Source organism: Pristis pectinata, chromosome 34 (assembly GCF_009764475.1).
Source record: "Pristis pectinata isolate sPriPec2 chromosome 34, sPriPec2.1.pri, whole genome shotgun sequence".
Lineage (NCBI taxonomy): Eukaryota > Metazoa > Chordata > Chondrichthyes > Rhinopristiformes > Pristidae > Pristis > Pristis pectinata.
In genome coordinates, this window is record NC_067438.1 from 13,182,612 (window position 1) to 13,325,905 (window position 143,294).

At 48.5% G+C, this 143,294-nt stretch overlaps 4 protein-coding genes across 6 annotated transcripts; 2 read left to right on the forward strand and 2 right to left on the reverse strand.

Annotated features, from left to right (window-relative positions):
* Nucleotides 1-18,357: 18,357 nt before the first annotated feature.
* On the forward strand, nucleotides 18,358-61,845 carry LOC127585964 (uncharacterized). The gene is made up of 12 exons (XM_052043719.1): nucleotides 18,358-18,785; nucleotides 27,174-27,422; nucleotides 29,695-29,955; nucleotides 30,804-31,079; nucleotides 50,630-50,697; nucleotides 52,353-52,528; nucleotides 53,409-53,467; nucleotides 55,594-55,842; nucleotides 58,076-58,321; nucleotides 58,814-59,089; nucleotides 61,237-61,349; nucleotides 61,435-61,845. Exons 1-11 carry the CDS (start codon nucleotides 18,710-18,712, stop codon nucleotides 61,311-61,313), a joined length of 2,013 nt encoding a protein of 670 aa, XP_051899679.1. The 5' UTR covers nucleotides 18,358-18,709; the 3' UTR covers nucleotides 61,314-61,349; nucleotides 61,435-61,845.
* Nucleotides 52,359-56,018, forward strand: LOC127586043 (RLA class I histocompatibility antigen, alpha chain 11/11-like). Its single transcript, XM_052043819.1, has 2 exons — nucleotides 52,359-52,528; nucleotides 55,594-56,018. Exons 1-2 carry the CDS (start codon nucleotides 52,453-52,455, stop codon nucleotides 55,854-55,856), a joined length of 339 nt encoding a protein of 112 aa, XP_051899779.1. The 5' UTR covers nucleotides 52,359-52,452; the 3' UTR covers nucleotides 55,857-56,018.
* Nucleotides 61,846-70,970: 9,125 nt separating the features above from the next.
* On the reverse strand, nucleotides 70,971-88,706 carry LOC127586042 (hereditary hemochromatosis protein homolog). Of its 2 annotated transcripts, XR_007958623.1 has the most exons (7): nucleotides 87,838-88,706; nucleotides 82,157-82,405; nucleotides 80,582-80,842; nucleotides 79,354-79,629; nucleotides 73,768-73,880; nucleotides 73,576-73,682; nucleotides 70,971-73,112 (listed from the first exon to the last, which is right to left on the reverse strand). XR_007958623.1 is itself a non-coding variant. In XM_052043818.1 (6 exons), exons 1-5 carry the CDS (start codon nucleotides 87,911-87,913, stop codon nucleotides 73,804-73,806), a joined length of 939 nt encoding a protein of 312 aa, XP_051899778.1. In that variant the 5' UTR covers nucleotides 87,914-88,706; the 3' UTR covers nucleotides 70,971-73,682; nucleotides 73,768-73,803. The 2 variants fall into 2 exon arrangements, 1 of the variants encoding a protein (XP_051899778.1); XM_052043818.1 differs by having other exon boundaries at nucleotides 70,971-73,682.
* A 2,927-nt stretch (nucleotides 88,707-91,633) lies between these two features.
* Nucleotides 91,634-108,436, reverse strand: LOC127586135 (RLA class I histocompatibility antigen, alpha chain 11/11-like). 2 transcript variants are annotated; one of them, XR_007958641.1, is made up of 7 exons: nucleotides 107,986-108,436; nucleotides 102,507-102,755; nucleotides 100,960-101,220; nucleotides 99,751-100,026; nucleotides 93,927-94,039; nucleotides 93,439-93,841; nucleotides 91,653-92,010 (listed from the first exon to the last, which is right to left on the reverse strand). XR_007958641.1 is itself a non-coding variant. In XM_052043995.1 (6 exons), exons 1-5 carry the CDS (start codon nucleotides 108,059-108,061, stop codon nucleotides 93,963-93,965), a joined length of 939 nt encoding a protein of 312 aa, XP_051899955.1. In that variant the 5' UTR covers nucleotides 108,062-108,436; the 3' UTR covers nucleotides 91,634-93,841; nucleotides 93,927-93,962. The 2 variants fall into 2 exon arrangements, 1 of the variants encoding a protein (XP_051899955.1); XM_052043995.1 differs by having other exon boundaries at nucleotides 91,634-93,841.
* Nucleotides 108,437-143,294: the final 34,858 nt, after the last annotated feature.

Below are 143,294 nucleotides of genomic sequence, written 5' to 3' on the forward strand. Positions count from 1 at the left end.
ATCCTGTCTCTCAGCGCTTGGCCCACAGCCTGCTATACCTGGCCAATTCAAGTGCTCATATAGACATTTCTTAAATGCTGTTAGCAATTCTGCATCCGCCACTCTCTCAGGCAGTGTGTTCCATGGGTAGAACACAGGGAATATCTCCGATAGGTTGAGACCAAATGACTTAAATTGGCAGTACACAGCAGATTATGCTGCTTTATCTGCATAGCGTGTTGCCAATAACAGGGCTGTGGGGCATGCCCAGCAGGACAAGGTACATACATAGGAAAAAGAACAACTGAGCCAAAAGGATGAGGCATGGGAACAGATGGCTGTGGCACAGGTAGAAAGAAAGAGCGAGTTACCTGGGGCTGGGGTATTCAGTATTGAGTCAGGAAGGCTGCAGTGTGCATAGTGTTGTTCCTGGAGTTTATGCTGGACTTGTGTATTGTGAAGGGTCACGGTTGGCACGTGACACCACTGACCACCTGGTCGAAAGCCACATCACTGTCAATCAAGGTCTGGATTCACCCACCCATTAGTGCACACACTTGACCATTGGCTTCTGTAAACACCTTTGTACCTGACCTTGGGCGATTGGCTTGTTTAAACTACCAGGGCTGGGACCACCCAGCCCTCCCAGCACTATAAAGAGTGCCACATGTGCGTGGCTCTCTCTCTCTCTTGACTACTCTAGCAATCGTGAAACAATGCTGAAGAGACCATTGGTAAGAGTGTGTACTTCCATAAGGGTTAGGGGCGTCCTTAGTAGATTCCTGTTAGTGTAGAGCTGTGCCTGCACTGAGTCAAGGGGTGGCAGACATCGTATTGTTTCTTCCTTGATCATTTGTACCCAGTTCGTTGTGTGTGCATCTCACCCTTGTTGCGATCCCCCACGTTTGCAATCACCAGAGTGCGTGTGTGTATGTGTGCGTTCATTCCTGTTTATCCTGTCCCGTGTTTGTCTTTTATAAATAAATCATTCTAACTCTAAAGACTGTGTCCGGAGTCCTTGACTTTGAGACCTTTCTTTCTTTCTTTCTTTCTTTCTTTCTCAATCTTTTTATTAATTTTCAAATTAATACAGATTAATACATACAACATCGGTAATTATACAAAGAGGTCAGGAGAACAATCATGACATATATAGTCATAAAGATTAAAAAATATATTCTAGGCCCCACAGTTTCTTAGTGAATGAATATATTACAAAAAAAATCAAAAAGAGAAAGAGATTTATTGTATATAAAAAAAATGCAAATGGAAAATAATTATAAGTAATAAAACAAAATAAACTAAAACAAAATCTCAAAACAAAAACTGGACTGATACTTCTCGATGAACATAATAATGTTGTCAACTCCGCTCCTCTCTTTGAGACCTTTCGAACTTGCCTTACAACATATGGCGCTGTGAGCAGGTTCTTGAAGGTCTTAGCTGGACACAGACGCAGGGAAGGATGTTTTGGAACAGGGGAAAGAAGGCCAGCACAGGCACTGAGGGTAGGATCCCCAGGTGGACTGATGAGTGTGAGGGATTTGGGAGCTTGGCCAGCATGCTGGCAGATCACGGTAAGCCAGTGGACTGGGCTGAGCAGTTAGACCCCCGTGGTCAGAAACTGGGGCACCATGTGGTTGCCCTCCTCCAGAAGTCAGGGTTCCCCAGGGCCAAAGGGAGTCAAAGGGGTGCCTTCTGGCTGCTTGCGTCTCTCCTGAGATGCCAGGCTGGGATTACTAGCCAGATGCAGAATACATGTCTCCAGAAAGATAGGGAGATAGAGGTGCTCCAGCAGCGGTGCTGTACACTGCAGGAGGCAGTTCAGACTGCCCAGACCTGAGCCAATGACCTTGAGGCCAGGGCCTATGCACACTGCAGCCTTCCTGACTCAATACTGAATACCCCAACCCCAGGTAACTCGCTCTTTCTTTCTACCTGTGCCACAGCCATCTGTTCCCATGCCTCATCCTTTTGGCTCAGTTGTTCTTTTTCCTATGTATGTACCTTGTCCTGCTGGGCATGCCCCACAGCCCTGTTATTGGCAACACGCTATGCAGATAAAGCAGCATAATCTGCTGTGTACTGCCACTTTAAGTCATTAATATGGAAAAAGTGCAAGTCCCAACCCAGAATGTATTGTTTCTCGGAATTCAGTGGAACACAGGCCATTCCTGAAACTGCCAGAAACAAGATTTTAAATTTTGCCGTCCCCTCCAACAAAACTGACACCCAGAGCTTCGTGGGTCTCCTCGGCTATTGGCAGCAGCATATACCCCACCTCATCATGCTCCTTAGACCCCTCTATAGGGTCTCTCAGAAGAAGGCCATTTTTTCATGGGGACCCGAACAACAGGCCGCCTTTGAGACAGCGAGGCAAGCCCTGCCACTTGCTCCCTGACAGGAAGGGGTCCCCTTCGACTTACAGGTCTCCACTAGCGAGTCGGTTGCAAAATGGAGCCTCTGGCAAAAGGCCCAGGGGAGTCCCGCTCGGCTTTTGGACAAAATCATTGCCTGAGGCCGCTACTCGCTACAGCCCTTTTGAGCGCCAGCTGCTTGCCTGCTACCTGGCGCTCATTGTCACCGAGCACCAAACTGGCACTCACCCTGTGGTCCTTTGCCCCTACCTGCCCATAATGTGTTGGATCAAGTCCCCTGACTCCACTCACGAAGAAAGCCGAACCCAGAGGTCCTCGATAGTGAAGTGGAAGTAGTACGTAGTGGACCGGGCCAAACCCAGTCCGGAAGGGGTCAGCTGCCTCCACAAACAGGTCATGTCCTTCCCCCAGTCCCAGGACCCACCCCGGGACATACCTGAGATCCAGCCCTCCCGCACGTCCTGGAGCCAACCCTTCGACTCCCTCGACCCTGAACAAAAATTGCACGCCTGGTTCACAGACGGCTCCAGCTGCTGGAAAGTGGGAAGCAACATTGGAAAGTGGCGGCACTTCATCCCGCCACAGGGAAAACCTTGACCAAAGAGGGAGTGGGTGGATCTAGCCAACTTGCCGAACTGGCGGCAGTAGCACTCACCATGCAGAACACCACCGGGCCAGTCCTCATCTATACAGACTCTTGGGCAGTGGCCAACAGTATGGCGGTGTGGATGGCGCGGTGGCACGAAACGGGATGGGAAATTCATGGATGCCCCCTCTGGGGACAGGGACACTGGCACCTTATCTGGGATCAGGCTTCCTACAGACAGATTTTTGTCCATCACATGGATGCTCACACCCACAAAAATACACTGGAGGCCATACATAATGCCACTGTGGATCTGGTTGCCCAGATATGCTGCGCTACCGCCTCCTCGGAGGAACCTGACCTCAGCATGTTAGCTGCATGGGCACACCGCAAGAGTGGTCACCTAGGGGCCGATGGTTCACGGCGCTGGGCAGAGCAGTTCCGGGTCACCCTCACAGTGGATCAATGCAAGACCACTGTCATAAACTGCCCCATCTGCCAACAAGTTAAGCCACGAGGCTGGCCAGTAGGGCCATCGTGTCGCATTGGCTGCGGCATGGGAGTGGGTCGCTTGTGGCATATAGACTCTATCGGACCGTTCCCATGCCACAATAAGAAGCAATATGCCCTGACGATGGTGGACACATACTCGGGTGTCCTGGTGGCGGTGCCCTGTGAGATGGCCGAACAGAACAGCACCATCGAAGGATTGGAGTACCTCTCCTCCATCTATGGAGTCCCATGGAGGTACAATCTGATCAGGGCTCACACTTTGCTGGGGCTAAAGTCCAAAACTGGGCGGCTGCTCCATACTCCCTACCATCCACAGGCATCAGGCCTGATTGAAAGACTGAACGGTCTGATGAAAGAGAAAGTATGCAAGTTAACCCCTTCCCGCACGCTAACCCCTTCCCACACGCTGCAGGGGTGGTTGAGTGTGCTACAGCAGGCCGTCATCCAGCTGAATACACGGTCCACTGGCCCAGGGGGGTCCCCACAAACCCGCCATCTGGCACACTCCCCACCTCCCGACTTGCAAGATCCCGGACCCCCCGAGACTGAAGACTCAGGGAGAGTGTGGGTCCGACAGACACAGGGCCCCCGTCAGCAGGGAGAAGTCATTGCACGGAGTGCCAGGCACCTGTTGGGTCGTGATTCTGGGTCAAACTAACCTATCCTGTCTTCATACCTGACACCTGACCTGCCGAGAATGAGTCTGTTCCTCAAACCCCCGCCCCCCCCCCCGCCCCCTACAGGACAATGGCACTACTCTAGTCCGTTCTCCTGCTCACTGCGATGATCGGCATCAGGACGTCTGCTAACACCTTCCTCAGATTAGCCTACAAATTTGCCAGCACCTCCAATAGATCAGACTGCTGGATTTGCGTCCAGACCCCAGCACACGCCAGTGAAGCTCTGCCACTTACATTAATCCCCCGGATGATCTTCAAATGAACTGCTTACACAGACTTTTTGTACCTGTGGGGTTTGGTATATCTGTTTGGGGGGGGGGGCCAGATGGCAGTTCCCCACCACTCTCCTCACTACTACATAACATTCCTTCCAGCGATCCCCGATGGGTTGGGTGTTTCAGGAACTGGTATTTCCCTTCATACAATTTGACCTCCACCTGTCCCGACTCTCAGGGTCGTTCCACAGCTGGTGAGCAAGCTTAAGGAGTGCTGGTGCAGGCTCCTGAATGAGCATGGATCCACCCTTTCAGTTGGCTGCAGCAACTGCAAGCGAAACTGGTATCCGGATGCCTCAGTGACCACTGCCGATGGTGCTGCTAAACTGGAGGTTCCCTGGACTTTGAACAGGACCCACTGGATTTGCGGTTACCGTGCCTACCCGTGGCTCCCCACGAGCTGGTATGGCTGCTGCTTTCCGGCGTTTGTGATGCCCTATATCCATGTCCTCGATGACCTTGGGGAGCACCCGGCATACAACGGCCATAGGGACAAGAGGTCCATCATGGAGGCGGAAAGGTTCCCCACGTATGGCATGGCCCGATTGTCCTGTGAGGTCATCCACATGACCAGTGTGCTCGAGACGCTGGCCAACGAAACAGCAGTGGCACTGCATCATACCGAAGATGCCCTGACACAGACGGCAACCGAGATGACGGCTGTCAGGATGGTCACCTTGCAGATTGAATGGCCCTGGACTACCTATTCGCTGCAGATGGTGGTACCTGTGCAGTGATTGGTAAGGAGTGCTGCACCTTTATCCCTGACGAGTCCAGCAACATCACTCACTTGGCTGCTCACATTAGGGACTCGGTGGCCAAAATTCAAAAAGCAAGGGACCAGTTCCTCCAGCACGACACTTCATGGTGAAACTGGTGGCTGTTCGGGTCTCTGGGGGGGATGGTGGTCAACTGTCATCCACTGGGCCACTACCCTTGTTCTAATTGTCACAGCTATCTGTGTCTTGTGCTGCACATGCCAGATTATTAGGACCATGTCTGCCTTTCATAAGTACTGTACACCGATGCATATTTCTAAGTTTAGTGATAGTTATTCCCATGATTGGTGAGTGGTTTGACTTTCGAGGGGTGGAATGTATTGTGAGGGGTCATGGCTGTCACGTGACAACACTGACCACCTGGTCGAAAGCCACATCACTGTCAATCGAGGTCTGGCTCCACCCACTCATTAGTGCACACACTTGACCATTGGTCTCTGTAAACACCTTTGTACCTGGCCTTGGGCAATTGGCTTGTTTAAACTACCTGGGCTGGGATCATCCAGCCCTCCAGCACTATAAAGACTGCCACATGTGCATGGCTCTCTGTCTCTTTCTTGACTGCTCCAGGAACTGTGAAACAATGCTGAAGAGACCATAAGGGTTGGGGTGTCCTAAGTAGATTCCTGTTAGCGTAGAGCACTGAGACTTAGGAGTGGCAGGCATCGTATTGTTTCTTCCTTGATCATTTGTACCCAGTTCATTCTGTGTGTGTGTCTCACCCCTGTTGTGATTTCCCCCCATATTTGTAATCATCTGAGTGTGTGTGTATATGTGTGTGTTCATTCCCGTTTATCCTGTCCTGCGTTTGTCTTTTATAAATAAATCATTCTAACTCTAAAGACTGTGTCCAGAGTCCTTGCCCTTTGAGACCTTTCAAACTTATCTTACAACAACTTGTGTGGATAAGAGACATGGGACCCATGCTGTGAAGATGAGCAAATGGCAGGGGTAAGTTTTTTACTCAGAGTGGTGAGTGCGTGGAACGGGCTGCCGGAAATAGTGGTGTAGGCTGATATGATCGGGTCTTTCAAGAGACTGTTAGATCGGTATATGGAGCTCAGTAAAATAGAGGGCTATGGGTAAGCCTAGTAATTTCTTAGGTGGGGACATGTTCGGCACAGCTTTGTGGGCTGAAGGGCCTGAATTGTGCTGTAATTGTTCTATGTTCTATTTGGTAAATCGGTAAACTGGTTTATTATTGTCACATGTACTGAGGTACAGTGAAAAACTTTGTTCTGCATGCCATCCATCCTGATCATTTCATTACGACGGTGCATTGAGGTAGTACAAGGGAAAACAATAACAGAATGCAGAATAAAGTGTTTCAGTTACAGAGAAAGTGCAGTGCAGGCAGGTGATAATGTGCAAGGCAAGGACAAGGTAGATTGTGAGGTCAAGAATCCATCTTATCGTACTAGGAGATGGTTCAATAGTCTTATAACAGCGGGATAGAAGCTGTCCTTGAGCCTGGTGGTACGTGCTTTCAGGCTTTTGTATCTTCTGCCCGATGGGAGGGGGGAGAAGAGAGAATGTCCAGGGCAGGTGGGGTCTTTGATTATGTTGGCTGCTTTACTGAGGCAGCGGGAAGTGTAGTCAGAGTCCACGGAGGGGAGGCTGGTTTCCGTGATGTGCTGAGCTGAGTTCACGACTCCTTGCAGTTTCTTGCGGTCACGGGCAGAGCAGTTGCCAAACCCAGCTGCGATGCATCAGGATAGTCATACAGCATGGAAGCAGGCCATTCGGCCCATCTCATCCATGCCAATTGCGTTGCCCAGTGAGTTAGTTCCATCTGTCCGTGTTTGGCCCATAGTCCTCTAAAGCTCTCCTATCCATGTACTTATGCAGATGGCTTTTAAATGTTGCTAATGTGCCCGCCTCAGCCACTATTTCTGGCAGCTCGTTCCAAATATGAACCACCCTTTGCGTGAAGAAGTTGGCCCTGATGTCCCTTTTAAATCTCTTGGCTCTGATCTTAAACCTATGCCCTCCTGTTTTCAGCACCCCCTCCCTGGGAAAGAGACGATGTACTTTCACCCTGTCTATGCCCCTCGTGATCTTAAACACCTCTATCAGGTCACCCCTCAGTCTCCTACGTTCTAGGGAATAAAGTCTCCTTGTAACTCATCCAGGCAGCATCCTGGTGAATCTTTTCTGCACTCTTTCTAGTTTAATAACATCTTTCCTATAACAGGGTGACCAAAACTGTACAAAATACTCCCAAGTGAGACCTCACCAACATCTTATATAAATGCAACATAACTTCCCAACTCCTATACTCAGTGCCCTGACTAATGAAGGCCAGTGTGCCAAATGCCTTCTTCACCGCCTTGTTTAACTGAGACACCACTTTCAATGAACTATGCACTTACACTCCTAGGTCCCTCTGTTCTATGACACTCCCCAGGGCCCTACCATTCACTGTACAAGTCCTTCCAAAACGCAAAACCTCAGATTTAACTGGATTGAAAGCCATTTTCCAATCCTCAGCCCACATACTGATCTGATCAAGATTCCCCTGTAATTTTTCATAACCTTCTATACTAGTTCACGTAGGTGCCACAGCCAAGAAAGCTCACCAGTGACCCTACTTCCTCAGGAGGCTAAAGAAATTTGGTTTGTCCCCTTTGACTCTCACCAACTTTTACCGATGCGCCATAGAAAACGTCCTATCTGGATGTATCACGGCTTGGTACGGCAACTGCTCTGTCCAAGAAGCTGCAGAAAGTTGTGGACACAGTCCAACGCATCACGGACACCAGCCTCCCCTCCTTGGACTCTCTTTACCTCTCGTTGTCTTGGTGTAGCAGCCAGCATAATCAAAGACCCCACCCACATGGGTCATTCTCCCTTCTCTCCTCTTCCATCGGGTAGAAGATACAGGAGCCTGAGGGCACGTACCACCAGACTTAAGGCCAGCTTCTACCCCACTATGATAAGAATATTGAACGGTTCCCTTATACAATGAGATGGACTATGACCTCATGATCTGCTTAGTTGTGACCTTGCACCTTATTACACTGCACTTTCTCTGTAGCTGTAACACTTTACTCTGTACTGTTATTGTTTTTACCTGAATTACCTCAATGCCGTCTGTACTAACTCAATGTAACTGCACTGTGTAATGAATTGACCTGTACGAACAGTATGCAAGACAAGTTTTTCACTGTACCTCGGTACAAGTGACAATAATAAACCAATATCAATATCTACAACATCATCTATTTTAGTATCATCAGCAAACTTAGCAACCATGCTTTGGACGTTCACATCCAAACCATTTATATAAATTACAAGTAGCAACGGCCCCAGCACTGACCCCTGTGGCACGCCACTAGATGTAGGCTTGCAGTCAGAAACAACCTGTGACCATCACCCTCTGCTTCCTACCACTGAACCAATTATGAATCCAATCCGCTATCTCCCCCGAATACCTTCTATGGATGCTTTCTGTGGTGCATCAATTAAAAATTGGCGAGGGTCAAAGGGGACATGCCAAATTTCTTCATCCACCTGAGGAAAGAGAGGTGCTGGTGTCTTGGCCATGGAATGTGTGTGGTTGGACCAGGATGGTGATATTCACTCCAGACAGGAGCAAGGAGTGAGCAGAAGCTCTGGGGGCGATATTGTTGCCTCGCAGTAGGAAGCAGCAAAGCCATGACACTACGGATGGTTCTGCTGCACAGGAGGGGAGAGCTGTTGTGATAGGGGAGTCAGTTGTAAGGCCAGCGCTTGGGCGTTTCTGTGGCCCCAAACAAGATTTCCTGGATGGTGTGTTACCTCCCTGGTGCCAGGGTCACGGATGTCTCTGAGCTGCTGCAGGACATTCTAAAAGGGAAGGGTAAACACATTGGTACTCCACATTGGTACTGATGACGTGGAGAGCTGGGGGAGGGTCCTGCTATTTAAAGAGCTAGGTCACAGGTTATAAAGAGCAGGACTTTCCCCTCGGGATCACATGAGCCATGGACTATGTGAATGGGATTCTCATCTGAAGTATAGTGTGTGCATTTAGCGGTTGTTAGTTAGCATTATTGCTGTAGTTATGTAGCTTGGATAGTTTTTCTTCTACTTTTTTGTATTAGTTGTAGTAGTTTTGACACTGGGTGTCCTTTTGTAGTGCTTTTAGTGAATAAACGTTTGTAAGAAAAAAGGAGCAGGACTTTCCCCTCAGGGGATCACATGTGCCATGGACAGTGTGAATGGGATTCTCATCTGAAGTGTTGCGTGTGCATTTCATGGTTGTTAGTGAGTGTTATTTTGCTGTAGTTTGCATTTTTTTTCTCAACTTTCTGTATTAGTTGCAGTATTTTGACACTGGATGTCCTTTTGTAGTGCTTTTAGTAAGTAAACGTTTGTAATAATTAAAAAAAAGGGGCGGTACTGAGGGAGTGTTGCAGTACCAGAGGAATGCTGAAAAAAAAGCAGGACTTCCCCTCGGGATTCGCGTGTGTCGTGGACGGTGTGAATGCGATTCTCGTCTGAAGTATTGTGTGTGCGTTTAGCGGTTGTTAGATAGCATTATTGCTGTAGTTTTGTAGTTTGCATAGACTTTCTTCTACTTTTATTAGTTGTTGTAGTTTTGACACTGGATGTCCTTTTGTAGCGCTTTTAGTGAATAAACGTTTGTAAAATATATAAAAAAAGAGCAGGACTTTCTCCTCGGGATCGCTTGTGTCGTGGACGGTGAAAATGCGATTCTCGTCTGAATTATTGCAGATGCATTTTGCGGTTGTTAGTTCTTTGTTGTAGTTATGTAGTTTGCATTGTTTTTATTTCTACTTTCTTGTATTAGTTGTTGTGGTTTTGATACAGGATGTCCTTTGTAGTGCTTTTAGCGAGTAAACCTTTGTAAAATTAAAAAAAAGAGCAGGATTACCGGGGCTGCAATCTCTGGACTACTTCTGGTGTCACCTGTTGCAAGGTACCGTGTACGAATAAGAGTAGACCTCTTCTGGGGAAGATGGGGGACATATCCAAGCCGGACAGGTTGCACCTGAACTGGAATGGGACTGACATCTTTGTGGGGAGGTTTGCTGATGCTGTAGGGGAGGGTTCGAGAGGGTACTCTGTGCCCCATCCCGCTGGGGAATTTAGATTTACTCGGATGTACTGAGGAAGGAAGGAGCGCAGTCAAATATCGAAGTGAAATGAATTCAAGAGGCAGAGAGTGACTATGGAGGTTTGATTTTGTGACCATGGTGTACAACACAGATCGGTGCTGGGTTCTGTGCTGTTTACATACATTAACAATTTAGATTTCATAGAACATAGAACAGTACAGCACAGTACAGGTCCTTCAGCCTAAGATGTTGTGCTGACATTTTATCCTGCTCTAAGACCTATCTAGCACTTCCCTCCCACATAGCTCCCCCATTTCTCCATCGTTCATGTGTCTATCTAAGAGTCTCTTAAATGTCCCTAATGCATCTGCCCCCACATTCTCTGCCGGCAGTGCGTTTCACTCACCCACCACTCTGTGTAAAAAAAAAACCTTACCTCTGACATCCCCCTTATACCTCCCTCCAATCACCTTAAAATTATGTCCCCTTGTGTTAGCCATTGTTGCCCTGGGAAAAAGTCTCTGACTGTCCACTCGATCTATGCCTCTTATCTTGTTCACCTCTATCAAGTCACCTCTCATCCTCCTCCTCTCCAAAGAGAAAAGCCCCAGCTCGCTCAGTCTGTCCTCATAAAATATGCTCTCCAATCCAGGCAGCATCCTGGTATGTTGCCTCTGCACCCTCTCTAAAGCTTCCACATCACTTCTATAATGAGGCGATCAGAACTGAACACAATACCCCAGGTGTGGTCTAACCAGATCTCTATAGAGCTGCAACATCACCTCATGGCTCTTGAACTCAATACCCCGACTAATGAAGGCCAACATTCCATATGCCTTGTTAACAACCCTATTGACCTGTAGAAGGTTTTTGCAGGGGACCTGAAAATTGGCAGTGGTGTTGATAGGGGAGATGAGAGTCGGATTATAGGAAGATACTGATCAGCTGGGAAAATGAACAGTAGCAGATGCAATTTAATCCGGATAGGTGTGAGGTGATGCACTTTGGGAGGATTGATAAGGGTAGGACAAATGCAACGAATGGTAGTTCTCTTAGGCAATATATGTACGAGTTCACAAGAAATTCTGAGGATGTTGGAATCTGGAGCAACACACAAAATGCTGGGGGAGCTCGGTGGGTCAGGCAGCATCCGTAGAGGGAAATGGACAGTCGACGTTTCTGGTCGAGACCCTTCATTAGGACTGAAAGATGAAGGGGAGGTAGTCAGCATAAGGGGGTGCAGCAAGATAAGATAAGGTAAGATCTCTTTATGAGTCACATGTACATTGAAACACACGTTGAAATGCATCTGTTGCGTAGGGCGTTCTGGGGGCAGCCCGCAAGTGTCGCCACGCTTCCCGCGCCAACATAGCATGCCCACAACTTCCAAACCCGTACGTCTTTGGGATGTGGGAGGAAACCAGAGCACTCAGAGGAAACCCACGCAGACACGGGGAGAACGTACAAACTCCTTACAGATGGTGGTGGGAATTGAACCCGGGTCGCTGGCGCTGTAATAGCATCACGTTAACCGCTACATGACCGTGCCTGCCCAGAGCTGGCAGGTGATAGGTGGATCCAGATGAGGGAGATGATAGGCAGATGGGGGAGGAAAGAGTGGAAGAGAAGGGTCTCGACCCATAACATCGACTGAACATTTCCCTCCATAGATGCTGCCTGACCGACTGAGTTCTTTAGTTAAGTCTATCTGTGTTTTTTTTAGATATCAGAGCTCTATCCCTTCAGGGATGGGATGTTCAGAAAGTTGTCTTTCAAATACCTCTCACTGGTCTAACAGGTTTACCCAGATTCCACATGTTGGTGTGAAGGGAGCAGCACAATCAGAATCGAAGAGACACAAGAAATTCTGCCGATGCTGGAATCTGGAGAAATACACAAAGTGCTGGAGGAACTCAGCAGGTCAGGCAGCATCCATGGAGGGAAATAAACAGTCGACGTTTCAGGCCGAAACCCCTCACCAGGACTGGAAAGGAAGACGGCAGAGGCCAGAATAAGAAGGTGGGGGGAGGGGGAGGAGCACACGCAGGCAGGTGAGAGGTGAGTCCAGGTGAGAGGTGAGTCCAGGTGAGGGGGGAAAGGTAGGTGGGTCGGGGAGGTGGGGAAGATGTAATAAGCTGAGAGGTGATCGGTAGAAGAGGCAAAGGGCTGAAGAAGAAGGAATCCAGTAGGAGAGGGCAGCGGACCGTGGAATAAAGGGAGGGAGGTGGGGAGGAGAGAGAATCAAAGATGAGGGAGAGCAAAAAACAAACTGCTAGAGGAACTCAGCAGGTCAGGCAGCATCTGTGGGGGAAATGGAAAGTTGACGTTTCGGGTTGAGACCCTTCGTCAGGACGGACAGGGAGGGAGGTATCCAGTATAAGGAGGGGAGGGGAACGGGTGGGGCAAGTGATAGGTGGATCCAGACAGGCAGATGGGGGAGGGAAGGTAGTGACAAGAGGCCGGGAGGTGGTAAGGTGGAGGCAACAAGGGTCTGAAGATGGAGTCTGATAGGAGAGGAAGGCGGAGCATGGAATCAAGCGAGGGAGGTGGGGGAGGGGACCCAGTGGGAGGGGTGTGTGGGTGATTGGCAGATGGGAGTGCGTGGAGGAAGGGAAAGAAACAGGTGATGGGAGGACTGGGGGCCGTGTAGGAGGAACTGGGTAGATCAAGAGGGGAGAGAAAAGGGACATGATTCAGACTGAACCAAGTACGGTTCGACGTATCCAGGCATGGTTGGGACCCATGGGTGTTCCCATGGTGATGGCTTTGATTGGGAGGACTGGAATGAATGGAAGGGTCCCACAGGCTGCCCTGTACTATACCCTTTCTAAAAGCTACTACACCCACTTTTCTGACACCTTACAAAACTGAAATTACGGAAAAAATTTTAGGTCTTAATCCCTATCAGAAGGGCTTGATAGCAATAATCGATGATTTAACTATGAAACTATGTCCAGAATCACTGGACAAAATTAAGAATGAATGGGGAAGTGAACTCCAGACATCTTTACCTACAGAGACATGGAAGAAGATTTTTCATTTAGTTAACACAGCTTCAATGTGCGCCAGACACTCTTTGAAGTTTAAGGTAGTTCACAGGACCCATATGTCAAAAGATAAACTGGCCCGTTTTTATCACCATATAAGTCCTATATGTGACAGATGTAAATCGAATGTGGCTTCTTTGACACATATGTTTTGGTCCTGTCCTCTTTTGGAAAAATATTGGAAAGACATTATTTCAAATGTATTGAAGATTGATTTACAACCTAATCCTATCACTGCAATTTTTGGATTACCAAGGATAGTCTGGCCATTTATCTCCTTCCACTAACCGTATGATTGCCTTTGTTACATTAACGGCCAAACGATCCATTTTGCTTAAATACCCCCTACTACTTTTCAATGGTTCTCTCAAACTATAGCATGTTTAAACTAGGAAAAAATTAGGAGTGGTACTGTTGATCCTTTGCTTAAATTTGAAGATACTTGGAGTCCATTTATTCAATATTTTCACATGATATAGCTCCCCTTTCAGTAACTTTCCAATTTAGAAGAACAGAGTTGACAACATAATATTGCTCTGTTTCTACTGAGAAATTTCAGCACAGTCTTTCTTTTCTTTTCTTTTTGTTTTTTTGAGATTTTTCTGTATAGTTTGGTTTGATATATTGTTTATAATTTTTCTTATTGATTTGGGTTTTTTCTTTTATATAAATAATAAATGTTTTCCTTTCCTTTTTATATTCTATTCATTTACTAAGATATCGTTGGATCTACAGATTTGTTTATATTTTATTGTTCTTTATGATTACCTATGCCATGATTGTTCTCCCGATCTCTTTGTATTACATGTACAATCATTGATGTTATATATTAATCTGTATTAATTTGAAAACTAATGAAAAGATTGAAAAAGAAAGAAGTGAGTCTGAGGAGTAGAGGATGTGGAGTGCGGCAGGAGCTTGTCTGAGGTATACAGGAGTGAAGGACACAGGAGGTGAATGCCTGACCTATACAGGAGTGAGTGGTGATGAGGACAGGAGTACTGGGTACAAGGAGTGAGGGTGTTTGGAGTGGGGGTGTTCATGGAGTGATCGATTGGTCTGGATCGGGAGGAATGCATGCCACCGGAGTGATGAGTGGGCCCTATAGGAACAAACTCTCAGCATGGCTGGCTTTTCTTGTGTGTTTGATGACAGAATGTTGGCAAGGCCCCCTCTAGTTGCATGGAACCAAGCTGAGACCATTTCAGAGAACACTTCCAGAGTGGTACAGTAACTGAAACTTTGGCCCAATAAGTCAATGCCAGTGATAAGGCTCGAGACTCCTCACTAAACATGTTCTGTACCACATTTTGAGCATTGCAGATAGGGAACCAGCCTCCCCTCCATGGAATCTTGTCTACATTTCTCACCACCTCGGTAAAGCAGCAAACCTAATCCGAGATCCCACCCACCCGGGTCATTCTCTCTTCTCTCCCTTCCTGTCGGGCAGAAGATACAAAAGCCTGAAAGCACGTACCACCAGGCTCAAGGACAGCTTCTATCCTGCTGTTGTAAGACTATTGAAAGGTCCCCAGTACGATAAGATGGACACTTGACCTCACAATCTGCCTCATCATGGCCTTGCACCTTATTGTCTGCCTGCGCTGCACTTTCTCTGTAACTGTAACACTTTATTCTGCATTCTGTTATTGTTTTCCCTTGCACTACCTCAATGCACTGTGTAATGAAATGATCTGTATGAACAGTATGCAAGACACATTTCACTGCACCTCAGTACATGTGACAATAATAAACTAATTTACCAATCACAGAGAGATATGTTATGGAAACATGAGCTTCAGACATCCAAGTCCATCCAGCACCTGTTTTTACACTAATCCTACCCTAATCCATTTCATACTTCCCACATTCCCATTAGATTCAACAACTCACTTGGACTTTTTTCATTGGAGCATAGGAGACTGAGAGGTGACCTTATAGAGGTGTATAAATCATGAGGGGCACGTATAGGGTGAATGCATGCTGTATTTTTCCCAGGGTTGGGGAATCAAGAACTAGAGGGCACAGGTTTACGGTGAGAGGGGAGAGATTTAATAGGGACCCGTGGGAAGTAGGGATTTCAGCCTCACCACCAGTACACAGGTAAAATTCTTGAAATCTCATCAAGAGATATTTTAAAGGAACACCCCACAAAATGGGCCAGGGTACCGGAAACAGTTTGACCCTGTGGAGGTGGGAAGGGTGGCACACTGGGGAAGTGGGAGGGGTATGGGCAGAGGAGGGTAGTGGGAGAGGAACTAGAATTGGAGGGAGACCACCCTAGGGGTGGTGAAGGGAGAGTGCCCTGGGGGTGGGTGGGTGGGTGAGGAGCATGTGGAGAGAGAGCCATAGGCATACAACAGGGAAACAGGCCATTCGGCCCACCATGCCCATGCTAACCAGTGGGCACCCATCCATGTTGATCCCATCCTCCAGCACTTGGTCCGCAGCCTTCTATCCCTGGGCGATTGACGTTTTTGTACGGACACTTCTTCAGTGCTGTCAGTGACTCTGCTTCCAGCACTCCCTCCGGCAGTGTGTTCCAGCTACTCACCCTCTCTGGGTGAGAAAGGTCCCCTCTAACTCTCGACCCCAAATCTATGTCCTCTCGTTTTATCTGGCTCTGATATGGGGAATAGTGTCCTGCAGGCTACTCCATCTATACCCTGCACAATTGTATATACCTCAGTCATGTCCCTTCTTAATCTCCTCTGCACCAGGGAGACTGGACCCAACCTCTCCAGTCTCTCCTCATAACCCAAACACTCCTGGTAAATCTCCTCTGCACCCCCTGCAGTGCTTACACATCCTTCCTATAATGGGAGAACAGGAGAAAATGGGGGCAGGAGAGGGAGAGAGCACAGGGGGAGAGGGAGAGTGCATGGGGTAGTGGAGAGAGCACAGGGGGAGGGAGAGAGGTAGAGAGCGCATGAGAGGAGTGTGAAGGAACGCACGGGGTGGGGGAAGTGGGAGATGGGAGAGAACGGACGGGCGAAGCTGTGAGAGAGTATGGGAGAGAGGGAGAGACTGCAGGGGGAGTAGAAAAGGAGAGAGCACGGGGGAGTGGGAGACAGTGGTATGTGGACGAATAAGGTGGACAGGAATGGTGTGTGGGAGGGAGGGGGGGATGGGAGCAGGGTGGGGAGTAGGGAGGTGTGGAGGACTGGAGTGGAGGGGAGTCGGGACCAGGGCAGCGGTGTGCGGCAATATGTCAGACAGAGGGACAGGCCTCGGATGTCCAGGAGCAGCGGGACGCGGGGAGGTGGGGACGGGACACGGGGTGCTATGTGGATGGAGACACAGGATACTGCAGATTCTGCAATCTGGAGCAGACAAAATAAACTGCTGGAGGAACTCAGCGGGTCAGGCAGCATCTGCGGAGAGAAATGCACAGTCGACGTTTGGGGTCGAGACCCTTCACCTCGTTGGCTGCCTTCCCTCTACTCTTCCAGTCCAGGTGAAGGGTCTCGACCCGAAACGTCGGCCGTGCATTTCCCTCCGCAGATGCTACCTGACCCGCTGAGTTCCTCCAGCAGTTTTGTTGTTTTACCGAGTGGTGATGGAGTGCTACGATAGGGGTGTTCAAGGCACTCTTAGGTAGGCATTGAATGTGCAGAAAATGGAAGGATATCGATATTGTGTAGGCAGAAGGGATTAGTTTAGTTCCGCATTTGATTACTAATTTATTTAATTTGGCATAACATTGTGGGCTGAAGGGCCTGTTCCTGTGCTGTACTGTTCTATGTTCTACGAATCTCCTCTGCACCCTCTGCAGTGCTGGCACCTCCTTCTTAGAGTGTAGACTGCACTCAGCACTCCAGCTGAGTGGGAGGGTGTGCAGTGGGAGAATGGGTGCGGTGGGGAAATAGGGGCCGAAACCGTACCAGCAGGCTCAAAGAAAGCATCTATCCCATTGTTGTAAGACTATTGAACGATTCCCTAGTATGACAAGATGGACTCTTGACCTCACAATCTACCTCGTTATGACCTTGCACCTTAATGTTAACCTGCACTGTACTTTATCTGTCACTGTGACACTGCATTCTGTATTGTTTCCCATTGTACCACCTCAATGCACTGTGTAATGAATTGGTCTGTACGATCGGTTTGCAAGACAAGTTTTTCACTGTACCTCAGTACAAGTGACAATAATAAACCAAAACAAGGGAGGGTGGGAGAGAGGGAGAGAGAGACAGTCCATGGGGTAGTGGAATCATGAGGGGGAGGGGAACATGAGGGAATGCACAGGGGGAGGTGGGATGGGAGGGACAGGGCAAGGGGAGGGAGGGAAGGGGATGGGAAGTGGGGAGGGAGGGGCAGGGTTCAGGTGGGAGAGGCGGGACGCTGTGAGTGAAGGGTCGCGGGAGGGAGGGTCGGGACGCGGGGGAGGGAGGGTTGGGAGTAGGAAGTGGGGAGGGAGAGGTGGGACGTGGGGAGGGAGGGAGGGAGGGGTGGGATGTGGGGGGAGGGTCGGGGGTGGCGGTGTGGAAGTGAGGAGGAGAAGGATGCCCAGTGGATGGAGATACAAGAGACTGCAGTTGCTGGAATCTGGAGCAAAAGTCAAAATGCTGGAGGAACTGAGGTGCAATTTTTTCACCCAGAAGGTGGTCTGTACATGGAACGAGCTACCAGAGGAAGTGTTTGAAGCAGCTACAATAACAACTTTTAAAATACAGTTGGACAGGTACACGGATAGGAAAGGTTTGGAAGGTAAGAGGCCAAACGCTGGGAAATGGGACTCGCTCGGATGGGGTATCTAGGCCGGCAAGGACCGGTTGGGCCGAAGGGCCTGTTTCCGTGCTCTGTGACTCTCTGACTCAGCGGGTCAGGCGGCGTCTGTGGAGGGATATGCACAGCCGACGTTTCGGGTCGAGACCCTTCACCTGGACTGGAAGAGTAGAAGGAAGGTAGCCAGCCAGGTGAAGGGTCCCGACCCCAAACGTCGACTGTGCACTTCCCTCCACAGATGCTGCCTGACCCGCTGAGTTCCTCCAGCAGTTTTGTTGTGGACGGAGACGGTTTGTGGTGATCGGTTTCCGTCGGGCTCCTGGGAGGACTCTGGAAGTCTGCCCAGCGATGTATTAGTCACCGGGACCTGCTGCTTGCGCCACCCTGTCTTGATGCAACCCGTGTTTCTGCACACTCGCCTGCACCCTGACTGGAAGTGGTTTGGCTCCGAGCCCTCCAGCTGCACATCCCGTGACAGACAGACTCTCCGCTGCCCCCACACTCCAGAGCAGTAGGGAGTGGTGATTCCTGCAGAAGGATTCTCGGTTACAGCAGTCTCTCACTGGCTGCCCCCTGGAGAGGGCACCGTTCACTCCCGAGCTGCCTCTGTCAATCTGATCTCCGCCCTCAGCACTTCACTGACGAACGACCGGGGTTCAGTCGGTGCGACGAGTCACCACGATGGAGAGTTGGAACGGACCGGCATCACTCCTTTTCACTGTGTTGTCTCTCTGCTCTGGCCCGGGAAGCCAGGCAGGTAAGGCGAGGGTGGTGGTGATGGGGAATGTCGGGGGTTACGTTTGGAAAACCCACCCATCTCTGATCTGCTGAAGATGAACGATCCCAGGCGTGGCGTCGTTAGACTGGAGGTCTTCCCCGCCTCACTCCCGGGAGCTAGAGAGGCGAGAGAGGAAATCCAAAGGGTCGCCCAAGATGTTGGGAAATTTCTGGTCTATAAACTTGGGATAAAATGATCCTTGAAAATGTTCAACCGGCGGGAGGGAACTGGCGCGGGTTCCCAAACAGGAACGTTCCGAACACTGGCACCGCATTAAGACAATTAATCTGATCATCACTGCCCCTTAACTGCCACATCAGGTCCGTCTGTTTCACCCCATCAGAGGAATGCCCTTTGTTCTATCCATTCCCCCTCCCGCCTCCGTGGTCGGCACACACATAGTGGGCCGAATGGCCTGTTTCCGCGCCGCCTGAGTTTGTAACCTTCTCTGATACCAAAAACTAATTTGATTTCTCTCGTTCTGTTCTGACTCAGGCCCCCGAATCTGAAACGTTAACTGTTTCTCTCTCCACAGATGCTGGCCGACCTGCTGAGTGTTTCCATCTTCGGCCTTAAACTTTAACTCTGCTTCTTCTCCACAGATGCTGCCCAATCTGCTCAGCGTTGCCAGCACTTTCTGTTTTTATTTGCAAAGTGTATGAGGAGTTAGCTGAAAGTTCGAAGAGGTCGCTGAGGTGATGTACTGGGAGAGCGTTGATGCACGTTATGTACAAGGACTTCCGGAGGCTTTTGAAACAGTCCCTGTCTGGAGAGTTGCCAGGTTAACGCAGCCCAGGGCAAATGATTGAGCAGGAAATGGAAGCAGTTTAACAGTGGATGTGAGCGGTGGGTCATCGAGGCGCTGGTCAGTGTGTTTTCAGATGGCAGACTATGGGAGAAAGAGTTCTGTGTCCACACTGGCTGCTTAGAGTTATAGTACTACAGCACAGAAACAGGCCCTTCGGCCCATCTAGTCCATGCCAATCTGATCTGCCTAGTCCTATCTACCTGCACCCAGACCATATCCCTCCAAACCCCTCCCATCCATGTACCTATCCAAACTTCTCTTAAATGTTACAATTGATCCTGCATTCACCACTTCTGCTGGCTGCTCGTTCCACACTCACACCACCCTGAGTGAAGTCCCCCCTCAGATTCCCCTTAAATATTTCACCTTTCACCCTGAACCTATGTCCTCTAGTTCTAGTCTCGCCCAGCCTTGGGGGAAAAAGCCTGTATGCATTCACTCTGTCTATACACCTCATAACTTTGTATACCTGTATAAGATCTCCCCTCATTCTCCTGCACTCCAGGGAATAAAGTCTTAAACTATTCAACCTTTCCCTATAACTCAGGTCTTCAAATGCCAGCAATATCCTTGTAAATTTTCTCTGCACTCTTTCGAGCTTATTCGTATCTTTCCTGTAGGTAGGTGACCAGAACTGCACACAATACTCTAAATTTGGCCTCGGCAATGTCTTATACAACTTCAACATAACATCCCAACTCCTGTACTCAATGCCCTGATTTATGAAGGCCATGTGCCACAAGGTCTCCCTACAACCCTATCTCATTGTGAAGCTGCTTTTAAGGAACTATGGATCTGTATTCCCAGGTCCCTCTGTTCTACCACACACCTCAGAGCCCTACCATTCACTGTGTAGGTGTTACCCTGGTTTCTCCTCCCAAAGTGCATCACCTCACACTTGTCTGCATTAAATTCCACCTGCCATTTTTCAGCCCATTTTCCTAGCTGGTCAACATCACACTGCAAACTTTGATAGCCTTCCTCGCTGTCCACTTTGCCCCCACTCTTTGTGTCATCTGCAAATTTGCTGATACAGTTTACCACATTATCATCTAAATCTTTAACACAGATGATAAACAACAACAGACCCAGTACCTATTCCTGTGGCACACCACTAGTCACTGGCCTCCCATCAGAGAGACTACCATTTCCAACCACTCTCTGGCTTCTCCCACTAAGCCAATGTTGAATCCAATTGCCTACTTCATCCTGAATGCCAAGCGACTTAATCTTCTGGAGCAGCCTCCCATGTGGGACTTTGTCAAAGACCTTGCTGAAGTCCACATAGACAACACCCACCGCCTCTCCCTCATTGATCTTCTTGGTAACCTCCTCGAAGAATTCTGTAAGATTGCTCAGACATGACCTACCATGCACAAAGCCACGTTGACTATCCCTAATCAGGCCCTGTCTATCCAAATACTTTATCCTGTCTCTAGCCTTCCAAGCGTACTGAAAATAAAATGAAAAGGAAGTAGCGGAAATGGGAGCAATAAATCACAAAAAGACATTGGTCAGTTGAAACTGTGGGAAAACTAGCCTCAAGTAGCTGGGAATTTAGGATGTTTGGGGTGATTTCAAGTCGAGTTGAGTCAAGTTTATTGTCATGTGCGCAAGTACAGTGAGGGACAGGTACAATGTCAGCATCACAGGCACATAGATTCAGAAAACAATATACAGAACATGTTATACATACATTATACAAGACAGTTGGAAAACAGTGTGCAAAACAGACATTAATGTGAAAACAAACACAGTCAGAGACAAGCCCATGGCAGTGCAAGAGGTGGTCTGTAGTGTTCCGTTGCTGAGGTAGGGTTAGGGTTTTGCAGGTCGGTTCAAGAACCTGATGGTTGTTGGAAAGTAGCTGTTCCCGAACTTCAGGCTTCTGTACCTCCTGCCTGATGGTAGCAGCAAGAAGAGGGCATGGTCCAGATGGTGGGGATCCTCGATGATAGATGCCACCCTCTTGAGGCAGCGCCTCCTGTAGATGCTGTCAGTGGTGGGGAGGGCTGTGCCCATGATGGACAGGTCTGTGTCCACTACTCTCTGCAGCCTCTTACGTTCCTGTGCATTGGAATTGCTGCATCAGCTTATGATGCAACCAGTCAGGGAATGTCAAATATTAAAGGAAGAGATTCACTCACAGAGTTGCTGGGTCCGTGGCGAACATCAACCACCGAATTACACTCATCTCCTTTTATTCTCCCCACATACCCATCAACTCTACCTAGATTCCACCACTAACCTACAGACTTGGGGCATTTCACAGCAGCCAATTAACCCACCGATCCACCTGTCTTTGGGATGTGGGAGGAAAACAGAGCATGTGGGGGAAACCCTTGCAGTCACAGGGAGAACGTGCAGATTCCACATACAGACAACACCCGAAGTCAGGATTGAACCCGGGTCTCTGGAGCCATGAGGTAGAGACTCTACTGGCTACGCCACTGTGCTGCCCATTGACAGTCCTTTTCAAGTGGTCCATCAGGGTGGGGGATGATATGCCCACCTGCCCTTTCTCTGCTGGGACGTTTGGAAAATCCAGATCTGTGGTGGGGGTGGGGGGGGCAGGCACCAGGGTCTAAATTATCATCTGTTCGGGACTGAAGCTGTGAAACACTTTGGCATGGCACAGTGGTTCAGTGAGGAGAGCCACTGCCTCAAATCCCGACCTCCGGTGCTGTCTGTGTAGAGTTTGTATGTTCTCCCTGTGACCGCATGGGTTTCCCCTGGGAGCTCTGGTTTCCTCCCACATCCCAAAGATGTTTGGGTTGGTAGGTTACTTGCTTGTTGCAAACTGCCCTTTTTTCCTTTCACTCTCTGGTATATTTTAGCTATATTTATGTTCTGCATGTTATCTGAATCTATAAGCCTGTGATGCAAGGTTTTCATTGCACCTGTACATCACCGTACATCAAAACACACAGTGGAATACATCTTTTGCGTGGAGTGTCCTGGGGGCAGCCTGCAAGTGTCGCCACATTTCCAGTGCCAACATAGCACACCCGCAGCTCCTAACCTGTACGTCTTTGGAATGTGGGAGGAAACCGGAGCACCCAGAGGAAACCCACGCAGACACACGGGGAGAATGTACAAACTCCTTACAGACAGTGGCCGGAATTGAACCTGGGTCGCTGGCGCTGTCACAGCATTAGGCTAACCGTTACGCTACTGTGCCTGCAAAGCTGACTTGTGTGTGGGTGACTGGTGAAATGTGGGCAGAGTTGATGGGAATGTGGGGAGAATAAAATGGGATTAGAATAAAAGGGTGCTTGATGGGCTGCTTTCATGCCCTATCTCTCTATGACTTGCACGCACAATCTTCAACTCTCTTCTGCAAAAGAGGACAGTTGTCTCAGCACACATTAGTGTGGTCAAACCTCTCTGCCCCTTCCAATGGGTAGATCTCTTTTTTTAATGCTTCTCTAAAGCTTAGAGCCTGCTTGTAGGTGAACTGGTTAACACGCTTTCTGGAGCCATTCTACAGTGGTCAGTAGATCTATTTCTCACTGTCAGAGTCACTCACATCCATTAAGAACTAGGGGGTCAGTTTGGATCAATGTTGAAGCATATCCCCCTTTGGGAAATGCGGATATTGGTCTGGGAATAGCAACTCAGTGAGAACACCACAAGATGTGGTCACTTCCAGACGCTGCACTGTGAGGAACCTTCTGCACAGCCACTGTCACACTGGCATAAGCACCAGTGGATGGATTGGGGTGGGGGGAGAGGGCAGGAGGGATGGAGGGAGAGTCTGTGGGAGCAGGTAAAGCACAGATAAAACTGGGACTGTGGTGTGGTCGGAGGGGTAATGAGGGAGTATTGGTGTTGGTATTGGTTTATTATTGTCACTTGTACTGAGGTACAGTGAAAAACTTGTCTTACAAACCGATTGTACAAGTCAATTCATTACACAGTGCAGTTACATTGAGTTAGTACAGAGTGCATTGAGGTAGTACAGGTAAAAACAATAACAGTACAGTGCAAAGTGTTACAGCTACAGAGAAGGTGCAGTGCAATAAGGTGCGAGGTCACAACAAGGTAGATTGTGAGGTCAGAGTCCATCTCATTGTATAAGGGAACCATTCAATAGTCTTATCACAGTGGGGTAGAAGCTGTCCTTAAGTCTGGTGGTATGTGCCCTCAGGCTCCTGTACCTTCTACCCGATGGAAGACAAGAGAAGAGAGAATGATCCGGGTGGGTGGGGTCTTTGATTATACTGGCTGCTTCACCAAGACAACGAGAGGTAAAGAGTCCAAGCAGGGAAGGCTGGTGTCCGTGATACGCTGGGCTGTGTCCACAGCTCTCTGCAGTTTCTTGTGGTCCTGGGCAGAGCAGTTGCCATACCAAGCCGTGATACATCCAGATAGGATGCTTTCTCTGGTGCATCAGTAAAAGTTGGTGAGAATCAAAGGGGACATGCCAAATTTCTTTAGCCTCCTGAGGAAGTAGAGACACTGGTGAGCTTTCTTGGCCGTGGCATCTACGTGAGTTGATCAGGACAGGCTGTTGGTGATGTTCACTCCCAGGAACTTTAAGTGCTGCACTGTCAGGTACTGTGAATCCCCTGATTCACTGTGAATACACTGAATCAGTGGGACGGTACAGGGGCCATGCAATGTGGAGGGGCAGGTTAGAGGTTGTGGTGTACTGACGGAGGGAGGTGCACAGTTAGTGGGTCAGTGAGGCACTCTCTGACCCAGTGGGGGAGTGGCGCTCTGTCGGCACTGGGGGGGAGCAGAATTGGGGGCCAGTGTTTTCTTGGCACTGGGCTGCAACACACTGATGAGTCAGTGCAGAGGGAATGCTGTACTATTTTGTTTTTAAATGAGAAAAGCAAATTTATTACAAGTACTACACCAAACTATTACAAGCTACAACAACTGAACTTCCAATTACAATATTACCATCCTCATCCAGGATGCATTCAATCCCCTGGGGTGCCCAACAGTCCAGGAACACCTCCACAGTGTCCATGGACGCTGCCTGTTCTTTCTCAACGGATACTCGGGCAGGAACACAACCCCGGAAGATGGCAGGCAGTCGGCTCGGCCCATGTCCCTCGAATGGCCAGTTTGGCTAGGGACAAGGGGACCAGGACGTCCTCCTCCCAACCCACCCCGCTCCGCACCAGGTGACCGAATATTAGGAGGGTAGGGCTAAAGTGCAGTCAGCAGGCAAGGAGCAGCCCCTTCAAATAGGCAAATAGGGGCTGTGAGCTCACACCCTCCACATGTTACATGGTCTCTTGCGGCCCACAGATGTGACAAGTGGCTGGGGAATCCCATGTACCAACTCATAACTGGGCTCCACTCTATGTAGCATCCTGGGGTATTGCTTGGTGCACAGGGACTCTCGCAGTTCCTCACTGGGGACGGAAACTGTCGTGGTTTGTACTGCACTTTGGGCTGTCGTTAGTGGGGGAAGGCAGAGCGTTGATCTAGAGAGAGGGTGTGAATGCATAGTTAAACGCTGGGCAGGTGCCAGCGTGCTGCATTCTCTTCTCAGAGAAGGAAATGAAGTCAAGGTTTTGAAGAAAGGAATTTCAGGTGTGTAATCTTCACCCATATTTCTTACGGTACAGGGGAAGAGGCCGTTTGGCCCATTGAATCTTTGCATTCAATTATGGCAGATTTTTTACTTTAAACCCATTATCCTGCCTTTTCCCTGTAATCTTTAAACCCCTTCACCACTCAAGAAATTTGTCAATCTCTGCCTTAAATACACCCAATGACTTGACCTCCACATCCGTCTGTGGCAATGAATTCCACAAATTCCCCCGCCCTCTGGCTGAAGAAATTCCTCCTCATCTCAGTTCTGAAGGGACGTCCTTTTATTCTGGGGCTGTGCTCTCATCCGAGACACTCCCACTGATGGAAACATCCTCTCCACAACCACTCTATCCAGTCCTTTCAGTATCCTGTATGTTGCAATGTGATATCCCCCCTTCACCCTTCTGAACTCCATCGAGCACAGGCCCAGAGACATCAAACGCTCCTCATATGTTAGCAGTACCAGCGCAGTCCAACACCTTCCCACTTACACCTGTGACCCTTTGGATGATCTTCAACAGTTTCCAGTTCCCTGATCCTAACTGGCTCATTTTCACCATGGACATCCAATCCTTCTGCAACTCCATCCCGCACCAGGATGCTCTGAGGGCCCTCTGCATCTTCCTTAAACAAAAGCCCTTGAGTTCCCTCTGCCAACACATCCGCCTGGCCGCACTCGTCCTCAGCATTGAACAACAACCCCTTCAATTCCACACACTTTCTGCAGATCAAAGGTGTAGCTGTGAGAACTCACTTGGGCCCAAGGTCAGCCTGCCTTTTTCTGGGATAGAACAGAGAACTATACAGCACAGGAACAGACAACAGTGTTATGCCAAACTAATTAAACTAGTACTTAAATGCCTAACTAAATTAATCCCTTCTGCCTACACAATGTCCATATCCCTCCATACTCTGCACATTCATGTGCCTATTTAAGAGCCTCTTAAACACCTCAATTGTATTTGCTTCCACTACACCCCTGGCAGTGCATTCCAGGCACCCACCACTCTCTGTGTGAAAGAAAACACTGCACATCTCCTTTGAACTTACCCCTCTCACCTTAAATGCATGCCCTCTAGTATTAGATATTTCGACCCTGGGAAAAGGATGCTGGCTGTCTGATCTATCTGTACCTCTCATAATCTTATGAACTTCTATCAGGTCTCTCCTCAGCCTCCGCCGCCCAAGAGAAAACAACCCAAGGTTGTCCAACCTCTCCTTATAGCTCATGGCCTCTAATCCAGGCAGCATCCTGGTAAACCCCTTCTGCACTTGGATACTTGGAAAAGTTTTTGTTTCAGCACCATTCGGGGTCCCTCACTCAACCCTTTTCCTGGTACATCGATGACTGCATTGGGGCTGCTTCCTGCCCTCATACAGAACTCGAAAATGTTATTGCCCTTTCTGCCAATTCCTCGCCTGCTCTCATCCTCACACAGCGCATCGCCAGGTCTTTCCGGCCCTCACTGATCTCACAAATGTCCTTCACAAACCTACAGACTCCCAGGGCGATCTGTACTGTTCTTTCTCCCACTCTGCCCCTCCAGGACTCCGGAACTTTTCCCCGTTCTCTTTCTCCCTCATACTTGCCGTGGCGATGAGAATTTCCACACAGTTGCCTCTGAAACCTCTCACTTCCTCTTGAACCTTGGCTTCCCCTCTGTCATAAAGGACCACGCCCCAGTATGTTTGTCTGTCACTGAGAGGAGACCCTGTAGTGGGAGCCTGTGACTGCTGCTCCTGCCCTCCTTGGTGCTGGGGGTTGGGACGTTCTGTTGGAGTCGCCTGTGTGAGTAACTGTTTGGGCCGACGCAGCAAGGTCTGTTTTAGTGCTGGGGAGCCAGACCAGGGGGCTGTTTGATCCGGGATGGTGTCTCTGTGGTTGTGCACTCATCCGGGCAAGTGGAGAGTGTTCCATCAGACTCCTGGAATTGTGCCCTGTAAATGGTGGGGATCCTTGGTCGTTTTCTCACACTCCTCTCTCTCTCTGTTCTTTTGCTCAGTCTCCCACAGCTTGATGTATTTCTACCTCCAATCCGTCAACATTTCTGACCTGCCAGACTTCTCCAGGGTCGGCATGTTGGACGACCTGCAGATAGACTACTACGACAGCACCCTCGAAGAAGTAGAAGCCAGGCAGCAGTGGATCGCAGACGGTTTCTCGGCTGAGTACTGGAAACAGCAGAAAGAAATCACAGACAAAGTTCATCAGTTCCTCTCTATGTATCTGAAACAAATCAGCTCGTTCTTGAGTATGTGTCTTTGACTTCCACTCCACTACCCTTTGAGGCTAACAGTAAATTGCAGTGTCAATGTCCCTTACCTGGTCACCTGCCACAATGACGCTCCCCAGATGTAACTCCTTGCTGGGACTCCCTGTGTTGTGCTGCACTTTCAGTACATATTTACTTACTGCATCTCCCTGTTCTCAACACGAAACATGTTGATGTCACGATCTTCCACTGTGACTCTGCAGTGGACGCGCATCGGCGCAGACGGTACAGTCTCCCACTGTGAGCCCCTGCTCTGTCCCTCATATTGACGAACAGTACACAGTCCTTCAATGTGCTCTCTGCTCTGTTGGCACAGCAGTGCCCACTGGACAGTCTCAGCATGACCTTGGCTTTGTACTGTGCACTCTGCACAAGTTCAAGTTTATTGTTGTCATAGGCATAAATGCACAAGATACAACTGCCATGAAAATTAGCCTATTGCAGCACCAGCGCGGTACATTACAAGACAAGGACAAACATAAGTTAACATGAAGTCAAATTATTATATGGATTAGAAAGTTTGCTTGGGTTAGTAAGTTTGCTTGCGTTAGTCAGTTGGCTTGGGTTAGGAATTTTGCTGATGATACAAAGGTTGGTGGTGTAAGGGATAGTGTAGAAGGTTGCTGTAGATTACAACAGGATATTGATAGAATGCAGAGCTGGGCTGAGAAGCAGATGGAGTTCAACCCAGAAAAGTGCAAACACTGATACACTTCGGGAGATCAAATTTGAAGGCAGAATGCAAGGCTAATTGCAGGACTCTTGGCAGCGTGGACGAACAGAGGGATCTTCGGGTCCACATCCATAGATCCCTCAAGATTGCCGTGCAGGTTGATAGGGTTGTTAAGAAGGCGTATGATGTGTTGGCCTTCATTAGTCGGGGTATTGAGTTCAAGAGCTGCAAGGTAACATTGCAGTTCTATGGAACTCTGGTTAGACCACACTTGGAGAATTGTGTTCAGTTCTGGTCGCCTCATTATAGGAAGGATGTGGAAGCTTTAGCGAGGGTACAGAGGAGATTTATCAGGATGCTGCCTGGATTGGAGAGCATGCCTTATGAGCATAGGCTGAGCGAGCTAGGGCTTTTCTCTTTGGAGAGAAGGAGGATGAGAGGTGATTTGATAGAGGTGTACAAGATGATAAGAGGCACAGATCGAGTGGACAGTAAGAGACTTTTTCCCAGGGTGACAATGGCTGACACGAGGGGGCATAATTTTAAAGTGATTGGAGGAAGGTACAGTATAAGGGGGATGTCAGGGGTAAGTGTTTTACTCAGAGAGTGGTGGGTATGTGGAACACACTGCCTGCAGAGGTTATAGGGGCAGATACTTTAGGGACATTTAAGAGACTATTAGATAGACACATGAATGATACAGAAATGGAGGTCTATGTGGGAGGGAAGGGTTAGATAGATCTTGGAGTAGGATAAAATGTCGGCACAACATCTTGGGCCAAAAGGCCTTACTGTGCTGTAATGTTCTGTATTCTAACATAAATTATGCATAATGGGCACATATGAAAAAAACAATAAAATAAACAGAATGATATATGTGCAAGATTGAAAAAAATATAGTCTGAGGAAGTGTTAAGGCTTTTCAGGTGGGTTCAAGAACCTGACGGCAGTGGGGAAGAAGCTGTTGTTGAACCTTGAGGTGTGGGGTCTTCAGGCTCCTGTACCTCCTGCCTGATGGCAGCATCGAGAAGAGGGCACGGCCCGGATGGTGGGGGTCCTCGATGATGGATGTCGCCTCTTGTAGATGTCCTCGATGGTGGGGAGAGCTGTCCCGGGATGGAACTGGCTGAGTCCACTACTCTCTGTAGTCCCTTGCGTTTCTGTGCGTTGGGAGTTCCCACACCAGGCCCTGATGCAACCAGTCAGAATGCTTTCCACCGTACGTTTGTAGAACTTTGTCAGAGACTTTGATGACATGCTGAATCTCCTTAAACTTCTCTCCCACCATGAATAAGCCTCTGTGCCATGCACACACTTGCTCACCTGGATGACTGATGCCATCAGACCCTGTGCTTTGTACCACACACTGACACACGTTGTACACAGTACACTGTTGCCCTGTGCTCTCTTCCGTGACTGTACACGGTCTCTCACTGTGGCCCACTGCTCTGTACACCTCATGGTCACGCAGTGCACGCAGCATTTACGTGTTTAGCAGGGCCTTATCTGGATGGGTCTGAGTTCTAAGCATTGGAAACCTCAGCCATTAATGTGGATTAATCTGTTGATCCTTTGCAGGTATCAGCTACATCCAGGGAATCTGGGGCTGCACACAATCTGGAAATATGTCCAATACGATTCTAAAGTTGAACGTCCCAGATATTGGAGAGATCATCTGTGACATCGCTACAGAGAAGTGTACGGGCACTGGTGTCCTCGCAATGTTCAACGATCAGCTTAACCAACTCATTTTCACTGACTTTGCTGCAGTGAACGCGATCTGCATTCAGTATTTGCAGAGAGCTCTTCAGCTTGGTAAAGAGGTGCTTGAAAGGCAAGGCAAGTGGAACATCTCAGTGTGTAACCTCCATGTGTGACAGTGAGGGAGCTCCTGGTCCAGGATAGTGAGGGATATCTCAGTCCGAGACAGTTAGGAATCTCCCAATCTGAGATGGTGAGTGGTGTCCCGATCCGAGATGGTAAGGGATGTCCCGATTCGAGGTAGTGAGGGGTGTCCCGATCTGAGATGGTGAAGGATTTCCTGATCTCAGAAGGTGAGGGAGCTCCCAGACTGGGACATTGAGGGTTCTCCTGATTTTGGACAGAGAGGGAGCTCCTGATACAAGATGGGTCGGGATGTTCCAATTCAGGGAATGAGAGTGATCTCCTAATTCAAAACAGTGAAGAGGCTCTCAATCTGAGATATCGAGTGAACTCCCGATGCAAGACAGTGAGGAATCTTCTGATCTGGGAATCCTGGACAGTGAGGGATCTCATGATTCCAGGACAGTGAGGGAACTCCCAATCTGGGACATTGAGGGATCACTGGATCCAAGCCAGTGAGCTGAACATTAACTTTAGACAACAAAGGCATGCTCCATCTTCGAATTTGAGGACAATATGAATCTGGGACATTGGGTGACACCTGGATTGGGAACAGTGCCTGTAACCTCGATCTAGGCCTGTCAGATTAATGAACGTAACCTCTGGCTGTAGTCTGCATGGCCTGGGGCTGGTGAGTGTGATTTCAGACTGAATAGTGAGTGTCATGGTGAGGCAGGTTCCAGTCTGAGGCAGTGAGGAGAGTGTGTGTAATCCCAACCTTGGACACTGTCATTTCCATCTGTGAAGGTGGGGTAACGTCACTCTGTGTTGAGTTAGTGATGTTATTCACCGTTCTTCCCCAGTTGCTCCAGAGCTTCGGGTGTTGACAAGGAAGCCCACAGCTACTGAAGGCCAGAGTCTCCGGTGCATCATCACTCCCTTCTACCCCCGTGCCATCAACGCCACTTGGCTGAAGAGCGGGCAGGTGGTCTCTGAGGGCTACAAGGAGACTGTGCTACCAAACTACAACGAAACGTACTGGATGGAGCTCATCATTGAGCTGCAGGACAATGATCCGAAGATGTATACCTGTCAGGTCCAGCACAGCAGCCTGTCAGAAACACTGATGCTGAGGGGAGGTAGGTCACTGTACGGTACAGAACTTGCTTCATTCTGCCTGTGGTGGCTCATAGACTCATACAGCACTGAATGAGGCCCTTCAGCCCAACCCATTCATGCTGACCCTCTGGTACCCATCTATTCTAACCAACATTTGGTCTGGAGCTTTCTCTGCCTCGGCGATTCAAGTTCTTGTCAAAAACACAATCAGATTTATTATCACTGACATATGCTGTGGGGGTAGAGGGGGTAGAAGGGTGGGTTAGCAAGTTTGCAGTGTTGTGGATAGTGTGGAGGACTGTCGAAGCTTACAGAGGGATATTGATAGGTTGCAGAGCTGGGCTGAGAAGCGGCAGATGGAGTTCAATCCGGAGAAGTGTGAGGTAGTGTACTTTGGAAGGACAAACTCCAAGGCGGAGTACAAGGTTAATGGCAGGATTCTGGGTAGTGTGGAGGAGCAGAGATATCTGGGGGTTCATATCCACAGATCACTGAAAGTGGATATGAACAGGTGGTTAGGATAGTTAAGAAAGCTTATGGGATGTTAGCTTTCATAAGTCATGGGATCGAGTTTAAGAGCCACGAGGTAATGATGCAGCTCTACAAAACTCTGGTTAGACCACACTTGGAGTACTGTGTTCAGTTCTGGTCGCCTCATTATAGGAAGGATGTGGAAGCGTTGGAAAGGGTGCAGAGGAGATTTACCAGGACGCTGCCTAGATTGGAGAGTATGGATTATGAGGAGAGACTAAGGGAGCTAGGGCTTTACTCTTGGGAGAGAAGGAGGATGTGCGGAGACATGATAGAGGTGTACAAAGTATTAAGAGGAATAGATAGAGTAGACAGCCAGTGCCTCTTGCCCAGGGCCCCAGTGCTCAATACAAGAGGGCATGGCTTTAAAGTAATGGGTGGGGAGATATCAGAAGGAGGTTTTTCACCTAGAGAGTGGTTGGTGCATGGAATGCGCTGCCTGGGGTAGTGGTGGAGGAAGATACATTGGTCAGGTTCAAGTGATTGTTAGATAAGCATATGGAGGAATTTAAAATAGAGGGATATGTGGGACGAAGGGGTTAGATAGTCTTAGGCGAGTTTTAAAGGTCGGCATAACATGGTGGGCTGAAGGGCCTATATTGTGTTGTATTGTTCTATGGTTCTATGATGTAAAATGTGTTGTTTCTGCAGCAGGAAAGACATAACATTGCTATAAATTGCAAAAGTAAATAAATAGTACAAAAAGAAAGGAATAGCGAGGTAGTGTTCATGGGTTCATGGACCATTGAGAAATCTAATGGCGGAGGGGAAGAAGCTGTTCCTGAATCATTGAGTGTGCATCTTCAGGCTCCTGTACCTCCTCCCTGATGGTAGTAACATGTCCCGGCTGGTGAGGGTCCGTACTGATGGATGAGGCACTGCCTCCTAAAGATGTCCTTGATGGTGGGGAGGGTTGTGCCCATGATGGAGCTGGTTGAATCTACAACCTCTGCTGTCTCTTGTACTTTTAAATATCTAGGTAATTCTTAAATGCTGTGAGAGTCTCTGCCTCCATCACCCCCTCAAGCAGTGCGTTCCCAACTCCCACCACCCTCTTGTGAAACAATTTTCCCCTATATTCCCTCTAAGCTTCTTAATCCTTACCTTACTCCTACCTCTCAAGTTATAGACACCTCTGCTATGGGGAAAAGTTTATTATTGTTAAAGAAAGCAAATAAAACTGGCTGCGTTCTTCCAGCATTTTGTGTTTGTTTCCTGTGTACACCCCTCACAGATTTGTATAACTCCCTCAGGTCTCCCCTCAGCCTCCTCCCCTCCAGGGAAAACAGACCCAGCCTATCCTGTCTCTCCTCATTGGAACGCTCCATCCCAGCCAACATCCTGGTGAATCTCCTCTGCACCCTCTCCAGTGCAGTCACGTCCTTCCTGTACTCCGGTGATGAGAACTGTACACAATGCTCTGGATGTGGCCTCGTCAATGTTTTATAAAGCTGTACCATAACTTTCCTGCTCTTACATTCTATGCCCTGATTAATGAGCATCCTGTATGCATTCTTCACCACTCTGTCTACCTCTCTGAAAGACCTCTGAAAATTTCTGGAGGAACTCAGCAGGCCAGGCAGCATCCATGGAGCAAAGCAGGCGGTCAACGTTTTGGGTCAGGACCCTTCTTGAAGACCCAAAATGTTGACCGCCTGCTACTCTCCACGGATGCTGCTTGGCCTGTTGTGTTCTTTCAGCATCATTGTGTTTTTCACCTAGATTCCAGCATCCGCAGTCCTTTGTTTCTCCTCTGTTTCTCTGAAAACTTCGTACTTCCAAGAACATATCCCATTTCCTTTTTGAAAGTAATTATTTACTGGATTCTTTTACCAGTAAAGTTCCCTCTGGTTTCCAGTTGTCCTGTCACAGGAAGCAGTTATGAGTTGTGGGTCAAAGAAATGTAGAAGTCACTCAAAAGAAAGAACAATTAAGAAGCAAATGGAATTGCGGGGCAAGGCCTGACTGTCAAATGGTCACTGCCTGGCTGACGAGTGACTGATATTCAAAGAGTCATAGAATCTTACTGCACGGAAGCAAGCCCTTCAGCCCAACTGGTCCATGCCAAGCAAGATCCCCACCTAAGCTAGTCCCATTCGCCCGCGTTTGGCCCATATCCCTCTAAACCTTGCCTGTCCATGTACCTTTTCAAGTACCTTCTAACTGCTATCAATGTACCTGTCTCAACCACTTCCTCCAGCACCTCATTCCATATATGGACCACCCTCTGGGTGAAAAGGTAACTCCTCAGGTTCCTTTTTTATCTCTCTAATCTCTCACCTTAAGCCTATGCCCTTGATTCCCCAACCCCTGGGAAAAAGACCACGCATTGACCCTACCTGTGTCCCTTACGATTCTATACACCTTGATAAGCTCACAACTCATGTCAATAAGGAGGACCTTTCAGGGTCAACAGTTTTTGCCATTTGCTGTTTCTGGTGCCTGGGCTGATGCCAGGTGATCCGCTTTGGTTTATTTCAATTGACCGGCTTGCTCAGCCATTTCAGAGCACAGTTAAAAGTCAACCACCCTGCTGTGGTAAAGAAGGCGTATGGCCTGCTTTCCTTTATTGGTCGAGGCATTGAGTTCAGGAGTCAGGAAGTTAAGTTGCAGCTTTATAAAACTCTGGTTAGGCTGCATCTGGATTATTGCATTCAGATCTGGTCGCCCCATTATAGGAAGGATGTGGAGGCTTTGGAAAGGGTGCAGAAGAGGTTTACTGGGATGCTGTCTGGATTCGAGGGCATGTGGTATAAGGAGAGGTTGGGCAAACTTCTCTGGAGTGGCAGAGACTGAGAGGAGAGCTGACAGAAGATCATAAAATTATGAGGCACGTAGGTAGACAGCTGGTATCTTTTTTCCAGGGTCAAAATATTGAATACTAGAGGACATGCATTTAAGGTGAGAGGGGAAAGTTCAAAGGAGGTGTGCGCGGCAAGTTTTTGACAGAGAGTGGTGGGTGCCTGGAATGGGCTGCCAGGGCTGGTGGTGGAAGCAGATACAATTGAGGCATTTCAGAAGCTCTTGGATAGCCACGTGAATATGCAGAGAATGGAGGGATATGGACCATTTGCAGGCAGAAGGGATTGGTTTAAATAGGTGTCATTAGTTTAATTAGTTCGGCAAAACATCGTGGGCTGAAGATCCTTTGTCTGTGCTGCACTGTTTCAGAAATGGAACCCTTTGCTGGCTGGGATTAGACAGGGGTGAGAACTGAAGTGTGGGAATGCAGAAGCTGTGGTTGAGATCCCCATCAACTAAGGAACAGGTTAAGAATAAAGGACAACATCGTAAAGACACTGGCGTGGGGCTGGTGATTCCAGGTTTCAGAGACGCACAACTTCAGCTGAACAAAGTCTCCACTGAGGGAATCAAGTCTATGGGGAGTCTCCAGAGAAAGTAGTAAGATGCTTAAACATGAAGCACTGTCACTGAAACCGAAAGGGAAATGTTAGTTTGAAAAGTTATTCATTTATTTATGCCCAGCTCAGGGTGAGGGACATTGAACTTCCACACAGTTCCACACCCAATATTGTGCCACAAATACTCCAGACGTAGGGCTGTGGAGGGAAATGGACAGTCGACATTTTGGGTTGAGGTCCTCCATCTTGGAACGTTGACTGTCCATTTCCCTCCACAGATGCTGCCTGACCCACTGAGTTCCTCCAGCGGTTTGTGTGTTGCTCCAGATTCCAGCGTCTGCTGTCTCTGGTGACTCCCTGAATAGGGATGTGTTGACTGAGATCCAGAGTAACATTTGTTCTACACTGCCCACTGCACCCCCCCCAAACTGTGTGACGTTCCGCAGATTATGCCTCTTCCGCAGAGGAAGGTGAGGAAGGAAATGTTATTGGAGTGTGCACGAGGAAGTCAGAGTAACTGAGAGGGAAGTGGGATTGGATGGGCATGGGGCTGTGAATCGTGTGGAGGAATCTAGTTTGGACTGCGTTGGAAGGGCTGGTATTCAGCAGCCAGAGCCTTGTGCTTGGGACAAACTGCAGGAACCTGATGGTAAAGGGGAAATCCTGAGCTGAACAAACACGAGGAAGTGCACTGGGAAACAGAAACTCCCCTTGTTACTCCTCGGGCTGCGGCTCTTATGGCTGGGGAGGGGCAGGGTGCCATTTACATGCTGAGTGAGTCTGTACAATGGAATGTTCTCGTTCCCTGCACTGACCTTCCTCATCTTGTCAGCCAAATGTACAACTCTAAAATAAGAATTCATTTCACACAGAAAACAATCTCCCTTCTTTTTCTCAAAGCAGTAAAACAGATGAGTTTGGAAGCAGAAGGATTTTCAGTTTTACCATTGTACCACAGTTCACTCTGGATCCCTGAGATGTGTTTGGTTCCCCTTGTATCTCCCTGGTGTTAACACTATCATTTCCTTACACATGTGGCGGGATCGCTATCAGAGTTGAAAACCAAAAACCAAATTGCAAATGCTGGAAATCTAAAATAAAAAGCACTCTGCAGGCCAGGGTTGTATTTGTGGGACAAGAAACAGAGTTAATGTTTCAGCTGAATGACCCTGTATCAGTGTTATCTCTGTAGCCAATTCCAAAACCAGTTGGACTGTAGTTTACTGGTGTTTCCAGTCTGATGCAAGTTGGAAGTTGTTTTCATTCTTAAGTGTGGAGGTTTTATTAAGCAAGAGTGGAATGTGAAACAGATGGCATGCATTATGACATGGGCACGATTAGTGACAGATGTTGTAACTCTGGAGTAACCTTACTCTGAGAACATCCCGACATGTACAGCAGAGCTTGTTTGTGTTGACAGGAGTGTGTGGCTGGGGCTTAAGTATGTCAGTGTCACTGTCTCAAACCCATACCGATGCGAGGTTAGAAAATCAAAAAAAAACCTGAAGATGCTGGAAATCTAAAAATAAAAACAGAAAATGCTGGAAATATTCAGCAGGTCAGGCAGCATCGGCTGAGTATTTCCAACGTTTTCTGTTTTTACCCCACATGATATTTCTGTTTCATGCCACAAGAATCTGAGAAACAAATGTCCCATTAATGTAAGGTGACTCGATGGAGGAAGAGGTTCTCTTCCTGTGGACATCTTAAGGGAGTACTTAACAGTCACACAAGATTTAGCCAATGATTGGTTCAGGAAAAAACACTATCCCAGGACATCAAATGTTACAGTGTACACTGGGTTGTACTTTGGGTGAAAGCTCAAAAATATTCCACTGACCCAAAAAACTCTCAGCAATTTATAATACTCGCGTTACAATGGTTACATGCGGATTTTACAATTTCACAATAATTCATCAGTAACTCACTTTTCTTTGTCACAATTTCATCATCGGTTATTTCTGCTGGACGTGCCTCTATCTTCCTGGCAGCTATTTTCCCCTCCTCTCTGTAACTGGGTGCTCTAATTTAGGATCCTGTTTTCTGTGGTGACTCTGCTTATCTTATGATCAGCTCTCCTGCACTCAGCCTGCATCCCAACCTGCATTCGTTTATCTCTGCTCCATTGGCTACACCTGGCAATCTAAACACTTCCCGGACTGATTTACTGCTCTGCTCTTGTAACGTCACCTCTGAGTTACCTCCAGTATTGGCCCATTTTCCAATGATCCTTTCCCAGTTTTTCTGGCACCTATATTGACCATATCGCAAACCTTCCCAATTTTCTAGAAATTCCTTCTTCAATTTTCATTTCTCCCTCCAATGCTACCAATTACCGTTGATCTGAGCCACTTAAGTTTTTAGACCACTCTGCTAAGGTCATTAGCTCTTTCCTATCCACTCCATCCTGGCCTCTTATAACTTTACAAATCTCCCCTCAGCCTCCTGTGTTCCTAAGAAACAACCAGAGCCTATCCAATTATTGCTCAGAGACAAAATTATCCAGTCTTTATAGATCTCCCCTACACCCTCTCCAGTGCCATCTCATCTTTGTATTTCACCTCATGTGGGCCGTGGACTCTGTTTACACCTCTCGATGCCTCGGTAATGCAGCCAACATAATCAAAGATGCCACCCACCGCAGACATTCTCTCTTCTCCCCCCTTCCATTGGGCAGAAGATACAAAAGTCTGAAAGCACGTACCACCAGGCTCAAGGACGGCTTCTATCCCACTGTTATAAGACAATTGAATGGTCCCCTAGCACAATAAGATGGACTCTTGACCTCACAGTCTACTTTGTTATGGCCTTGCACCTTATTGTCTACATGCACTGCACCTTCTTATTAAGTATAACACTTTATTCTGCATTCTGTATTGTTTTGCCTTGTACTACCGCAATGCACTGATGTGATGAAATGATCTGTATGGATGGCATGGGAAACAAAGTTTTTCACTGTACCTCGGTACGTGTAAAAAATAATAAAGCAATTTACCAACCTTTACTTGGTGGGCAGGAGTTGGCGAGCCCCGTGGAGCTGGTCCCATTCTGGGACTGATGGCCATGCTGGCGATGGTCATTGCAGCAGTGTAGAGGAGCAGCAAGGAGGGAGCCAAGGCGTCATTGCAGGTGGGTACGCACACAGATCCCTTCACTGACACTGCTCACCGTGACTGGATTGCACATCCAACCTCTTCTCATTCCTCCTTTCCAGATGAACGTTTGGTCCTAACTCAAGCATCGCTCTGAACACAGGGTGGAGCCTCTGCCTGGTGTTGTGATGTGTGGCTGCACTTCTCAGCAAGTTTCGTGTTGCCTCCGGAGTGCTAATCGGTTGGCTGAATCTTCCTCAGCTTTGCAGCACTCCCGTTTGTCAATGTTGTAACTTTTTCTTACATCTCACACAGGATTCAGGTTTCCGAGCATTGAAGTTTGAGCCTCTCCCCTGTACAGTCCTACCCGAGATGAGCTGCACTCTCAACCCTATCTCAGAATACTGATACAAACAGGGTAGGATTAAATGTACTGCTAATTTAGAGGGATTGAAGATAAACTTTGGTGGATTGGGGCACTCGAGAACTGGGGTAACTTTGTCCATAATTTCTTAATTATACAATATTCTGTGGCTTTCTGTACAATATGATAATCTCTGTATGATGATATATATTTATCAAATGTAACACAGACTACTTTTGTGTTTGGGTAAATGTAATATAAATTGACCGTGAACTCCCAGGATGATGTAAAGTAAAATCAGGAGGAAAATTCTTTGACGCCATGTCTGGTTCACTCGAAATGAAAATTGAGAATATTTCAGAAATGTAAAGCCAACATTGCAGTTCTTTTATCATCTTTTAGTGAATAATTTTTTTGAACAAATTTTGAACAGAAAGAACAAATCTTTATGTAAACAGAGGCTGTGCAAGTCTCTTAGAGTGCTCCCAGGGTCAAGTTAAAACTCCTTGGGCACAGGCAGCCTAGAACATGAAAGTGGTCACTTCATGGCAAGAAGCTATGCCACCTTGTCCCTTCAAATACTCCTGCTGAAGAATTATATAAACGGTGGCTTTAGTCAACATTGTTCCCAAAGGAACACCAGTGCATGCATTACCTGCAGAGCTCTTGCTGCCAAAGTGACAACCCTTTGTTTTCGACCATGGAGTCCACACAAACCAAGCCACGGCCCTCCACAGTCTCACAAGAACACAAGAGAGCATGAGTAGGCCACTCGGCCCCTCAAACCTTCCCTGCTACACAATAAGATCATGGCTCACCTGCCCCAGGCCTCATCCCCCATGAGTTACCCCTTCCTCCGTCCTAGCCCCACCTCCCCAAACGTTCCATAAGTTGCCAATGTTTACAGGAACTGGGTGACCTATTGGGACTTTAATCATCGGTAAGTTCATGTCTGGATGGGTGGTGGCCCTGAGCATAATTTGTAACACAGGCCCAGACAGCAAGTTGAACACAGTGTTGCTCAGTTAAATTTTTCCCGGGGAGAGGGAAACAAAAACTACAAGGCTCGGGTTTCAGGTGAGAGACATTGGGATAAGTACATGGACAAGAAAGAGGGATGCACGCAAATTGGACTAGCGTAAGTGGGCACCTTGGTCGGCATGGATGAGTTGGGCCGAAGGGTCTGTTTCTGCGATGTATTACTCTGTGACTCCATCATACAGGGTGGTGGTTAATCGAGTCATAAAGTCATACAGCATGGAAACAGGCTATTCAACCCACCACGTCCTCACCAATTAGTGGGCACCCATCTGTACTCATCCCATCTTCCACACTTGGCCTGTAGCCTTCTCTGCCCTGGCAATTCCAGTGCTCATCTAGACAGTGATTGCATGCTATCAGTGACTCTGCTTCCACCACTCTCTCAGTCAGTGTATTCCAGATACTCACCACTCTCTGGGTGAAAAAGATCCCCATCCCATCCCCAAAATATCAATAAACTGAACTGCCCCAGTGAAGGGTAGGCAGACCACAGTATTTTAGTCTTAGGAGCTCAATAACCCAGTGAGCCCAGTACAATCAAGCTGAAAACATCCTGTTCATGAGATGGTTGGAATCTACACAGTGGCTGAGTAAGTTGTCACTCCACACCTTGTCAATAGTGGCTGTGTGATTCTCTTGGAGCTGGTGCCCCTAAGCACAGACAATCCAAGACCAATCTAAAGGAAGTATAATTTACCTGAAGACCAGGCCAAAGGCAAATGGTTTCATCCATCTGCATTTCAGTCAAAAGACTTGTTCCAAACCCAGTGTGGACAACTGTGCTTGCTGGGCGGTTGGTTCTGGCTTGTGTACTCACTGAAACAACATGGGCAATTAACCAAACTCACTCTTAGCCTTTCTGCTGTCTGCTGGAGTCATAGAGAAAAATACAGCAATGGAAACAGGCCCTTCGGCCCACCAATCAGACACCCACTTTAATGCTACCCTTAACCCATTTTATTCTCCCCACATTCCCGTCAACTCCCTGCACATCTCCCACTGACCTATATGCACCAGGGGCAACATACAGCATCCGATTAACCTACCGACCTGCATATTTATGGGATGTGGGAGGAAACCGGAGCACAAGGAAGAAATCCCACGTGGTCACAGGGAGAACGCGCAAACTCCACACAGACAACACTGGAGGTCGGGATCGAACCCAGGTCTCCGGAGCTGCGAGGTCACGGCTCTACCGCTGCACCACTGTGTTTTGTAATGTCGGCCATGCTGTCCCAGGCTGGGAGAAGTCAAGGACCTGGGGAGGTTCTTGCAGATCATTTAATTATTTGCATTTTCTCTCTGACACGATTTGATTTTCTGACAACAGATTATTATTGGTATTGGTTTATTACTGTCACTGGTACTGAGGTACAGTGAAAAACTTGTCTTGCATACCGATCGTACAGGTCAATTCATTACACAGTGCAGTTACATTGAGTTAGTACAGAGTGCATTGAGGTAGTACAGGTAAAAAACAGAACAAAAACAATATTAGTCCCTGATCCCTGATTACTGAATCCATAATCATCATCGAATCAAAGAAGCGTACAGCACAGAAATGAGCCCTTCTGGCCCATCTCATCTGGACCGATTGTGGTGCCTTGCTACACTAATCCCATGGAACACAGGGACCTAGGAGTGCAAGTGCATAGTTCACTGAAAGTGACATCTCAGGTGGATAGGGTGGTGAAGGTGTTTGGCATTGTGGCCTTCATCAGTCGGGGCACTGAGTATTGGAGTTGGGAAGTTATGTAGCGGTTGTACAAGACGTTGGTAAGGCCACACTTGGAGTATTGTGTAGAGTTTTGCTCAGAATCAGAACCAGGTTTATTATCACTGACATATGACATGAAATGTGTTGTTTTGTAGCGGCGGTACAATGCAAGACAGAAAAATTACAATAAGTTACAAAAATATACAAATAGTGCAAAAGAGTAATGGTGAAGTGGTGTTCATGGACCGTTCAGAGATCTGATGGCGGAGGCGAAGAAGTTGTTGAGTGTGGGTCTTCTGGCTCTTTTACCTCCTCCCCGATGGTAGTAATGTGAAGAGGGCATGTCCTGGATATGTCACCCTGTTATAAGAAGGATGTTACCAAACTAGAAAGAGTGCAGAAAAGATTTACCAGGATGTTGCGTGGACTTGGGGGCCTGAGTTACAAGGAGGGGTTGCGTTGACTAGGACTTTATTCCCTGCAATGTAGGAGATTGAGGGGTGACTTGATAGGGGTATATAAGATCATGAGGGATAGAAAGGATGAAGGCACATCATCTTTTCCCAGGGAGGGGGTGCTAAAACCAAGGGGGCGCTAAAACCAAGGGGGCATAGGTTTACGATCGGAAGCGAGAGATTTAAAAGGGATGTCAGGGGCAGCTTCTTCAAACGAAGGGTGGTGTGTATTTGGAATGAGCTGCCAGAAACAGTGGCTGAGGTGGACACATTAGCAACATTTAAAAGCCATCGAGATAAGTCCATGGATAGGAGAGCTTTACAGGGCTATAGGCCAAACGCAGGCAGATGGGACGAGCTCACTGGGCAGCACAGTCATCATGGATGAGTTGGGCTGGAGGGCCTGTTTCCCTGCTGTAAGACTCTATGACTGTATTTGCCCACATTAGGCCCATATCCCTCTACGCCTTTCCTAATCAAATTCCTTTAAATGTCGTAATTGTATCTGCATCCACCACTCTGGCAGCTCATTCCAGATACTCACCACCCCCTGTGTGAAACATTTACCCCTCAGATCTCCTTTCAGTGTCTCCCATCTCACCTTAAGCATGAACGCTGAAGTTCTGATTCCCCTGTCCCAGGAAAAAGATTCTGACTATCTGTCCTGTATAATTTTATAAACCCTCCATAAAGTCACCCCTCAGTTTCCTACATTCCAGTGAGAGTACACCAGTCCATCCAATCTCTCCTGATAACTACTGCCCTCCATTCCAGGCAGCATCCTGGTGAAGGCACAAAGGACTGCAGATGCTGGAATCTGCAGCAACAAACAATGTGCTGGAGGAACTCAGCGGGTCGAGCAGCATCTGTGGGAGGAAAGAAATTGTCGACTGCGTCAGGACGGAGAGGGGAGGTGACCAGCATAGAGAGGAGAAGGGGAGTGGCAAGAAAGGATTGTGAGGCGATTGGTGGACTGAGGAGATGACAGGCAGGTAGTGCTGGGGGGGGTGGAGTTGGAAGACTGTGGCAGGTGAATCTCTTCTGCACTATTGCTCTCTTGTCAATGCCCTGCTAAATACCTTTTACTCTGCAAAATCTCCACTCTGCAGGCATGGATTTTGGCACCTTCTGTGTGAACTTTCTTCTCATTTTAGATCCTTGGAATAAATTTCTACTCCCTCTGCAAAGTCCTCAACCTGTAATCACAGACTGTGGCCACCAGAGGGCTCAGCAATCTTCCAAATAAAATTTGCCCAAACTTCCCAAAATGTATTGGTATTGGTTTATTATTGTCACTTGTACTGAGGTACAGTGAAAAACTTGACTTGCATACCAATCGTACAGATCATTACACAGTGCGCTGAGGTCGTACAGGGTGAAAAGAATAATAGAATACAGAATAAAGTGTCGCAGCTACAGGGAAGTGCAGTGCAGGTCGACAATAAGGTGCAAGGTCATAACAAGGTATATTTAGAAGTCCAGAATCCATCTCATCGTAAAAGGGAACCATTAAGTAGTCTTATCACAGTGGGATAGAAGCTGTCCTTGAGCCTGGTGGTATGTGCCCTCAGGTTCCTGTATCTTCTGCCTGATGGGAGAGGGGAGAAGAGAGAATGACCCGGGTGGGTGGGGTCTTTGATTATGCTGGCTGCTTCACCAAGGCAGTGGGAGGTAGCGAGAAGTATAGACAGAGAATGAACCTGGAACTGGTCTAATCCCAGGCTGAGGAAGTCGCGCACGCTTCCTCTCTCCGGCCACAGGACACCTCATGGAGAATGGATTTGATGACCTCGATCTGGAATCCTAGCTGTGGATTCCAGGCCAGCTTCACCTGAGATAAGCACAACAGGTCATTTACCTGAACGGGAGAAATGAACTGGAGACACTGTAGATGCTGGAATCTGGAGCAAAACACTGGAGGAACTCAGCAGGTCGGGCAGCATCTGTGGAGAGAAATGGACAGTTGACACTTGGGACCAAGATCCCTCTTCTGGACTGACAGACAGCGGGGAGATAGCCAGTATAAAGAGGAGACGGGAAGGGGTGGAGCAAGAGCTGGCAGGTGATGGGTGGATCCAGGTGAGGAGGGGGTGATGGGCAGATGGAGGAGGGGGGAGTGGGAACAGCGACAGAGGCTGGGAGGGGGTAGGTGGAGGTGACAGAGGGCTGCGGATGGTGGGGTCTGACGGGAGGGGAAGGTGGAGCATGGAACCAAATAAGGGAGGTGGGGGGGGGCAGATGGGAACAGTGGGGGTGTGGGGGGGGGAACCCAGTGGGAGGAGTGTGTGGGTGATGGGCAGATGGGAGTGGGTGGGAGAGGGGAAAGGAGGGAAATAAGGGTCTGGTGGTGAGGGGGTGGGGGCGAAGTACAGGAGTGGGGATCAAGTAAAGGGGTGGGGGTCAGGTAAATGGGTGGGGGTGAGGGACAGGGGTGGGGTTAAGGGACAAGGTGGAGGTCAGGTAAAGGGATGTGGGTGAGGTACAGAATAGGGGGTCAGGTAAAGGGGTGGGGTGAGGGACAGGGGTGAGGTAAGGGACAGGGGTGGGGGTAAGGTACAGAGTTGGGGGTCAGGTAAAGGTGTGGGGGTGAGGGACAGTGGTGGGGGTAAGGGACTGGGTGGGGGTAAGGTACAGGGGTGTGGGTGAGGTACAGAGTTGGGGGTAAGGCTCCCGAGATGGGAAGCTAATCCTGACTTCTTTTTGAAGTCAGCAAGGGACGGGGACGAACAGCCAGATCGTCCTTTGTGAATTACAGTGAGGTAACATTATCAAAGGCAGAATACAAGGTTAATGGCAGGACTCTTAACAGTTTGGAGGAACAGAAGGATCTTGGGGTCCATGTCCATCGATCCCTCAAGGTTGCTGCACAGGTTGATAGAGTTGTTAAGAAGGCGTATGGAGTGTTGGCCTTCATTAGTCAGGGTAATGAGTTCAAGAGCCACAAGGTGATATTGCAGCTCTATAGAACTCTGGTCAGACCACACTTGTGGAGTATTGTGTTCAGATCTGGTCGGTTCATTATGGGAAGTATGTGGAAGCTTCAGAGAGGGTGCAGAGGAGTTTTACCCAGTATGCTGCCTGGATTGGAGAGCATATCATGAGGATTGGACAGAAGGAGGATGAGAGGTGACTTGATAGAGGTGTACATGATGATAAGAGACATAGATCGAGTGGACGGTCAGAAACTTCTTCCCAGGGCGACAATGGCTAACACAAGGGGGCATAATTTTAAGGTGATTTTAAGAAAACAGCTGTTCCTGAATCGTTGAGTGTGGGTCTTCTGTCTCCTGTCCCTCCTCTCCAGAGGTAGTAACAAGAAGAGGGCATGTCCCGGGTGGTGAGGGTCCTTAGTGACAGATGCCGCCTTCTTGAGGCACTGCCTCTTGAAGATGTCCTCGCTGGCGGGGAGGGTTGTGCCTGTGATGGAGCTGGCTGGGTCTATGACCCTCTACATCCTCCTGCGATCCTGTGCTTTGAAGGCTATGTACCAGGCGGTGATGCAACCAGTCAGAATGCTCTCCACTGTAGATCTGTAGAAATTTGGTGACATACCGACTCTCCTCAAACCCCTAACGAAGTAGAGCCGATGGCGTGCCTCCTTCCTGATTGCATCAATGTGTTGGGCCCAGAATAGATCCTCTGAGATGTTGACGCCCAGGAACTTGAGCTGCTCAGCCTTTCCACCGCTAACCCCTCAGTGCGGACTGTCGAAATGTTGTAATTGTATCCGATACCACCTCCGCTGGCAGCGAGTTCCAGATATCAACCCCTCTCTGTGTAAAAACCATTCCCCTCTGATCCCCTTTAAAACTCCTTCCTCTCACCTTAAACCGATGTTTTCGTACCCCTATCATGGGAAAAAGACTTTGACTATTTAGCCATCTATGCCTCTTGTATACTTTGTATAAACTTATATATCTTATATACTTCTATTGGCTCGCCCCTCAGCCTCCTTCACTCCAGGGAGGACAAGCCCAGCCTGTCCGGTCTTTCCTCATAACTAAAGTCCTCCAATCCAAGCAACATCCTGGTGAATCTCCTCCGTCCTCTCTCCAGTGTAGTCACGTCCCAGAGTATGGTGACCAGTACTGCGTACAACACTCCAAGCGTGGCCTAACCAATCCTTTGTAAAGTTGCAACATCACGTCCCGACTCTTGTATTCTGCACCCCGACCTATGAAGACAAGGGTGCCCCGTGCCTTCTTCACCACCCTACAGATCTGTGTGGCTACGTTCAGGGAATTGTGGACCTGGAACCTGAGGTCTCTCTTCATCAACATTCCTTAGCACGCTGCTGTTTACTGTATACTGCAGAGAGTTGTGGACACAGCCCAGCGCATCACGGACACCAGCCTCCCCTCCTTGGACTCTCTCTGTCTTTACCTCTCGCTGTCTTGGTGAAGCAGCCAGCATAATCAAAGACCCCACCCACCTGGGACATTCTCTCTTCTCTCCTCTTCCATCGGGTAGAAGATACAGGAGCCTGAGGGCACGTACCACCAGACAAGTACAGCTTCTACCCCACTGTGATAAGACTATTGAACAGTTCCCTTATACGATGAGATGGACTATGGCCTCACAATCTACCTTGCTGTGATGTTGCACCTTATTGCACTGCACCTTGTCTCTGGCTGTGACACTTTACTCTGTACTGTTATTGTTTTTACCTGTACTACCTCAATGCGCCCTGTACTAACTCAATGTAACTGCACTGTGTAACGAATTGACCTGTACGATCGGTATGCAAGACAAGTTTTTCACTGTACCTCAGTACAAGTGACAATAATGAACCAATACCAATACCAATGTCCTCTCTCGATTTGACTTCCAATGTGCATCACCTTGCACCTATTGGGATTAAATTCCATCTGCCAATGGTCTGCCCAAGTTTACATCGGACCTCTATCCTGCTCCAGCCTTAGACAACCTTCTTCGCTACCACAACAGCTGGTGCCAGGGACCCGGAGCGCTGTATATTTCCTCCTTCCTTTCTACTCCCTGGGTTCACTGGAAAATTTGTTATTCCAATGAGTATCATGTGAAAAAAAGAGAAATAACACTGCGATTGGGTGTTAGTAGGAGTCACATCCAATACTCTGGAATATTGGTTGGTTGGGTATCACCAAAGTCCTGAGGGTGCCGGGTTATCGGAGTGTTACTGTCATTACAGGTCAAAAAGGCTGCACACCCGAACATTACTATAAACATATAAACTGACTTAGTTAAATTGAAAGGAAAGCTTCTCGTCTCTTTCCCCAGAGAGTTCAGGTCACCTGCTCCCCCACCGCTCACATGCATCTCCTCCCACCTTGTCTCCTGCATCCGCTGCCCTCGGTCTGGCCTCCTCCACAGCGGTGAGACCAAGCGTGGACTGGGAGACTGGGCGACCATTTCACAGAGCACCTACGCTCAGTCTGCAATGGCTATCCCGAGCTCCCAGCTGCAGACTATTTCAGCTCCCCCTCCCATTCCCACACTGACCTGTCCGTCCTTGGCCTCTTCACTGCCAGGGTGAAGGCCAACTCAAACTGGAGGAACAAGACATATTCCACCCGGGTAGTCTACAGCCCAATGGCATGAATAATGCTCTTTCCAATCTTAGGTAAACGCACACCTTCTTCTTCTCTCTCCCCCTCCCTTGCAGTAAATTACAGAGTGACACAGTAACTGAACCTTTGGACCAACAAGTCCGAGCCTGTGTTAAGGCTCCACTTGAGACTCCTCTGGTCACTCAAACCCTATCTGTGCAACAGCCTGGTCCTTCTCCCTCAGCTTGCCCCATATCCCCATAAACCCATCTATAATATCCACTTCTCCCACTTCCACACACCCCTTGCTCTGTGGACAAAGATATTTCTGCTGAATACGCTATTGGCAATGATCTTTCTGACCATATCTGATTGACGGCTTCTGGTTACACACTTCCCACAAGTTGGATCCTATCAAAACCTTGCATCAATTTAAAGACCTCCATTTGTTTGCCCTCAACCATCAGAGGATAGAAACTCCACCGGTGTCCGATCCGTTCCCCATCACACATCAGGTATCACCCTGTAAGTCCTCTCTGCACCCTCCGCCTCTGTAATTGGAATTGGTTTATTATTGTCACTTGTACCGAGGTACAGTTAAAAAATTGTCTTGCATACCGTTCATACAGATGAATTCATTATACAGTGCAAGGTAAAACAATAACAGAATGCAGAATAAAATGTCACAGCTACAGAGGAAGTGCAGTGCAGTTAGATCACAAGGTGCAAGGTCATAACAAGATAAATTGTGAGGTCAAGAGTCCATCTTATCGTTCTAGGTCCTTTAAAAGTTCTTTAACAGCAGGATGGAAGTTATCCTTGAGCCTGGTGATACTTGCAGCCTGTAAGCTGGCAAACTCATTGCACACAGTCATCTCAGGACATTTCAATACAGGCTTATCAAAACTTCCCCATTTTCAGAGTTTGTTCATCTATAAGTAAACCTAAGTGCTTGGTTTTTTTTTAATGGCATTGTTAGTGTGTGTCACCTTTCTGGTTGGTGCATTACACATTGTTCCTCTAACCCACACAGTCCAGCATTTTCCAAATAATAAAGAACCTCTCTATCTGTCACACCAAAGGGGACCGCAAAGGGGAACTGACTCAGAAGGGGTCATGAGGCCTGAGGCAGAGCAGCCACATTCGGACTGAAAGGCAGGGTAGGATTGACGGGCTGAATGGCCTACTCCTGCTGCTTTTTGCTCAGGTTGCATGAGGAACGCGGTCTGGGGGGGGGTCAGCTGTACAGGTGGGTGATGGGAAGGGTGGGTAGTGAGGGCAGGAGAGCTGCAGGGACGGGGTCAGCCATCACTGGGGGAAGTAGGCTGGCGTTTGGTGCCCACAGCCCTGATTCTGAGTTGGGACCTCACCTCTGCAGGTGCAGGGTCATGACCTGTGACCTGACCAACCACAGGGAGGGTGAAGACCTGCAGGGAAGGCAGGACCTCAGAGGTAGGAACCTCCAGATGGCTCCCGGTGCAACGAGTAGGAGGAGAGGTGAACATGTCTGCTGGGATGGTGCAGGGAGGGAGGGGTCCAGACTCCTGGTTCTGGGGAGGTGGGTCCCGTTGTGGCCTCAAGAAGGCCATTCCCGATATTTTGTGAGGAGACAGCTGGTGCTTCTTGGGAGGGTTTAAACCAGAGTCAGGAAGGGCAAGGGAGGGTCCAAGGTTGGAGAGAGTGCAGAGGGGATTCACAGGCTCGTTGCCAGGGTTGGAGGGCTGCAGTTATGGGGAGAGGTGGATGGGATGGGACTGTTTTCCCTGGAGTGGAGGAGGCTGAGGGTGACGCGACAGAGGTACAGATAGGGGTAGATAAATCAGAACCTTTTACCCATGGCAGGGGTGTCTAAAACAAGAAGGCAGAGGGTTAAGGTCAAAGGAGTTTTACACAGAGAGCCGTCAATGCCTGGGGCTACCACAGGAGATGGTGAAGTCAGATACAACCAGTACATATAAGAGGTAGTGAGATAGATACTAAAAAGGCACGGCATAGAAGGGTACAGACCTAGTGTAGCTGGGCAGAAAGGTTAGCAGGGACTTGGTGGGCTGAAGGTCCCTTTCTGTGCTGTAGTTAGATCCCAGGTGCTTTAAACTTCTGGACTAACCGACATGTGGGACCTTGTCAAATGCCTTATGAAAGTCCATAACATCTTCGGCCTTCCTTCATCAATCTTCCGAGATACCCCCTCAAAAATCTCAATGAACTTAGTGAGGCAGGATTGCATCTGCACAGAGCCATGCTGACAATCCCCAATCGATCCCTGCCTTTTCAAGTGTAACAAGTCCCGTTCCTTTGAATTTTTTTCCCCAATAATTTCCCTCCCACTGACGTAAGGGTCACTGGCCTATTGACAGCTGGCTTATCCCTGCGGCCCTTCTTGAATAAAGGAACGTTACCTGTCCTCCAGTCTTCTGGTTCCTCAACTGTGGCTAACATAAATGAAAAGATCCCCTAGAAATCTGTCCCCTTGCAGATTCATCCTGGGATAGATCTCATCCCTTGGGGATTTATCCACCCTTGTGCATTCCGAGATATTTAACACCTCCTTCTGAAAACTGACCTGCTCCAGAATATCAGTGTACTTCACCCTGAGCTCACTATCTTCCACATATTTCTCCTTTTTAATTGGTTTATTATTGTTACATGTCATGGGATACAGTGAAAAGTTTTATTTGCAAGCCATCCCTAAAGATCATAATATACATATGTAAATACATCATAGTAATGCGAAAGGGAAAAAAAAACAGAATGCAGAATATAGTGTTACAGTTACATAGAAAGTGCAGTGCAGGCAGACGAATAAAGTGCAAGGGTCACGATGAGGTAGATTGGGAGATCAAGGGTCATTTTAGAGTCTTATAACAGTGGTTTTGAATCTGCCTGATGCGAAGGGGATGAAGAGAGAATGACCAGGGTAAAAGGGGTCCTTGATTATATTGGCAGTGTTCCTGAGGCAGCGGGACGCATAGACGGAGTCAATGGAGGGGAGGCTGGTCTGGCTTCACAACTCTCTGCAACTTCTCATGGTCTTGGGCAGAGCAGTGGCCATACCGAGCTGTGATGCATCAGGATAGGATACTTTCTCTGGTGCATGTGTAAAAATTGGTAGGAGTCATTAGGGACACACTGAATTTGGTGAATACAGGCACGAATTATTCGTTTAAGACCTTGGCCACATCCCTTGGCTCCACACATAGAATGCACCTTTGCTTGCTAACGGGACATCGATTACTTCGTTACCCTCTTGTTTCTAATAGAAAGCTTTGGGATTCTCCTCAATCTTTCCTGCCCCCAATGACCCTTTTGGTCCTCTCGATTTCTTTCTTGTTCTCTCCTACACCATTTATGTTCCTCAAGGGACTCATTTTTTTCTGTTGCCTCTCCCTGTCATATACTTCCTTTTTTTCATCAAACCCTTAATATCGCTTGTAAATCAGAGTCCCCTAATTTTGACATTTTTGCTTTTAACCCTTGCAGGAAACATGCTGGACCTGAACTCCAGGATGGTGGGGGTTGGGTGGCGGGTGTTGGTGGAGAGGGAGAAGGTACGGGGTGGGGAGACAGAGCACATGGAGGGAGAGGGAGAGAGTGGGACATCGGCGAGTTAGGTAGTCAGGAACGGGGTGTGAGACGGAGGGGTGGATGGTAGCAGGGTGGGGGTAGGGTGGTGTAGAAGGCTGCAGCGCCGGGGAGTTGGGGGCAGGGCAGTGGGGTATGGCAGTGTGTTGGAGAGAAGTGCAGTCCTTGGGTGTCATGGAGTGGTGGGATGTGAGGAGGGGAGGGGAGGGGCAGGACTCGAGGAGGGTGGGGCAGGACGGGGTGGGGAGGGGAGAAAGGGGATAGGGTGGGGAGGTGAGGGGAGGGAGGGGACAGGAGGGGAAGGGAGGAAGGGAATGGAGGGGGAATGGAGGGAAGAAAGGGGTTGGGGAGGGAGGGGAGAAAGGGGTTGGGGAGGGAGGGGAGAGAGGGAAAGGAGGGAGGGGAGGGGAGGGAAAGGAGGGAGAGGAGGGGAGGGAAAGGAGGGAGAGGAGGGGACGGGGCAGGGGATGGGGCAGGGGACGGGGCAGGGGACGGGCGAGGGAAGAAAGGGGTTGGGGAGGGAGGAAAGAAAGGGGTTGGGGAGGGGAGGGAGGGGAAGGATGGGGAGGGGAGAGGATGGAAAGGAGGGAGGGGGAGGGGAGGGAAAGGAGGGAGGGGGAGGGGAGGGAAAGGAGGGGGGAGGGAAGGGAAAAGAGGGAGGGGGAGGGGAGTGGAGGGAGGAAAGGGGAGGGGAGGCAAAGGAGGGGGGAGGGCAGGTGGGGAGGGGAGGGGGGAGGGGAGGGGGGTAGTGGGGAGGGGGGAGAGGGGAGGGAGGGGAGGAGGGGGGAGGGGGGAGAGGGGAGGGAGGGGAGGAGGGGGTAGGGGAGGAAGGGAGGGTGGGGAGGAGAGGGGAAGGGAGGGGAAGGGAGGGGAGGAGAGGGGAGGGGAAGGGAGGGGAGGAGAGGGGAGGGGAAGGGAGGGGAGGAGAGGGGAGGGGAGGGGAGGCAGGGGAGGGAGGTGAGGGTGGGAGGGGAGGGAGGTGAGGGAAGGGAGGGGAGGGAGGTGAGGGAAGGGAGGGAAGAGGGGGGGAAGGGAGGGAAAGGAGGGGGGAAGGGAGGGAAAGGGGGGAAGGGAGGGAAAGGAGGGGGGGAAGGGAGGGAAAGGAGGGAGGGGGGAAGGGAGGGAAAGGAGGGAGGGGGGAAGGGAGGGAAAGGAGAGAGTGGGGGAAGGGAGGGAAAGGAGGGAGGAGGGAGGGGAGAGGCGGGAAGAAAGGGGTTGGGGAGGGAAGGAAGGGGAGAGAGGGGAGGAAGGGGAGGGGAAGGGGAGGGGAGGGGAGGGGAAGGGGGGGAGGGGAGGGGGGAGGGGAAGGGGGGGAGGGGAGGGGGGAGGGGAAGGGGGGGAGGGGAGGGGGGAGGGGGAGGGGAGGGGAGCGGAGGGGTTGGGGAGAGACTGGGTGGGACAGGGGAGGGAAGGGAGAGAGTGGGAGGGGAGGGGAGGGGAGGGGACGGGACGGGACGGGACACGGGGTGCCGATGAATGGAGACACGGGAGACTGCAGATGCTGGAATCTGGAGCAAAAACTGCTCACCGCTGCCCCCACACTGCAGAGCAGTAGGGAGTGGTGATTCCTGCGGAAGGATTCTCGGTTACAGCAGTCTCTCACTGGCTGCCCCCTGGAGAGGACACCGTTCACTCCCGAGCTGCCTCTGTCAATCTGATCTCCGCCCTCAGCACTTCACTGACCAACGACCGGGGTTCAGTCGGTGCGAGGAGTCGCCGCGATGGAGAGTTGGAACGGACCGGCATCACTCCTTTTCACCGTGTTGTCTCTCTGCTCTGGGCCGGGAAGCCAGGCAGGTAAGGCGAGGGTGGTGGTGATGGGGAATGTCGGGGGTTGCGTTTGGGAAACCCATCTCTGATCTGCTGAAGATCAACTTGATCCCAGGCGTGGCGCCATTCGAGTGGAGGCCTTCCCCGCCTCACTCCCGGGTCCGAGAGAGGCAATCCAAAGGGTCGCCCAAGATGTTGGGAAATTTCTGGAGTCTATAAACTCGGGATAAAATATTCCTTGAAAATGTTCGACCGGCGGGAGGGAACTGGCGCGGGTTCCCAAACAGGAAAGTTCCTAACACTGGCACCGCATTAATCTGGTCTTCACTGCCCCTTAACTGCCACATCAGGTCCGTCTGTTTCACCCCACCAGAGGACTGCCCTTTGTTCTACCCATTCCCCCTCCCTCCTCCGTGGTTGGCATGCACATCGTGGGCCGAATGGCCTGTTTCGGGATCTGAGAACTTCACCCGCATCCAGGACAAAAATTATCCGTGAATCTCAATCCTTGCTCGTTTTATGACAATATTTCGCCCAAATGAGTTGTGTCTTCCCTAAAGGGGAACTGACTGTATTCACTTCAAAGGCTGTATTCTATGTTCTGCAAAGTTTGCCGTTACTTGGTGAGTTGTTCAGTTGTTGCACTGTGACGCAGACAAAACTCTGCTTCAAGCTGTTGCCTCGAATTCCCACCACATCACAAGCAGTTTTAAAGCCAACACATTTCTTTTGCGGTGCAGTGACTGTTCTAACAGAGGAAACACAGCCACTAATCAGTACACAGCAAGATCCCGTGAGGTATTTTGTGACGTCCAACTGGCCTTTTGGTGATGTTGGTGGAGAGTTTCTGTGAATGTTGTGCTGGGGGAAGAGCACTCTCCATAACTAGTGCCTTCGTTTACCGCAGGGGGCAGACGGGGCCTCTACTGAATAGCTCATTCAACCTGGTGGCGGGACAAGTGGGCAGTTTGTGCCCACGTTTCGGAAGCAGGGCTTCATGTGACAACATTCTGAGTTCGGAGGTGAGAGTGTGACCCACTGAGCCATAGTTGGGACACCAGTTCGCTCAGGGGATGTGGGCTTCACAGGCTGAGCCAGCATTTAATTGCCCATCCCTAGTTGCCCTTGAGAAGGCGGTGGTGAGCCGCCTTCTTGAACCGCTGTGGTCCTTGAGGTGAGGGTATGCCCACAGTGTTGTTTGGGTCTAAGGAGTACTAAGTCTGTAAGGCAGCTCTCTCAGTTTTGGCACAAGCCCCCCAGTTAGAGTCATAGAGTCATACAGCATGGAAACAGGCCCTTCGGCCCATCTGGTTCATGCTGGCCCAGATTGCCATCTAAGTCCCATTTGCCCCCATTTGGCCCATATCGCTCTAAACCTTTCCTATCCATGCACCTGTCCAAGTACCGTTTAAGTGTTGTTAATGTACCTGCCTCAACCGCTTCCTCTGGCAGCTCGTTCCATATACTGACCACCTCTGGGTGAAAAAGTTGCCCCTCAGGTTCCTATTAAATCTTTCCCCTCTCACCTTAAACCTATGTCCTCTAGTTCTTGATTCCCCAATCCTGGGAAAAGACTATGCGCATTGACCCTGACTATGTCTGTCATGATTTTGTACACCTCTATAAGACCACCTCTGATGTTAATAAGGGGAACCGTACAGGGTTGACAGTTTTTGCCATTGTCATTTCTGATGCCTGGGCTGATTCCAGGTGATCCGTTTTATTATAACTGACCAGCTTGCTGGGACATTTCAGAGGGCAGTTAAAAGTCAACCACCCTGCTGTGGTCTGGAGTCACATATAGGCCAAATACATGCAAATGGGACTAGCTTAGATGCAAATCTTCGTTGGCATGGACCAGTTGGATAGGTACATGGACTAGAAAGGTTTAGAAGGTTATGGGCTAAACGCTGGCAAATGGGGCTAGTTTGGATGGCCTATCTTGGTCGGCATGGACCAGTTGGGCCAAAGGGCCTGTTTCTGTGCTGTATATCTCGATGACTCTATGACCAGGAAAGTGTTCCTCCAGTACAGGACATTAGTGAATCAGATGGGTCTTTACAACAATCAACTATGGTTTTCATGGTCATCACATCTTTGAATTCCAGAATTTGAATTCAAATTTATCACCATCTGCTGTGGTGAGATTCGAACCCAAGTCCCCAGGACTCAGATTATTAATCCAGTGATAATACCACAGTGCCATTGCCTCCCTGCTCACCTGGACCCTAGTGTGGATAAAGGTTAAACCCTTAGTGTCACAGGGTTACACAGTGTAAAAACAGTCCCTTCGGCCCACTGTGTCTGTACTGACCATCAACCACCCATTTACACCAATTCCCTTTTATTCTCCCCACATTCCCATCAGCTCCCCCCCCCCCACAAGATTCCACCCCTCACCCACATACTTGAGGCAATTTACAGCGGTTAATTCAACTACCGACCGGCACGTCTTTGGGATGTGGGAGGGGATCGGAGCACCCGGGGGGAAAACCCACACGGTCACAGGGAGAACGAGCAAACTCCACGCACTGACAGCGCCGGAGGTTGGGATCGAACCCGGGTCTCTGGAGCTGAGAGGCAGCGGCTCTACCCGCTGCGCCACTGTGCTAGCTGTGGTCACATTCCCTGTGGTCACAGTTCTCTGATCTCTGACAACAGTCTAGGCTGAGGCCCAAGACCCGCTCAGTGTTTTGGAGGATTGGGACCCATTGGTTTCTGCCCCCATTGCAGTTGGGTTCTTCTCTCGAGAGGCCAAACCTTCCTGGTGACCTGATGCCAGACAGGCCCCACCAAAACCCACAAGGCTCAGACTCAACTTCACTCAGGTGTGCTTGTGTGTAACTGAGTGGTCTGTGTGAGTAACTGCTTGGGCCGACGCAGCGAGGTCTGTTTTAGTGCTGGGGAACCAGTCCGGTGGCTGCTTGATCCGGGATGGTGTCTGTGTGGTGTTGTAGGGTCTATGTGGTGTCGTGTACTCATCCGAGCAAGTGGAGAGTGTCCCATCAGACTCCTAAGCAGTGCCCCTGTAAGGGTGGGGATCCTTGGTCATTTTCTCACAATCCTCTCTCTCTCTCTGTCCTTTTGCTCAGGCTCCCACAGCTTGATATATTTCTACCTCCATTCCATCAGCATTCCTGACCTGCGGGACATCTCCAGGGTCGGCATGTTGGACGACCTGCAGATAGACTACTACGACAACACCCTCCAGAAGATAGAAGCCAGGCAGCAGTGGGTCGCGGACGGTTTTACGGCTGACTACTGGAACCATCAGAAAGAAATCACAGACAGGATTCATCAGTTCCTCTCTGTATATCTGAAACCATTCACCCCACTCATCAGTGCGTGCCTTTGATCTCCACTGCCCTTTGAGGCTCACCGTGACTTGCACAACATGTCAACCAGCCAAAGGATCCTATTAAGCGGCATCAGTTTTAAAGTCCCTATCCCTGCTTTCAAATCCCTCTACCTTCCTTACCAAAAACTTACCCCCGATTAAAAGCATTCTTTCCCAGAAATTCCAGAGAAATTCCAGCCCTTCAAAATAAGCTCTTCAGAATCCGTCCCTGAGAACCCACCTCGCATTCCTCACTGAGGTCCTCAGAGAAGCATTGAGAATCAGAGCCACTGCCCACACTCGCATTGCACAGGTCTAACCCTAATCCCCATGGCCAGACATGGGCCCCCATTCAGTTTGGCATGGCTTGGAACTGCAGTGTAATCTCCTTGCTGGGATTCCCTGTGTTGTGTTGTACATTCAGTGCTCAGTTTCTTACTGCGACTTCCTGTTTTGCAAGACCAGACGCGTTGATGTCACGATCCTCCACTGTGACCCTGCAGTGGACAAGCACCGGTGTAGACGGTACAGTCGCCCACTGTGGGCCCCTGCTCTGTGCTCGCACAGTGCACATTGTACAATCCCTTACCTTGACACCTGGCTCTGTACAAATTCATGTTTATTGTTGTCAGAGGCATAAATACACAGGGCGTAAATGCCATGAAAGTCAGCCTTTTGCAGCAGCAACACAGTACGTTACAAGACGAGGACAAACATGTTTACGTAAAGTCAAATTAACATAAATTATGCATAACTTACAAGTATAAAGAACAGCAAAATTAAAATAACGACGCTTGTGCAAACTTGAGAGAGAAAAAAAGGTCTGAGGTAGGGTTAAAGCTTTTCCGGTGGGTTCAAGACCCTGATGGCAGTGGGGGAGAAGCTGTTGTTGAACCTTGAGGTGTGGGGTCATAGGGCTCCTGTACCTCCTGCCTGATGGCAGCATCGAGAAGAGGGCACGGCCCGGATGGTGGCCGTCCCTTGATGATGGATGTCGCCTTCCTCAGACATCGCCTCCTGCAGATGTCCTCGATGGTGGGGAGAGCAGTACCCATGATGGAACTGGCTGAATCCACCGGTCTCTGTAGCCCCTTGCATTCCTGTGCATTGGAGTGCCCACACCAGGCTGTGATGTAACCAGTCAGGATGCTTTCCATCTGCACGTTTGCAGAAGTTTGTGGAGTCTTTAATGACATGCCGAATCTGTTTAAATTTCTAAGAAAGTAGAGACGCTGGTCTACCTCCTGCTACACACCCTGATGCACACTAGACAGTCCCTCAACATGAGCCTTGCCCTATACCACGCACTGATACACACTGTACACAATCCCCCATCATGAATATTCCTCTGTGCCACACACTTATGCTGACTGTACACAGTTCCTCCCCTTGATTATTGATCCTGTGTTCTGTACCACACACTGACGCATGTTTGTACACAGTACACTGTCACCCCATGCTCTTTGCCGTGACTGTACACAGTTCCTCACTGTGGCCCACTGCTCTGTGCGCCTCTAAATTGGTAATTTGGTTTATCATTGTCACATGTACCGAGGTACAGTGAAAAACTTTGTTTTGCATGCCATCCACACAGATCATTTCATCACAACAGTGTGGTGCAAGGGAAAACAATAACAGAATGCAGAATAACGTGTTACAGTTACAGAGAAAGTGCAGGGCAAGCAGACAATAAGGTGCAAGGTCACGACGAGGTAGATTGTAAATTCAACAGTCCACCTTATCGTACTAGGCGACCGTTCCATCATTTTATGACAGTGGGATAGAAGCTGTCCTTTAGCCTGATGGTATGTGCTTTCAGGCTTTTGTATTTTCTGCCCAATGGGAGGAGGGAAGAAAGAACGTACGGGGTGAGTGGGATCTCAGATTATGTTGGCTACTTTACCGAGGCAGCGAGAAGTATAGACAGAGTCCACGGAGGGGAGGCTGGTTTTCATGATGTGCTGAGCTGTGTCCACACTCTCTGCAGTTTCTTGCAGTCTTAGGCAGAGAAGTTGCCGTACCAAGCCGTGATGCATCCAGATAGGAGGCTTTCTATGGTGCATCAATAAAAGTTGGTGAGGGTCAAAGGGGACATGCCAAATTTCTTTAGCCTCCTGAGGAAGTAGTGCAGTACGCTAGCATTTACATCTTTAGCAGGACATTATCTAGATGGGTCTGAGTTTAGACATTGGAAACTTCAGCCATTAATGAAGATTAATGTGTTGGTCCTTTTTCAGACATCAGCTATATCCAGGGGCTCTTGGGCTGCATAAAATCTGAAAATACGTTCAATACATTTGTAAGGGTTGGCATTCGAGATTTTGGAAACATCACATGTGATCTCACCATTGGGAAGTGTACTGCCACAGGTGTCCCAGCAATTCTGAACGATCAACTTCAGCAAATTTATTTCACCGACAATGCAATAGTTCGTGTGGTGGATGGTAGCTGCAAACAGTTTTTGCAGAGAGCTCTTCAGCTTGGTAAAGAGGCACTCGAAAGACAAGGCAAGTGGAACATCTCAAACCTCTGCGTGTGACAGTGAGGGAGCTCCCAATCCGAGATGGTCAGGTACCTCCTAATCCGAGACACTTGAGGGATCTCGGTGAGGGACCTCCCGATCCGGGACAGTGAAGAACCTCTGGATCCGGGACAGTGAGCTGAGCCTTAATTTTAGACAACGAGGGCATGGAATTTGAGGATAATATCAATCTGGGACATTGGGTGACCTCTGGATTGGGAACAGTGCCTGTAACCTTGATCTAGCCCTGTCAGATTAATGAACGTAACCTCTGGCTGTAGTCTGCATGGCCTGGGGCTGGTGAGTGTGATTTCAGACTGGATAGTGAGTGTCATGGTGAGGCAGGTCCCAGTCTGAGGCAGTGAGGAGAGTGAGTGTAATCCCAACCATCTGTGACGGTGGGGTAACGTCACTCTGTGTTGAGTTAGTGATGTTATTCACCGTTCTTCCCCAGTTGCTCCAGAGCTTCAGGTGTTAACAAGGAAGCCCACAGCTACTGAAGGCCAGAGTCTCCGGTGCATCATCACTCCCTTCTACCCCCGCGCCATCAACGCCACTTGGCTGAAGAACGGGCAGGTCGTCTCCGAGGGCTACAAGGTGACCGTGCTACCAAACTATAACAACACGTACTGGATGGAGCTCGTCATTGAGCTGCAGGGCAACGATCCGAAGATGTATACCTGTCAGGTCCAGCACAGCAGCCTGTCAGAGACACTGATGCTGAAGGGAGGTAGGTCACTGTATGGTACAAAACTTGCTTCAATCTGCCTGTGGTGGTTCATAGACTCCTACAGCACAGAAGAAGGCCCTTCAGCCTACCCTATTCATGTTGACCTTCTGGTACCCATCTATTCTAACCAGCACTTGGTCTGTAGCTTTCTCTACCTCAGCGATTCAGGTGTTTGTCCCGATAAAATGCTGTGAGAGTCTCTGCCTCCACCACCCCCTCAGGGAGTGAGTTCCCAACTCCCACCACCCCTTGGAGAAACAATTCTTCCGCACATTCCTTCTAAACCTCTTAATCCTCACCTTACACCTACCTCTCGAGCTATAGACACCTCTGCTGTGGGGAAAAGTTTACTGCTGTTAAAGAAAACAAATAAAGCTGAAGCCGCCTGCATACAACTGCAGCACTGGCAGCGTTCTTCCAGCATTGTGTGTTTGTTTCCTATCTACGCCCCTCACAGGTTTATCTAACTCCCTCAGCTCTCCCCTCAGCCTCCTCCCGTCCAAGGAAAACAGACCTAGCCTATCCCTTCTCTCCTAACTGGAACACTCCACCCTGGACAACATCCTGGTGAATCTCCTCTGCACCCTTTCCAGCACAGTCACATCCTTTCTATCCTCTGGTGACCACAACTGTACACAACACTCTGGATGTGGCCTCCCCGATGTTTTATAAAGCTGTACCATAACTTGCCAGCTCTTATATTCTCCGTCCTGATTAACGAAGGCCAGCATCCTGTATGTTTTCTTCACCACCCTGTCTACCTCTTTGAGACCTGATCAAGTATCTCCACTCCTCCCTTACACACCTCTGTAAATGTCTTACTTCCAAGAACTTATCCCATGTCCTTTTTGAAAGTTATTATTTACTGGGCTCTTTTGCCAATCGAGTTAAATCTGTTCCCTCTGGTTACCAGTTGTCCTGTCACGGGAAGCAGTTATGAGTTATGTGTCCAAGAGAAAGAACAATTAAGAAGCAAATGGAATTGTGGGGCAAGGCCTGACTGTCAAATGGTCACCGTCTGGCTGATGAGTGACTGATATTCCTAGAGCCATAGAGCACGGAAACAGGCCCTTTGGCCCAACTGGTCCATGCCAACCAAGATGCCCATCTAAGCAAGTCCCATTTACCTGCATTTGGCCCACATTCGTATAAACCTTTCCTATCCATGTACCTCTCCAAATGTTGTCCATGTACCTGTGTCAACTGCTTCCTCTAGCAGCTGGTTCCATATTCTGACCACATTCTGTGAAAAAGTTGCCCCTCGTGTTTCTATTAAATCCCTCCCCTCTCACCTTAAACCCATGCCCTCTCTTTCTTGATTTCCCCCAAACCTGGGAAAAAGACTATGTGTTCACCCTCTCTATGCCCCTGATGATTTTATAAACCTCCATAAGGTCTCGGCTCCTACACTCCAGAGAAAACAGTCCAGCTCTGTGCTGGCTCTCCTTATATCTGAAGCCCTCCATTCCTGGCAACAACCTTGTGAATCTTTTCTGTGCCCTTTCCAGCTTCATGACATCCTTCCTTCCTTCCTCCCTTGAGATCCTTAAGATGACCATTCATTCTCCTACACTCCAATGAATAAGACGTCACCCACTCTGGACATTCCAATTATCCTCAGAGACAAAATTACCCAGTCTTTGCAAATCTCCCTGACACCCTCTCCAGTGCCATCTCATCTTTGTATTTCACCAAATGTGGACCATGGACTCTGTTTACACCTCTCGCTGCCTCGGTAAAGCAGCCAACATAATCAAAGATCCCTCCCACCCCGGACATTTTCTCTTCTTCCCCGCTCCCATCAGGCAGAAGATACAAAAGCCTGAAAGCACGTACCACCAGGCTCAAGGACGGCTTCTATCCCACTGTTATAAGACTATTGAATGGTCCCCTAGTACGATCATATGGACTCTTGACCTCAAAATCTACCTTGTTATGGCCTTGCACCTTATTGTCTACCTGTACTGCACCTTCTTATTAACTATGACACTATATTCTGCATTCTGTATCATTTTGCCTTGTACTACCGCAATGCACTGATGTGATGAAATGATCTGTATGGATGGCATGTAAAACAAAGTTTTTCACTGTACCTCCGTGCATGTGACAATAATAAACCAATTTACCAACCTTTACTTGGTGGGCAGGAGTTGGCGAGCCCCGTGGAGCTGGTCCCATGCTGGGACTGATGGCTGTGCTGGCAATGGTCATTGGAGCGGTGTAGAGGAGCAGCAAGGAGGGAGCCAAGGCATCATTGCAGGTAGGTACACACGCAGATCCCTTCACTGACACTGCTCGCCGTGACAGGATTGTACATCCGATCTCTTCTCATTCCTCCTTTCCAGATGAGCGATGGACCTAACTCAAGCCCAGCTCTGAACATGGGGTGGAGCCTCTGTCTGGATTTGTGATGCGTGGTGGCAAACCTCAGCGAGCTTAGTGTTGCCTTCGGTGTGGTAACCGGTTGGATGAATCTTCTGCAGCTTTGCAGCACTCCTGTTTATCAATGTTTTAACATTTTCTCACATCTCACCAGGATTCAGGTTTCAGTGTTGCGGTTGTTAAGAAACGTGATGTGAGATCAGCAAGTGCTATCAGGGGCAGGCACGGTGGTGTAGCAGTTAGCGTAACGCTTTCACAGCACCAGCGACTCTGGTTCGATTCCGGCCGCTGTCTGTAAGGAGTTTATACGTTCTGCCCGTGTCTGCTCGGGTTTCCTCCAGTTGCTCCGGTTTCCTCCCACATTCCAAAGACGTACGGGTTAGGAAGCTGTGGGACACGCTATGTTGGTGCCGGAAGAGCGGCGACACTTGTGGGCTGCCCCACAGAACACTCTATGCAAAAGATGCATTTCACTGTGTGTTTCAATGTACATGTGGCTAATAAAGAAATCTTAACTAATAAATGTTTACTATGATTTCCTGGTGATTTCAGTGTTTGTCAGTCTTTTCAGAAATACAGCTCCTCTGCGTCTTTAACCCTTTCACCCCCGTGGGATGTCCGGGAAGTGTTTTACCGCCCATAAGTCTTGCTACAGTGCAGCCAAGTTGAGAAGTAGGGAAGGGGGTATTCACTCTATTTCCCACATAGAGCAATGAAATAATGACCGGAGGAGGTGGTTCTCAGGTGAGGGGAAACATTGGCCTGAACATGGTGACAGCTCTCCCGCTCTTCAAAAATCATCCTGGGATTTTCTCCATCTCAGAGGCAGAGGGGGCTTTGGTCTAATGTCTCCTCTCAAGCACAGCACCTTCAACAGTGTAGAAATCCCTCTGAACTGCACTCTGATTGTGCAACGTTCCCTCAATACCGACTCTCAGACAATGCAACCCTTGCTCTGCACAGCCCCTCCAAGGGGGCACCCATGCAATGGCGCAACGTTTTCTGCACTGCTCCCTCTGCACTGACGGTGCAGCACTCCAAAGGCACCATGCTTCCGCAGCACTGCACCTCTGACGCTGCAGCGCTCCCTCGGCAATGCTGCTTCTTCAGACGATTCACTTCTGAATGTGAAACAGTCCCATTCCCCCAAAGGTGGAGTCAGGGACCTTCCCTCCAACTGTGTAGTGCTCCCTTGGCAGTGCCCCTCCGTCACAGCAGTGTTCCCTCAGTATGCCGTATTGACTGCTTCCTTGGAATTTCCCTTTGCAGTGGAGCAGTGCCTCAGTATTGCTCTTCCGAACGGTGCAATGTTTCCTCAGTATCACCACTCTGATAGGGCAATGGTATCACCTGACAATGCAGCACTCCCTCACCACTGGCTTCTGCATGTAACACTCCAAGCACTGCGCCCCCAGCAATGCAGCACTCCGGGTGTTGTCCTCTCCCAGTGCATTGATAACACAGCACTGAAGATGCGGTGCATTTCTTTACAAAAAAAAGGGTTACTCCGGGTCACGGAAGAGTTCCGTTCCTGAGAACTGTGTTTGGGAGAGGATCACACAAACAGACGTGACGGGGAACGAGCAGGCGAGGGAAGAGCCGGCCTCTCTGACTCGATGAGTGAGGGAGTCTCCTCAGCGCTCCCAGCTCTGCTTGACCCAGCCCTCGGTTATTGTGGCTCGGAGTGTGGGGTGGGGAGACAAGGTCATGGCAAATGCACCCCACCCCGTTCCCATCCGGCAGAAGATGCCTGCAATCCCGTAGCAGCCGGCAAATCCATTCCCATGCGCACTTCCCAACAGCTGGCACGGTGGCTCAGACCACTAATTCCCGCAACAAAAAACATCTTCTCCGCTTCAGCCGCATCCAACTGCACGGTCAGTCTCCGACCGCACAGGCGAACTCCAAATCACTTGATTCACCGCGCCAACTCACCTGTGAAGCTCCGCTTCACCTGTGAATCAGGGAAGCTCAACTTGTTTCAAAAATTGTTTAAAAATTCATAGGAAAACTTTCCTAAAGTTAAAGTTCATCATGACCTGCGTGGATGAGTGTGAGTGTTCGAGAACATTCCGAGTCTTCCCAAACCAGAAGCCCTGGACGAACCAGGAGATTCGCAGTCTGCTGAGGGCTAGATCTGTGGAGTTCAAGACTGGCGATCCAGAACCCTACAAGAAGTCCAGGTACGACCAACGAAAGGTCATTGTGAGAGTGAGGAGGCAATTCAGTGTGAAGTGCGAGGCGTAATCAGATGCACGACAGCTGTGGCAGGGTTAGCATGACATTACTTCCTATAAGGTAAAACCTAAGAGCATAAATGGCAGTGATGCTTCACTCCCTTATGAATTCAACGCCTTTTATGCACGCTTTGAAAGGGAGAATAGCACTACACCTGTGCGAATCCCCACAGCATCTGGAGACCCTGTGATCTCCGTCTTGGAGGCAGATGTCAGAACATCCTTCAGAGGGTGAACCCTCACAAGACGTCAGGCCCTTACTGTGTACCTGGCCGGGTACTGAAAATCTGCACTGACCAACTGGCTGGAGTGTTCAAGGACATCTTCAACCTCCCACTGCTGCATTCGGAGGTTCCCACCTGCTCCACCAATCATACCAGTAGCCAAGAAGAGCAGGGTGAGCTGCCTCAATGAATATTGCCTGGTAATGGTCACATCCACTGTGATGGAGTGCTTTGAGAGGTTGGTCATGGCTAGAATTAACTCCTGCCTGAGTGAGGACCTGGACCCACTGCAATTTGCCTACCGCCACAACAGGTCCACAGCAGACACAATCTCTCTGGCTCTCCACTCGGCTTTGGAACACCAAGACAACAGAAAAACCTATGTTAGGCTGCTAGTTATCGATTATAGCTTGGCATTCAACACCATCAGCCCATCAGTACTAATCAACAAGTTTCAAATCCTGGGTCTCTGTATCTCCCTCTGCAACTGGATCCTCGACTTCCTTATCAGGAGACCACAGTCAGCGCAGATCGGTAGTAACATCTCCTCCTTGCTGACAATCAACACAGGTGCACCTCAAGGATAAGTGCTTAGCCCACTGCTCAACTCTCTCTGGACTCATGACTGTGTGGCTAGGCAGATGAAAATTTAAGCCTGCCACTAATATTAAGGGTAGAGTTGACACAAAAAAATATTAGTAGCCACTTGTAGCCTGAAGCCTACTTTCTTTGCTGTCATTGAGAATGGTAGTGCTCAGTGCCAAACAAGGTCACCATTGCAAGTTGCTTCATACAGTACCTGTTCCGTTTCAACAACAGGGATAAAAAACATGTTATTGAATGGTGAGAGAATACAGCATTCTGATGTAGAGAGGGATGTGGGTGTCTTAGTGCATGATTCACAAAGATGAGTATGCAGGTATAGAATCCATAAATCCACCTATAAATTCGCCCATGACACCACTGTTGGCAATCTCAGACAACAATGAGAAGATGTACAGGAGTGAGATAGATTGGCTGGTTGAGTGGTGTGGCAACAACAACCTCACTCAACGTTAGCAAGACCAAGGAATTGATTCTGGACTTCAGAAAGGGGAATTTGGGAGAACACACACCAGTCCTCATTGAGGGGTCAGCGGTGGAAAGGGTGAGAGGCTTTAAGTTCCTGAGTGTCAACATCTCAGATGATCTATCTTGGGCCCAGCACATTAATGTCATCATGAAGAAGGCATGCCAGGGGCTCTACTTCATTAGGAGTTTGAGGAGATTCGGTATGTCACCAAAGACTCTTAGAAATTTCTATAGATGTACGGTGGAGAGCATTCTGACTGGTTGCATCACTGCCCAGTATGGAGGCTCCAATGTGCAGGATCCAAAGATGCGGCAAGGGGTTGTAGACTCAGCCAGTTCCATCACGGGCACAACCCTCCCTGCCATTGAGGACATATTAAAGAGGTGATGCCTCAAGAAGGCGGCACCATCATTAAGGACCCTCACCATCCGGGAATTGCTTTCTTCACGTTACTACCATCAGGGAGGAGGTACAGGAGACTGAAGACCCACACTCAACGTTTTAGGAACCACTTCTTCCCCTCCACCATCAGATTTCTGAACGGTCTATGAACCCATGAACACTACCTCGTTATTCCTTTTTTGCACTATTTATTTATTTTTGTAACTTATAGTAGTGTTTATGTCTTGCACTGTACTGCTGCCGCAAAACAACAAATTTCACGACATACGTCAGTGATAATAAACCTGATTCTGATTCTGAATTTGTAAGTAAACTTGTTCATGTGTGTCCCCAGGGAGGAGCTACACACAGTAAGACTTTGATAATCTGATGTTTCAGCACCTGGATCACAGGTAATGTTTGCTTTGCTCCCTGAATGTCACCATTGCCCCGGTTCCCTCACTCGTCTCAAGCTGTGGATAGTGTGGAGGGCTGTCGGAGCTTACAGAGGGATATCGATAGGATGCAGAGCTGGGCGGACAAGTGGCAGATGGAGTTCAATCCGGAGAAGTGTGAGGTGGTACACTTTGGAAGGACAAACTCCAGGGCAGAGTACAGGGTAAACGGCAGGGTACTTGGCAGTGTGGAGGAGCAGAGGGATCTGGGGGTTCATATTCACAGTTCGTTGAAAGTGGCCTCACAGGTGGATAGAGCAGTTAAGAAGGCCAATGGGATGTTGGCTTTCATAAATCGAGGGATTGAGTTTAAGAGCCGCGAGGTTATGATGCAGCTTTACAAAACTCTAGTTAGGCCACGCTTAGAGTACTGTGTTCAGTTTTGGTCGCCTCATTATAGGAAGGATGTGGAGGCGTTGGAGAGGGTGCAGAGGAGATTTACCAGGATGCTGCCTGGATTGGAGAGTATTGAATATGAGGAGAGGCTTAAGGTGCTAGGGTTTTATTCACTGGAAAGGAGGAGGATGAGAGGAGACATGATAGAGGTATATAAAATATTGAGAGGAATAGATAGAGTAGACAGTCAGCGCCTCCTTCCCAGGGCACCGATGCTCAAGACGAGAGGTCATGGCTTTAAGGTTATGGGTGGGAGGTTCAGGGAAGATGTCAGGGGGAGGTTTTTCACCCAAAGAGTGGTTGGTGCATGGAATGCACTGCCTGGGGTGGTGGTGGAGGCAGATACATTGAACAGGTTCAAGAGCTTGTTGGATAGGCATATGGAGGAACGTGAGATAGAGGGATATGCGGGAGGAAGGGGTTAGGTAGTGTGAGGGTGGTCTAATGGACGGCACGACACGGTGGGCCCAAGGGCCTGTTTTGTGCTGTATGGTTCTATGGTTCTATGGTCCCAGGTTTCTGTGTCCCCTTCAAACTCACCAGGGGCCCTAGCTGTTGTGCTCTCCTGAAATTCCCACGCTCCGCTGAAATTTACCAGGGACCCAGTTCCCGGGCTTCGCTGAAATTCACCGAGGCCCCAGTTCCTGTACACCCTTTAAACTTACTGGGGTCACTGGAAATGTACACTGTTGTATAAGATCTGAAAAAAAATGAAAAAGTGCATCAAGGGAATAATAGGATAACATTGACTACTCTGGTAAATGTGACAGTGTGGCACTGCTAAAGTCTGGAGAGCCACACACAAAATGCTGGAGGAAATCCACAGGTCAGGCAGCATCTATGGAGGGAACTAAGTCTTCATCAGGTCTGGAAAGGAAGAGGGAAAAGGCCAGAATGAAAGGTTTGGGAAGCGAGAAGAACACAAACTGGCAGGTGATAGGTGAGTTCAGGCGAGAGGGGAAGGTAGGTGGGTGGGGGAGGGGCGATGAAAGGGGGTGATGTGAGAAGCTGAGAGGTGATGGGGGAAGAGAGAAAGGGCTGAAGAAGAAGGAATCCAGTAGGAGAGGGCAGTGGACCATGGAATAACGGGAATGAGGTGGGGAATAGATGGGCAGGTCATGAGGGCGGGGTAAGGGAAACAGAAGGGATGAAGGGCCCACAGGAATGAGGGAAAACAGAGGGAAGTGCTTACTGGAAGTTAGAGAAATCGATGTTGAGGCCATCAGGTTGGAGACTACCAAGGCAGAATAGAAGGTGTTGTTCCTCCAACCTGCACCTGGCCTCAACGTGGCAGTAGAGGAGGCCCTGGATAGACATTTCAGTACGGGAGTGGGATGTGGAATTGAAGTGGGTGGCCACCGGGAGGTCCTGACTGTTGTGGCGGACGGAGCGAAGGTGCTCGTCAAAGAGGTCACCCAATCCGTGTCGGATCTCACCGATACAGGGGAGGCTGCTCCAGGAGCGCTGGATGCAGTAAATGATACCCTTTGACTCTCAGTTGAAGCACTGCCTCACCTGGAAGGGTCCTGAATGGTGGTGAGGGAGGAGGTGCAGGGACAGGTCTCTGTAATATACCGAAACTTTGAATGAACTCAATGACGGCGTCTCCACAGCACTCAGAGGCAGAGAACTCCAAAGGTTCACCAGCCTCCGAGTGAACAAGTTTCTCCTTCTTTCAGTTCTAAATGACCCACCTCGGCCGGGGAACAAAATCTTTTATACCAGGGTAGTCCACAACCCATTGGTATAAATATTGAGTTTTCTAATTTTAGATAACCCTCTTTCCCCCTCCCCCCCTCACCCTTTGTTTCTGATCCTTTGATCCTCCCATTGTTGTTTCCCTTTCCCGCACACACACACACACACACACACACACACACACACACACACACACACACACACACACACACACACACACACACACACCCAGTCCCCCTTCACCCAGCTTCATCCCCTTCCACTCTCCTGGTTCCATCCACCCACCACACACAGGCTCCCCCGCCCCACCCAATCTGGTTCCATCTGCCATGCACCTCTCCCCTAATGGTTCCTATTCTCATCTCCTTATCCCAATCCAGCAGTGGTAGCGCGTTGTGCGCCTGTTTAATCCCCTCCAGCAGCTGTCTCCGCCTTCACCCTCCCCCACCTCGCTCCATCTGTTTTGCTTCCTTCCCCACCACCGTCCCATCCATCATCCACCTGCCCCTGTCTCTCAAATCCACTCCCGCTCATTCCCCCTTCCCCCCCCCCCCCCGCCACGACCTGGCGCCACCTGCCTATCACCTCCTCACTCCACCAATCGCCTCGGAACCATTTCTCGCCACTCCTCTCTGTACCGACCATCTCCCCCCTACACTCTCAGTCCTGATGCGGCTTCTCGACTCGAAACGTCGACAATTTTTCCCCACGCTCCCCCCCTCCCCCAACAGATGCTGCTCGACACGCTTTGTTCCTCCAGCAGATAGTTTGTTGCTCCAGGTTCCAGCATCTGCAGTCTCTGGTGTGTCCCCACATCTCGCTTGTCAAGCACTCTAAGATTTTGTCTGAGCTCACCTCTCATCCCCTGGCGAGGCCGTGCCAACTCAAGTTCTCCTCATATGGGAGAGCTGCCGGGCCACATCCCAGTCTGGTGAATCTCGACCGCATTCGCTCCGTAGTAAGTCTTCTGAAACTCAGGTAACCCAGCACGCTCAAGACTTTAGCGGTGCCAGATTTTCCAGAGTATTGAATGTTATCCCTATCAGTAAACTGATGGCACTTTTTAAAAGATCTTATACAATAGTATAAACTTCCCAGTGACCCCAGTAAGTTTAAAGGGTGCAGGGGATGCGGGACCCTGGTGAGTTTAGGGGGAGCCCGAGAACTGGGTGAATTGAAGGACGGCACAACATGGTGGGCCGAAGGGCCTGTATTGTGCTGTATTGTTCTATAGTTCTATAGTTTCAGACGACCAAACGAACCGTGGTCCTGGTGAATTTCAGGGGAGCCCGGGAACTGGGTCCCTGGTAAATCTCAGTGGAGCGTGGGGAGAGCATTTAACGACTCGGGGCCCTGGTGGGTTTCAGGGGAACACAGGAACCAGGGACCCCAGTGAGTTTCAGGGGAACGTGGGGGCCGGGGCACCAGTGGAGTCCAGGGAGCGAAGGAAGCATTACCTGTGATCCAGATGCCGTAACATCAGAGTATCAGAGTCTTATAGAGTATTGCCGCTCCCCGGGTTACAAACACCCAAGTCGTGCACACACACCTTCGACCTTACTTACGAATTTTCAACATTACGAAAATTTTCCGATGAATTTTTGAATAATTTGTGAAACGTTAAGCTTCCCTGACTTCAGAGCAGAGCTTCACAGGTGAGTCTGCGAGGTGAACCAGGTGATTTGGAGTTAGCCTGTGCGGTCGGACACTGACCGTGCGTTGGAGGCGGGAATTAGTGGTATGAACCGCGGTGCCAGCTGTTGGGGGAGTGCATGGGGGTGGATTCAGCGGCTGCTGCGGGATTGCAGGCATCTTCTGCTGGGTAGGAATGGGGCATTTGCACGTGCCCATTCCCTATCTCCCCCCTCGTCTACAACGACAATAACCGAGGGCTGGGTCCAACAGAGCTGGGAGAGCTGAGCAGACTCCCTCACTCACTGAGTCAGTGAGGCCGGCTCTTCCCGCGCCTGCTCGTTCCCCCGTCACAGCTGTTTGTGTGACCCTCTCTCACACACCGTTCTCAGGAACAGAACCCTTTCGTGACCCGGGAAAACCGTTCTTTTTTGTAAAGAAATGCACCGGAGGAGGAACAGCAGATTGGGAACGCTGCCTCTTCAGTGCTGCGTTATCAATGCACTGGGAGAGGACAATACCCGGAGTGCTGCATGTTGGAGGGGCAGTGCTTGGAGTGTTTGGAGAGCGCAGTGCTCGGAGAGGCCAGTGGTGAGGGAGTGCTGCATTGTCAGGCCGTAACATTACGTGGCGGTACTGAGGAAACATTGCACCGATCGGAAGAGCAATGCTGAGGCATAGCTCCACTGCAAAGGGAAATTCCAAGGAAGCAGTCAACACGGCATACTGAGGGAACACTGCTGTGACGGAGGGGCAGTGCCAAGGGAGTACTGCACAGTTGGAGGGAAGGTGACTGTCTCCACCTTTGGGGGAATGGGACTGTTTCGCATTCAGAAGTGAATCATCTGAAGAAGCAGCATTGCCGAGGGAGCGCTGCAGCGTCAGATGTGCCGTGCTGGGGAAGCATGGTGCCTTTGGAGTGCTGCACCGTCAGTGCAGAGGGAGCAGTGCAGGAAACGTTTTTCCACTGCGTGGGTGCCCCCTCGGAGGGGCTGCGCCGAGCAAGGGTTGCATTGTCTGAGAGTCGGTATTGAGGGAACGATGAACGATCAGAGTGCAGTTCAAAGGGATTTCTACACTGTTGAAGCTGCTTTGTTTGGGAGGAGACATTAGACCAAAGCCCCCTCTGAGGTGGAGAAAATTCCAGGATAATTTTGAAGAGCGAGAGAGCTGTCACCATGTTCAGGTCAATGTTTCCCCTCACCTGAGAAACACCTCCTGTGGTCATTATTTCATTGCGCGTTGTGGGAGCTTGCTGTGCACAGATTGCATGCCACCTTTCCAACTTCACAACTTAGCTGCACGATTTACGGGCGGTAAAACACTTCCCGGACATACCATGGGGGTGAAAGGGTTAAAGGCTCAGAGGGGCTGTATTTCTGAAAAGACTGACAAACACTGAGATCACAAGGATAGTGAACATTTATTAATAGCGCTCGGTGATCTCACTTCAGGTTTCTTAAGATGAAGGGCTCCCTGATCCCAGACTGTCCTTGGATCATACTCAGTGCCGGGATCACAAACGTTCCTCCATAACTCGCCAACACATGGAGGCAACAGATGCAAGAAACTGCAGAGAGTTGTTGACACAGCCCGGCGCATCACGGACACCAACCTCCCCTCTTTGGACTCTGTCTTTATCTCTCGTTATCTTGGTGAAGCAGGCAGCATAATCAAAGAACCCACCCACCCGGGACATTCTCTCTTCTCCCTCTTTCACCGGGTAGAAGATACAGGAGACTGAGGCAAAGTACTATCAGACTTAAGGACAGCTTCTACCCCACTGTGCTAAGACCATTGATAGGTTCCCTTATACAATGAGATGGACTATGACGTGACGATCTACCTCGTTGTGACCTTGCACCTTATTGCACTGCACTTTTTCTGTAGCTGTGACACTTTACTCTGTACTGTTATTGTTTTTACCTGTACTACATCAATGCACTCTGTAGTAACTCAATGTAACTGCACTGTATAATGAATTCACCTGTATGGTCGGTTTGTAAGACAAGCTTTTCACTGTACCTCGGTACAAGTGACAATAATAAACCAATACCAATTCCAAGGAGACATCGACTGACACAGGGGTGCAGTGTTCGGTTCCAGCATTCCTGGGATCAGGTGACAGGACACAGCTGCAAATCCCTGGTCGCTCGACGCTGGACAGCGATTGCCCTAAACCTTCGGGATCTCCTACACCTGTAGAGGTCATCAGCATGGTCTGGGTGATGACCTGGTACCAGATGTGAAAGGTCAGTCTTGAGTCTGCTTCACACCTCACTCACAACGTCTTTCAGGCAAAGGGCCAGAGGGGGAACTCTTTCCAACACAGCAGTGGAAAACAGGCCCTCCTGCATACGAGGTTCTCTCCCTTGTATCAGCTCATAGACACATACAGCGTGGAAACAGGCCCTTCGGCCCACAGAGTCCGTGCCAACCGTCCACCACCCATTCACTCCAATACCGCTTTACTCCCCGCCACCCCAAAACTTTCTTATCAACTCCCCTGAGATTCGCCCACTCACCTACACACACCAGGGGAAGCTTACGGTGGTCAACATTTGGGATGAGGGAGGAAACTGGGAGGTCCCAAGCGGTCACAGGAAGAACGTTCATACTCCACACCGACAGTGCTGGAGGTCAGGATTGAACTTGGGTCACTGGAGCAGTGAGGCAGTGGTTCTACTTGCTATGTAACTGTGTCTTCAGGTAAAAAGCAAATCATTGCTCCCTCTGCCCAGAGCAGTGATATCGACAAGGCAGTCGCAAAGGGTGACACCTCTATCACTGCAGATTGCCCAGTACCATACAGTTCTAGGATACGACAGCATTACAGGTCATTGTATTAGATTTTCGAACATAGAACAGTACAGCACAGGAACAGGCCCTTCGGCCCACAATGTCTGTGCCGACCATGATGCCAAATTATGCTAAACCTATCTGCCTGCATATGATTCATATCCATCCATTCCCCGCACATTCCCGTGTCTGTCTAAATGTCTTTAAACGCCACTATCATGTCTGCTTCCACAACCACTACCCCGGGCAGCTCATTCAAGGCACCTACCACTCTTGGTGTAAAAAGCTTTCACTGCATATCTCCTTTAAACTTCCCCCTCTCAGCTTAAATCTGTGCCTTTTGGTTTTTGTCATTTCTCTGCTGGGAAAGAAAGACTGACGACCCAGTCTCTCTGTGTATCTTGTGATTATATAAACCTCTATCAGGTTTCCCCGTCAGCATCCGACGCTCCGGAGAAAACAACCCAAGTTTCTCCAAACTCACAACAGGGGAGGTAACCACATCTACACCATTGTCTGGTTATCAGGGCAGGTAGTGTAGCAGTTAGCGTGACGCTATTACAGCGCCAGCGACCCGTGTTCAATTGCAGCCGCTGTCTGTAAGGAGTTTGTACGTTCTCCCCGTGTCTGCGTGGGTTACCTCCGGGTGCTCCGGTTTCCCCCAACATTCCAAAGATGTACAGGTTAGGAAGTTCTGGGCATGCTATGTTGGTGCCGACAGTTTGCGGGCTGCCCCCAGAACAGTCTCTGTAAAAAAGATACATTTCACTGTTTTGATGTACATGTGACGAATAAAAATACCTTATCTTATCATATTTTATAATTATACCTTTTCCCCAAATTACCCCATTATCGAGCGGTTTCTGCTCATATTTTAAACTAAATCTCCCATAAAGGAAAGAATTCCTCTTGGGTACCCGATGTCCACAACAGGCATTCCCACTTCCAGCTAGGCACTTCCAATTGCCCAGTAAAACTTCTTGTGCTCTGTCCCATTAACGTGCCTTCGCACAACCCTTCACAGCAAGGGTCTGACATACGGCCTTTGCAGTGGAGTTAGGGTTGGGAGAGCAACTCATCTCAGGCAGAACCTTGCGGATGAGAGGCTCAAAGTAAAACCTGAATCCTGTGAGATGTGAGAAATCGTTAAAACATTGATAAACGGGAGTGCTGCAAAGCTGCAGAAGATTCATCCAACCGGTTACCACACCGGAGGCAACACTAAGCTCGCTGAGGTTTGCCACCACGCATCACAAAACCAGGCAGAGGCTGCACGCCGTGTTCAGAGCTGGGCTTGAGTTCGGACCAAACGCTCATCTGGAAAGGAGGAATGAGAAGAGATTGGATGTGCAATCCTGTCACGGCGAGCAGTTTCAGTGAAGGGATCTGCGTGCGTACCAACCTGCAATGACGCCTTGGCTCCCTCCTTGCTGCTCCCCTACACCGCTCCAATGACCATCGCCAGCACAGCCATCAGTCCCAGCATGGGACCAGCTCCACGGGGCTCGCCAACTCCTGCCCACCAAGTAAAGGTTGGTAAATTGGTTTATTATTGTCACACGTACCGAGGTACAGAGAGAAACTTTTTTCTCCATGCCATCCATACAGATCATTTCATTACAATATATTGAGGTAGTACAAGGGAAAACAATAACAGAATGCAGAATAAAGCGTTACATTTACAGAGAAAGTGCAGTACAGGCAGATAATAAGGTTCAAGGCCATAACAAGGTCGATCGTGTGGTCAAGAGTGCATCTAATCATACTAAGGGACTGTTCAATCGTCTTATAGCAGCCGGATAGAAGCTGTCCTTGAGCCTGGTGGTGCGTGCTTTCAGGCTTTTGTATCTTGTGTCCGATGGGAGGAAGGGGGAGAGAGAATATCTGGGGTCGGTGGGGTCTTTGATTATGTTTGCTGCTTTTCCGAGGCAGCGAGAGGTGTAGACATTAGGTGAAATACAAAGATGCGATGGCACTGGAGAGGGTGTAGGGGAGATCTGCAAAGACTGGGTAATTTTGTCTCTGAGGAATGATTGGACATGTTGTAGTTGTTTGTTTGGGACACAGGAGGCTGAGGGGAGATGTGTAAGCTTATAGGTGGCCAGGATGGAGAAGATAGGAAGCAGAGTGGTCCAAAACCTAGGAGAGTGAGATCGAAGGTAATTGGTAGGATTGGAGGGGGTAAAGAAAGCTGAAGAAGGAATCTCCGGGAATCAGAAAAAATTTGGGAAGGTTTGTGATATGGTCAAAAAAAGGTGCCAGACAAATTGGGAAAGGATCATGAGAAAATAGACCAATAGTTGAGGTAGCTCAGAGGCGACGTTAGAAGAGCAGAGCAGTAAATCAGTCCGGGGAGTGTTTAGATTGCCAGGTGTACCCAATGGAGCAGAGATAAACAAATGCAAGTTGGGATGCAGGCTGAGTGCAGGAGAGCTGATCAGAAGATAAGCAGAGTCACCACAGTAAACATGATCCTAAATTAGAGCACCCAGTTACAGAGAGGAGGGGGAAATGGCTGCCAGGAAGACAGAGGCACGTCCAGCAGAACTAAACGATGATCAAATACAAATACAAATCAAATCCACAGTGCTACTGTGGATTCTTCGCTTAAATTTGAGGAAGTTTGGAGTCCATTCATTCAATACTTTCATACGATATAGATCTCTTTTCAATAATGTTTGAACTTAGAGGAGCGGAGTTTACGACATAATAATGCTCCTTCTTTATCGAGAAATATCAATCCAGTTTTTTTTCTTCTGATATTTATTTCTGGTTTGTTTCGTTTTATTACTTATAATTTTTTTTCAATTTGTTTTGTTTAATATAATAAATCTTTTTCTATGTCGTTTTGATTATTTTTGTAATATGTTCGTTTACTAATAAACCGTGGGGCTTGGAACTCCTCTTTTTTTTATTCTTTATGACTATCTATGTCATGATTGTCCTCCCGATCTCTTTGTATTACATGTATAATTACCGATGTTGTATGTATTATTATGTATTAATTTGAAAATTAATAAAAAGATTGAAAAAGAAAGATGATCAAATACGACAAAGAAAAGTGTATTACTGATGAATTATTGTGAAATTTTAAAATCCGCATGTAACTATTGTACTATACTGTAGTATAAAGCGAACACTATAAATTGCTGGAAGTTTTTTGTATCAGTGGAGTGTCTTTGAGCTCTTACCCGAAGTACTGCACAGGGCACACTGTAATATTTGATGCCCTGGGAGAATATTTTTTTTCCCTGAACCAATCATTGGCTAAATCTTGTGTGACTGTTCAATGCACCCTCGATTTGTTGACATATAAAGATCCCCTTCCACACGAGAATCACCTTACTGTGAGTGTGATATTTGTTTCTAATCTTAGGGCATGAATAGGAAATATCACATAGGGTATAAACAGAAAATGCTGGAAGTGCTCAGCAGATGCTGCCTGACCGGCTGAATATTTCCAGCATTTTCTGTTTTTATTTTTAGCTTATTGCAGATGATTGCAGGTTTGTTTTTGATTTTCAAACGTCACATCGGTATGGGTTTGAGACAGTGACACTGACATACTCAAGTCCCAGCCACACACGCCTGTCGACATGAAGGAGGTCTGCTGTACATGTTGGGATATTCTCGGAGCAAGGTAGCTCCAGTGTTACCTCATCTGTGACTAATCGTGCCCATGTCATACTGCATGCCATCTGTTTCACATTCCACGCTTGCTCAATAAAGCGTTCACACTTAGACTGTAAACAGCTTCCAACTTGTATCAGATAGGAAACACCAGTAAAGTACAGTGCGACTGGTTTTGGAATTGGCTCCAGAGATAACACTGATATAGGGTGATTGAGCTGAAATATTAACTCTGTTTCTGTTCCCACAAGTAGAACTCTGCTCTGGAGAGTGCTTTTATTTTGGATTTCCAGCAGCTGCAGTTTGGTTTTTGGTTTTCAACTCCGATAGAGATCCCTCCACATGCGTAAGGAAGGGACAGTTTTGACACCAGGGATATACAAGGGGAACCAAACAGATTTCAGCGATCCAGAGTGAACTGTGGTACAATGGTAAAACTCAAAATCCTTCTGATTCCAAACTCATCTGTTGTACTGCTTTGAGAAAAAGACGGGAGATTGTTTTCTGTGTGAAATGAATTCTTATTTTAGAGTTGTACATTTGGCTGACAAGATGAGAAGGTCAGTGCAGGGAAAGAGAACATTCCATTGTACGGACTCAGCCAGATGTAAATGGCACCCTGCCCCTTGGCAGCCATGAAAGCTGTAGCCCGAGGAGTAACAAGGAGCGTTTCTGTTTCCCAGTGCACTTTCCTGTGTTTGTTCAACACAGGATTTCCCCTTTTTAATCAGCAGGTTCCTTCTGTTTGTCCCAAGCACAAGGCTCTGACTGATAAATACCAGCCCTTCCAACACAGTTCAAACTAGGTTCCTCCACACGATTCGGAGCCCCGCACCCGTCCATAAGATGTAAGGCCGTATCAATGAAGTTTGTGAGGTCCCGAGGCCATCTTATTGCACTATTCTATTGTACTGGGACTGTCCAATAGCCTTATAACAGTGGGACAGAAGCTCTCCTTGAGCCTGGTGGTACGTACTTTCAGGCTTTTGTATCTTCTGCCCAGTGGGAGAAGGGGGGAAGAGAGAATATCCGGGGTGGGTGGGGTTTTATTTATTGGAGCCCAGGAACATGAGGGGTGATCTTAAGGAAGGAAGGATGGCATTAAGCTGGAAGGGGTGCAGAGATGATTCACAAGGATGTTGCCAGAAATAGAAGTTTTATAAGGAGAGACAGGATAGACAGGTGCTGTCTTCTTTAGAGCGGAGGACCTGAAGCGTGACCTTATAGAGGTGCATAAAATCATGAGGGACATAGAAAGGGTGAATGCACAGTTCTTTTTCCAGGGTTGGGTAATCAACAACTAGAGGGAATAGGTCTAAGGTGAGAGGGGAGAGATTCAAAAGGAACCTGAGGGGTTACCTTTTCACCCAGAGGGTGGTCCGTATATGGAATGAGATGCCGGAGGAAGTGGCTGAGGCAGGTACTTTTGAAAACCTTTGGAGAGGTACATGGATAGGAAAGGTTGAGAGGGACATGGGCAAAATGCCCGTAAATAGGACTTGCTTAGATGGGTTTCGAGGTCAGAATGGACCAGTTGAGCTGAAGAGCCTCTTCCCATGCTGTGTGACTCCAGGAATATCAGTCACTCGTCAGCCATGCAGTGACCATGTGACAGTCAGGCCTTACCCCGCAATTACATTTGCTTCTTAATTATTCTTTCCCTTGAGTGACTTTTGCATTTCTTTGACCCACAACTCATAACTGCTTCCTGTGACAGGACAACTGGTAACCAGAGGGAACAGATTTAACTCGAATGGTAAAAGAACCCAGTAAATAATAACATTCAAAAAGGAAATGGGATATGTTCTTGGAAGTAAGACATTTACAGAGGTGCGTGAGAGAGGTGTGGAGATACTTGATCAGGTCTCAATGAGGTAGATAGGGTGGTGAATAAAACATACAGGATGCTGGAGTCTGTTAATTAGGACAGAAAATAAGAGCAGGCAAGTTATGGTCCGGCTTAATAAAACATCGGGGTGACCACATCTGGAGCGTTGTGTACAGTTGTGGTCACCAGAGGATAGAAAGGATGTGACTGCACTGGAGAGGGTGTAGAGGAGATTCACCAGGATGTTGCCTGGGGTGGAGATTTCCAATGAGGAGAGATGGGATAGGTTGGGTCTGTTTTCCTTGGAAGGGAGGATGCTGAGGACAGAGCTGAGGGAGTTATGAATGATTGTGTTGGAGCGTAGACAGGAAACAAACACAAACTGCTGGAAGAAGGCAGCCAGTTTTATTTGCTGCAGTTGTATGCAGACAAGTTCAGCTTTGCTTTCTTTAACTGGAGTAAACTTTTCCCCACAGCAGAGGTGTCTATGGCTCGAGAGGTAGGTGTAAGGTGAGGATTAAGGGGTTTAGAGGGAATGTGTGGAAGAATTGTTTCTCCAAGGGGTGGTGGGATTTGGCAACACACTTCCTGAGGGGGTGGTGGAGGCAGAGACTGTCGCAGCATTTTATCAGGACAAGCATTTCAATCGCCGAGGCAGAGAAATCTACAGTCTAAGTGCTTGTTCCAGAGGGTCAGCATGAGTACAGGTGGACCGAAGGGCCTCCTTCTGTGATGTATGAGTCTATGAGCCACCACAGAAAGAATGAAGCAAGATCTGTACCATACAGTGACCACAGAACCATAGAACCATAGAACAATACGGCACAATGCAGGCCCTTCGGCCCACCATGTTGTGCCACCCTTCAAACCACACCTATGAGTATCTAACCCCTTCCTCCCATATATCCTTCTAACTTAAATTCCTCATTTTGTATTGTAAAATTTCTAATCATTTATTGGATCATGCACTTTCTATAACAATTCACGTAAATGTTATCTATTTCTTCGCATTTACCATTAGACTAATGTTAAAACTGAAATCCCAGCTTTGAATACATGAAATGCAAAAGTTCAGCTGGAAAGATCCATTTTGTGACCTTTGAACCTCACAGTGAATGAAACTCAAACTTGTGGAGATAAAGTCGATTGACAGATTGGTGTTGAACAAATAAGCGGCTACAGCTAGAAATAGACCTTAAATGAGCCCAAAGAAGATCCTTGTTCTTCAGAGTATACTATACAGTCCAGGATCCCTTTATCTTGCTGTTGAAATTATTCTTTTAAAATTCTGTGCATAACCAATGTACCGTTTGATCCCATTAAATATGGCATTAGTTTGTACACTTTTGGACTAATACCAGCAATATTATGCAAAGAAAGCAAGGGTCCAGGGGACCTCCTCTGAACAAAATCCAGGACAGCTGAAGAAAATTACATTTGTTGCACAATATATATATCCATATAGACTTGTAGTGCATTGCAGCAGTGAAAAGGCTACAGAATGACAGACTTCCTCAATTTAAGACCTACCTCCCTTCAGGATCAGTGTCTCTGACAGGCTGCTGTGCTGGACCTGACAGGTATACATCTCCAAATCATTACTCTGCAGCTCAATGACGAGCTCCATCCAGTACGTTTCGTTGTAGTTTGGTAGCACGGTCACCTTGTAACCCTGGGAGACCACCTGCCTGTTCTTCAGCCAAGTGGCGTTGATGGCGCGGGGGTAGAAGGGAGTGATGATGCACCGGAGACTTTGGCCTTCGGTAGCTGTGGGCTTCATTTTCAACACCCGAACCTCTGGAGCAACTGGCGAAGAATGGTGAATAACATCACTAACTCAACACGGAGTGACGCAACCCCACCGTCACAGATGGGAATGACAGTGTCCAAGGTTGGGATTGCACACACTCTCCTCACTGCCTCAGACTGGAACCTGCCTCACCATGACACTCACTATCCAGTCTGAAATCACTCACCAGCCCCAGGCCATGCAGACTACAGCCAGTGGTTACGTTCATTAATCTGACAGGGCTAGATCGAGGTTACAGGCACTGTTGCCAATCCAGGGGTCACTCAATGTCCCAGATTCATATTGTCCTCAAATTCCAAGATGGAACATGCCCTCGTTGCCTAAACGTCAGCTTATCGGCTTGGTTCTAGAGATGCATCAATGACCTGAATCATGAGATCCCTCATCATCCCAGATCGATAATTCCCTCACTGTCCTGGATTGGGAGCTCCCTCAGCATTTAGAGTTAGGAGAACCCTCTCTGTCCTTGGGACATCCATAACTGTCTTGTGTCAGGAATTACATCTCTGTCCTGGACCGGGAGATACCTCACATTTGAGGACCAGCAGGTCCCTCATTGTCTCGGATCAGTTGGTCTCTCACCATCTTGGATTAGCAGATTCCCTCACCATCACAGATCAAGAGATCTCTCATTGTCTCAGACTGGTAGCTCCCTGACCAGCTCGGAGTAGGAGATCCCTCACCATCCCAGATCGGGGATCCACCACCATCCCTGTTTGGATGATATTTCATCATCCCCCATCAGGAGAATCTGCAATGTTCCGAATCGGGACATCCCTCACCTTCTCAGTTCAGGAAATCACTCACCATCTTGGACTGGGACAACCCCTCACCATCTCGGATTGGGAGATGCATAACTGTCTCGGACTGAGAGATCCGTCACTATCCCAGACCAGGAGCTCTCTCACCGTCACACATGGAGGTTACGTGCTGAGATGTTCCACTTGCCTTGCCTTTCAAGTGCCTGTTCACCAAGCTGAAGAGCTCTCTGCAAATCCTGACCGCAGCTGCTCCTCAGTTCAGGACCGTCAGTGAGATTGAGTTGGTTAAGGTGATTGTTGAACATTGCCAGGAAACCAGTGCCTGTACACTTCTCTTTGGCGATGTCACAGCCGATCTCTCCAATATCTGGGACATTGAACTTTAGAATCGCATTGAACATATTTCCAGATTGTGTGCAGCCCCAGATTCCCTGGATGTAGCTGATGTCTGCAAAGGAACAACAGATTAATCCGTGTTAATGGCTGAGGTTTCCAATGCTTAGAACTCAGACCCATCCAGGTAAGGTTCTGCTAAACACGTAAATGCTGCGTGCACTGCGTGACCATGAGGTATACAGAGCTGTGGGCCATAGTGAGGGACCGTGTACAGTCACGGCAGAGAGCATAGGGCAACAGTGTACTGTGGACAACGTGTGTCAGTGTGTGGTACAAAGCACAGGGTCTGATGGCATCAGTTATCCCGGTGAGCAAGTGTGTGTGTGGCGCAGAGGTTTATTCATGGTGGGAGAGAAGTTTAAGGAGATTCAGCACAGTATCAAAGTCTCTGATAAATTTCTACAAACGTACAGAGGAAAGTATTCTGACTGGTTATATCACGGCCTGGTGTGGGAACTCCCAACGCACTGGAACGCAAGGCGCTACAGAGAGTGGTGCGACTCAGCCAGTTCCATCACGGGGACAGCTGTCGCCACCATGGAGGACATCCATCGTCAGGGGCCCCCGCCATCTAGGCCATGCCCTCTTCTCGATGCTGCCATCAGGCAGGAGGTACAGGAGCCTGAAGACGCCACAGCGCAAGGTTCAACAACAGCTTCTTCCCCACTGCCATCATGTTCTTGAACCCACCGGAAAAGTCTTAACATTACCTCAGACTGTATTGTTTTTTCCAATTCTGCACAAGTATCGTTATGTTTAATTTAGCGTTTTTTGCACGTGCGCCCGTTATGCATAATTTATATTAATTTCACTTAATGTTAACTGATGTTTTTCGTCATCTCGTAATGTACTGTGCTGGTGCTGCAAAAGGATAATTTTCATGGCAGTTGTATCTTGTGCATATCTACCGATGACAGCAATAAACTTGAACTTGTGCAGAGTGCACAGTACAGAGCAGAGGTCATGTTCCGACTCTGTGCAGTGGGCACTGCTGTATCTATGTCCCTTACCTGGTCACCTGCCACAATGACACCCACAGAGCAGACAGCACATTGAAGTGCTCTCTGCTCTGTGGGCCAATATGTGGGACGGAGCAGGGGCTGACAGTGGGAGACTGTAGAGTCAGTGCTGATGCGCGTCCACTGCAGAGTCACAGTGGAAAATCGTGGCATCAACGTGTTTCGTGTTGAGAACTGGAAGATGCATTAAGTAAATATGTACTGAATGTGCATCATAACGCAGGGAGTCCCAGCAAGGAATTACATCTGGGGAACGTTATTGTGACAGGTGACCAGGTAAGGGACATAGACACTGCTATTCACCGTTAGCCTCAAAGGTCAATGGAGTGGAGGTCAAAAACACATACCAAACAACGGGTGGATTGGTATCAGAAGCATAGAGAGATGCTGATGAAGATTGTCTGTGATTTCTTTCTGCTGTTTCCAGTACTCAGCCGAGAAACCGTCTGCGATCCACTGCTGCCTGGATTCTACTTCTTCGAGGGTGCTGTCGTAGTAGTCTATCTGCAGGTCGTCCAACATGCCGACCTTAGAGAAGTCTGGCAGCTCAGAAATGCTGATAGATTGGAGGTAGAAATACATCCAGCTGTGGGAGACTGAGCAAAAGGACAGAGAGAGAGAGAGAGAGAGAGAGAGAGAGAGAGAGAGAGAGAGAGAGAGAGAGAGAGAGAGAGAGAGAGAGAGAGAGAGAGAGAGAGAGAGAGAGAGAGAGAGAGAGAGAGAGAGAGAGAGTGAGAAAACGACCAAGGATCCCCACCATTTACAGGGTACAGTTCAGAAGTCTGATGGAACACTTTCCACCTGCTCAAATGAGTGCACAACCACACAAACACTATCCCCGATCAAGCAGCCCCCTGGTCTGGCTCCCCAGCACTAAAGCAGACCTCGTTCTGTCGGCCCAAACAGTTACTCACACAGGCGACTCCAACAGAACGTCCCAACCCCCAGCACCAAGGAGGGCAGTAGCAGCAGTCACATGCTCCCACTACAGGGTCTCCTCTCAGTGACAGACAAACATACTGAGGTGTGGTCCTTTACGATAGAGGGGAAGCCAAGGTTCAAGAAGAAGCGAAAGGTTTCAGAGGCAACTGTGTGGAAATTCTCATCGCCACGGCGAGTGTGACGGAGAAAGAGAACGGGGAAAAGTCCTGGAGAGGCAGAGTGGGAGGAAGAACAGTACAGATCGCCCTGGGAGTCTGTAGGTTTGTGAAGGACATTTGTGAGATCAGTGAGGGCCGGAAAGACCTGGCGATGCGCTGTGTGAGGATGAGAGCAGGCGAGGAATTGACAGCAAGGATAATGACATTTTCGAGTTCTGTATGAGGGCAGGAAGCAGCCCCAATGTAGTCATCGATGTACCAGGAAAAGGGTTGAGTGAGGGAGCCCGAGTGGGGCTGAAACAAAAACTGCTCCAAGTATCAAAGTGCAAAAGGGCGCTGCCTTGATTCGAGACCGGAGGAGAGGTTGGACAAACTTGTGTTGTTTTCTCTGGAGCGGCGGAGGCTGAGGGGAGACCGGTTAGAAGTTTATAAGATTATGAGAGGCACAGATAGAGTAGAGAGTCAGTATTTTTTCCTAGGGTCGATATGTCTAATACAAGAAGGCATGCATTTAAGGTGAGGGGGGTAAGGTCAAAGGAAGTGTGCAGGGCAAGTTATTTTTCACACATAGAGTGGTTGGTGCCTGGAATGCCCTGCCAGGGGTGGCGGTGGAGGCAAATACGATAGAGGTATTTAAGAAGCTCTTAGATAGGCACGTGAATGTGCAGAGAATGGAGGGATATGGACATTGTGTAGGCGGAAAGGATTAGTTTAGTTAGGCATTCAAGTACCAGTTTAATATGTTTGGCACAACATTGTTGTGTGTTCCTATGCTGTGCTGTTGTCTGCTCTATCCCAGGAAAAGAGAGGCTTACCTTGGGCCCAATTGAGTTCTCACAGCTACACCTTTGATCTGCAGAAGGTGAGTGGAATTGAAGGGGTTGTTTTTCAACGCTGAGGACGAGTACGGTCAGGCGGATGTGTTGGCGGACGGAATTCAAGGGCCTTTGTATAAGGAAGATTCAGAGGGCCCTCAGAGTGTCTTGACGAGTGATGGAGGCGTTGAGGGATTCGATGTCCATGGTGAAAATGAGTCGGTTAGGATCAGGGAACTGGAAACTGCTGTAGATCATTCAAAGGGTCACAGGTGAAAGTGGGAAAGTGTTGGACTGCGCTGGTACTGCTAACATATGAAGAGCGTTTGATGTCTCTGGGCCTGTACTCGATGGATTTGAGAAGGGTGTGGGAGGATCTCATTGCAACCTACTAGATACTGAAAGGTCTGGATAGAGTGGTTGTGGAGATATTTCCATTGGTAGGAAAGTCTGGGATCCAAGGACACAGCCTCAGAATATAGGGACGTCCCTTTAGGACTGAGAGGAGGAATTTCTTCATCCAGAGGGTGGTGCATCTTTGAAATTCGTTCACACAGAACGTAGTGGAGGCCAATTCCTTGTACGTACTTAAGGGGGAGATTGATAGGTTCTTGAGTGGTATCGGTAGTTAAAGGTTATGGAGAAAAGGTGGGAGAATGCGTTTGAAAAATAAAACCCCTGGCATGATTGAATGCAAACATTTCATGGGCTAAGTGGCTTCATCCCCCGAGTCATAAGGAAGTAAATGTGAAGATTGCACAATCTGAAATTCCTATTTTTGAAACACTGGTTTCATTTCCTTCCCTAGGAAGAGAATGCAGCTGGCTGGAATCTGCCCAGCATTTCTGACTGCCCCACTAACGACATCCCAAAATGCAGTACAGACGACGATGTTTTCCATTCCCAGTGAGGAACTCTGAGAGCCCCTGTTCACAAAGCAATATCCCAGGGTGCTGCATGGAGTGGTGCCCTGTAGTAAGTTTCTGTGGGAGAAATGTGAAACACAATTGAGAATGTTCTCGAATTTCTGCATGAGGGGAGCGAGAGAGTTAACATTTGTTCTTCTGAAAGCCAAGGAGCTCTCCATGTATTGTGATGTCCTGTGTCTTGTCGGCCACACAGGATGCGGCAATCTAATTATACTTTGTTCCTCAAGAGTGCTGGACTAAGGCTGAAACTATGGTTGGTCACTTCTGCCATTTCTTTCTGCTATTCACTTCTGCTATTGGTGCTTGGATGCTTGTGGTCACGTACTCTTGTAATATAAATAAAGGTTGTAATCCCTTGGTCGGGCAGAGCTGCGGAACTCCGCTTTTAGGAGTGGGGTTCTCCATGATATCAAGCTACAATAAAGATTTCTGAAGCAGATGCCTGCCGAGCCCGTGTGATACTTTTCTGCAACAGTTTCCGAGTTGGTACATGGGATTCCAAAGCCACCTGTCATTTGTACATTGAAACACACAGTGAAATGCATCTTTTGCGTAGAGTGTTCTGGGGGCAGCCCGCAAGTGTCGCCATGCTTCCGACGCCAACATAGCATGCCCACAACTTCCTAACCTGTATGTCTTTGAAATGTGGGAGGAAACCCGAGCACCTAGAGGAAACCCACCCGGACACGGGGAGAACGTACAAACTCTTTACACCTTACTGTTACCATCAGTCGGAGAGTCTAGGACCAGAGGGCACGTCCTCAGGACAAAGGGACATCCTTTCAAACTGAGATGAGGAGGAATTTCTTCAGCCGGAGGGTGGTGAATCTGTGGAATTCGTTGCCACAGAAGGCGGTGGAGGCCAAGTCATTGGGTGTATTTAAGGCAGAGATTGATAGATTCTTGACTGGTCGTGGGTCTAGGGTTATAGGGAGAATGAGGGAGAATGGGGTTGAGAAAATAATCGGCCGTGATCGAATGGCGGAGTAGACCCGATGGGCTGAATGGCCTAATTCTTCTCCTATATCTTATGGTGTTATATCCTCTCAATCTGTTTCCCCTCTCCCCGTCTTCTGTTTGTTCACCCTTTGACTAAGTCTGCTTCCTCACCTGCTCTTTACCACAGGAGATCAAAGCACAGAAGATCCATCGAGCCATTTGACCAAATGTCAGCGGGAGATTTAAGGATTAGTAACTCTCCCTCTCTCTCGCTTATCCTTTATCTTTCTCTCCCTAACTTTCCTCTCCTTTCTCTTCTCCTTCAGTTCTGATGAAAGATCAAAATTAAACGTTGTTTCCTGCTCAACAAATTCTGCCTGACCTGCTGAGTATTCCCAGCAGACAGCACAAGAGACTGCAGATGCTGGAATCTGCAGCAGCGAACAATCTGCTGGGGGAACGCAACAGGTCGAGCAGCGTCTGTGGAGGAGAAGAGGAATAGTCGACATCTCGGGTCGAAACCCGGCATCAGGACTGCAGTGTTCCTCGCAGTCACAGGGAGAACGTGCAAACTCCACACAGACAGCACCAAGAATCAGGATCGAACCAGTGTCCTGGAGCTGTGAGGCAGCGGCTCTACTCACTGAACCACTGTGGCACAGCGAAATGCTTCACAGCTTCAGTCCTTCCTTTAATATTTTGACATTCCCTGACTGGCTGCATCACAGCCAGGTACAGCAACTCCAACACACAGGAACGTAAGAGGCTGCAGAGAGTAGTGGACACAGACCTGTCCATCACGGGCATAGCCCTCTTCCTCAAGAATGCGGCGTCTATCTTCCGGGATCCCCTACATCTGGGCCATGCCCACTTCTCGCTGCTACCATCAGGCCGGAGGTACAGAAACTTGAAGTCCCACACAAGCAGGTTCAGGAACAGCTATTTTCCTACAACCATCAGGTTCTTGAACCGACCTGCCCAACCCTAACCCTACCTCAGCAACGGCACACGACAGACCACCTCTTGCACTGCCATGGAGGTGTCTGCGATTCTGCATTCCTTTTTTACACGAATGCCTTGTTTTGCACACTTTTTTCACTGTCTTGTGTAATTTATGCATAATTTATATTCTGTGTGTTGTCTGTAAACACCTGCCTGTGATGCTGCCGCAAGCGAGTTTTCATTGCGCTTTTACCTCACGGTACTTGTGCACATGGCAATAAACTCGAATCAACTTGACCTGAAATCACCCGGAACATCCTAAATTCCCATCTATCTGAGGCGAGTTTGCCACAGTTTCAGCTGAACAATGTCTTTTTGTGATTTATTGCTTCCGTTTAATCTTATTTTCCGCAAGCAGCCAGCGTGGACGCAGAACTCTCCTTCTCCCATAGTCTGCGCCTGAAAACACTCTGACCAGCGCACAACACCAGCGCCTCGATGACCCACCGCTCACATCCACTGTTAAACTGCCTCCATTTCCTGCTCAATCATTTGCCCTGGGCTGCGTTAACCTGGCAACTCTCCTGAGAGGGACTTCTTGAAAAGCCCCCCAGAAGTCCTTGTACATAACGTGCATCAACGCCCTCCCAGTCCTTCACCACAGAGACCTCTTCAAGATTTCAGCTAACTCCTCATATACTTTACAAATAAAAACAGGAAGTGCCGGCAAGGCTGAGCAGGTCGGGCAGCATCTGTGCAGAGAAAAACAGTTAACGCTTCAGGCTCGGGGGCCCGAGTCAGAACTGGGAACAAGAGAAATCAAATTAGTTTTCGGTAACAGAGGAGGTTACAAACTCAGACCGCGCAGAAACAGGCCATTCGGCCCACTATGTGCATGGCGACTATTGAGACGGGAGGGGGGAATGGGTAGAACAGAGGGCATTCCTCTGGTGGGGTGAAACAGACGGACCTGATGTGACAGTTAAGGGGCGGTGATCTGATTAATTGTCTTAATGCGGAGCCAGTGTTAAGGACGTTGCTGGTTGGGAACCCCCGTAAGTTCCCTCCCGCCGGTCGAACATTTTCAAGGATCATTTTATCCCGAGTTTATAGACTCCAGAAATTTCCCAACATCTTGGGCGACCCTTTGGTTTCTTCTCTCGCCTCTCTCGGACCCGGGAGTGAGGCGGAAAGCCCTCCAGTCTAACGCGCCACGCCTGGGATCGTTGATCTTTAGCAGATCGGAGATGGGTTTCCCAAACGTAACCCCCGACATTCCCCATCACCACCACCCTCGCCTTACCTGCCTGGCTTCCCGGCCCAGAGCAGAGAGACAACACGGTGAAAAGGAGTGATGCCGGTCCGTTCCAACTCTCCATCGCGGTGACTCGTCGCAGCGACTGAACCCCGGTCGTTGGTCAGTGAAGTGCTGAGGGCGGAGATCAGATTGACAGAGGCCGTTCGGGAGTGAACGGTGTTCTCTGCAGGGGGCAACCAGTGAGAGACTGCTGTAACCGACAATCCTTCTGCAGGAATCACCACTCCCTACTGCTCTGGAGTGTGGGGGCAGCGGAGAGTCTGTCTGTCACGGGATGTGCATCCGGAGGGCTCGGAGCCAATCCACTCCCTGTCAGGGTGCAGGCGAGTGTGGAGAAACAACAGGTTGTATCAAGTGCGGTGACAGTGAGACAGGGTGGCTCAAGCAGCAGCGTCCGGTGACTAATACAACGCTGGGCAGACTTCCAGGGCCCTCCCAGGAGCCCGACGGAAGCTGCTCACCGCAAACCGTCTCCGTCCACTCGGCAAAACAACAAAACTGCCGGAGAAACTCAGCGCGTCAAAGAAATCCAAAGGTTCACCAGCCTCCGAGTGAACAAGTCTCTCCTGTACTTTGTAAATTACCCACCTCGTATCTTGGGACAGTGACTCCTCAGCCGGGGAACAAAATCTTGCATTCCACCAGGGTAGTCCACAATCCATTGGCGTGAATATTGAGTTTTCCAATTTTAGATTACACTCTTTTTTCCCCCTTGCTGCACGGTAGCGTAGCGGTTAGCTTAATACTATTACAGCGCCAGCGACCTGGCGCCGCTGCTCTCTGTAAGGAGTTTGTCCGTTCTCCCCGTGTCTGCGTGGGTTTCCTCCGGGTGCTCCGGTTTCCTCCCACGTTCCAAGAACGCACAGGTTAGGAGCTGTGGGCATGCTATGTTGGCGCCGGAATAGTGGAGACACTTGTGGGCTGCCCCCAGCATATTCTTAGCAAGGCAAAAAGACATATTTCACTGTGTGTTTCGATCTACATGTGTTTAATAAATATCTTACCTTATATCTTTGTTTCTGATCCTCTGATCCACTGTTGTCCCCTTTCCCACACACACCCACAATTCCCCTAAACCCATCTTCATCTCCTTCCCCTCTCCTGGTTCCATCCGCCCACTTCACACGAGACTCCTCGCCCGACCCAGTCTGGCTCCATCTGCCATGCACCTCTCCCCTCAGGGGTCCCATTCTCACCTCCTTTACTCATCCCAATCCAGCAGCGGGAGTGCAATATGCGCCTGTTCAACCCCTCCAGCAGCTGCCTCCGCCTTCCCCCTCCCCAACTTGGTTCATCTGTTTTGCTTTCCTCCCCCCCCCCCTCTTCGTCCCATCCATCATTCACCTGCCGCTGTCTCTCAATTCCAGCCCAGTTCACTCCCCCCTCACCCCCTCCCCACGACGTGGCGCCACCTGCCTGTCACCTCCTCACTCCACCGATCGCCTTGGAATCCTTTCTCGCCACTCCTCTACCCCCTCCACTCTCACTCCTGATGCGGCGTCTCGACTCGAAACGGCGACAATTCCTCCCCCGCCACGCACAGATGCTGTTCGACCCGCTTTGTTCCTCCAACAGATAGTTTGTTGCTCCAGGTTCCAGCATCTGCAGTCTCTGGTGTGTCCACACATGTCGCGTGTCAAGCACTCTAAGATTTTGTTTGAGCTCACATCTCCTTTTAACTCTGGCCAGGCCGAGCCGACTCAAGTTCTCCTCACATGGGAGAGCTGCCGGGCCACGTTCCCGTCTGGTGAATCTCGACCGCATCCCCTCCATCGTAAGGCTTCTGAAACTCAGATAATTCAGCACGCTCAAGACTTTAGCGGTGCCAGATTTTCCAGAGTATTGAATGTTATCCCTATTAATACACTGATGGCTCTTTTCAAAAGATATTATACAATACCATATATTTCCCAGTGACCCCAGTAAGTTTAAAGGGTGCAGGGGATCCGGGACCCTGGTGAGTTTCGGGGGAGCCCGAGAACTGGGTGAGGTTTCAGACGACCAAAGGAACCGTGGCCCTGGTGAATTTCAGGGAAGCCCGGGAACTGAGTTCCTGGTAAATCTCAACGGAGAGTGGGGAGAGCATTTAAGGACTCGGGGCCCTGTTGGTTTTCAGGGGAACACAGAAACCAGGGACCCCAGTGAGTTTCAGGGGAACGTGGGTGCCGGGGCTCCGGTGGCGTCCAGGGAGAGAGGGAAACATTACCTGTGATCCAGATGCCGAAACATCAGATTATCAAAGTTTTACAGCGTACAGCCGCTCCCCGGGTTACAAACACTCAAGGCGTGGACACACACGAACGACCTTACTTACGAATTTTCAACTTTACGAAAAATTTCCGATGAATTTTTGAACAGTTTGTGAAACAAGTTAAGCTTCCCTGACTTCAGAGCAGAGCTTCACAGGCGAGTCTGAGAGGTGAACCAAGTGATTTGGAGTTAGCCTGTGCGGTCGGAGAGTGACCGTGCAGTTGGAGTCCGGAACTAGTGATATGAGCCGCGGTGCCAGCTGTTGGAAAGTGTGCATGGGGATGGATTCACCGGCTGCTGCGGGATCGCAGGCATCTTCTGCCAGGTGGGAACGGGGCATTTCCACGTGCCCATTCCCTATCTCCACCCTCGTCCACAACCATAATAACCGGGGGCTCGGTCCAGCAGAGTTGTGAGCCCTGAGCGGACTCCCTCACTCACTGAGTCAGTGAGGCCGGCTATTCCCGCGCCTGCTCGTTCCCCCGTCACGGCTGTTTGTTGACCTTCTCCCACACACGGTTCTCAGGAACAGAACCCTTTCGTGACCCGGGGTAACCTCTTTTTTTTGTAAAGAAATACACCGTAGGAACAGCAGCGTGCGAAGGCTGCATCTTCAGTGCTGGGTTATTAATGCACTGGGAGAGGACAACACCCGGAGTGCTGCATTGTTGGAGGCGCAGTGCTTGGAGTGTTGCATGCAGAGGCCAGTGGTGAGGGAGTGCTGCATTGTCAGTCCGTAACATTACGTGGCGGTACTGAGGAAACATTGCACCGATCAGAAGAGCAATACTGAGGCATAGCTCCACTGTAAAGGGAAATTCCAAGGAAGCAGTCAACAGGGGATACTGAGGGAACACTGCTGTGACGGAGGGGCAGTGCCAAGGGAGTACTACACAGTTGGAGGGAAGGTGCCTGTCTCCACCTTTGGGGGAATGGGACTGTTTCACATTCAGAAGTGAATCGTCTGAAGAAGCAGCATTGCCGAGGGAGCGCTGCAGCGTCAGAGGTGCAGTGCTGCGGAAGGATTGTGTCTTTGGAGTGCTGCACCGTCAGTGCAGAGGGAGCATTGCAGGAAACGTTGTGCCATTGCATGGGTGCCCCCTTGGACGGTTTGTGCCGAGCAAGGGTTGCATTGTCAGAGACTCGGTATTGAGGGAACGTTGCAGGATCAGAGTGCAATTCAGAGGGATTTCTACACCGTTGAAGGTGCTGTGTTTCGGAGGAGACATTAGACCAAAGCCCCCTCTGCCTCTGAGGTAGAGAAAATCCCAGGAGGATATTTGAAGAGCGGGAGAGCTGTCTCCATGGTCAGGTCAATGTTTCCCCTCACCTGAGAATCACCTCCTCTGGTCATTATTTCATTGCTCTGTGTGGGATCTTACTGTGCACAGATTGCATACCGCCTTTCCAACTTCACAACTTGCCTGCACGATTTACGGGTGGTAAAACACTTCCCGGATATCCCACGGAGTTGAAAGGGTTAAAGGCTCAGAGGGGCTGTATTTCTGACAAGAGTGACAAACATTGAGATCACAATGATAGAGAACATTTATTAATAGCGCTTGGTGATCTCACTTCAGGTTTCTTAACACGAAGGGGTCCCTGATCCCAGACACTCCCTGGATGGTACTCAGTGCCGGGATCACAAACGTTCCACCGTGACTCGCCAACACATGGAGGAGATATTGACTAACACAGGGGTGCCGTGTCCCGTTCCAGCATTCCTGGGATCAGGTGACAAGTCATTTAGCTACAAATCGCTGGTCGTTCTAAGCTGGACTGAGATTGCCCCAAACCTTCGGGATCTCCCACACCTGTAGAGGTCATCAGCATCGTCTGGGTGATGACCTGGTCCCAAAGGTGAAAGGTCAGTCTTGAGTACGCTCCTCGCCTTGCTCACAACCTGTCCTTCAGGCAAAGGGGCAGAGAGGGAAATCTTTACAACCCAGCAGTGCAAGACAGGCCCTCCTGCATGCAAGATTCTCTCCTTTGTATCAGGTCAAATACACATACAGCATGAAAACAGGCCCTTCGGCCCACCAAGTCCGTGCCAACCATTCACCACTCATTCATCCCAATCCCATTTTACTCCCCCCCGCCCCACAGCTTTCTCATCAACTCCCCTGAGATTCTCCCACTCACCTACACACACCAGGGGAAGCTTACGGTGGCCAATTTTTGGGATGAGGGAGGAAACCAGGAGCTCCCAAGCGGTCACAGGAAGAACGTGCAAACTCCACACCGGCAGTGCTGGAGGTCAGGACTGAACTTGGGTCACTGAAGCAGTGAGGCGGCAGTTCTACTTGCTTTCTTACTGTGTCTTCAGGTAACAAACAAATCACTGCTCCCTCTGTCCAGAGCCGTAATATCGACAAGGCAGTCACCTCTATCACTGCAGATTGCCCAGTACCATACAGTTCTGTGATACAACAGCATTACACATCATTGTATTAGATTTTAGAACATAGAACAGTACAGCACAGGAACAGGCCCTTCGGCCCACAATGTCCGTGCCGACCATGATGCCAAATTAAGCTAAACCTGTCTGCCTGCACATGATTCATATCCATCCATTCCCCGCACGTTCCTGTGTCTGTCTAAATGTCTTTAAACGCGACTATCAGGTCTGCTTCCACCACCACTACCCTGGGCAGCTCATTCAAGGCCCCCACCACTCTTGGTGTAAAAAGCTTTCCCCGAACATCTTCTTTAAACTTACCCCACTCACCTTTAATCTGTGCCCTCTGGTTTTTGTCATTTCTCTGCTGGGAAAGAAAGACTGACTATTCACACTCTCTGTGTCTCTCATCATCATATAAACCTCTATCAGGTCTCCCCTCAGCCTCCGACACTCCAGAGAAAACAACCCAAGTTTGTCCAACCTCACAACAGGGGAAGTAACCACATCTACACCATTGTCTGGTTCTCAGGGCAGGTAGTGTAGTGGTTAGCGTGACGCTATTACAGTGCCAGCGACAGGGTTCAATTCCGGCCTTTGTCTGTAAGGAGTTTGTACGTTCTTCCCGTGTCTGCGTGGGTTTCCTCTGGGTGCTCTGGTTTCCTCCCACATTCCAAAGATTCCAAAGATTAGAAGTTGTGCATGCTATGTTGGTGCCGACACTTGCGGCTGCCCCCTGAACACTCCAAGTAAAAAAAGATACATTTCACTGTGTGTTTTGATGTATATGTGATGAATAAAGATACCTTATCTTATCATATTTTATAATTCTACCTTATCCCCAAATTACCCCATTATAGAGTGGTTTTTGCTCATATTTTAAACTAAATGTTGTACCCTCCCAATCTCCCATTAAGGAAAGAATTCCTCTAGCGTACCTAATGTCCACAACAGGCATTCCCACTTCCAGAGAGGCACTTCCAATTGCCCAGTAAAACTTCCTGTGCTCTTTCCCATTAATGTGCCTTGGCCACAACCCTTCACAGAAAGGGTCTGACATACGGCATTGGCAGTGGAGTTAGGGTTGGGAGAGCAACTCATCTCAGGCAGGACCTTACGGATGAGAGGCTCAAAGTAAAACTTGAATCCTGAGTGAGATATGAGAAAACTTTAAAACATTGATAAACGGGAGTGCTGCAAAGCTGCAGAAGATTCATCCAACCGGTTACCACACCGGAGGCAACACTAAGCTCGCTGAGGTTTGCCGCCACGCATCACAAAACCAGGCAGAGTCTCCACCCCATGTTCAGAGCTGGACTTGAATTAGGACCAAACGCTCATCTGGAAAGGAGGAACGAGAAGAGATTGGATGTGCAATCCTGTCACGGCGAGCAGTGTCAGTGAAGGGATCTGCGTGTGTACCTACCTGCAATGACGCCTTGGCTCCCTCCTTGCTGCTCCCCTACACCGCTCCAATGACCATCGCCAGCACAGCCATCAGTCCCAGCATGGGACCAGCTCCACGGGGCTCCCCAACGCCTGCCCATCAAGTAAAGGTTGGTAAATTGGTTTATTATTGTCATATGCACCGAGGTACAGTAAAAACCTTGTTTTGCATGCCATCCATACAGATCATTTCATTATCACAGTGCATTGAGGTAGTATAAGGCGAAACAATAACAGAATGCAGAATAAAGTGTTACAGTTACAGAGAAAGTGCAGTGTAGGCAGACAATAAGTAGCAAGGCCATAACGAGATAGATTGTGAGGTCAAGAGTCCATCTTATCGTACTAGGGGACAGTTCAATAGTCTTATAACAGCGGGATAAAAGCCGTCTTTGAGCCTGGTGGTACGTGATTTCAGGCTTTTGTATCTTCTGCCCGATGAGAGGGGGAGGAAGAGAGAATATCTGGGGTGGGTGGGGTCTTTGATTATGTTGGCTGCTTTACCGAGGCAGCGAGAGGTGTAGATGGAGTCCACAGCCCACATTAGGTGAAATACAAAGATGCGATGGCACTGGAGAGGTTGTTGGGGAGATTCGCAAAGACTGGGTAATTTTGTCCCTGAGGAATAATTGGATAGTTTGTGGTTGTTTCTTAGGAACTCAGGAGGCCGAGGGGAGATTTGTAAAGTTATAAATGGCCAGGATGGAGTAGATAGGAAGCAGAGTGTTCCAAAACCTAGGAGACTGTGATCGAAGGTAATTGGTAGGATGAGAGGGGGTAAAGAAAGCTGAAGAAGGAATCTCCGGGTATCATAAGCAAATTGGGATGGTTTGTGATATGGTGTTGTGAGAAATCCACATGGCTGTTACGTGAAACTAACGACACTGACCCCTGCTGATCTGAGGACAGCATTGCTCCTCTGATCGGAAGTGATACTACTGTCAATCAAGGTGCGGCTCCACTACCCCTTAGGTGTGAAAGTACCTTTTGTCTCTGAACTTGCCTGACCACTCTGAACTTGCCTGACCATTTGCTGTGGCAGGTACCTTTGTTTTTGACCCCCAAACCATTGGCCTATTTAAATCACTCAGTGAGGCTCCACCCAGCCTCCCAGCACCATAAAAAGGGATGCAACCCCTAGCTCTTCCTCTTTCATGACGCCAGGAGTAGTGAGACAGCGCTGCAGAATTCACTGGTAAGGGGGCATCACGACGTGGTTTGGGAGCGCTTCACTCAGACTCCGGGCAGTGTTAGAGCCAATGCTGGTGTGGGTCAGGCATTGAAGTGTTATATCCTGGAGTTGTACATTGTTATTGTGTGCTTGTGTGTATCGGTGTGTGTGTGTGAGAGTGTATCTTATCCTAGTTGCGATCCTCTCTCGTGTTCACGGTCTCTTGCGTGTGTGTCAGTGAGTATCGGTTCCCATCCATTCTGTCCCCGCGTTTGCCTTTGTAATTAAACTAGTTTTGATATCCAAAGCTCGTGTCCAGAGTCCTTGATCCTTAAGGCCGAAAAGAACCATTTCACACAACATATGGTCAATATAGGTGCCAGACAAACAGGAGAAGGATCATGGGAAAATGAGCCAATAGTGGAGGTAGCTCAAAGGTGATGTTAGAAGAGCAGAGCAGGAAGTTGTTTAGATTTCATGGTGTAGCCAGCTGGAGCAGAGATGAACAAATGCAGGTTGGGATGCAGGCTGAGTGCAGGAGAGCTGATCAGAAGATAAGCAGAGTCACCACAGTAAACATGATCCTAAATTAGAGCACCCAGTTACAGAGAGGAGGGGGAAGTGGTTGCCAGGAAGATAGAGGCACATCCAGCAGAAATAAACGATGATTAAATACGACAAAGAGTGAATTACTGATGAATTATTGTGAAATTGCACAATCCACATGTAACTATTGTATTATACTATAGCATAAAGCGAACACTATAAATTGCTGGTAGGTTTTTGCATCAGTGGAGTGTCTTTGAGCTCTTACCCGAAGTGCTGTACAGTGCACAATGTAATATTTGATGCCCTGGGAGAACGTATTTTTTTCCTGAACCAATTATTGGCTAAACATGGTGTGACTGTTCAATACACCCTCGGTGTGTTGACATATAAAGATCCCCTTCCACACGAGAGTCACCTTATTGTGAATGTGATATTTGTTTCTAATCTTATGGCATGAATAGGAAATATCACATAGGGTATAAACAGAAAACGAAGTAAGTGCTCAGCAGATGCTGCCTGACCGGCTGAACATTTCCTGCATTTTCTGTTTTTACCTTTAGATGTTTGCAGGTTTTTTTTTATTTTCAAACGTCACATCGGTATGGGTTTGAGACAGTGACACTGACATACTCAAGTCCCAGCCATACACTCCTGTCGACACAAACAAGCTCTGCTGTATATGTCAGGATGTTCTCAGGGTAAGGTTGCTCCAGTATAACCACATCTGTGACTAATCGTGCCTATGTCATACTGCATGCCATCTGTCTCACCGTCCACTCTTGCTTAATATAACCTCCACATCTGGAATAAAAATAGCTTTCAACTTGCATCAGACAGGAAACACCAGTAAACTACAGTGATACAGGGTCGTTAAGCTGAAACATTAACTCTGTTTCTCGTCCCACAAATACAACCCTGGCCTGCAGGGTGCTTTTTATTTTAGATTTCCGTCATCTGCAGTTTGGTTTTTGGTTTTCAACTCTGATAGCGATCCCGCCACATGTGTAAGGAAGGGAAAGTGTTAACACCAGGGAGATACAAGGTGAACCAAACACATCTCAAACATCCAGAGTGAACTGTGGTACAATGGTAAAACTCAAAATCCTTTTGCTTCCAAACTTATCTGTTTTACTGCTTTGAGGAAAAGAAGGGAGATTGTTTTCTGTGTGAAATGAATTCTTATTTTAGTTGTACATTTGGCTGACAAGATGAGGAAGGTCAGTGCAGGGAACAAGAACATTCCATTGTACGGACTCACTCAGCATGTAAATGGTACCCTGCCCCTCCCCAGCCATGAAAGCCACAGTCCGAGGAGTAACAAGGAGAGTTTCTGTTTCCCAGTGAACATCCTCGTGTTTGTTCAGCTCAGGATTTCCCCTTTGCTATCAGGTTCCTGCTGTTTGTCCCAAGCACAAGGCTCTGGTTACTGAATACCAGCCCTTCCAACGCAGTCCAAACTAGATTCCTCCACACAATCCACAGCCCCGTGCCCATCCAATCCCACTTCCCTCTAAATTACTCTGAACTCCTCGTGCACACTCCAATAACTTTTTCCTTCCTCACTTGCCTCTGCGGAAGAGGCGTAATCTGCGGAACGTCACACAGTTGGGGGTGTGCAGTGGGCAGCGAAGAGCAAACATTACTCTGGATCTCAGTCAACACATCCCTCCCCAAGGAGTCACCAGGGACTGCAGATGCTGGAATCTGGAGCAACACACAAACCGCTGGAGGAACTCAGTGGGTCAGGCAGCATCTGTGGAGGGAAATGGATAGTCGACGTTCCAAGATGAAGGAACTCGACCCGAAATGTCAACTGTCCATTTCCTTCCACAGCCCTTCCTCTGGAGTATTTGTGGCACATCATTGGGTGTGGAACTGTGAGGAAGTTCAATGTCCCTCACCCTGAGCTGGGCATAAATAAAAAAATAACTTTTCAAACTAACATTTCTATTTTGGTTTCATTGACACTGCTTCATTTTTAAGCATCTTATTATTTTCTCTGGAAACTCCTCATTGACCAGATTGCCTCAGTGGAGACTTTGTACAGCTGAAGTTGTGCGTCTCGGAAACCTAGAATCACCAGCCCTATGTCAGTGTCTTTAAGATGTCGTCTTTTATTCTTATCCTATCCCTTATTTGATAAATCGGTTTATTATTGTCACATGTACCAGTGTACACTGAAAAACTTTGTTTTGCATGCTATCTGTACAGATCAAATGATTACAGCAGTGCACTGAATTAGTGAAAGGTGAAGCAATAACAGAATGCAGAATAAAGTGTTACAGTTACAGAGAAAGTGCAGTTCAGTTAATAAGGTGTAAGGCCGTATCAATGAAGGTTGTGAGGTCCAGAGACCATCTTATAGTACTATACTATTGTACTGGGCCCATCCAATAGTCCTATAACAGAGGGACAGAAGCTGTCCTTGAGCCTGGAGGTACGTGCTTTCAGGGTTTTGTATCTTCTGCCCAATGGGGGGGGGGGGGGAGAGAATGCCTGGGGTGGGTGGGATTTTATTTACTGGAGCCCAGGAGAATAAGGGGTGATCTTAAGGAAGGAGGGATGCCATTAAGCTGGAAAGGGTGCAGAGATGATTCACAAGGATGTTGCCAAAAATGGAAGTTTTGAGTCATAAGGAGAGACCGGATAGGCTGGTACTGTCTTCTCTGGAGTGGAGGAGGCTGAGGGGTGGCGTTAAAATCATGAGGGGCATAGAAAGAGTGAATGCACAGTCCTTTTTCCAGGGGTGGGTGATCAATGACTAGAGAGCATAGGTCTAAGGTGAAAGGGGAGAGCTTCAGAAGGAACCTGAGGGGCTACTTTTTCATCCAGAGGGTGGTCCGTATATGGGATGAGGTGCCGGAGGAAGTGGCTGAGGCAGGTACATTGACAACATTTGGAGAGGGACATGGATCGGAAAGGTTGAGAGGGATATAAGCCAAATGCCTGTAAATGGGACTTGCTTAGATGGGCACTGAGGTCAGAATGGACCAGTTGAGCTGAAGGGCCTGTTTTCATGCTGTGTGACTCTAGGAATATCAGTCACTCATCAACCAGGCAGTGACCATGTGACAGTCAGGCCTTGACCCACAATTCCATTTGCTTCTTAATTATTCTTTCTCTTGAGTGACTTTTGTATTTCTTTGACCCACAACACATAACTGCTTCCTGTGACAGGACAACTGGTAACCAGAGGGAACAGATTGGTAAAAGAACGTAGAAAATAATAACTTTCAAAAAGGAAATGGGATATGTTCTTGGAAGTAAGACATTTACAGAGGTGCGTGAGAGAGGAGTGGAGATACTTGATCAGGTCTCAAAGAGGTAGATAGGCTGGTGAAGAAAGCATACAGGATGCTGGCCCTCGTTAATCAGGACCGAGAATATAAGAGCAGGCAAGTAATGGTCCAGCTTTATAAAACATCGGGGAGACCACATCCGGAGTTTTGTGTACAGTTGTGGTCACCAGAAGATAGAAAAGATGCGACTGCACTGGAGAGGGTGCAGAGGAGATTCACCAGGATGTTGCCTGCGGTGGAGTGTTTCAGTGAGGAGAGAAGGGATAGGCTGGGTCTGTTTTCCCTGGAGGGGAGGAGGCTGAGGAGAGACCTGAGGGAGTTAGACAAAACTGTGAGGGGCGTAGACAGGAAACAAACACACAATGCTGGAAGAACGCAGCCAGTGCTGCAGTTGTATGCAGGCGGCTTCAGCTTTATTTGTTTTCTTTAACAGCAGGAAACTTTTCCCCACAGCAGAGGCGTCCATAGCTCAAGAGGATGATATAAGGTGAGCATTAAGAGGTTTACAGGGAATGTGGGAAGAATTGTTTCACCAAGGGGTGGTGGGAGTTGGGAACTCATTCTCTGAGGTGGTGGTGGAGGCAAAGACTCTCACAGCATTTTATCGGGACAAGCACTTGAATCACCGAGACAGAGAAAGCTACAGACCGAGTGCTGCTTAGAATAGATGGGTTCCAGAGGGTCAGCATGAGTAGGGTGGGCCGAAGGGCCTCATTCATTGCTGTAGGAGTCTATGAGCCACCACAGGCAGAATGAAGCAAGTTCTGTACCATACAGTGACCTACCTCCCTTCAGCATCAGTGTCTCTGGCAGGCTGCTGTGCTGGACCTGACAGGTATACATCTCCGGATTGTTGCCCTGCAGCTCAATGACAAGTTCCATCCAGTACATGTCGTTGTAGTTTGGTAGCACGGTCACCTTGTAGCCCTCGGAGACGACCTGTCCGTTCTTCAGCCAAGTGGCGTTGATGGCGCGAGGGTAGAAGGGAGTGATGATGCACAGGAGACTCTGGCCTTCAGTAGCTGTGGGCTTCCTTGTTAACACCTGAAGCTCTGGAGCAACTGGGGAAGAATGGTGAATAACATCACTAACTCAACACAGAGTGACGTTACCCTACCGTCACAGATGGAAATGACAGTGTCCAAGGTTGGCATTACACTCACTCTCCTCACTGCCTCAAACTGGAACCTGCCTCACCATGGCACTCACTATCCAATCACACTCACCAGCCGCAGGCCATGCAGACTACAGCCAATAATCTGACAGGCCTAGATCGAGGTTACAGGCACTGTTCCCAATCCAGGGGTCACTCAAAGTCCCAGATTGTTATTGTCCTCAAATTCCATGATGGAGCATCCCATCGTTGTCTAAACTTCAGCTCATTGGCCTGGTTCTGGAGATCCCTCAATGACCTGAATCATGAGATCCCTCATCATCCCAGATCAATAATTCCCTCAATGTCCTGGATTGGGAGCTCCCTTAGCATTTAGAGTTAGGAGAACCCTCACTGGGCTTGGGACGTCCATAACCGTCTTGTATCAGGAGTTCCCTCTCTGTCCTGGACCGGGAGATCCCACACGTTTGAGGACCAGCAGGTCCCTCATTGTCTCCGATCAGTTGGTCTCTCACCATCTTGGATGAGTAGATTCCCTCACCATCACAGATCAGGAGTTCTCTCATTGTCCCAGACTGGTATCTCCCTGACCAGCTCGGATTTGGAGATCCCTTACCATCACAGATCGGGGATCCCACGCCATCGCTGTTTGGGAGATATTCCACCTTCCCCTATCAGGAGAATCCACAATGTCCCGAATCGGAACATCCCTCACCTTCTCAGTTCAGGAAATCTCTCACCATCTTGGACTGGGACACCCCTCACCATCTCAGATTGGGAGATCCCTAACTGTCTCGGACTGAGAGATCCATCACCATGCCAGACCAGGAGTTCTCTCGCCGTCACACATGGAGGTTACGTACAGAGATGTTCTACTTGCCTTGCATTTCAAGTACCCCTTCAGCAAGCTGAAGAGCTCTCTGCAAATACTGACTGCAGCTGCTCTTCAGTTCAGCAGTGTAAATAGCACTGAGTAGGTTAAGCTGATCGTTGAACATTGCTAGCAAACCAGTGCCCGTACACTTCTCTTTGGCGATATTACAGCTGATCTCCCCAATATGTGGGATGTTGAACTTTAGAATCGCATTGAACATAATTCCAGATTGTGTGCAGCCCCAGATTCCCTGGATGTAGCTGATACCTGCAAAGGATCAACAGATTAATCCGCGTCAATGGCTGAGGTTTCCAATGCTTAGAACACAGACTTACCCAGGTAAGGTTCTGCAAAACACCTAAATGCTGCGTGCAGTGCGTGACCATGAGGTGTACAGAGCAATGGGCCACAGTGAGGGACCGTGTAAAGTCACAGCAGAGAGCATAGTGCAACAGTGTACTGTGTACAGCGTGTGTCAGTGTGTGGTACAAAGCACAGTGTCTGATGGCATCAGTAATCCAGGTGAGAAAGTGTGTGCGTGGCACAGAGGTTTATCTCTGGTGGGAGAGAAGTTTAGGGAGATTCAGCATATCATCAAAGTCTCTGACAAAGTTCTACAAACGTACAGAGGAAAGCATTCTGACTGGTTGCATCTGGGCACTCCAACGCACAGGAACGCAAGGGGCTACAGAGAGTGGTGGACTCAGCCAGTTCCATCAGATACATCTCTCCCACCAGTGAGGACATCTACAGGAGGCGATGTTTCAGGAAGGCGAAGTCCATCATCAGGGACCCCCACCATCCCGGCCATGCCCTCTTCTCGATGCTACCATCAAGCAGGAGGATCAGGAGCCTGAAGACTCATACCTCAAGGTTCAACAGCAGCTTGTTCCCCACTGCCATCAGGTTCTTGAACCCACCTGAAAAGCCTTAATACTACCTCAGACTGTATTTTTTCAATTTTGCACAAGTATCATTATGTTTGGTGTATTATTTTTCGCATATGTTCACGTTTTGCATAATTTATGCTAATTTAGCTTTATGTTAACTTATGTTTGTCCTCGTCTTGTAATCTACAGCGCTGGTTCTGCAAAAGGCTAATTTTCATGGCATTTGTATCTTGTGCATTTCTGCCGATGACAACAATAAACTTGAACTTTTGCAGAGTGCACGGTGCAGAGCAGATAGTCATGTTGAGACTGTCCAGTGGGCACTGCTGTGCCCACAGAGCAGAGAACACATTGAAGGTCCGTGCACTGTTCGTCAATATGTGGTACAGAGCAGGGGCTCACAGTGGGAGACTGTACAGTCAGCGCCAATGCGCGTCCACTGCAGAGTCACAGTGGAGGATCGTGACATCAACATGTTTTGTGTTGAGAACAGGAAGATGCAGTAAGTAAATATGTATTGAATGTGCAGCACAACACAGGGAGTCCCAGCAAGGAGTTACATCTGGGGAGCGTCATTGTGGCAGGTGACCAGGTAAGGGACATTGACACTGCAATTTAGCGTTAGCCTCAAAGGGTAGTGGAGTGGAAGTCAAGGACACATACTCAAGAACGAGCCGATTTGTTTCAGATGCATAGAGAGGAGCTGATGAAGCTTGTCTGTGATTTCTTTCTGCTCTTTTCGGTACTCAGCCGAGAGACCGTCTGCGATCCACTGATGACTGGTTTCTACTTCTTCGAGGGTGCTGTCGTAGTAGTCTATCTGCAGGTCGTCCAACATGCCGACCCTGGAGAAGTCTGGCAGGTCAGGAATGTTGACGGTTTGGAGGTAGAAATACATCAAGCTGTGGGAGCCTGAGCAAAAGAACAGAGAGAGAGAGTGTGAGAAAACGACCAAGGATCCCCACCATTTACAGGGCACAATTCCAGGAGTCCGATGGAACACTCTCCACTTGCCCGGATGAGTGCACAACCACACAGACACCATCCCGGATCAAGCAGCCCCCTGGTCTGGCTCCCCAGCACTAAAACAGACCTCGCTGCGTCGGCCCAAACAGTTACTCACACAGGCGACTCCAACAGAACGTCCCAATCCCCAGCACCGAGGAGGGCAGGAGCAGCAGTCACAGGCTCCCACTACAGGGTCTCCTCTCAGTGACAGACAAACATACTGCGGCGTGGTCCTTTACGATAGAGGGGAAGCCAAGGTTCAAGAAGAAGCGAGAGGTTTCAAAGGCAACTGTGTGGAAATTCTCATCGCCACGGCAAGTGTGACGGAGAAGGAGAACGGGGAAAAGTTCCGGAGTCCTGGAGAGGCAGAGTGGGAGGAAGAACAGTACAGATCGCCCTGGGAGTCTGTAGGTTTGTAAAGGACATTTGTGAGATCAGTGAGGGCCGGAAAGACCTGGCGATGCGCTGTGTGAGGATGAGAGCAGGCGAGGAATTGGCAGCAAGGACAATGACATTTTCGAGTTCGGTACGAGGGCAAGAAGCAGCCCCAATGCAGTCATCGATGTACCAGGAAAAGGGTTGAGTGAGGGAGCCCGAGTGGGGCTGAAACAAAAACTGCTCCAAGTATCAAAGTGCAGAAAGGGGTTTACCAGGATGCTGCCTGGATTAGAGGCCATGTTCTCTAAGGAGAGGTTGAACAAACTTGGGTTGTTTTCTCTGGAGCGGCGGAGGCTGAGGGGAGACCGGTTAGAAGTTTATAAGATTATGAGAGGCACAGATAGAGTAGACAGTCAGTATCTTTCTCCCAGGGTCGAAATGTGTAATACTAGAGGGCATGCACTTAAGGTGAGAGGAGGTAAGTTGAAAGGAGATGTGCAGGGCAAGTTTTTTTTTTCACACAGAGAGTGGTGGGGTGCCTGGAATGCACTGCCAGGGGTGTAGTGGAGGCAAATATGATAGAGGTATTTAAGAAGCTCTTAGATAGGCACATGAATGTGCAGAGTATGGAGGGATATGGACATTGAGTAGGCGGAAGGGATTAATTTAGTTAGGCATTTAAGTACTAGTTTAATATGTTTGGCTGTTCCTGTGCTGTATAGTTCTCTGTTCTATCCCAGAAAAAGACAGGCTTACCTTGGGCCCAGGTGAGTTCTCACAGCTACACCTTTGATCTGCAGAAAGTGTGTGGAATTGAAGGGGTTGTTGTTCAATGCTGAGGACGAGTGCAGCCAGGCGGATGTGTTGGCAGAGGGAAATCAAGGGCCTTTGTTTAAGGAAGATGCAGAGGGCCCTCAAAGTGTTCTGGTGAGGGATGGAGGTTTCGAGGGATTGGATGTCCATTGGTGAAAATGAGCCAGTTGGGAGCAGGGAACTGGCAACTGTTGAATATCATCCAATGGGTCACAGGTATAAGAGGGAAGGTGTTGGACTGCGCTGGTACTGTTAACATATGAAGAGCGTTTGATGTCACTGGGCCTGTACTAAGTGGAGTTCAGGAGGGTGAGGGGGGATCTCATTGCAACCTACCGGATACTGAAAGGTCTGCATAGAGTGGTTGTGGAGATATTTCCATTAGTAGGAAAGTGTTGGGCCCAAGGACACAGCCTCAGAATATAGGGACGTCCCTTTAGAACAGAGATGAGGAATTTCTTCAGCCATGCAGATAAGAAGCAAAAAAAAAAATGAAAGATGTAAGCTTTCAGCCTGAAGATACATGGCGTTCATTTAAGAAAGCTTGTATATAAATAATCTGAACTTCTAATAAAAACAGGGGAATGCAGGAACCACTCAGCAGATCAGGCAGCATCTGTGGAAAGAGAAATAGTTAATGTGAATCTGTGAAATTCGCTGTCACAGCGGGCGGTGGGAGCCAAGTCACTGGGAGCATACTTAAGGGAGCGATTGATAGGTTCTTGAGTGGTAAAAGGGGTTAAAGGTTATGGAGAAAAGACGGGAGAATGGGGTTGAAAGAAAACCCAGCCATGATTGAATGCAAACATTTGATGAGCTAAGTGGTTTCTTCCCCCGAGTCATAAGAAAGTACATGTGAAGATTGCACAATCTGAAATTACTATTTTTCAAACGCTGGTTTCATTTCCTTCTCTAGGAAGAGAATGCAGCTGGCTGGAGTCTGCCCAGCATTTCTGACTGCCCCACTAACGACAGCCCAAAGTGCAGTACGGACGACGATGTTTTCCATCAGCCCCTGTTCACAAAGCAATATCCCAGGGTGCTGCGTTGCTTGGTGCCCTGCTGTAAGTTTCTGAGTTGCTACATGGGATTCCCCAGCCACCCCTCCTCCGTTCTGGAGAGAAAGAAGAACAAAAGGAAGAGAAGGGAGAGAATGAGAGTCGAGGAAGAAGGGGCAGGAGGGAGTGGTCAGGATAGGCTTGATTCCGAAAAATGTATTCATTGAGTACCGAGGGAGTGTTGCACTGTGGAGTGTCTGCTCTGGGACTGCGGTATGGTCGGAGGGGTACTGAGGGAGTGCTGCACTGTCAGCTACTGTGAGTACCGCACTGTCAGTGGGACGGATGACAGGGGGACACACTGTGGTGGGGTAGGTCAAATGTTGTGGTGTACTGACGAAGGGGCAGTGCACAGTCAGTGAGTCAGTGAGGCACTGTCAGTGGGATGGTAGTGGGGGAGCGGTGCTCTGTCGGAACTGGGATGCAACGCACTGTCAGGGGGCAGTGCAGAGGAAACGTTGGACTGTTTAGTTTTTAAATTAGAAAAGTAAGTTTATTATATACTACGTACTACATCAAACTGGGACAGTAGGGCAAAGGGCAGCCAGGAGGTCCCTTCAAATAGGCAACTAAGGGCTGCACCCTCACACACCCCAGATGATACACGGTCTCTTGCAGCCCGCAGAACGCACGGTAGTGTAGCAGTTAGCGTAATGCTTTACATTGCCAGTGACCCGGGTTCAAATCCTGCCACTGTCTGTAAGGAGTTTGTACGTTCTCCCCGTGTCTGGGTGGGTTTCCTCTGGTTGCTCCGGTTTCCTCCCACATTCCAAAGACGTACAGGTTAGGAAGTTGTGGGCGTGCTATGTTGGCGCTGGAAGTGTGACGTCCCTTGCGGGCTGCCCCCCAGAACGCTCTAGGCAAAAGATGCATTTCACTGTGTGTTTTGATGTACATGTGACCAATAAAGAGATCTATCGTTCTCTCTCTAACCTTCCTCTCCTTTCTCTTCTCCTTCAATTCTGATGAAAGATCAAAATTAAACATTGTTTCCTTCTCCACAGATACAGCCCGACCTGCTGAATATTCCCAGCAGACAGACACAAGGGACGGCAGATGCTGGAATCTGGAGCAGCAAACAATCTGCTGGAGGAACTCAACGGGTCAGGCAGCGTCTGTGGAGGGGAACTGGAATAGTCGACGTCTCAGATGGAAACCCTGCATCAGGACTGCAGTGTTCCTCGCAGTCACAGGGAGAAAATGCAAACTCCACACAGACAGCACCAGGAATCAGGATCGAACCAGGGTCCTGGAGCTGTGAGGCAGCGGCTCTACTCGCTGAACCACTGTGCCATGCCGAAATGCTTCACAGCTTCAGTCCTTCCTTTAATATTTTGACATTCCCTGACCGGTCGCATCACGGCTTGGTACAGCAATTCCAACACACAGGAACGCAAGAAGCTGCGGGGAGTAGTGGACACAGCCCTCCCCACCATTGGCAGCATCTACAGGAGGCACTGCCTCAGGAAGGCGGCATCTGTCATCAAGGATCCCCACCATCCGGGCCATGCCCTCTTCTCACTGATATCGTCAGGCAGGAGGTACAAAAGTCTGACGTCCCACACCTCCAGATTCAGGAACAGCTATTTTCCTACAACTATCAGGTTCTTGAACCGACCTGCACAGCCCTAACCCTACCTCAGCAATGGGACGCCTCTTGAACTACCATGGACTTGTCTCCAATTGTGCTTTCATTTCTCCACGAATGCCTTGTTTTGCACAGTCTTTTTTCTTCATTGTCTTGTATAATTTATGCATAGTTTATATTCTGTGTGTTGTCTGTACCCATCTGCCTGTGATGCTGCTGCAAGCAAGTTTTTCATTGCACCTGTACCTCACAGTACTTGTGCACATGACAATAAATTCGACTTAACTTGACCTGAAATCACCCCGAACATCCTAAATTCCCGGCTATCTGAGACTAGTTTTGCCACAGTTTGTCTTTTTCTGGTTTTTGCTTCCATTTCTACTGCTTCCTTTTCATCTTATTTTCAGTAAGCAGCCAGTTTGGACACAGAACTCTCTCTCCCATAGTCTGCCGTCTGAAAACACACTGACCAGCGCACTACACCGGCACCTCGATGACCCACCGCTCATGTCCACTGTCAATTCCCTCCATTTCCTGCTCAATCATTTGCCCTGGGCTGTGTTAACCTGACAACTCTCCTGAGAGGGACTTTTTGAAAAGCCCCCCAGAAGTCCTTGTACATAACGTGCATCAACACCCTCCTAGTCTATCACCTCAGCGACCTCTTCAAAACTTTCAGCTAACTCCCCATACACTTTGCAAATAAAACACAGAAAGTGCTGGCAACGCTCAACAGCATCTGTGGAGAAAGAAACAGTTAACGTTTCAGATTCAGGGGCCTGAGTCAAAACTGGGAACAAGAGAAATCAAATTAGTTTTCGGCAGCAGAGAAGGTTACAAACTCAGACCGCGCAGAAACAGGCCATTCGGCCCACTATGCCCATGGCGACTACTGAGGCGGAAGGGGGAATGGGTAGAACAAAGGGCATTCCTCTGGTGGGGTGAAACAGACGGACCTGATGTGGCAGTTAAGGGGCAGTGAAGATCAGATTAATTGTCTTCATGCGGTGCCAGTGTTAGGAACGTTCCTGTTTGGCAACACGCACCAGTTCCCTCCCGCCGGTCGAACATTTTCAAGGATCATTTTATCCCGAGTTCATAGACTTCAGAAATTTCCCAACATCTTGGGCCACCCTTTGGATTTCCTCTCTCGCTTCTCTCGGTCCCGGGAGTGAGGCGGGGAAGGCTTCCAGTCTAACGGCGCCACGTCTGGGATCAGGTTGATCTTCAGCAGATCAGAGATGGGTTTTCCAAAGGCAACCCCCGACATTCCCCATCACCACCACCCTCGCCTTACCTGCCTGGCTTCCCGGGCCAGAGCAGAGAGACAACACGGTGAAAAGGAGTGATGCCGGTCCGTTCCAACTCTCCATCGCGATGATTCCTCGCACCTACTGAACCCCGGTCGTTGGTCAGTGAAGTGCTGAGGGCTGAGATCAGATTGACAGAGGCAGCTCGGGAGTGAACGGTGCCCTCTCCAGGGGGCAGCCAGTGAGAGACTGCTGTAACCGAGAATCCTTCTGCAGGAATCACCACTCCCTACTGCGCTGGAGTGTGGGGGTAGCGGAGAGTCTGTCTGTCACGGGATGTGCAGCCGGAGGGCTCAGAGCCAAACCACTTCCAGTCAGGGTGCAGGCGAGTGTGGAGAAACACGGGTTGCATCAAGACAGGGTGGCGCAAGCAGCAGGTCCCGGTGACTAATACATCGCTGGGCAGACTTCCAGAGTCCTCCCAGGAGCCCGACGGAAACTGATCACCACAAACCGTCTCCGTCCACTCGGTAAAACAACAAAACTGCTGGAGGAACTCAGCAGGTCAGGCAGCATCGGTGGAGGGAAATGGACAGTGGACATTTGGGGTCGAGACCCTTCACCTGGCTGGCTACTTTCCCTCTACTCTTTCACTCCAGGTGAAGGGTCTCGACCCGAAACTTCGGCTGTGCATTTCCCTCCGCAGATGCTGCCTGACCCGCTGAGTTCCTCCAGCAGTTTTGTGGTTTTGCTCCAGATTGCAGCATCTGCAGTCTCCTATGTATCCATCCACACAGCGCCCCTGTCCTGTCCTTCCCTCCCCGCGTCCCGTCCTTCCTTCACCGCGTCCCTTCCCTCCCTCCCCATGTCCCGCCGCTCCTGGACATCCGAGGACCGTCCCTCTGTCTGACACACTGCTGCACGCTGCTGCTCTGGTCCCGAATCCCCTCCGCTCCACACCTCCCTACTCCCCACCCGGCTCCCATCCACCCCTCCCCACCACACACCATTCCTGTGCACCTCACTCGGCCACATAGCACTGTCTCCCGCTCCCCCCGCTCTCTCTCCTTCTCTACCCCTGAGCTCTCTCCCTCTCCCCCATACTCCATCTCCCCGTCTGTTCTCTCCCATCTCCCACCTCCCCCACCCCATCCGCTCCTTCACACTCTCCTCATGCACTCTCTACCTCTGACCCCCTCCCCCCTGCTCTGCACTACCCCATGTACTCTCTTTCTCCCTGTGCTCTCTCTTTCTGTGCTCTCTCTCTCCCTATGCCCTCTCTCTCTCCCCCCCTCTCTCTCCCTGTGCCCTCTCTCTCCGTGCGCGCTCTCTCTCTCCCTGTGCTCTCTCTCTCTCTCCCTGTGCTCTCTCCCTATCCCGCCCCCATTTTCTCCCGTTCTCCCACTATAGGAAGGATGTGTAAGCACTGCAGAGGGTGCAGAGGAGATTCACCAGGAATGTTTGGGTTATGAGGAGAGACTGGAGAGGTTGGGTCCAGTCTCCCTGGAGCAGAGGAGGTTATGAGGTGACATGACTGAGGTATATACCGTAGTGCGGGGGATAGATGGAGTAGCCTGCAGGACGTTATTCCCCATATCAGAGGTAGATAATACTGAGGACATAGATTTGGGGTAAGAGAGTTAGAGGGGACCTTTCTCACCCAGAGAGCGGTGAGTACCTGGACACACTGCCGGAGGGAGTGGTGGAAGCAGAGTCAGTGACAGCACTGACGAAGTCTCCGTACAAACACGTGAATCGCCCAGGAATAGAAGGCTGAGGACCAAGTGCTGGAGGATGGGATTAACACGGATTGGTGCCCACTGGTTAGCATGGTCGTGGTGGGCCGAATGGCCTGATTCCCTGCCATACGCCTATGGCTCTCCCTCCACATCCTCCCCCACCCCTCCCCCCACCCCCAGGGTGCTCTCCCTTCACCACCCCTAGGGTGGTCACCCTCCAATTCTAGTTCCTCTCCCATTACCCTCCCCTGCCCACGTCTCTCCCACTTCCCCAGTGTGCCACCCTTCCCACCTTCACAGGGTCAAACCGCTTCCAGTACCCTGCCCCGTTTCGTTGGGGCGTTCCTTTTAAATTTCTCTTGATGAGATTTCAAGAATGTTACCCGTGTACAGTGGAGAGGCTGAAATGGTCGCTTCCAACTGGTCCTGTTTGAGCTCCTCAGGACCAGGACTACACATTGAGTGCTGCAGGTAGAGCCCAGAAACAGGCTCTTCGGCCCATCTAGTCTACCCCAACCACCAAGCATCTGTTTAACATTAATCCTGCACGAATCCCATTTTATTCTCCGCACATTCTCATCAACGCCCCCCCCCCGAGCCAGATCCTGCCACATACAAGGGGCAATTTACAGCGGCCTATTAACCCAGTGAGTGGGAGGGGTGAGTGTTGCAGTGTGGAGAGAAGTGTGTAAGAAGGCGCCACATTTTGGGAGACAACATTACGAATAGTGTGAGGTCAATTTGAGGGGCAACTTTTTAACCCAGAGGGTGTATCAAGAACTCGATATATTTACTAGTCACATGTACATCGAAACACACAGTAAAATACATCTTTTTGCATAGTGTTCTGGAGGTAGCCCGCAAGTGTCACCACGTTTCTGGTGCCAACATAGCACGCCCACAACTTCCTAACCCATACGTCTTTGGAATGTGGGAGGAAACCGGAGCAACTGGAGGAAACCCACATAGACACGGGGACTTTTCAGGTCGAAACCCTGCACCAGGACATTAACTTTGACAACATTGATTGGGGTTGTCTTGGTTCAAGGGGCTCAGATGGGTTGGAATTTATAAAATGCATCCAGAAAAGTTGAGACAATATGTAAAGAGTCCAACTGGAAACGGGGCTGCACTTGACCTTATTCTGGGAAATAAAGCTGGGCAGGTGGGAGAGCATTTGGGGAATAGTGATCACAATTCTGCAGGTTTTAAGGTAGTTCTGGAACGAGATGAGGTGGGTTCTCAAGTTAAGGTCCTAAATTGGTGGAAGGTTGATTTCAATAGTGTAAGAGAGGAGCTTGCAAAGGTAGATTGGAAGCAGATTCTTGCAAGTAAAACAACACCTAACAAGTGGGGGTTGTACGTGTCTCAAGTCCAGGGTGAGCATGTTTTCTGTAAGGGTGAAAGGCAAGAATGGCAAGTTTAGGGAGCTCTGATTAACAAGGGGTATTAAGGGTTTGATGAAAAAAAGGAAGCATATGACAGGTATAGGCAACTGAAAACAAGTGAGTCCCTTGAGGAACAGAAAGGAGGGAACCTGAGAGGGAATTTCAGAAAGAAATCAGGAAGGCAAAAGGGGCCCTTGGGGGCAGTAAAGACTGAGGAGAATCCCAAGGCATTCTATTAGAAGCAAGAGCGTAACAAAGTAATGGATGTCCCGTCAGCAACAAACGATGCATCCTTTTCTTTTTCAATCTTTTTATTAAATTTCAAGTCACAAATTAATACACATAACAATAGAAATTATACACACAGTACAAAGAGATTGGGATTACAAAAATAACAGTTAACATATACAAACACAGGGAGTAAAATATATAATCTGAACCTCTCAATTTCTTACTAAATGAACATGATACAAAAGAATTTGAAAAGAAATTTGATTATATGAAAAGAGAACACCAAAATTAAAAAAAACCATAACAAAACAAAAAAAAAACAAAAACAAACCAAAAACTACAAAACAAGCTGGATTGTCACATTTCTACGGTTGAGAAACATTATTATGTCATCAGCTCTGCTCCTCTATATTCGAATAGAAGGTTATTGAAAGGGATTCGGGAAAGGTCTGCTTACATCATATGGAAATACTGAATAAATGGACTCCAAACTTCCTCAAATTTAAGCGAAGGATCGACAGTACCACTCCTATTTTTTTCTAAGTTTAAACATGTTATAGTTTGAGAAAACCATTGGAATGTGGTAGGAGGTATAACATCCTTCCATTTAAATAGAATGGATCTCTTGGCCATTAATGTAACAAACGCAATCATACGACAAGCTGAAGCGGATAGATGGCCAGAATCCATCACTGGTAACCCAAAAGTTGCAGTAATAGGATGAGGTTGTAAATCAATATTCAATACAATTGAAATAATATTAAAAATGTCCAAAGATGCATTCTATGTGTGGAGCCAGGGGACATGGCAAAGGTCCTAAATAAATACTTCTTGCCTGTATTTACCAACTTTGGCGTGTCCTCAATCTCTCCCACCAATTTTTGCAGATGCATCATGGAAAGCATGTCATCCGGATGCAACACAGCTTGGTATGGCAACTGCTCTGCCCAAGGCGAGAAATTGCAGAGTTGTGAACACAGCCCAGTCCATTACGCAAACCAGCCTCCCCTCCATTGACTCCATCTGCACTTGCCACTGCCTCAGGAAAGCAGCCGACGTAATCAAGGACACACCCCCCCCCCCCAATAGGGCAGATTCTAACCCACTGTTTATAAGACTCTAAAACGGCTAAAAGTGAACTCTTGATCTCAAAATCTACCTCATCGTGACCCTTGCACTTTATTTGTCAACCTGCACTGCACTTTCTCTGCAACTGTAACACTATATTCCGCATTCTGTTTTTGTCCTTTTGCATTACTATGATGTCATTACGTACGGTATGATCTCTTGGGACGGCTTACAAATAAAAACTTTTCACTGTATCCAGGCACATGTGGCAATAATAAACCAATTACCAATGATGCAATTACCAAGGAGAAAGGTGGGGAAGACAGGGAGCTCAGGGTGAGATACGTTGATATACGTTGATCAGTGTTCAGAAGGAGGTGTTAAATGTCTTGGAAAGTACAAGGGTGGATAAATCCCCAGAGATGGATGAGATCTACGGGAAGCAAGGGGGGGGGGGAAGATTTCTAGAGCCATGATGGAGACTTATCCATTTTCGTTAGCCACAGGTGAGGTAGCAGAAGGCTGGAGGATAACTAATGTTATACTTTTATTCAAGAAGGGCCGCAGGGATAGAACATAGAACATAGAACATAGAAAACCTGTAGCACAATTCAGGCCCTTGGGCCCACAAAGCTGTGCCAAACATGTCCCTACCTTAGAAATTACTAGGCTTATCCATAGCCCTCTATTTTTTTAAGCTCCATGTACCTATCCAAAAGTCTCTTAAAAAGACCCTATCATATCCGCCTCCACCGCCATTGCCGGCAGCCCTTTCCACACACTCACCACTCTCTGAGTAAAAAACTTACCCCTGACATCTCCTCTATACCTACTCCCCAGCACGTTAAACCTGTGTTCTCTTGTGGCAAGCAATAGGCCAGTGACCCTTACATCAGTGGTAGGGAAATTATTGGAAAAAGATTCAAAGGAACAGGATTCATTACAATTGGAAAGGCAGGGATTGATTGGGGATCATCAGCATGGCTTTGTGCAGATGGAATCCTGCCTCACTATGTTGATTGAGAGTTTTGAGGGAGGCAGCTAAGAAGATTGATGAGGGAAGTCGATATGGACTATATGGACTTTCATAAGGCATTTGACAAGGTCCCACATGTTGGTTGGGCCAGAAGTTTAAAGCACCTGGGATCTAAGTACAGCACAGACAGGGGCCTTCAGCCCACCAAGTCCCTGCTAACCTTTCTGCCCAGCTACACTAGGTCTGTCCCCTTCTATGCCATGCCTATTTAGTACCTATCTCACTGCCTCTTATACGTACTGGTTGCATCAGACTTCACCACCTCCTGTGGCAGCCCCAGGTATCGACCACTCTCTGTGTAAAAGAACTTCCCCCTTCAAAACTCCTTCTACCTTAAACATCTGCCTTCTTGTTTTAGACACCCCTGCCGTGGGTAAAAGGTTCTGATCTATCTACCCCTATCTGTACCTCTGTCGCGTCACCCTCAGCCTCCTCCACTCCAGGGAAAACAGTCCCATCCCATCCACCTCTCCCCATAACTGCAGCCCTCCAACCCTGGCAACGTGCTTGTGAATCCCCTCTGCACTCTCTCCAGCCTTGGACCCTCCCTTGCCCTTCCTGACTCCAGTTTAAACCCTCCCAAGCAGCACCAACTGCCTCCTCGCAAGATATCGGGAATGGCCCTCTTCAGGCCACAACAGGACCCACCTCTCCAGAACCAGGAGTCTGGACCCCTCCCTCTCTGCACCATCCCACCAGACAAATTCACCTCTCCTCCAACTCGTGGCCCCGGGAGCCATCTGGAGGTCCTGCCTTCCCTGCAGGTCTTCACCCTCCCTGTGGTTGGTCAGGTCACAGGTCATGACCCTGCACCTGCGGAGGCGAGGTCCCAACTCGGAAGCAGGGCTGTGGGCAGCAAACGCCAGCCTACTTCCCCCAGTGATGGCTGACCCCGTCCCTGCAGCTCTCCTGCCTCACTACCCACCCTTCCCATCACCCACCTGTACAGCTGACCCCCTGGACCGCATTTCTCATGCAACCTGAGCAAAAAGCAGCAGGAGTAGGCCACTCGGCCCGTCAATCCTACCCTGCCTTTTAGTCCAAATGTGGCAGCTCTGCTTCAGGCATTTCCCCTTCTGGGTCAGTTCCCCATTGTGGTAACCTGTTGTGTGACAGACAGAGAGGTTCTTTATTACTTGGAAAATGCTGGACTGTGTTGGTAAGAGGAATAATGTGTAATGCACCAACCAGAAATGTGACACATCCTAACAACGCCACTAAAAACAAAATCAAACCAAGCACTTGGTTTTATTTGTAGATGAACAAACTCTGAAATTGGGGAACTTTTGGTAAACCTGCATTGCGATATGCTGAGATGACTGCGTGCAATGAGTTTGCTAGCTGATAGGCTGCATGTATCACCAGGCTCAAGGACAACTTCCATCCCGCTGTTAAAGGACTATTGAACACTTCCCTAAAATGATAAAATGGACTCTTGACATCGCAATCTACCTCATTGTTACTGGCATCTTATAATCTACCTGCACTGCACTTTCTCTGTAGCTGTGGCACTTTATTCTGCATTCTGTTATTGTTTTACCTTGCACTGTGTAATGAATTCATCTGTATGAACGGTATGCAAGGCAATTTTTCAACTGTACCTCGGTACAAGTGATAATAATAAACCAATTCTAATTACAGAGGCGGAGGGTGCAGGGTGGATTTACAGGGCGATACCCGATGTGTGATGGGAAACGGATCAGAAACTGGTGGAGTTTCTATTCTCTGATGCTTGAGAGCAAACAAATGGAGGTCTTTAAATTGATGCAAGGTTTTGATAGGATTCAACTTGTGGTAAGTGTGTAACTAGAAGCCGTCAATCAGATATGGTCAGCAAGATCATCGCCAATAGCGAACAGCAGAAATATCTTCATCCCCAGAGCAATGGGTGTGTGGAAGCGGGAGAAGTGGATATTATAGATGGGTTTATGGGGAGATGGGGCAAGCTGAGGGAGAAGGACCAGGCTGTTGCACAGATAGGGTTGGAGTAACCAGACGAGTCTCAAGTGGAGCCTTAACGCAGGGTCGTACTTGTTGGTCCAAAGGTTCAGTTACTGTGTCACTCTGGAAGTGGTCTCTGAAATAGTCTCAGCTTGTTTCAGAGGCAACTGGAGGGGGCCTCACCAACATACTGTCAATGAATATACAAGCAAAGCCAGCCGTCTCGAGCATTTGTTCCTGTAGAGCCCACACACCTACACTTCACTCCGGTGGCGTGCGTTCCTCCAGATCCAGACCCAATCGATCACTCTCTGAACAGCCCCACTCCAAACACCCCCACTCGCCCTCACTCCTTTCCCCTTACTCCTGTACCCAGCACTCCTCAGTCCTGTCCTCATCACCACTCACTCCCATGTACCTCAGAGATTCACCTCCTGTCCTTCACTCCTGTATACCTCAGACAAGCCTCAATCTCCTGTAGCCCTCATTCTCCTGTACTCCTCACCCTCACTCCTGCACCACTCACTCCTCTGCCACCTCACTCCTTCCCCCACAGCTCTGCATCCCTCACAGCTCACTCCTGCATTGCTTCCACCCACTGTGCATTTTGCTGTACACCAGTCCACTCTGCACTCAACCCTCACTTGCAGAAAAGCTCACCCAGCACAGTGGCGCAGCAGGTAGAGCCGCTGCCTCACAGCTCCAGAGACCCGGGTTCAATCCTGACCTCCGGCGCTGTCTGTGTGGAGTTTGCACGTTCTCCCTGTGATCCCATGAGCTTCCCCTGAGTGCTCCGGTTTCCTCCCACATCCCAAACAGGAGGTTAATTGGTCACTGCAAATTGCCCCAGATGTGTAGGTAAGGTGGGAAATGGCAAGAATGTGGGGCAAAAAAAAATGGGATCAGTTTAGAATTAGTGCAAATGGGCAGTTCTCAGTTGGCAAGGAACTGATGGGCTGAAGGGCCTGTTTCTGTGCTGTTAGACTCTATGTGTGTGTACAATAAAGCAACAGGGGGACTGACCACAGGCAACAGTCTAATTGTGCTTTTCAAACAAAGCATTGGACTGGTTCATATCAACTGATATGAACCAGTCCAATGCTTTGTCTGAAAAGAAAAACGTCAATCATTTTGAGTCACACAGCGATACAGCAAGGAAACAGGCCATTCGGCCCACTCTGTCCGCACTGACCAACAGGCATCCTGTTATACTAATCCCACATCTTTATTTAATTCCCCCCCCACGTTCCCATTACCTCCCCCACCGCCCCACCCCCCCACGATTCTACCCTTCATCACACACCAGGGGCAACTTACAGCAGCCGATTAAACCACTGACCCGCACGTCTTTGGGACGTGGGAGGAAACCGGAGCACCTGGGGGAAACCTACGGGGTCACAGGGAGGACGTGCAAATCTGAATCCTCCGGAGCAGGAGTCATGTGTGAACGTCCCACTTCCTCCTTCCTCGTCGTGTCCTGGTGTAAACTCTGTGACCACGCTGTGTTCCTCCGGATGCCTCGGCTTCCTTCCCTGTCCCAATAATGTTCCTTGGCTGTTTCTTTGACTGTTTTAAACTCCCCCTAATGTGCTGGTGAGTGTGATAATGCCGGGGGGTGGGGGGTGCGGGGAGGGGAAGTTGATGAGAATGTGGAGAGAATAAAATAACTATCGTATAGTAATAATAACTATACTATAACTATACCAAAATAACTATAGTATAGTTATTTTAGTATAGTTATTATTACTATAGTACAGTTAAACTATAGTAAGTGGGTCGGCACAGACTCAGTGGGCTGACGGTCCTGTCTCTCTATGGCTCAGTGGTGTCACGGATGGAAGTGGGAAGGGGACGGACTGGGGAAAGGAAGAACAGAGCCTGAGGAATCAATTCCAAAAATCGAGACCATGCTGCAACGAGGGTGGATCAGGACATTCCCTGCCCCTGGGTCGTGGGGGGAAGTCAGGGGCGGCTGCAGGGATTGGCGAACAGTTCCATTGATCGACTTGGTCATCGGAGAAAGGATCCTGAGGTGACTGGTGGTCTGAGGAGGGGTGTGAGATGAGAGGCAGATAGCGCCAGGTGGGGGAGGGGAGCGGGGGGGGGGGGTGGAGTTGGGAGACAGTGGCAGGTGTCCCTCTCAGACAGACAGTAGGAACACAAAGGCTGGATTTAGATAAGGAGGTGAAAATGGGAGCTATTGGGGAGAGGTGAACGACAGCTGGAACCAGAAGGGGGGTGGGGGTGTGGGGGTTGGGGAGGAACCTGTGTGTAAAGTGGGTGGATAGAGTCAGGAGGGGGAAGGGGATGGAGATGGGAGAAGGGGTGGCTGGCAGATGTGTGGGAAAGGGGACAAAACTGGGAGGACTGGAGGAATGGTGGGTGGGGGGGGTGGAAGGGGGAGGGGGGCAGGGTTAACCTAAAATTTTAAAACTCAATATTCATGCCATTGTGCTGTAGACTACCCAGGCAGAATATGTGTTGTTCCTCCAGTTTGTGCTGGGCTTCACCCTGGCAGAGGAGAAGGCCAAGGATGGACAGGTTAGTGTGGGAATGGGAGGGGGAGTTGAAATAGTCTGTAACTGGGAGCACGGGATGGCCGTTGCAGACTGAGCGTAGGTGCCCTGTGAAGTGGTCGCCCAGTCTCCCAGTCCACGCTTGGTCTCGCCGATGTAGAGGAGGCCAGACCGGGAGCAGCGGATGCAGGAGACAAGGTGGGAGGAGATGCATGTGAACGGTGGGGGAGCAGGTGACCTGAACTCTCTGGGGAAAGGGATGAAAAGCTTTCTATTCAATTTAACTAAGTCAGTTTATATGTTTGTAGTAATGTTTGTGCGTGCAGCCTTTTTGACTTCTGTAATGACAGTAACACTCCGATAATCCGGCACCCTCAGGACTTTGGTGGTACCCAACCAACCAATATTCCAGAGTATTGGATGTGACTCCTATTAACACCCAATCGCAGTTTCATTTCTCTTTTTTTCACACATTACACAGTGGAATAACAAATTTTCCAGTGAACCCAGGGAGTAGAAAGGAAGGAGGAAATATACAGCGCTCCGGGTCCCTGGCTCCAGTCGTTGTGGTAGTGAGAAAGGTTGTTTAAGGCTGGAGCAGGATAGAGATCCGATGTAAATGTGGGCAGACCATTGGCAGATGGAATTTAATCCCAACAGGAGCAATGTGATGCACATTGGAAGTCAAATATGGGGAGGGCATCTACAGTAAACAGCAGCGTACTAAGGAATGTTGATGAAGATAGACCTTGGGATCCAGGTCCACAGTTCCCTGAACGTGGCCACACAGATCAGTAGGGTGGTGAAGAAGGCAAGGGGCACCCTTGTCTTCATAGGTCGGGGTGCAGAATACAAGAGTCGGGACGTGATGTTGCAACTTTACAAAGGATTGGTTAGGCCACGCTTGGAGTGTTGTACGCAGTACTGGTCACCATACTCTGGGACGTGACTGCACTGGAGAGAGGACGGAGGAGATTCACCAGGATGTTGCTTGGATTGGAGGACTTTAGTTATGAGGAGAGACCGGACAGGCTGGGCTTGTCTTCCCTGGAGTGAAGGAGGCTGAGGGGCGAGCCAATAGAAGTATATAAGATATATAAGTTTATACAAAGTATACAAGAGGCATAGATGGCTAAATAGTCAAAGTCTTTTTCCCATGATAGGGGTACGAAAACATCGGTTTAAGGTGAGAGGAAGGAGTTTTAAAGGGGATCAGAGGGGAATGGTTTTTACACAGAGAGGGGCTGATATCTGGAACTCGCTGCCAGCGGAGGTGGTATTGGATACAATTACAACATTTCGACAGTCCGTACTGAGGGCCCAGCGGTGGAAAGGCTGAGCAGCTCAAGTTCCTGGGCGTCAACATCTCAGAGCATCTATTCTGGGCCCAACGTGTTGATGCAATCAGGAAGAAGGCATGCCAGCAGCTCTACTTCGTTAGGGGTGTGAGGGGAGTTGGTATGTCACCAAAGAAATTTCTACAGATGTACAGTGGAGAGCATTCTGACTGGTAGCATCACAGCCTGGTATGGAGCCTCCAATGCACAGGATTGCAAGAAGCTGCAGAGGGTTTAGGCTCACCAGCTCCATCATGGGCACAACCCTCCCCACCATTGAGGACATCTTCAAGACAGTGCCTCAAGAAGGTGGCATCCATCACTAAGGACCCTCACCATCTGGGACATGCCCTCTTCTCATCACTACCTCTGGAGAGGAGGGACAGAAGACAGAAGACCCACACTCAGTGATTCAGGAACAGCTTCTTCCCCTCTGCCATCAGATTTCTGAATGGTCCATGAACCCATGAACACTGCCTCGTTATTCCTTGTTTTTTTTTGTATTTTTTATTTTTGTACTTTATAGTAAATTTATGTCACGCACGTACTGCTGCTTTAAAACAACAGATTTCATGTGATAAATCAGTGAGAATAAGCCTGATTCTGACTCTGACAAATAGGCTTGGTACAGGAGGATACGGTCATAATGCAGGTGTGGGATCAGTGTAGATGGGTGAATAGCAGCACAGATATGATGGGCTGAAGGGCCTGACTCTGTACAGTATGGCTCTATGACTGTAAACCCACCCATGTCCCTGACCTCTGGCGTTCCGGACCCCAACCCTGGCTCCAGCCATGCACATTGTCCACAGTCGGGACCCCCAGCTCTGGCTGCACACCCCAGTCACACTCTGGACCCCCAGCTCACATTCTGGTATAATGAGTCAACCAGATACCAGACCGACAGAATTCTGGACAATTGAATGTCAGATTATTGTGGAGTTTTGCTGCTTTTGAATCTGTTTCAAGTGATTTCAAACGTTAGATAAACAAAGGACTGCAGATGCTGGAATCTAGATGAAAAACACGATGATGCTGGAAGAACTCAGCAGGCCAGGCAGCATCTGTGGAGAAAGGAAGGCGGTCAACGTTTTGGGTCAAGACCCTTCTCCAGTACTGAAGATAGGAAAAGGGGAAGCTCAATATATAAGAGGGAAAATTTGAATTGATTTTGAATGTTCGTTAATATCAAAAACATTCGCACACATACAACTTCAGCTGGCAAACCAGGGCAGGGTCTGCCTCTTGGATGTTCTGCCAGTGAGCTGGGAGTCAGACTCCTGTGGAGTCTGCAACTGCACGAGGCGCAATGGTCTGGGGTAGGCGACCAGTGCTCTCAGTGCACAGTAGGTCTCAGCGATGCTGTTAATAGAACAAGGGAAAACATGCCAAGGCTCTTCAGAGGATGATGGGGAGCAGCAAGTCAAGCTTTGGAGGGGTGTATGAATGGTGGGGTACCAGTGAAGGGTTTTAGGAAGGACGTTAGCACTCTGTTTACCTGAGAGGACAGTTGCCAGTAGCTTGTGGTAGATGCAGGAGTGATAAGCATGCACGTTTTGGGGTCTGACTTTGGTCAAACTGAGGGAGATTGGAGATGGGAGGGGTGGGTGAGACATGGGATGCTAGACTGCAAGTGTAAAAGATAGCTGGGAATGCAAGGATTAATGACTGGCAATGTAAGGGTTAATGGTATGCTTCTCATTGTCAGTGGCTTCCCAGAGTAAAGAATGACCTCAGGCATGAGGTGATAACAGTCATGGCCAGGTGTGAGTGGGAAAGAAAGTAGTTTTTTAGACATATCTTGTGTTAAAAGCTTTATGTAAACGACTGACTTAGTAAGTGTAACTTCCCACCAGGCTTTCCCACGAAAGTGGGTATAAAGATACGCCATAACTGAGACTTCTTTGAGTATCAATAGAGAGCTCGGGTTACACTGTTTACTCTTTCTCTGTATCCCTCACTCCCGCTAGCGAAAACTAATAAAGCATTAATCGTAAGTTCGTTGGTTCTTCTGTTGTCTGATTTATTACAGAGCGCAGGTCGACTTTAACACAAGGATGAGGAGAGAGTGTATACCTAGAGGGGTTGAACACAAGGGTGAGGATTCTGAAAGTGAAGTTCCAGAATAGTGGAAGCAATTGCGAATAAAAAAGACGGGGCTTCTAGGTGTCTGGGACTTGGTGCCGACCACGATGTAAAGGCAGCAGAGTTTCAGAGCAAAATTTGCACACAGAGGCCATCCCTGGGCAATGAACAGGTTCCATGTTTGCAGACGCCCATCAGTCAATTTTATCCATAAATGCGAAAATAGAACAAAATCACTCGATATTGTAACCATACCGGCACAGTGTTGTAATGACTGGCAATCACAAGACTGATAAGAATTACTAAAATGGAAAGAGAGAGGATTCTGCCGTTCATGCGAACAACGTGGACACACATCGGGCTTTTGAACTTAATAATATTACGGGAGCATGTTCGTATGCAGGCGTGGCCGTAAGTCCAGTGTTCTTTAATCCACAGACGGCCTGTGGAGGGAGATGGGTGACGGATGAAGAGCATTAGAATCATCTGATCTGGAAGCGCCAACAGCTGCAGTTTGCACCGGCATCTTTGATGTGTCCCCAGATACTTCTCAGGAGCATTGTTGAACGAGGTTTGACACCGAGCCACTTATTCGAACCGGTGATCAAAATCTTGCTCAAGTTTCATGGAGCATTAAAGGAGGAAGGGGAAGTCAAGGAGTTGAAGGGGTTTCAGGAGGGAATTCCAGAGCCTGGGATACAGACGTGGAGGTCCGACTGCCAGTGGTGCAGTGAAATAGGAGCTGGGAAAAGGCCAGGACTGGACGAAGCCGGAGACCCCAGAGAGAGGGAGGGGAAAGGACAACTGATGTGTAGCTGGACCAGCAGCCAATGTGGATGGATGATTGACAGGTGATGGGTTCACTGGCAGCTGAGCCAAGTTTGGGCAAATACTGTGGTGGAGCTCAAGGTGGACAATTCTTCTGATGGAGTGAATGTACATCTGAACCAGGCCTGAATAGATATTGCATTCAGACTTATTCAGTTTGAGATCATAGTCAGAGATGAAAAGGACACTATCTACCCTGATAGCATGCTCTCTACTTGTCTGGAGGAGTGTAGTTCCATCAGCAATCGACACTTGACAGCATCCAGGAGTGAGAAACCTATGTGACTGGTACCCCATCCATCACCCAAAACATCAGTTCTCTCAACCACTGGTAAACAGTGTCTGCAGTGTGGACCTTGCACAGCAGTTACTCACCCAGGCTACTCCAACAGCACCTCCCAAACCCGTATCCTTTGTCACCAAGGACAAGAGCATCAGGCATGTGGCAACACTACCATTGGCAGGTTCCCCTTCAGGAACCGCACCATCCTGACTTGGAAATATGTCACTGTTCTTTCATTGTTGGGGGTCTAAATCCTTGAACTTCCTCCCCAACAGAGCATCTTCAAGAACATGGCTCACCCTCACTATCTCAAAGAATGGGCAATGAATGCAGCCCTTGCCAGTGAACCACAGTGAACTAACCCCGGTTAGTTCTGTCAGTGGTTAAACTGAACCCAAAGCTGTCAAATTGTCATATCATAATAAAGGGTTCATGAAGGAAGGAAACCTGCCACCTTAACTGTGCTGTGGTATGTGTGACTTCAGCCCTCTGAATCGAACTGGAGATTCAATTCATTGTATCCTTGTCAGCTGGGAAAGGGCAATCAATGCAGTGAAAAACTCCCAGAAACGATGGCTTACTGGCAAAGTTCTACTTGGCTCTCTGGGACTGAATGGGCCTGGACCTGCTGGAAGTGTACAATGCTATGCTTCTGGCTGGCAGCATGTCAGACTCCATGAGGAAAGGCACCATTACCATCATCAACAAGCAGAAGGGGGAGGGGAGGATATCAGGAATTGGAGACCTATTTCATTGTTGAATGTGGATTATTAGATCCTGTTGAAGGCCATCGCCAACAGGGTCACGTCTGCTCTGGGACAAATGATCCACCCGGACCACACTTGTGCTGTACCTGGCAGGAAAATCTCTGACTGCCTTGCACTATTCAGGGATACCATCGCCTACGTGCAGGCCAGAGGGGTGGATGCCTGCCTGGTCAGCTTGGACCAGGAGAAGGCCTTTGACAAGATATCACACACGTACATGTTGGACGTGCTCTCCAAAATGGGTTTTGGGGAGGGAGTCAGAAATTGGATCCAACTGCTCTACACAGATATCCGTAGTGCAGTTCAAATCAATAGGTGGGAGACAGATAGTTTCCCCATCAAATCTGGAGTAGGCAGGGTTGTCTACTCTCCCCTGTCTTGTTCATGTGCTGCATTGAACCCTTTGCCAAATCCGTCAGGAAAGACGAGAGCATCAGAGGGGTGACTTTGCTAGGCAGTGGAGGCACACAAGTCAAAACCTCCCTGTAGCCGGATGACGTCGCCATCTTCTGCTCAGATCCACGATCAGTTAGCAGATTGATCAGTATCTGCGACCAATTCGAGTTGGCATCGGGGGCCGGAGTCAACTGCAGGAAGACCGAGGCCGTGCTCTTCAGTAACTGGCCTGACCGATCCAATGTCCCGTTCGCCATCAGGTCTGACTACCTGAAGGTGCTGGGGATCTGGTTCTAAGGGGCCTGTGGCGTGCAACAAAAGTTGGCTGCAGCAGATATGGAAGGTTAAACAATAAATGGGTCTGTGGAAAAATGTGTTCTCTGTCAATAACTGGGAGGAACAGGGCTGCTGTACCTGGCGCAGGTGTGGCCTGTTCCCCGCCCCTCTGCCTCGGTGATCTCTGGGATGTCTTCCAGTTTATCTGGGGGTCCAAGATGGAGCAAGTCCGATGGGTCACGCTGCACAAGTCCCCAGAGAATGGGGGCAAAATTGTATCCAACGTTACCCTCGTCTTGATGATCACCTTCACGTGAGGCTGTATCAGGCAGTACATGGATACAAAGTACATGGGCACCAAGTGTCACTACGTGCTGAGGTTCTACCTGTCCCTGGCGTTGTGGAAGAAAGACCTGGTCCCTCCACCACACAATGTCCCGGTCAGCTGGACGTTGCCACACTACCTGTCCTTTGTGGAAGAGTTCTTCCAAGTAAGCACCTTTAACCGCAAGTCAATCAGGCAGTGGTCAGCGTGGAATGTACTGCAGACACTGCGGGACAGGAACTCTATGTACACAGTGGGGTGGTTCCCTGAGCAAGCTGTCCAAATCATCTGGCAGAATGTCTCATCGCCAGATCTGACCAACAAGCACAAAGACCTTGCTTGGCTGCCAGTTAGATCCTTCCTGTACAGATGACATCTCATCCCCAACACATGCTGCCCTCGGGACGGCTGCAGTGGGGAAGAGAAGGTCACCCACCTCTTTGCAGACTGGGGATTTGCTAAGAGGGTGTGGAGAAGGATGCCAGGGTCCTTGTTTTGGTTTATGTCTAGCAACTGCATAACAGAGGACTCTCTGATCTACGGGCTGTTCCCAGGGACACACACCAAGGCAGACATCAAGTGATGCTGGAAGGTCATCAACCTGGTGAAGAACACCCTTTGGTCTGCCTGAAACTTGTTGGACTTCCAGCATAGGGAGATGTCTGTAAGGGAATGCTGCCAACCGATACATTCCAGGGTACGGGAGTATGTGCGGCGGGACGCACTGAAGCTCGGTGCAGCCAATGCTTAAGGCCCTGTGGGGAAGGACCCTTCCACTGCCACACATGGAGAGGCTGAGTCAGGTGGGGAAGACCCTCAAACAATGAAAGGGTGCATCGTCCCAGAGGGCCATGTAAGTAGTTATGGTGCCAGGTCTTTTTTTCTTTTGGAGTTTACACTACTGAATGTAGTGATCATGAATGTAAAAGTTCTGTCTGTGCAGCACTCCAAGGAGCAAGAATCATTCAGTGCTGCTCCCCTGACCATACATTGCTGGGTTGGTACTTCGCCACCAACAGCAGCTGGGCTGATCTCATTCTTTTCTATTCCGTTTCCCTTGCACATCCTAATTTTATCACTTCTACTTCTTTTCTCCTGCAATGCTGGACATCTGCATTATCCATTTCCAACTCTAGCTGTGCTTTGATAATGTTACATCACCCTGTGATTCACAGAGGACTGTTGACTGCTTGTCCACTTCCCTTTCTGATTTCAGAAATGAGTGAGGATTAGCTTCCCATCTCAGGAGCCTCCAACAGATCCACCTTTTGCCCCTTTCTCTTTCTCACCTACACGGTGTCTCTGTGGTGTCATCTGCAAACACCTCAGGGTGACATCCAGGGCCAGCTCACCATCCCCTCTCTACATCACCAACACTGTACCTCACCCCCACCCCCACCCATGTACCTCATCCTTACCTCTGAAATGTTAATGTGTTTGCTCCATGGCGTGTCATGTTGAAGCCACAGTTCACTCGTGTTGTGAAACAAACTCTCTCCACAGACTCCATCGCATAACCACATCCGGAGTCACATGACTGCATTGAGTGTCCTTTCCGAGCTGACAAGGATACAATAGATTGAATCTCTAGTTCAATTCAGAGGGCTGAAGTCACACGTACCACAGCACAGTTAAGGTGGACAGGTTTCCTTCCTTCATGAACCCAGTGGAAGGTTTATTATGATCTGACAATTTGACAGCTTTGGGTTCAGTTTAACCACTGACAGAACTAACCGGGGTTAGTTCACTGTGGTTCACTGGCAAGGGCTGCATTCATTGCCCATTCTTTGAGATAGTGAGGGTGAGCCATGTTCTTGAAGATGCTCTGTTGGGGAGGAAGTTCAAGGATTTAGACCCCCAACAATGAACATTGACATATTTCCAAATCAGGATGGTGCGGTTCCTGAAGGGGAACTTGCCAATGGAAGTGTTGCCACATGCCTGATGCTCTTGTCCTTGGTGACAAAGGATATGGGTTTGGGAGGTGCTGTTGGAGTAGCCTGGGTGAGTAACTGCTGTGCAAGGTCCACACTGCAGACACTGTTTACCAGTGGTTGAGGGAACTGATGTTTTGGGTGATGGATGGGGTACCAGTCACATGGGTTTCTCACTCCTGGATGCTATCGAGCTTCTTGATTGTTGATGGAACTACACTCCTCCAGACAAGTATTCTATCAGGGTAGATAGTGTCCTTTTCATCTCTGACTATGGTCTCAAACTGAACAAGTCTGATCGCAATATCTATTCAGGCCTGGTTCAGATGTACATTCGCTCCATCAGAAGAATTGTCCACCTTGAGCTCCACCACAGTATTTGCCCAGACTTGGCTCAGCTGCCAGTGAACCCATCACCTCTGTCAATCATCCATCCACATTGGCTGCTGGTCCAGCTACACATCAGTTGTCCTTTCCCCTCCCTCTCTCTGGGGTCTCCGGCTTCGTCCAGTCCTGGCCTTTTCCCAGCTCCTATTTCACTGCACCACTGGTGGCCGGACCTCCACTTGTCTATGTCCCAGGCTCTGGAATTCCCTCCCAAAACTCCTTCACTCCTCGATTCTCCCTCTTCCTTTAACGCTCCAAAACTTGAGCAAGACTTTGATCACCGGTTTCAATAGGTGACTCAGTGTCGAACCTTGTTCGATAATGCTCCTGTGAAATGTTTGGGGATACTTTCAAGATACCAGTGCAAACCGTAGCTGTTGGCTCGAGCAGACTTCAATGCTCCTCATCTGTCACCCGTCTTCCTCTACAGGCCGTCCATGGATTAAGAATGACTTACATACAAATCAGCTCCCACAATATTATTAAATTTGAAAATCCAGTGTTTGTTCCTACGAATGGTGGAACTAGTTTCCTCTCTCTCTCTCCACTTTTAGTAATTGCTCTTTCTTATCGGCCTTATGTGTTTTTGATGCCATTGATTACAACAATGTGCAGGGACGGTTACCATATCGAGTGGCCTATGTGCATTTTCCCACTTATAGACAAAATTGGCTGATGGACGTCTGCAAACATGGAACCTGTTCTTTGCCCAGGGACGGCCTGTGTGTGGGAATTTTGCTTTGAAACTCTGCTGCCTTTACATCCTGATCGGCACCAAGTCCTAGACACCGAGGAGCCCCATCTTTTTTATTCACAATTGCTTCCACTCTTCCTAAATTTCAATTTCAGCATTCTCGCCCTTGTGTTCAACCCCTCCAGGGAAACACTCTCACCTCATCCTTGCGTTCTATCATCCCGTCTCACCCCCCTCAGCTCCAATCTCCCTCAGTTTGATCATCCCAGCCCCGAAAAGCTACAGATTTATCACTTTTGCATCTGCTGCTGCTACTGTCCCTTCAGATAACCAGAGACCAAACTTCCTCCTTAAAACAACCCTCCACCAACGTCCCTCCAAGCTTGACCTGCTGCTTGCCATCATTCCCTGCCATATGCCTTCTTCACCATCCTGTTGACTTGTGTCTCCACCTTCAGGGAATTATGGACATGGACCCCTTGGTCTCTGTTCATCAACATCCCTTAGCGCCCTGCCTTTTACAGGAGATGTCTTCCCCCTATTTGACTTCCCAAAATGTATCAGCTAGCACTTGTCGGGATTAAATTCCGCATGCCATTGCTCCACCCAACTTTCCAGCTGATCAATGCCCTGCTCTGGGCTTAGACAAGCCTCCTCGCTATCCACAACACCCCCAGTTTTGGTTCTGTCTGGAGCCAGAGTCCCAGACTTATTGTATACATGGAACATAGAACGTACAGCACGGGACAGGCCATTCAGCCCAGGATGATGCGTCGATATTGATTCTAATTTATACTAAATGTCCTGTTCCTGTGTATCATCCATATCCCTCCAGTCCCTTTATAGTCATGTGTGTACCTAAAAGCCTCTTAATCTCCATTAAACTGCCTGCTTCCACTACTACCCCTGGTAACCCATTCCAGGCACCTACCACTGTCTGCGTAGAAGAACTTGTCCCTCACGTCGCCTTTAAATTTCCCCCTCTAACCTTAACAACATGTCCTCTGGTGTTTGACATTTCTACCCTGGGGAACAAATTCTGACTGTCTATCCTAGCTATGCCTCTCATCATTTTAAAAACTCTGTCAGGTCTCCCCTTTGCCTCCAACGCTCCAGGGAGAGCAATCCAAGTTTGTCCAACTTTTTCTTGTAGCACATGCCCTCTAATCCAGGCAGCATCCTGCTAACCTCTTCTGCGCCCTCTCCACAGTCTGCACATCCTATTTCCTACAAACTCACTGGGTTCACTGGAAAATTTATTATCCCACCGTGTAACGAGCGAAAAAATATGAAATAACACTGCTTTTAGGAGTCAACAGGAGTAACATCCAATACTCTGGAATATCTGTTGGTTTGGTACCAACAGATATTCCTGAGGGCGCCGGATTATCGGAGTGTTACTGTAACAGTAAGTCAACAAGGCTGCACACACATACATTGTTAGAAACATATACACTAAATTAAGTTGAATGGAAAGCTTTTCCTACCTTTCCTCAGACAGTTCAGGTAACCTGCTTCCCCTCTGTCCCTTTCCTCTCTCCTCCTGACCTACCCAGTTCCTCTGACACCCATCCCACCCTCAACTCCGGACCCTCCTCCAACCACTCCATCTGGCCATCACACACACTCCTCCCACTGGGTCGCCTCCCCACCTTCCTTATTTGGTTCCATGCTCCACTTTTCTCTCTTATCAGACCCCACCATCTACAGCCCTCTGTCACCTCCACCATTCACCTCCCAGGCTCTGTCGCTGTTCCCACTCTCCCCTCCACCATCTGCCTATCGCTCCTCCTCACCTGGCTTCACCTATCCATAGTGCCAGCTCTTGCTCCACCCCTTCCCCTCTCCTCTTTATACTGGCTATCTCCCCTCTGTCTCTTAGTCCAGAAGAAGGATCTTGGCCCAAAGTGTCTACTGTCCATTTCTCTCCACAGATGCTGCCTGACCTGCTGAGTTCCTCCAGTGTTTTGCTCCTGATTCTAGCATCCTCAGTCTCTTGTGTCTCCAGCTCATTTCTCCCGTTCAGGTAAATGACCTGTTGTGAACCTGGCCTGGAATCGGCAGCTAGGATTCCAGACCAAAGAGGTCAAATCCCTTCTCCAAGAGGTGTCCTGTGGCCAGAGAGCAGTAGCGTGCGTGACTTCCTCAGCTTGGGAATAGACCATTTCCAGGTTCATTCCCTGTCTCTACCTCTCGCTACCTCCCACTGCCTTGGTGAAGCAGCCAGCATAATCAAAGACCCCACCCACCCGGGTCATTCTCTCTTCTCCCCTCTTCCATCAGGTAGAAGATACAGGAGCCTGAGGGCACACACCACCAGGTTCAAGGACAGCTTCTATCCCACTGTGTTAAGAATATTTAACGGTTCCCTTATACGATGAGATGGACTCTTGACCTTGTTATGACCTTGCACCTTATTGATGACCTGCAATATATTTCCCTGTAGCTGCGACACTTTACTCTGTATTCTGTTATTCTTTTTACCCTGTACTACCTCAATGCACTGTGTAATGAATTGACCTGTACAAATGGTATGCAAGACTAGTTTTTCACTGTACTTCAGTACAAGTGACAATAATAAACCAATACCAATACATTTTGGGAAGTTTGGGCAAATTTTATTTGGAAGATTGCTGAGCCCTCTGGTGGCCACAGTCTGTGATTACAGGTTGAGGAGTTTGCAGAGGGGGTAGAAATTTATTCCAAGGATCTAAAATGAGAGGAAAGTTCACACAGAAGGTGGCAAAATCCACAGAAGGTGGCCTGAGGTGTGGAGATTTTGCAGAGTAAAAGGTATTTAGCAGGTCATTGAGAAGAGAGCAATAGTGCAGAAGAGATTCACCTGCCACAGTCTTCACCCCCACTCACCTCCCCCCCTGGCACTACCTGCCTGTCATCTCCTCAATCCACTAATCACCTCACAATCCTTTCTTGCCACTCCCCTTCTCCTCTCTACGCTGGTCACCTCCCCTCTTCCCTCTCAGTCCTGACGCAGTCGACAATTTCTTTCCTCCTACAGATGCTGCTCGACCCGCTGAGTTCCTCCAGCACATTGTTGCTGCAGATTCCAGCATCTGCAGTCCTTTGTGCCTTCACCAGCATGCTGCCTGGAATGGAGGGCAGTAGTTATCAAGAGAGATTAGATGGGCTGGTGTACTCTCACTGGAATGTAGGAAACTGAGGGGTGACTTTATGGAGGGTTTATAAAATTATACGGGACAAATATAATCTTTTTCCTGGGACAGGGGAATCATAACTTCAGCGTTCATGCTTAAGGTGAGATGGGAGTCACTGAAAGGAGATCTGAGGGGTAAATGTTTTGCACAGAGGGTGGTGAGTATCTGGAACGAGCTGCCAGAGTGGTGGATGCAGATACAGTTATGATGTTTAAAGGAATTTGATTAGGAAGGGCATAGAGGGATATGGGCCTAATGTGGGCAAATACAGTCATAGAGTCTTACAGCAGGGAAACAGGCCCTCCAGCCCAACTCATCCATGACGACTGTGCTGCCCAGTGAGCTCGTCCCATCTGCCCGTGTTTGGCCTATAGCCCTGTAAAGCTCTCCTATCCATGGACTTATCTCGATGGCTTTTAAATGTTGCTGGTGTGCCCGCCACAACCGCTATTTCTGGCAGCTCATTCCAAATACACACCACCCTTTGTGTGAAGAAGCTGCCCCTGACGTCCCTTTTAAATCTCTCGCCTCTGATCTTAAACCTATGCCCTCTTGTTTTTAGCACCCCCTCCCTGGGAAAAAAGACAATGTGCTTTCACCTTGTCTATGCCCCTCATGATCTTATATACCTTTATCAGGTCACCCCCCCCCCCCCAATCTCCAATGTTCCAGGGAATAAAGTCCTAGTCAACGCAACCTCTCCTTGTAACTCAGGCCCCCAAGTCCAGGCAGCATCCTGGTAAATCTTTTCTGCACTCTTTTTAGTTTAATAATGTCTTTCCTGTAACAGGGAAAAACTGTACAAAATACTCCCAGGTGAGGCCTCACCAACATCTTACATAACTGCAACATAACTTCCCAACTCCAATACGCAATGTCCTGACTGATGACCACCCTATCTACCTGAGACACCACTTTCAGTGAACCATGCACTTGCACTCCTAGGTCCCTGTGTTCCATGGGATTAGTGTCAATAGGCACCACAATCAGTACGGATCAGGTGGGCCAAAAGGGTTCACTTCTGTGCTGTACGCCTCTTTGATTCGATGAGAATTACATATTCAGCAGTCAGAAATCATTCTGTTGACAGAAAATCAAATTGTGTGAGACAGAAAATACAAGTAATTAAATGATCTGGAAGAATCTCCCCAGGTCCTTGACTTCTCCCAGCCTGGAACAGCATGGCCAATGTTACAAGACACAGTGGTGCAGCCTGTTGAGCCGCTGCCTGGCCTCTCCAGAGACCCAGTTTCGATCCTGATCTCCGGCGCTGTCTTTGTGGAGTTTCCACGTTCTCCCTGTGACCGCGTGGGTTTTTCCTGGGTGTCCATGTTGTTTCAGTGAGTACACAAACCAGAACCAACCACCCAGCAAGCACAGTTGTCCACACTGGGTTAGGAACAAGTTTGACTGAAACGCAAACAGATTAAACCATATGCCTGTGGCCTGGTCTTCAGAAAAATAATGCTTCCTTTGGATTGGTCTTGGATTGTCTGTGCTTAGGGGATCCAACCCCAAGAGAATCACACAGCCGCTATTGACGAGGTGTGGAGTGACAACCTACTCAGCCACTGTGTAGCTTCTGACCACCTCAAGAACACAAGGTCTTCAGTTTGGTTATACTGGGGTCGTTCGGTTAATGAGCTGCCAAGACTAAAATAACCACTGTGGTCTGCTTACCCTTCACCGGGGCAGTTCAGTCTATTGATATTTTGGGGATGGGAGGGGGATCTTTTTCACCCAGAGAGTGGTGAGTATCTGGAATACACTGACTGAGAGAGTGGTGGAAGCTGAGTCACTGATAGCATGTAAGGAGTGTCTAGACGAGCACTGGAATTGCCCAGGCAGAGAAGGCTACGGGCCAAGTGTGGAAGATGGGATGAGTACAGATGGGTGCCCACTAATTGGTGAGGACGTGGTGGGTTGAATGGCCTGTTTCCATGCTGTACGACTTTATGACTCGATTAACCACCACCCTGTTTGATAGAGTCACAGAGTAATACATTGCAGAAACAGGCCCTTCGGCCCAACTCATCCATACCGACCAAGGTGCCCACTTACGCTAGTCCCATTTGCGTGCATCCCTCTAAAACTTTCCTGTCCACGTACTTATCCCAATATCTCTCACCTGAAACCCGAGCCCTGTAGTTTTTGTTTCCCTCTCCCTGAGAAAAATTTAACTGAGCAACACTGTGTTCAACTTGATGTCTGGGCCTGTGTTACAAATTATGCTCAGGGCCACCATCCATCCAGACATAAATTTACCAATGATTAACGTCCCAATAGATCACCCAGTTCCTGTAAACATTAGCAACTTATGGAATATTTGGGGAGGTGGGGATGGGACGGATGAAGGGGTAACTCATAGGGAATGAGGCCTGGGACAGGTGAGCCATGATCGTATTGAATGGCAGGGAAGGCTTGAGGGGCTGAGTGGCCTACTCCTACTCTCGTGTTCTTGTGAGACTATGGAGAGCCATGGCTTGATTTGTGTGGACTCCATGGTCGAAAACAAAGGGATGTTACTTCGGCAACAAGAGCTCTGCAGGTAATGCATGCACTGGTGTTCCTTTGGGAATAATGTTGCCTAAAGCCATTGTTAAATTTATATAATTCTTCAGCAGGAGTATTTGAAGGGACACAGCGGCATAGCTTCTTGCCATGAAGTGACCACGTTCATGTTCTAGGTTGCCTGTGCCCAAGGGATTTTAGCTTGACCCTGGGGGCATGCCAAGAGCCTCTATTTACAAGCTGTGGGGTGACCAACATGTCAGCACATCTCACGAACATAATGCCTTAATAGGGTAACAGGTTCTATTTTTGTTCTATCAACATGTGGGCAGTGAAGAAACTTGTACTAAGTCGGTTGCATGCTGAGCTGAAGTCACACTTTTAGAGTATAATATTTCCCTCTTCAGCAGATCTGTGTAGTTAATGTGCAGGACTAACACTTAATTCCAATTGTGAGATGTGATGGCCTGGGAATCCACCTCCTGTAGTGAGGATCTGAATCCTTCTCATAACCTGGACATATGAATTCTTTGCCCTTGCATTTCTAACCTGACATGTTGTCCACTTATGGACACATTATTTTCCTGTCTTCCAGATTTGCTCTGCCACTAAAAGATGATAAAAGAACTGCAAGGTTGGCTTTAAGTTCTGAATGAAAATTTAGAATATTTCAGAGTGAACCAGACATGGAGTCAAAGAATTCTCCTTCTCATTTTACTTTACATCATCCTGGGAGTTCACTGTCAATTAATATTACATTTACCTAAACACACAAAAGTAGTCCATGTTGCATTTGGTAAATACATATCATCATGCAGAGGTTATCATATTGTACAGAAAGCTACAGAGTACAACATTGTGGACAAAGTTACTCCAGCTCTCAAATGTCCTAATCCACAAAAGGTCAACTTCAATCCCCCTGAAGTTACCAGTATTTAGCCTTATCCTGTTTGCATCGTTATTTTGAAAGCTTCCCCATGGAGACCGTATCAGTTCCTTGATGAGTTAACAAAAGGATGTCACACTCTCCTGAGATACTTAACTACTCCATCTGGTGATTTGCCAAGTGATGGAGCATATCTGAGAGCCCATTCTTCAGTCTAAAATGGACTTGACCTTCTGTATTCTGAGGCTTCACTTTTGCACATATACAGGTACTAGTACCCCAATAAAATGCCATGTGCAACATTCAACATAGGCTATTCTTGGGTTAGCAACTGATCTTGTCAACTGATTGTGGGATGCTTGAAGATTTTTGCTACTTCATCTCCTCCTTGATCCAGATGTTCTGAAGAGAGGCTGGGCTATCTCATGTCAGTGTCTTAATCAAGGCCACAAACATCTCCAGGAGAAAATGAGCAGGTTACTATTCTGTCCTACACTTTCCCAGACTCTAAAGTTATTAAAGTTTGATTCGATAGTACAATTTTTCTTTTTTCTACCTTATATGCTCAAATCACTTCCTATGGTCTAATTTACATGTTTTTTTATGATCACTCTTTTCTTTTCCCCCCCATGAGCCCTGGAGAAACTTTAATGTCAAAAACAAAGTAAAAATAGAAAACCAAGATGGTGATCCCATCTAGCTCTAATTATAGACACAGTGCTTGTCCATTATAGCACATTCATTTCCCCAAATTACTGGGCCTGTTTCACTCTTAGAAACTGAACAAACTTCCAGCAAGCAGTGGCAATGGACTGAGAAGACTCGTCATTGGTCAGTTTCATTTAATCAAAACCTGCTTGCTCGTAATACCCAGGAAACATCAAGACTACTTTCCACTATTTTCTTAAGGAAAATGGATTATCCCTTATATCCCTGACAAATTTTCCCTTTTGAAATACCTTAAAAGTAACACATGTCAAAGTTTTTCATCCATTCCAATTTCAGAAACCAGTGATTTCTGGTCTTGATGCTTTTACACAGGTGGTGGTAATACCTGCAATAGTCATTCCCACATCTCCCCACTCATATACTCTGTCCTAGAAGGTAACCAATTGCCCTGAATGGGTTCAGGCAAAACTTATAGTCCATATTGTAACATCAGGAGTTCTCAACATCTAAATAAAGGTTTAACATTTTCAATGGTCATTCTATAAGAACATGAAGCTTTTGTGTTTGTAAAAGTAACACACACACACACACACACAGTGCTGGAGGAACTCAGCAGGTCAGGCAGAATCTATGGAGGGAAATAAACAGTCAACGTATTGGGTCGAGACCCTTCATCGGGACTCTGCCTGACCTGCTGAGTTCCTCCAGCATTTTGTGAGTTGCTCCAGATTCCAGCATTTGCAGAATCTCCTGTGTCTTCTTGTTTGTAAAAGAACCACTTTCAGTAATCCTGCCAAATCGATATTCACATGGCCCTGAAGATCTTTGTTTTTAACATAACACTGTAGAACAGCACATAAAATCCAGTATTCACATCAATCAAATGAAACTTGTTATAAAATACACTCATTTATAAATGTGGATTTTGTTCATATCTACTGTCAAAACAAAGAACAATAGGTATAAGATCATCTATCCAGAAATAAGATAGCACCCATATTTCACACACTGGCTGCAGACTGAGAGAGATCACTTGGACACACTAGGTCGTCTGTCTGTGAACTTCCAACTGACCCTAAGGGTACCACAGCCTCAACCTCAGTACATTTCCAAATGTAGAGCAACCAACAGGTACCCTTCAGGCTATCTACACAGTTTCTTTGGATCCTGAACAGCCCAAGTTTATGGTGCAGTAAACAGGAAACCAGATGAATGAATTAATGTCACAGTATTAAGGAAAATCACTTTAACACAGAAATATCCCGGGGACACCATGCAAACTCAAGGGACAGAGCCTGACATTGCAGAAGAGTGCAGGAACAGGTCTAGGGAAAGCGGCCAACACAGACACAGAACCTGGCATTGGGAAGAAGTCCAGGGACAGAGCCTAACATTGGGAAAGGCTGAGGACAGAGCCTGACATTGTGGACAATCCAGGACAGAACCTGGTACTTGAGGAGAGTCCAGAACAGAAACTGACATTGAGGGAGTCTGGGACAGAGCCTAACATTGGGAGAGTCTGATGACAGACCCTGACGTGGGCGGGCGGGGAGGGGGGGGGGGGCGGGAGAAGATAGGTTCTGCCCCCTCAATGTTAGACTAACATTGAGGGGAGTCCAGCACAGAACCTGTTACTTGGAGAGAGTCCAGGACGGAGCCAAACATTGGGGAAAGTGGCCCAGGACAGAGCCTGACATTAGGGAGAGTCCAAGGACAGTGCCTGACATTGGGGGAAGTCCAGGTATGGACCGGATGCCGCTGGATGCAGCACTGTGTCACAGGCTGGAAAAGGTCATTTTGTTAATCATGGATCTAAGGTCATCAGCCAAGTTTTTACTTTTGATCAGAACTCCATAACCTGGACTTCAGATGCTCCAGCAGCCTCCACAAGGCACTTCATTGTCCCCACTAGAGCTGACAGTTCAGAACACAGTCAGATTCCTGCACTTGTCTCTCCAACTCAGTGTCTGCCATGTGATACCAAGATGCTCCAATTCTTTTAAAGTGTTGGGATCAGTGTCTCAGCCTCTCTGTACATCGGATATGGAAGCTGCAAGGGGCAGTCAATTCGCTGCTAACACACAGCAACTCCCACACCATAAGGGAATGTTGGCAAGCTCAGCTGTGTGAGCGCAAGCAGGAAAACAGGAACAGTCACCTATGGGCTTCCATAGCAACCAACCTATACTGCAAGGGTTGTGGGAGTGGAGGGTAAGAGATATGGGAAGAGATATGGGAAGATAATAGGGGTGGGGGGGGGGGGGGAGAAACCAGAAACAGAAGCCAAGGTGCCAGAAAGCAAAAAATGACAGGAAAAGAGAAAAAGAGTAGGGCTCGGGTTACAAAGAGAAAACAAACACAGAGCAGTGGTATTTTTCCCCAAGTTGGAGCGACGAGTAGTTTGAGCAGAAACCTGGAGGAGACATTGCTGTCTGTCACCTGTTTGCTGTCTTTCTCCCTCCAAATGGTGGGATCTACAAGCTATTGAAGCAGCCTTGGGAGATTTGCTACACAGCCTGTTGACAGAACCTACTGCCACTACATTCCACTGGTGCTACAAGGAGTCAATACAAAAGGTGGCGGACATGACTCTGATCAAATGGGCTGGATAGTGTCAGGGGTCTGTGATGTCGCAGTAATTGCATCGATCCTGTTGAGTTCGGGGTTTTCACTTGTACACCCACTGGTATTCTAGATGTTGGAAACGCTTGGGGGTTTTAGATACCCTTCTGTGCAGCATTTACATGGCTGATCCAACTCCGATAGCCAAGTTGCTGATGGTGGAGGATCCAACAATGATAAAGACGTTCAATGTTGAAGGGAAGTGGCTGGACTTTCTCTTGTTGGAAATAATTATTGCCTGTCCCTTGTGGCATATCAGCCTCAACCGAGGTTTTCATGTTAGTTCGTGAGTGAATGCGAATGAAGAGAAGCACTGAGAAATCATCAGCAAACAGCCACATTCCAGATGAAAGGAGTGTCACTGAACCAAGAGCTGATGGTAGCTGGGCTGAAAAGACTGTTGACAAACTCATCATTCAACAACCTGGAGCATGGAGGCTGGAGCCTCTAACAACCATCGTGTTCTTTTGTTGTGCTTGGTATAAGTCCAGCTGTGTTTTCTCTGAAGCAACACACAAAATGCTGGAGGAACTCAGCGGGTCAGGCAGCACCTACGGACAGAAATGGACAGTTGATGTTTCGTGTTGAGACCCTTCATCATTCTTGTGTCTGCAGATGCTAGAATCTGCAGCACCAGACAATCTGCTGGAAGAACTCAGCAGGCTGAGCAGCATCTGTGTGAGGAAAGGAATTGTCGATGTTTTGGGTCAAAACCCTATGTCCTTTTCCAGGATTCTGAGCACCTCAAAACAATGGTTCACTGCAGGAGTTTCAATCAGGAAGAGGTAATTTCCCAGATACTGTGTCCTGCTCCAGCAAGCTATCATTAAGCCAGAGGGAAGGAAGATCTAGTCACCTGAAGTGTGTTGCATCCTTGATCATCAGCCAGAACAGGTAAGAGAAAGACTTGGTCAGTGTATGAAATGACAATAGGGGACATCCTTTAGCCAATCTTACTCGTTTATCTAATAGCCAGTATACTGACAACAATAATCTGTTATTGTTCAGCACAACGTAGGGGAAAAAGCCTCAAGTGTAAAAGATCCTTCCTTTCTCATGTGAATTCTGGTTTTCCTAAAGCCTATTGCCCCTTTTGTTTGATTGTGTATCTGAGAGAGGAAGATAAGAGCCCATGGCACTGAGGCTAAAGCAAGGTCATAACTCCCAATATTTACCTAGCAACAGAAAAGAGACGGGAAAAAGAGCTCACATCATTGGCTCACTACTCATAGGAGCATGGAAATAGGAGAAATCAGAAGAAATTAGTTTGCCTTGTCCATAAATGAATACTAATAAAGATCTGTGGAGATTGCTTTAAGATTGTTTTTTTACCTTAAGTTGGTAAAATATGATGGATTATTTAGTCAAATGAGTGAACTAACTGGCACAATGCTGATATCAGAACATCCAAAAACACAGGTACTGTATCAGAGACATTAATGAGCAAACAAACATAGATAAATAGAAGCGTAATGAACATAGAAATGAAAAATCAAAAAAAAATGCAGGTGTTAGAAACCTAACTCAGATGTCCCACCTCCTCCACTCTCCCTGCAGGTTACTGAGCTTCTTTTTTCTCTTTCTCAGTTCTAATGAAGGATCTTTGACCTGAAATGTTGACTCTGTTTCTCCTCCCACAGATGCATATTCTGTTTTTATTTCAGTAATGAACACAAGTCACATGGATAAAACTATTAACGTGCATGGACAGACGAAGGGTTTTCATTATTTGTTGTCCCACTTTTTGTTGCTTCTTCTTTACAAGGGAACAATTTTTGACTTTTGTTGATCTGTTTTGCAGTTATGCCTTTTTTTTCTATAAATGAGCAGATGGGGATGGACAAGCTTTCCAGGTAGTCTTCACAGCTCTCATTGCACGTCACAAGATTGTGGATTCAGCGTGATAAATGTTGAGCAAACAACAAATTACTGGTGCAAAGGTTGAAACTTGGTACAAACAACAGTGCAAAATTGTGACTCTCCGTGTGAAACTGGATATTATTAAGTAAAGTAAAAGTGGTGACTGTTCTGTGGTCATAGCTCACCATCTTGGCTCACATCGACAACTAATTGTTCCACCCTGCAAAAGGGTAATGAGATTGGTGAGGAAGCAAAGCTTATTAACACAGCATTCAACGCAACACACAAATCCAGCAAAGCAATGGAGATAATGTAATATAGGCTGGCCATGCAGCTTGAAGATCTTATCAGAAGAACATTCCAATCAGCCTTGCTCTTGAGCAGCAGAAGGCTAACTCTATGAAGACATCAGGAAAGAAGAGGGAGAGATCTCTACTGCAAATCCTGATGTGAAAAAAGAAACCTTGGCTGCATGCCATGGCTGATTTCATTGGTTCCAGGCATGGTTTGTGTTTAAGAATGTACGAGTGTAGGGAAAATCTGTGAGTGCCAACCTTGATTTTGCTGAGGCATTCCCGAACACACCACAGCAAATAATCGACAGCGGTAGCTACCATCCTCACCAAGATTTCAATGCAAATGTGACAGCTCTGTATTGGAAATGGATGCCATCAAGAACTTACATTGCAGTCAACAAGAAAAGTGCACTTGGCTTTAAGGCTTTGAAAGACAGCCTCACTCTTTTACTAAGTGGCAATGCAAAAGGCATCAAGAAACTGAAACCTTTGCTCATTTACCGTAGCAAGAATCCACAGGCAATGAAGACTTATGTAGAATCTTGGTTCAGTGTCTCCTGGAAATCGTACAATAAGGCATGGATAACTCGACTGATCCTCTACTCGCCAAGCTGTTCCAGTACAGTTACCACACCAGAATCTACCCAACGACATGGAGAATTGCCCGGGTTAGGTCCTGTTCGCACAAGGCAGTAAAAAGACCAATCCAGCTAATTAACACCCAGTCTACTCTCAACCATCAGCAAAGTGATGGGAAGCTGTCATCGACAGTGCTCTTAAGTAGCACTTACTCAATTGCCCATTTATTGACGCCCAGTTCAGATTGTCCCATCTCAATTCTGATAACGAGTGGATTATGGATTATTCTGTGCCAGAGGTGAAGAAAAGTGGTGTAAAAGAAAATTGGACCTCCAAGATTCTCCTTATTTTTCAAAATGACAGCACTCATGACTTGGACTGAGGTTCCCTGTCTGAACATTGAAGTTGTGTTCCTGTCACTGTGAACAATCTCTTTTATACAGCCATTGGATCAGGGTGCTACAGCTACCTGTTTATGCCTACCATCTCTGGAACAAGTTCATTCAGCGAAAAGGCAGTGAGGGGAAGTCTTCTGTCCAAGAGTACTGGAAGAAATTCAATGTAAAGGATGATATTAATTTTCTGGGTGCTGCTTGGGATGAAGTTTCAGTTAATTGCATGAACAGTCCCAGGAGCAGAGAATGACTTTGTTAGCTTCAAATTAAGTGACAGTCATAACGAGCTAGCGCTTCTCGCATGACAGATGGGATCGGAGGTTGAAGAGGATGATATTCTGCAGTTATCCAAGTCCCATGCCAAAACTCTCACTAACAAGGATCTGGCACAGATAAACACAAAAACATTCAGCACGGGGAATTACGACATCGATGTACAGCTAGAACGCAAAAAGGGTCTGCCAACGAACTGCCTGCAAGAAGGTTTCATGCACACTGATGAGGTGATGGACATTCTTCAGTGTCGCAATCATCTGGTAGGTTCATAAATGACAGCTTCTTGTGTTGCAGAAAGATTCAAGGTTCCAAGCAGCATGAAAGAAAAATAATCAATGCTGTATGTCTTCTTTAAAAGAGAAAACTGCTGAACCTGAAGCATTGATGGAAGGACTTAGGACCCTCTGGATGAAGACAGAAATGATAAAGGCAGCCCTCCACCTGCATCCCATTCCTCCTCCTTCACTTGAGCCCAGCAAGCCAAGCCTGTCACTTTTCCAATGTTCAATGCCACTTGCAACTCTTCAGCAAATGACACATCCCATGCCTGCATACAGCAAGATCAAGACAACATTCAGGCACAATAAGCAGCAAGTAATGTTTGCATCACAGAAGTGCCAGGCAAGGACCATCTCCAACAAGACAAGAGTCCAACCACTTCCTTTTGACATTCAATGGTGTTACCATTGCCGAAATCCAACCATCAATATCGAGAAACTCAACTAGATGAGCCAGGTAAATGCAACAGCTGCAAGAGCAGGTCAGAGTCTGGGTATCCCGCAACGAGTGATCCATCTCCAGATACCACAAAACCCTTCCACCATCTAAAAAGGTACAAGTTAAAGTGCGATGGAATACTCTACTGGCCTGCATGAGTACAGCTCCAACACTCAGGAAACACAAAAACCATCAAGGACAAAGCAGCCCACAAGATTGGCTCTGCACCCAGCTCCTCAAATGCTCATTCCCTTTACCACCAAAGCACTCTGGCGACATTAGCTAAAAAGTACAGTGCTGCTACTCTTGTGGACCACACCAGCAGAACATCACAAACCTGTGACTCCTGCCACCAAGAAGGACAAAACCAGCAGGGACATGGCAACACCACCATCTACCACATCTCCTCCAAGTCTATGCCACCTGGCTTGTTAACCTATCATCATTCTTTCATTGTTGCAAGGTCCTGAAATTCCCTACATGACAGCACTGTGGATGCACCTTCACCAAATGGACTGCAGCAGCTCAAGACTATCACCTTCACAAGGGCTATTAGGGATGGGTAATAAATGCTGGCCCGGCCTGATTGGTGGGAGAAAGAGCTGGGGAGGGGGAGAAATTGGAATTTCCAGTTCAAGACTTGAAAAAAAAAAGAGTTGGGAGTGCGGCCTAGTGTACGGAGCATCGGAGAACGAGCGAGCAGCCTGATTGGTGGAGCGACCTACCTTCCCTATATCAGAGAGGTATTGTCTACCGGCCAGTCGTCGGGGAGCAGTCAGCTTCTGAGTCAGAGTGGTAAGGCTTTGGCTTAACAGGCTTCGGCGAGAACAGGTAAGAGGTGAGATTTATAGTGAGGGGATAAGTTACTAGTTTATTTTAGTAACATTAGACAGTAACATAAGCACTATGCATCTAGGATTAGCGTTATGCTTGGAGTGCCAGATGTGGGGATCCTGGGAGGTGACCAGCCTCCGAGGACTACACCTGCGCCAAGTGCATTGAGATGCAGTTCCTCAGGGACCATGTTAGGAAACTGGAGCTGCAGCTTGATGACCTTTGGTTAATTAGGGAAAGTGAGGAGGAGATGGACAGTAGCCAAAAGGAAATAGTAGAGAGTACCTGTGGCAGTGACTCTCGGAAATCAGTCTATCATTTTAGATACTGTTGGAGAGGATGACCTGACAGAGGAAGACCACAGCATATGGGACTTTGGCACAGTGCCTGGTGCTGTGGTCCAGCAAGCAAGGAGAAATGCAGTAGTTATAGGGGATTCCATAGTGAGGGGAACAGACAGGAGATTCTGCAAGCCCGATAAGGATACCCAGATGGTGTGTTGCCTCCCTGGTGCCAAGGTATGGGATGTCTCAGATCGTGTCCAGAGTATTCAGAGGGGAGAGGGTGAGCAACCAGAAGTCTTGGTACATGTTGGTACCAATGACATAGATGGAAAAATAGAGGAGGTCCTGAAGGAAGATTACAGGGAGTTAGGAAGAAGGTTGAGAAGCAAGACCTCCAGGGTAATAATCTCAGGATTACTGCCTGCGCTACATGCCAATGAAGGTAAGAATAGCAGGATCAGGCAGATGAATGCATGGCAGAGTAACTGGTGCAAGGGGCAGGGCTTCAAATTCTTGGATCATTGGGACCTATTTTGGAGGAGGTATGACCTATTCAAAACGGATGGGTTACACCTGAACTCAAAGGGGACCAATATCCTGGCAGGAATGTTTAATTCAACTGTTAGGGAGGGTTTAAACTAATTTGGCAGGAGAAGGAAACCAGGAATGTTAGGATAGCGGAAGAGGAGTATAGAAACAAGTCCAAGACAGTGCACAGCAAAGATGGTAAGAGGGACAGGCAGGTGAAAAGACAGGATAATTTGCTGAGCAATAGAAATACAGTGAAATAAGTAGCAGATACTGGTCTAAATGTACTGTATTTAAATGCACGTAGCATTAGAAATAATGTGGATGACCTTATAGTACAGCTACAGATTAAAAAATATGACATTGTGGCCATCACAGAGTCATGGCTGAATGATGGATGTTTGATTGGGAGCTGAATGTCCAAGGGTACACAGTGTATAGGAAAGATGGGCGGGTAGGCAGAGGGGGTGGGGTGGGCCTGATGGTTAGCAA

Excerpts from the sequence above, each read along its gene's own strand:
- LOC127586042 (XM_052043818.1), bottom strand. The coding sequence starts at position 87,913 with ATGGAGAGTTGGAACGGACCGGCATCACTCCTTTTCACCGTGTTGTCT. Across the intron at positions 80,843-82,156 it reads ACCAATCCACCCGTTGTTTG|ACATCAGCTACATCCAGGGA; the intron begins GTATGTGTTTTT and ends GTTCCTTTGCAG. Across the intron at positions 73,881-79,353 it reads GACACTGATCCTGAAGGGAG|GAGTTGGCGAGCCCCGTGGA; the intron begins GTAGGTCTTAAA and ends CTTGGTGGGCAG.
- LOC127586135 (XM_052043995.1), bottom strand. The coding sequence starts at position 108,061 with ATGGAGAGTTGGAACGGACCGGCATCACTCCTTTTCACCGTGTTGTCT. Across the intron at positions 101,221-102,506 it reads ACAAATCGGCTCGTTCTTGA|GTATCAGCTACATCCAGGGA; the intron begins GTATGTGTCCTT and ends GATCCTTTGCAG. Across the intron at positions 100,027-100,959 it reads AGGGGTACTTGAAATGCAAG|TTGCTCCAGAGCTTCAGGTG; the intron begins GCAAGTAGAACA and ends ATTCTTCCCCAG.
- LOC127586043 (XM_052043819.1), top strand. The coding sequence starts at position 52,453 with ATGGAGAGTTGGAACGGACCGGCATCACTCCTTTTCACCGTGTTGTCT. Across the intron at positions 52,529-55,593 it reads TGGGCCGGGAAGCCAGGCAG|GCTCCCACAGCTTGATATAT; the intron begins GTAAGGCGAGGG and ends CCTTTTGCTCAG.
- LOC127585964 (XM_052043719.1), top strand. The coding sequence starts at position 18,710 with ATGGAGAGTTGGAACGGACCGGCATCACTCCTTTTCACTGTGTTGTCT. Across the intron at positions 18,786-27,173 it reads TGGCCCGGGAAGCCAGGCAG|TCTCCCACAGCTTGATGTAT; the intron begins GTAAGGCGAGGG and ends TCTTTTGCTCAG. Across the intron at positions 50,698-52,352 it reads TGTTGGTGGAGAGGGAGAAG|GACACCGTTCACTCCCGAGC; the intron begins GTACGGGGTGGG and ends CCCCCTGGAGAG.